Genomic DNA, 144,179 nt, shown 5'->3' with positions numbered 1-144,179 from the left:
AGGCTGGAATAAAAGGGAAGGCCACCGCACACACCGGTGAAAGGGAAACGCAACGGGATCACGTAACCGAGGATTACGTACTGTTACTTATCTGTCGGGTCTACGGCTCGGGCAAGACTCTGCCTACTTCTCTACCAGCCCCCGCTTCAGCGCCTCGACCGCCTTTTCCTCGGCGCCACGATCCCACTGGCAAACATTCGCAGGAATCGAACGTCTTCGAACGCCAAAGAGCCGACCATTAAGAAGATTTTAATCGGGACGAGAGGCTCACGATGGACAGCTGCCTTCCGCATCCCCTAAGATGAATCAAGCCGATTTTCTGCAGATGACGTTTCCCTGGCGAAGATGTTCATTGAGGACTCGGTGCTTGCGTGACTCTTGGTATACAGATTGTTAGATCGATTATGTATAGCTTGGTTATTCAGTGAATTTTAGAAATTGTTTCTAACAAGTCCATCGCACGATTCCATCGTCGAACCCCCATCGCAGGTGGTTAAAGAGCAGAAATACTTGGCAATCCTTCGCGCAAACCGCCCTGGGGCGTACTCGAGGTCCAACAAAATCTAAGAATCGAGCAAATACCTGTCCCGGGTACACAATGGACTCGGAGTCAGTCGTAAGGTATAGAATCGAAGGGCTGTAGTCGCAGGATCTCGAAATAAGCCTACGGTAGCACCCTCGGGATCATTATATGCAGAAAAGCTCCTTTTGCCGCTCTCGGGCCGTCGAATCGGCGCGGCGCGGCGAGAGGAAACGCAACGATTGCAGAAAATGGCAGGCCCCCGAGCGAGCGGGTCGGGGCTCTTGTCGCGCAGCCCACCAAGAAATCAGGAAGACACGGGATCGATTGGTAAAGAGAAAACGAAGCCAGGAACCACTCGTCCACTCGCGGGCTTCACGATCCGGACGGGAAACGTCGTCGAAGCGATTTGTAAGCTGATTTTAATGTCGCGTTTACAGACCCCCACGGGGACTCCTCTCTTCTTCCTCTTCTCTTCGTCTGCAGATTTCGAGGAACCTGGGGTCGCGACCCTCATGAATCCTCTCCCTCCGTTGGAAATTTTCTGGCGCGAACTTTTCGCCTTGTCACCGAGCGCATATGTGTTTTTCCGATAATAAATCACGTTTCGGGCTTTTCTTGTTACGTCCGTGCCAGATAACGCGTGGTCAACGGATATTAGGGGAGTCATTAAGCGGACGGTAATTAATGCAGAAGGAATGATGCTTGGCTCGCGGAAGCCTCGCCAGAACTCGTCCTCTCAATTCCGCCTCGACGGAGCATTCACGCTAAGGTAATCACGACCACGTGTGGGACCATGGGGCCATTAGACGACCCCGTGCCGGCTCCCCATGGTGAAGAGAATCGTTGTTTATCGTGGAGGATAGTATGAGCTTTGAGAAACTGTTACGAGGTGGATTAGAAGACGCGGAAATTGAAAGTGTTGAAATTGTGCAATCCAATTTGTTGACGCAATCAGGAATCATCTAACCACCCTCGATACTTCATCCACTACGGTAGACCATCAATTCTCAACGGACACTTCAAAGCGCTCTTTATTAGCAATTTCAGAGCCTCCCTTCCAATCATCGCAATGATCACCTCAAACGTCCTTCAGCCGCTTTAAAACTTAATATTCCCGGTTTTTATACCTGTTAATTAATTACCAGGCGCAATTTAGCGCCGATCGCAGCCGGGCCGGACTGCAATTTCATTAAACAACGTCGCCGAGCGACCAGTTGCTCCGGCTTCTCAATTTAGCCTCTCAATGGAAGAGCGAACACCCTCCGCTCTCTGCAAAGGGCAATAAGCGATAATAACGTATCAGCGTATAGATTGTCGTCGCGGAATGTCAGCGAGGCGAGCTGGCCTCGATAGAGTCCCCTCCCTTTCCAGTCGCTAACTTTATAAACCGACACGCCTGTCGTTACCATTCGCGAGCAGAGAACTCGACGAACTAAAAGACAGCGCGACGACGATGGTCTTTAAAGGTCGACCGTCTCGTAAATCCTTATTGGTTCGAACGCGGGAGAGGTTTGGAACACCGTTTAGTCGACGGGAAAAGGAACTGGGTCGGTTTGAAGTTAGAAGGACGCCTGTCGACAGGGTTCTTATACATCCTTTAAAATGGAGTCTCTTCAAAAGCGCACCAAATGGCTTCCTCAAGAACCTTCTAGCTTCGGTTTGCTGGAGGATGTGTGAAAAAGATTTTGGGAAAATTGCAGTCGGTTGAGTCTGTAGCGGAAATTTGGAAAATATGTTCACAACAGCTCAATGCACGCGTGAAACGTCGTAAAAAGGGTCTTTTAGTAACAAAATGCAATTTTTCCGAAAATTTTATCCAATATCCAGTAAACTACTTCTTCTAGTACCTCGCAAATAACTTAAATCGTTTAATAATAAATCACGACGCTTGCCCGATCGCGTTATTTCTGCGATACCGCGTCGAGACATTCGCTCGATTCCCGGATTTGCAACGGAGCAATCGTGGGTGGCACGGGGGATGCTCGAGAAAGAATCGCGGCGCTATTCCTTACCCTTTTCCCCTATCGCGATATTTCTTTCAGCGGGGTTCGCGTTCGTCGGAGACAAGACGGTCGGCGTCGGCCGGGCCACTTTGCAGATATTAAAAATCTCGTCGCCATTAATCAGCCCGCGCGCGTGTTTTCTCGTCTGAGTCTGTTTTGCCGGGTCTTTAATTGGTCCTTTTCTTACGGCGAACCCGGCGCAGCAGCTCGCTTCTTTTCCGGTAAACCGTGATAAATTGCGAGCCCCGGTGGACGAAGTTAGAAGAGAGAGGCTCGGTACTTCGGTCGCCGTGATTTAAAAGATCGCTAGTTTCATTCGACAGTTATTCAATTACGGTTATCAGCGATCTCGTGTTTCGCGTGTCGCGCCACACCACCGTGGTGCTCTCCTCCTTCGCCCTTTGAAAGAAGTTAAATTGGCTTCGCCACGCTCGTCAGTCACCGGCGCCCTCGAGCGCCGCGACGCTGCTCTGCCGCGTCGTTTTCAAGCTGGTTTTTTGCCGCTAGATGCCGGGAACAGATAGAAAATCGTTTCGCAGTGTACGGCACGCGAGCCCACCGGAAAATCCGCGGACCACGCCACGCGAGGCTTCCACTTCCGCTTCCGCTGGACGTTCTCACCGTGCGAAAACTCGCGAGAAACAATTACCTGATAAGATAACCCCGGACGGTATTCGCTAAGTGATACGGATTAATTAAAGAGGAGTATAGCCTCCCAAAATTGTTCCTTCTCGCTCGTCCGTAAACTTTTCTTGCTCTTCAAGACTCCCTTCAACCTTCCCCACGGCGTTTCTCACGGTTCCTGACACATTTTCTTTAGGTTTTCGCTAATTTGAACTTTGTTTCGAATAACAGCATTTATTAACAAAATACAAACTTCCCAAGTTAATTGTCAAAGTGGAAGATAGATAAAACGTATTTCGTCGTTCAATAATTGTATTGATTCTGTACGACTGATTTTTATCAGAAATTTATAGATCCGTAGTCTAACTGTTTTGGTTAATATTTATGGGTGTTGATTGTAATAACGGCAAGTCTGTCGATAAAGTAGGTGCAAACAATTATCATCTGAACAGATAGTTGTAGTGACACCTGTTGTGTACTACTGCGTGTTGTGTATACTCTGAACAATGTATCTAATACAGTCTCTGTACGACCGCACAACCAGAAGGTCTTATATACAAGTATCAGATTAAAGTGTTATATTAAAACCAGTCTATACATATATTCCTACTCTGCTCATACCCAGTAAAAGTAATACTGTTATTACAACAGATAAAATTCAACAGGTTATGGGCCCAGGTCCAAAGAAAAGTAAAAAAGGTAAAAACTAAAAACTAACCTAATACTAAGAGCTGTCGAAAAGTCTAAGCAAAATTAAAATCAAGTAAGAAAAAATAAAGAGCAGTAATAAGTAAAACTGTAGGAAAGTGAAAAAATTAATAAGGCTAACAAGTTAAACCATAAGTGTTCTGTTCGAAATTCAAATACACGTGGTCGTGAAACAAAAGTGAAAATGGCTGCCAGAAACGGTTATAATGAAGCAGATCATATAGAAAAACTGAAGGACGAAACCAACTTTCAGTTCTGGAAATTCCAAGTGACGATTCTGTTTAAGTCGCAAAACATACTCGATGTAGCGACTGGGAAAATTGTGCCAGCAAACGATTGGAACGAGCAAAAGAAGCTAGACTGGGAACTTAAGGATGCAAAAGCGCAAAAAGTTATCATACTTTCAAGTGAGAAAAAACCGCAAATGCATCTCCTGCATTGTAAAACCTCAATGGAAATGTTCAAGAAATTAACGGCCATATACGGAAAAGATACGGAACAAATGAAATGTACATTGCTGCAAGAATTCTTTAACTGTACTTTCGAAAAAGGAAGCGATATATCGACTCACGTGAGTACTCTTGAAAACTTAGCTCATCGATTAAATTCATTGGATCAAACAATAGACGATACAATGTTAATAACAAAAATATTAGCTACTCTTCCTGTTCAGTTCAAACATTTCGCAAGCGCGTGGGATTCGACGCCATTGGCCGAAAGGACCTTGACGAATTTAATAACAAGGTTACAGCTAGAAGAAAACAGAAACAAACAAAAGGACGATTCGCCCGACAATGTTGCCTTTAAAGCTTCTGTTAGAAGGTGTTTCAAATGCAATGGTTTTAACCATTTGGCTAAGTATTGCAGGTCAACAGAACGTAATCGCAACGAAAGAGGATATAAGGAGAAATCTTTCGAATCGGCGAGTGACCAATCATCACAAAGATGCGGAATCTGTAAGAAATCTAACCACTTAGAGAGAGACTGTTACTTTAGAAAGAATAAAAATGTATCAACTGCTAGACGTACTCAAGACAAGGTATGTTTCTACGTTAATAAAAACAATGACTGTGAAAATAAATGGGTAGTTGACTCAGGTGCATCGAACCACATGATTAACAACATTAATCTTCTAAGTGATGTAAAAACTGTAGAGTCCGAAATATCTACTGCAAAAAAGTCGGTAACTATGAAGGCCAAAGCAACAGGGCAAGTAATAACTGAAAATTGCACACTAAACAATGTAATACTGATTCCAGAACTCACGAAAAATTTATTGTCTGTAAATGCAATCACTCAAAACAATGGAAAGGTTGTGTTCACCAAGGACAAAGTAGAGATTTCAAAAAATAATACAACGGTACTTGAAGGATCTCGAGGACAGAATGGACTATATGCAATCGATTTCAATAAAACAAACAAAACTACAAGTTTGCTAACATTGCAAAACGAGACCTTACTATGGCACCGAAAACTTGGGCATTTGAGCGGAGCAAACATGAAGAAATTGGAAAAATTAAGTAAAGGTATGAACTCAATGTCTATATCTACTAATAACCTAGAAACATGTGACATATGCATGAGAGCGAAACAAACGCGAAAACCGTTTAATACGGAGAGAAACAGAGCCTCAAAACCATTGGAAATCATTCATTCCGACGTGTGTGGACCGATAGAACCACCTACCTGGGACGGGATGAGATATTTTGTAACAATTCTCGATGACTTCACGCATTTCACAGCTGTATTTCCCATCAAAGGAAAATATGAGGTAACAGAAACAATTAAATACTATTTAAATCAATGTAAAACTAAATGGGGAAAACAAGTAACAAAGCTGCGGTGTGACAATGGTAGAGAATTTGCAAATAAAGATCTAGAACAATGGTGTAAAAACAATGGAACTGTATTAGATTTTACGATACCTTATTCTCCACAGCTAAACGGCAAAGCCGAAAGGTTGAACCGGACAATTATGGAAAAAGCAAGAGCTCTTTTGCTGGATTCCGGATTAAACAAAGAGATGTGGGGAGAAGCTGTAAGAACAGCAGTTTATTTGTTAAACAGAAGTCCTACCACCACGAGTGATAAAACGCCAGCGGAAAATTGGCATGGAACAATTCCTAACCTGGATAATTTACAAATCTTCGGATGTAACGCCTATGCAAAAAAGCTTGGACGACTAAAAAAATTAGATGAAAGGAGTACTAAATATGTTATGGTTGGCTACTCCACTTGCGGATATCGCTTATGGGATGAACAAAATAGAAAAATAACACTAGCACGAGATGTAATCTTTAACAATGAGAATAAAGAAGAACAAGAAAACAATGAAAGTAAAATATCAAAGGTAATGATTAGAATAGAAGACAGTAAAACAGACGAACATCAAACAGAGAATACAGAAGAAAATCAAGAAGAAGAAAACTCGGAAGAGACAGACAGATCAGAAAACTCTGAAGAGACAGACAGATTAGAAAACTCGGAAGAAAACGAAACATCTGTAAATGAGGATGAAGATATACAAAATACTGATCAAGATCGACAAGAAATGCCAAGAAGAAGTGAAAGACAAAGAAATCTACCAGAAAGACTTGGAGAGTACTATGTACATCTAACGTACAAGGAAGCAATCTATGGAGAAGATGCAGAAAAATGGAAAGCTGCAATCGAAGAGGAAAAGACATCCTTAAAAAAAAATAAAACATGGATTGAGGTAGATCCTAATCACATATCAGACAAAAAGATTTTGAGTGCAAGATGGATATTCAAAATAAAGGATGATGGAAGACACAGGGCACGTTTAGTAGTCAGAGGATGTGAACAACAAAAAGGAGTTGACTTCAACGAAACCTATAGTCCTGTGCTACATGCAAATCTTTTCAGACTGTTAATGGCCTTATCTGTTTTAGGAAATTACAAAATTCTGAAATTTGATATAAAAACTGCGTTCCTGTATGGACACTTAGATGAGGAAGTCTATATAAAGTTACCAGAAGGATTCGGAAACACAAACAAATTCTGTAAGTTGCAAAAAGCTTTGTACGGACTGAAACAAGCTCCAATAAATTGGAATCAACGTTTCAAATCATTTGTAAAACAAAACGGGCTAGATCCGATTCCTTCAGACCAATGTATTTTCAAATCAAAGGGAGGTCATTTGATATTGGCAATATACGTAGACGACGGAATAATACTAAGTAAAAATACTAAATATTTGAATCAAATTAAAGAAAAACTGTCAAAAGAATTTGAGGTAAAATTTTTTGGCTCTTTTGAAAATTTCTTAGGTGTTAATATAACTAGAAATAATACTTCGTTAATATTAGATCAAAGTAAATTTGTTGAAAAAGTATTAACAGAATATGGAATGGAAAATTCAAAGGCTGTTTCCACTCCTATAGTAAGTATTCATACGAATACTAATTTAAATGATGAAACATCAGATACTCGTTTTCCTTATAGAGAATTAGTTGGTAATTTACAATATCTAACGTCGGAAACTCGACCGGACATCGCGTTCGCTGTCAATTACGTAAGCAGATTCGTAGACAAACCAACAAACCTAGATATAAGTAATATAAAACGCATTCTCAGATATTTACAGGGAACTAAAAACATTGGTATTCAGTTTTCAAAACAAAACGCTCAACGAGAAAATGAATTAATTGGCTACAGCGATTCGGACTTTGCTGGTGACGTATCCACAAGAAAGAGTACTACTGGCTTTGTCATATTTTATGGAAATGGACCTATCAGCTGGTGCTCCCACAAACAATCCATAGTTGCACTGTCAACCACCGAATCCGAATACATCGCTGCTGCAGAATGTTGTAGAGAACTTACATACCTAAAAACTGTGTTAGAAACTTTAACTAATTCAAAGGTAAAGGCTACACTATTAATAGACAATCAGAGCGCTTTGAGCCTAATTAAAAACGGAATAATTCATAAAAGAAGCAAGCATATTGATGTACGATTTCAATTTATCAGCGAAAAATATAATGAAGGGACTATTGACATAGAATACTGTCCATCTGAAAAACAGTTAGCTGATCTACTAACTAAACCCTTAAGCAATGTAAAATTTAAAGAATTTAAGAATAGTTTACAATATACTATGTAGAAACAAGCATTAATTAACAGCGCTCATGAATCAATGATGTGTATTACTCAGTTTGGTTTATTGTTCTTGTGACTACATATGTTAAAAGCTATAGACAAGGCAATTCAGTAATATTTTTTGGTTTCTAAAAGAAATAATATTCAATCTATGTTGTAATTATAGAAATAAAAAAAATTAATAAATCTCTTAGACAAACTTACCGTTAAGAGGAAGTGTTGATTGTAATAACGGCAAGTCTGTCGATAAAGTAGGTGCAAACAATTATCATCTGAACAGATAGTTGTAGTGACACCTGTTGTGTACTACTGCGTGTTGTGTATACTCTGAACAATGTATCTAATACAGTCTCTGTACGACCGCACAACCAGAAGGTCTTATATACAAGTATCAGATTAAAGTGTTATATTAAAACCAGTCTATACATATATTCCTACTCTGCTCATACCCAGTAAAAGTAATACTGTTATTACAACAGATAAAATTCAACAATGGGATCTCGTAAATCTTTCGGTTTTTTACTGCCTCAAGAATCGAGTGTCCGGAGGTGAATTAATTCGAAGGCGAACCATAAAAGTCTTGTCGACGAGGGAGGTGGACTATCTTTAATCAAGCGTGGGTTACTGGAGGAAAAGCAGGCTTAATGGATATTTTATTTCGTCGACTCTTCTAGGCTGGAAGCTCCTCCAGGGTCTCCCCTTATCATCCCCATCGATCGTCGTCCCTGGCCTGGCGTCAGTCAGTTTTTCAGTTCCGCGGGTCCACGTTGCAGGGCACGTGGCTCCATGGATCGTGCTTCCGGTTCCCAGAAACAAAGTCGATACCGGGGAGAAAAAGAGACGCGGGGTTGGCTCATCGGTTTCCCCGAAGCTGAACGGGGGGAGAAGAGGTATATCGCGGGGGTGGCAGGTTCACTTCACCGCCACTTTGTGTGCCACCGTCGAGCCGTACTTCCTGACTGAGTCATAGATCAACTCATCCGGCCCCTCATCCCCCCTGCAGGGGATGAAACGAGCAGCGGAATACCTCCCCCCTCGTGTCATCGACGGGAATAGAGTAGCTGCAGTCACTGTCTAGGATTTCACTTTGCCGTCGGGGGTTGCGAGTCAAATATTTTCGTTACCGCACCTCTCCCTCGACCCTTTCAGAGACAATAAACAATGGCAGAGTTTTATACCAACCCTTTAAACCATATTCGCACCATTCAACTCCACGATGGTGTCGTAATGAGGTTTATGTTAGTGTGGAACTTGGACGTTCGTATTCTTTGGGGCTTAGATTTTTCATCCCCTAGAAGTGGAATCTAAGTTAAGCATTATTGAACTGCGTATCTTTATGCGAGATAAACATTTTCTGCGTCAAGTGTATATCTTTGATGATTTTTATTTTTGTTATTGATTCGTAAAATTCCCAGTCGTATTATCAAATGAACTTTAAAGCACAACTCAGATATATGATTATATGCTGTTTGGATAATTGTTACTAACTTCAACGTTAATTAGATGTCCAAAACTTTGACGCAATTGAGAAAATTGAAAAAAATGAAAAGTGGGTAACTACTCAGAAAATCGTTTTTCTCAATTTTTAGTCGTATTTTTTATATTATAGCTGTAATATCCGAGCACAATGTAGCACAAACTTTGCTAAATTATTTAATTTAACAAGTGTGGAGCTAACTTCTAGGAGGCAATAATGTTCATCGCTGGACTCGTTAGTAGACTACCTCTTTGTGGAGTTTCTATGGATTAATTTATAAAAGGGATAATATTTCCTCTACACATATATGATAAAATTTATTAAAGAAAATGTAGTAGACGTACAGTAGCTCCAAATGTGTGGAAATTGACGGACACCTATCGACAATTTTTCAAAAATCGGAGATAATGCTCGATGTATCTCGAGAAGACAAATGTTAGTTTTGAGGGAGATCAAATGTATTGTACAAATGCAGATGCTAACGGACGGAACACGAAGGGATTGTTTCCGGCGCACTATTCTCGATTATCCTTGACGGACCAGCGTCTAACAATTTCAAGCGTAAAACGATCTCCCAGAGACGGTGAAACGAGAGAGAGAGAGAGAGAGAGAGAGAGAGAGAGAGAGAGAGAGAGAGAGAGAGAGAGAGAGAGAGGGAGAGAGAGAGAGCGGGTCCTCGGTGAACGTCCCCGTCGCATCGTCGTCGTCGCCGTCGTCGACGTAGCCGTTCCGGCCGTCGTCCCAGCGGGAGGATATTGATTTCCTCGAAGGTCAGTTTCCCATGGATGGCCGTATCTTCTGATTTACGCGGGGTTGCGGTCGCACCTGATTCCGAAAGGCAGGTGCCGCCGAAGAGAGGCCATTCCCAAATATGGAAGGCGGATCGTTGTCTAGGGACTGGACCCGGAGACCACTTTGATAAATCGCCACGATAATTGAATCCCTTTACCGTCCTCTCATTCTTTCCATTTTTACGTCATTATTTTATTCGAGTCCACCTCCAGTGGAAGTAAAGCGCCATTTTTAAAGAGGATTCCTTTTGTCCTAACAAAAATTGTTTACACGTACACAGAACGTTATTAATAAATATTTTAGAAGGATACTAAAACATAATCACAATCGTTATTCTGAGCATTATATGTATATTGTATACGTCCCTTCACGTAGACGGCTAATGACTGTGGTTGTTTCGTGTGTCCCCTCACAGGAATATAAACCAAAATCCGTATTGTGAAATGACATAACAAACGAGTTTCGTTATGCTTTATGAATAAACAACATTTCGGTAAACAAAACATCAGCCCCGTCACTGACAGGCTCATTTGCGCGCACTCTTGAATGGAGTGGAGCTTCGAGCGGAATCGTGGCAGCGCTATCGACTCGTATTTGGGTCGAGCAATTAGCGTTCGACGAGGGTAAATCAATAACATTCCAGCAATTTACACGACGATTTCTTTATTTACGAATCCGCTCGGCGACGCGTTAAAAATCGTTTATACCGCGAGGAAATTTTATACGGTAATCCGTTCATTGCCTGGGACACGCCCGATAAATGTTTGCCGATGCCTATGGATTTTCTGCCAAATATTTGCTCGCGACGTGTCATCCAGCCGCCGGTTTTTCGCGATGAGGAGCAGGCCAAATCGCATCGCTCTGTAATTGCTGTCTGCATTGACGGCCTACCCGGTTGCGTCGTAATCGAATGTTCTCCGAATGAACGTCGAACAACGGCACGCGATGGATATTTTATCCTGTCACGGTCGGCGAACGCGTCTAATTTCCCGCAAACTGTTAGCTTTCAATTGCCATCGACAAAATGATTTTACAACGGCGGGCGTGCGCGAGCCAGTGAGAGTGGTACGTCATGTTTCGATCGATATCAATTCGCCCCTCTCGATGATGGAAAGAACACAAATCGCTCCTTCGAGTTTCAATAAAACTTTTACGGCTCCCACGGAGTCGGATTCCGCTTGAACGCGAACTACAGACACTTCAACTATTTCCGAAGCTCCGAGATTCGATTCGAAACCATCCGGAGTTAAACGCCGCACTTTTCGAATCCGAACAGTAAAATAGTTCGGGGAAAGTTGCATCTTTCGAACTAATTTATTGCATGTGCTTCGAGAGCCTGATGGGCTGGTCATTATTAGACAATCTTTGTAGACGAATTTTAAAAAGGCGGAATCAAATGGAATCTTGTTTCCAGTGGTTGCAGCTTTTGTGGATCTGAAATAAGTAAATATTAACTCCCTTTCTGGGAGCTGTTAACTAAGTAGCATATGCGACCTTAAACAAGCATTTAAAAAGCCAGTTTCAAGCCGCCCAACAAACTGGGAACTCCACTAATCCCAAGAAGCCCGTAATTCTCCCGGAGACGAAATATTATAAGTTCGCTACTCTCGCTCGCACCTGTGGGTAAGTTACATCAGTTCCGCACTTCCGACGAAATTTTTAACTCCTTTGGAAGCAAAGTACCTTCTCTCCGGAAGCTTCCAAGCCATCCAAAAGTGAAATACAGCGATCCTCAATACGCTCTGGCTGAAATATCGCGACTAACAGCGAGAAGGATGAAGCCTTCCTCGAGTGTTACAAAGATCTCCTCAACGCCTTCAAAATCGATCCTTGATCCTTACCAATCCCTAACTGTCTGACATGATTATCATAATTTAGTTTAAAATTTAATTATTAGGAGAATTCCTCCTCGCAGTGCGCTGTCCGCGAAAAATCGGCTTACCAAGGTCACCGGAGAGGTCTCTCGATCGTCTCCCATGAATCTCCTCGCGACTGATCCCTGAATCACGCTGGCAGAGCAAGAAATCTCGAGTGCTCGTATCCTCGAGTGGCCGAGCTGCCTGGAACGGGCCAGCAGACTTTCGAACAAGGGACCTGGAGGATGAGGCTGAAGAAGAAGAGGAAGAAGAAGAGGAAGAGGCTGAAGAGTAGGAGGAGAGCATTGCATTCCCAGTATCTTCATCTTAACGTTCCACTCAAGGTGTCCAATTATTAGGCGTACACGAGTGCTCGGCCCCGACGTCGTTACCGAACCGGTCGAGCCGGGGCCGTTTTATTGCGATCCGCCGCGGCCTAATTTTAGTCAGCTTTATTTCGGTACATCCGACAAGTATCCTCTCGTTCGGTAGCCCACCGATGAACGGAAAGGGAACGCGCGTGTTTTCTGCGACGATACATACATCGCCGGGGAAACACAACGAGGAAGAATGAGTGTTGCGAACGCGGGAGCACGTGTTCCCGGTGCCGCGAGTTCCCGAAGAGCGGCGTTTTCTCTCAGATCTCGACGCGGCGCGTTACGTTGTCAAACACATGGTGTTTAATGCCTCGCGGTGTATCGCTCACGGGTCAGAACAGTCGGGGCCCTTTAATCTTCGCCAGCTAACCGGGGCTTTTTCTGTTCCGGCTCGGTTAATCGCCGCACGAGAGCGGGAACGAGCGCGAGCCACCGTTCAGTTCCTTCGGTTCGCGGTATCGAATTGTTCCTGGAACGTGATCAACTGCCAGAGATCGCCTGGCGTCTCTCAATGGCAGTCTGCAGAGGATCAGACCCGCCATGCTTGAACGGTACCTTTGATAGCGACCGGTCTTCTGCAGGATCGATGCCGCCGATGAATGGCGCCGCGCGTGTGGCCACCGCGTTTCCTGCCGATGCGATGCGATCTTAATCCTGTTAATTGTTTCGCTCGAGATTGATGCTTGTGTCGGCGGAATGCTGACTTGTTTCAGAACGCTGCTGGAAGCTAAATTACGCGAGATCGAATATTAAGCCATTCCGTACGTAACGCGAACTTCGTTTCGTATTTTTGTACAGTGAAATCACAGAAAACAATCACAATTATTCATTGCAATCGAGCTAGACGATTTTTATTTTACATAAAAATCCACATTCACAACTTCGTTTGAGGAAGCGTCGAGAAGAAAAATGTTTCATACTGTCAACCAATTAACATTTTGTTCGTACACGGCTGAGAGGCACTTCGTTCGCTCTTAGCACGAAGAAAAGTTGCGAGAAAACTGTTATGTCTAGTAACCGTGGTAAACATACAAGCACGCGTTTCGTTTGTTTCCGCACTTACTCTGTTCGCGAGACGTTAAAAGGTTTCGAGTGTCTGTATATTCTCTCGTGAAGAGCCTGAGCACAACAAATTATCGGGATGAGCCTGAGGCGTCCACTCCAACATGTCCTATATCGACAAAGTCGTATGTCCAAGGATCTGTGATCCAAACATTTCACTCAACGTGTTGCATCAATATCAATTAAGGTGATCGCCCATTCAACAACACGAGATCACCGACAAATATTACATGTATCTTAACAGAAGTGCGTCCATCTAAAAATTCCAGTATTGCATCAACTGTACAAGACTCGTGTTAACGGAACAAAATGGCTGTCTCGGTCAGTCAATAATTACGTAAAATTCCCTCGCCAGGAGGACTAATTTGCATATTCCCAACTCGAAAACCGTATTATAAATCCCGTCACAATCAAATTAGGAAGACGGCCGCGAAAAGTGTGGATAGCCAGCTATCAGGCGATACTTTCCGTCAAACGTTGCCGCTCGTCACCGTCGCATTATACATGTACAAGTTCCCTTCGACATAGCCTCCCCCGGTGAGCCAGCCATCCACCGACTGTCACATTCACGCTAATTATCATATTATTCAGCGAGGCGTTTCCCGGGGAACGTTTCCCTATTAATTAAAAAGACCAGACACGAAACTTCGCGGGCGCGCAGACGGCGTCTCGCAGATCTGGAGGAAGCAATCGTAACTCCAGAATCCCGTGATCCCTCGGGATACCCCCAGCCTAACGAGGAACTTCGGGACCCGGAAAAGAGCCGCGACACTCGCCGTCAGGGACCGGGAAGCATTGTCGTCGTCGTCAACGACGGAGAAGCGAGGCGACGATCAATTAAGCGCATCCCGCAAAGTGCTAAGACGTTTATGGCCGACATCTTATTATACATAGCACATGGGGTGCAGGCCGAGGCAACGCGAGGCACGACGCGGCCGTCGGCCCGGGTCGTCGGCCTCCTTGTACACGATCCGCCAGCAAAGACCAAGAAGAAAGCGGAACCGTGAAGCCCCTGAAACACCGTCTCCAGCCGGATGTCTTACAAGATTCGTTTAAGGTAGTTTCGACGAGCTATCGACCACCCGACGGAATTAATTAGCTTGGTCAGCGTGATCATCCGAGCCAGGCTCATATTCTAGCTATCATTCGATGGCGGAACACCCTCAGTTTGATGAGGAAGAGACCTTAGACGGTCAAGATTGCTGGAGAGCTTCTTCTTGGGGTAACGAGTATCGCCTGAGATCGGGTTGTGGCTACCTTTTCTGCTTGGTAATCGGCAGAGTGGTAATTGCTAGAATCAGGAGTTGACTGTTCGATTTCTTTTCACGACTGCAATGACCAAGATTTCTTCTTCTTCTTCTTCTTCGTTGTCCTTAATTATTTTACTAGAAGGGAAAGGAAATTTATTTTTATTTTATCTCTCAACGAAATCTTCGTCACGTTCTCCAGGTTGCACTGTTCCGTGTTTCACTTGCCCATTTCTGCCGTAAATACCTGAAATTTTCAGACTAGTGACGTGAATTTTGGATGAGGGGGATGGTACGTTTTTCTTGACTGAAGAAGTTCATTAACTTCAGCGGTCCTTGTAAATTACAGCTGCAACTTTGAGAACTTTGCTGCTGGGATTCACAGAGCCTCGTTAATTAACTCTGACTTAAGGCTTCATGGTTGAAACGTAATCTTTGAGTTTTAGTGATTTTTGCAGACCTAAGTGTTAAATAGTGAAGAGAGAGAGAGAGAGAAGGGAAGAATGCAGAGTCTGTAATTACTAAGACTCGTCATAATTCGTTATTTGGAGTTTGTAAAAATAGTCAATCGATACTTTTATTATTCCTTTTATAAAGATTGGAGGACACTCCACTATCTCTGGACTAGAATTGAATTCCGAGTAGTTTATTCTCGAAGATTCTAATCGTAAAACATCGAAGACTTCGTTCGATTCCGAGGGTACCTCGAACCACCCCTAACAGATAAAAATGTAAGGGTTCCAATAGAGTCTCTCGCCATTTCTTCTCTCGAGGACCCCGATTCACACCCCAGCTTTTCAAATTCATTCTTATGGCTGGTCATCAGGATAGGAGGGTGCCAATCCTTCAGCAGACAGTTCTATTACTCAAGGTCCGAAACTACTGGCCCAGGGATCTGAATTGAGTGCCTCGGACGACACTCAAACTCGTAAGTAGATTTTTACCCACATATTTAGTAAAATATTTCCTTTCTCTATGGTAGGCAAGACCATCCCTACGGAATTTCAATTAAAGCGACACCCGTAGCGTCACCGACGTAAGATATAAAAATTCATGTGGCGAACATTGTGTTCCCGTATTTGTCGAAAGCATCGCACGGGGAGGATATTGCGCTCGCAGGACCGCGAGAAACGATCCCAATTTGCATCTCGGTTGTCTAGCAATAAACGGCGTGGCCGTGGCCGTTAATCAAACGGGCCGTTCCCGAGGAAAACGAGCGGGCAAGACAATGCGTGTCACGCGTTGCGTGGGAGAAGCGTGGAAGCGGGCCGGTTCATCAGGCAGCCCACTTATCCGGCGGCCGTCGTAAATCAGCCCCGGAATAAATGAAAGCGGTCCAGGTTTCTGGGTAGAACCGCCTGGCCAGGTAACGTCCGGTCACGTTGCAGCGGAAGGAGGACGATATTAAACCGTGCTCCATGCTGGACCTTATGGCCGAAGACCGAGAGGGCCTCTCCAGGGCCGAGGATTTCGGGGGCCGACGATATTTCTGCGTTAGGGTTTAGCCTCTTCTCGCCGGAGGTTTAATCAGAGAGAGTTCTTTCTGCTCACGGCGATGGCGCGTCTCTTTCGCCACGTGTCCCCTTCGGCTACCGCCGCTCTTAATACAGCCGCGCGAAGACCTACGCGAAACTGTTAATTAAAGTTAATGCATGCGACCCGCCGCTATTATCCCACGCCGCGTCAGCTGGCGCACGATCCCTGTGCTGCAACGAGAACGTGCTTACTGACTGCCAGCCGGTTACATCGCTCGATTCGGATCTCCTTTCTTTAGCCACCGACGCGACGCTACCGAGAGCACTGTGCAAATCTTGCCGCGCTACCAACTCTTGATAGTTGCCTCCGGGCGTCCGAAGTTGCGGGGAAGGAGCGTGAATGGTCCACTTTGGGTTCGAGGAGCTTTTGTACCGTGCCTAAGTGCCGGGTCCACAGTGATCCAATGTTTGAATGTTTGTGAAAAATACGAGACGACAAGGTTACTGATAGTATTGCCTTTTGTTTGACTTTGCGACGACCTTGAAAAATTCTACAGAGGTCAGCATTGAATTTTTGAATTATATCTCACATTTTGTATTCTTTAATATCGTGACTGACATCGTTTTCGATGTAGTATCGTACACAAGCTCGTTAAAATCGGACAGTTGGTGTTCCTCTCTTGTTAATCTCAACGAAGTACTCCTCGCTGTTCTGTTTCGAGTGTCGTCGTTTATCCTCGCTCTGTTTGCCGTAGATAGATGTAATTCTATAAGCACCAGAGAAAGTTCCTGCGGTTCTCGGGGCTTCAGAACAGTAACGTTATCGCTGCCATACCCCTTAATCCGAGCAGTTAACATCGGTTTAGATAACCCTCCACCAAACAGGTTAGAAACTTGTACGATTTCGTAACGATTTGTCATTTCTCTTTACATGGTTTTCGCCTGGAAACCCTTGTCCTCGCAAGTACCTTTATCTTCGCAATTAAACCCCCGATTTCCCCGGAGGTTTCATAATTACTGTGAACTTTAGTCGTTGTTAACAATAAACCCTGCTCATTTGGACATTCTAAGCGATACTGAATGCAAACGTAACCGGGGAAGTGAAGATGCTAACCATATTACAATGTGGTCAGACTCACAGGACAAAGTTAATAAAAAATTTGCTTGTACAAAGTGGCTCCTGAACATCAGATACTCCTACACCACAGAGGACTGAAACAATTGCACTCACCTAATAGAATCCAGGTTAATATCCGCCGTCTCCAACATGTCCCTAACAGTCCCCACGACACTTTTCCATCGCCCGAGTCTCATTGAATCGATCCCAGGGAACCCCAGGCGACACTTTCCATCTCGCAGCCATTAACCAAGGATCCAAGGTCCCGAAGGCTCGTCGCTCATGCGATTTCCTTCCTCCCTCTGCGGTCATCTCAAGCCCTTGTCCGGGCCAATAACACTGTCCAACAAATTTCAACTTTTTTTGTGATTTCAATATACTGTTGGGTCCTTCTTATAGAGTTTTTTGCGCTGATTCCGAATCTGGTTTTAATTTTTTTCCTATACGTCCAGTTTTTGAAAATCATGGCTTTGAAAAAAAAACATATTTTTCAACTTTAAACAAATATTGTGATGTTATTATAAAAGATATTGAATTGTTGTTTACAGCAAACGATTCTGTAGACTTTCCTGAATACAGTGATATCCAATATTAATACATTATGATTGTTTAAACATATTTAAACAATGATTAAAGACGGAGATGCACCACTTTTGCACCAATTTTTGCGGATATTTTCGAATTTATCTCAAAAAATAAGGGTCCAGCGAAAAATTGAACTATACCACGCGAAAGAGCAGACTTTTATCTTGAGAAACCCCCCTGTGAAGTTTGCATGGTCGACGTTTTTACCGAACCAGAAAGCAAAATATCTTCGCCCGACATGCGTTGACGCCAGTGGTGCTCTTCCACTAGCGCGGTCGTTCGTCGGGATACGGCGCGGCGCGGCGCGCTGCGGTGAAACGGCGCGTGGCTATAAGCGCGCAATTATGTCAGCTTACTTAAATGTAATACTTTATTAAATGTTATATTATTGTTATTTATTATTTATTAGTATATTTATTCTGTATAAATTATTTTATGTATTTTTTAATGTTAGTCTCTCGTTTATAGTATATTTAATACAAAAAATACCTTTTGTAACAAAAAAATAATTTATTCACACACTACACTATTACACTATTTACAATGCTAATATATATGTGTACACTATTCAGATATAATACACTATATCGATTTAATATGGAGCAAACTATTTTAATTATGTATTTTAGTCAATAAAAATAGTCCCGTTTATATTGTGTTTGGACTTATTTTACTCGGAAGAATCTCGAGTGTTCATTGGCACTATAATTACAATACATAGATAAGACGACAATTACTGAAAATAGAATTTTTCAGTCACCGCATTGCAGACTTACATTGTATGTATTCCGTTGTCCGTAGACCGTCATTTATTTCAAAATATGTATCGTGTTGGTTCTTAAGAAAACTGATGCCAGAGTTCAGTTTCGGCTTTGTGTTTGTTGAAATCAGTCGTGTCAAGCATTTCAAATCTGCATTGCTACGTATAAAACTTCATAAAAAACATTTATAGTTATTTATAGTATTTTAGTTGTTGTGTATATAATATATGTATTTTAGTAGTGTATTATATCTGAATAGTGTACACATATATATTAGCATTGTAAATAGTGTAATAGTGTAGTGTGTGAATAAATTATTTTTTTGTTACAAAAGGTATTTTTTGTATTAAATATACTATAAACGAGAGACTAACATTAAAAATACATAAAATAATTTATACAGAATAAATATACTAATAAATAATAAATAACAATAATATAACATTTAATAAAGTATTACATTTAAGTAAGCTGACATAATTGCGCGCTTATAGCCACGCGCCGTTTCACCGCAGCGCGTCGCGCCGTATCCCGACGAACGACCGCGCTAGTGGAAGAGCACCACTGGCGTCAACGCATGTCGGGCGAAGATATTTTGCTTTCTGGTTCGGTAAAAACGTCGACCATGCAAACTTCACAGGGGGGTTTCTCAAGATAAAAGTCTGCTCTTTCGCGTGGTATAGTTCAATTTTTCGCTGGACCCTTATTTTTTGAGATAAATTCGAAAATATCCGCAAAAATTGGTGCAAAAGTGGTGCATCTCCGTCTTTAATCATTGTTTAAACATGTTTAAACAATCATAATGTATTAATATTGGATATCACTGTATTCAGGAAAGTCTACAGAATCGTTTGCTGTAAACAACAATTCAATATCTTTTATAATAACATCACAATATTTGTTTAAAGTTGAAAAATATGTCTTTTTTTAAAACTCCATTTTCTCAAAAACTGGACGTATAGGAAAAAAATTAAAACCAGATTCGGAATCAGCGCAAAAAACTTTATAAGAAGGACCCAACAGTATATTGAAATCAAATTTGGTGTTGGACAGTGTAATTCATCGCCTACGTCGACGATTGACCCGCGGCATCTGCGGAATGTCCTGCTCCCCAGGAACCTCATTCTACACTCCCGTCCATAAAAAGGCGTGATTTTAAAAGGATGCCGCGCGTTCAGGACCGTCTGAGGATCCATTGTGAACGCATGGAAGTCAGAATCGCGTGCTGAACGGAAGCGGAACTCGCGAACAAGAGCCGTCGTTCACGGGCACGGTGAAAAGGATCGAGCCAGACACACTTTCGTGGATCCACCTTCCAGTCTGGCTCACGTTCTACGTTACGATCTATTTCTTGAGCATAATAACGCCATTATCCCCCGGTGCCCTGGGCCGTGGATTCCCGTGGCTCGCCGATGCCTTTCACCATGGGACAAGGCCGATTAATGCGCCCAGCCTGCGCGGGTTATCTACCGGAAACCGGGATAACGGCGGCTGTATTTTGCGGGTCAAGTGTTTGGGAACGTGCGCGGAATTCGGAAATTGTTTCCGAGACCGCCATCGCCGCCGCCACCGCCGCGCTGCTACGTTATCTCCGTGACTCTGCGGGAGCCAGATGGAACGAAGAACTTCCGGCACGAATTTGTTGAAGATTCGCGGTTTGCGGACTCGAACGCATACGTCTCTACAATGTCTGCAGAGAGTTAGTGCCCCTCTGGATGGTGTGTGACTTCATTTCTTACTCGGCCGTTTGTCATCGGGAAGCACATGCTCGCTTGCTACTAGACCTATTCGAGGCTTGAATTGCTCTAGGAGATGCTCGATGGGAGACTTGCTTTAGGTCTTCATGCGACTCGAGCTGCATTGAAACGTTTTTGATGTGGCGGCTGATTCATGTCATTCACCGATGGTTTTGTTATATTGAAAACAACATTACGATATTCTTAGATATCTCTAATCTTGTACTGTTTCATATTTCACCCAGCCAATTGTTTTATAAATGCATAAAAATCCGTAGTTGTCGTCGGCTTGCACGAAGCACAGCTATGCTGAAGGAATGTAATTTGAGCAGACACGAGGAATGCACACATTAAAGAACAAGGTGATCGCGGAGATTTTAAAGGCTCGACTTCCGTCGGGTTCTCGAGGCTAACAGATTCCAAGCTCGAATGCTTTTAAAAGTAGCCAAGTGCCGGGGCTGGATCGTGTCCCCATCGGTTTATCAGCTTGGCAGCGTTGGCCTGCGGGTTGCGGCGAGCACATGCCCGCGTACCTGTCCCGTTATCAGCGCCGATATATACCGGGCGAAGTGGACGAAAGAAGCGCTGCAGGAACACTCTTGGTTCCCAAAGTCGTGCCGGCGACGATAACCGCTTATCGATTTGCGGCTTTGCCGCTTTGAATGTGCTCGAGCAATCTGACGAGCGCGAGGCATGCGCCGGCTACCAGCCGGACCGGAGTGTCTGCCCGCTCGAGAACGCCGAGGAACTCGGGGCTTCTGGAACTCTGGACCCGACCCTCGAGACCCTATCTCTCCGGAAGGAGGTCCTTGCGACGATCCTTCTGGAGGATGCTCCGCGTGGATGCTGTCGGTCGGTTCTGCTCGGTGTCTATGGCCCCGCCGAATGCCTTTCACGAATTCTGATGGCCCATCGAGCCGCCGAGGAGTATTTGCAGAAAACCGCAGGATCGAGCCGAAAAGACGTTCAGAAGAGATATTGGATACTGTGCCAGTTTCCAGTGAAAATGTCTTCCGGCATTGGGCGTTGCCTCATAAAAAAAAATTAGATTTTAATAAACAAAACCAGCAGCTACATAAATAAAATAACCAAAAAATTTTTAGGATCAGTATCACTTGGAATAATACAAGGGTTATGATTAAATGATTGCCGGTTCTCAGAGTAGTAAAATCGCCAGTCGCAGTATTTGGTGGGCCGAGCGGTTCATTCCAGGCAGTTAATTAGCTAATAGCGAGCCGAACAAGGGTAATCAGCTGGAACCCAAGGAATTTTTGCCGGCCGGCTAATCGAGCTGGTTGTCTCATTCCGTTTTCGCCGGTGTTCGTCGCCAGGCTACCTGAAATGGCCTATTAAAATGCTGACCAAACTCATGTATCCGCCTTTAATACGAACGGCCGCACCGTCAGTAAAGTTTTAATTCAATCCTGCAGCGACGACTCGTCCAGTCGCCTGCACTGTTGCGACAGAGCACTGTCCCTTGGACTCCAGCTCCGACACGGATGACCGGGATGTTAACTCGATTGGTTACCATACTCTCGCCCTAATGCGTTTATCGACCGGCTTAATATCGTCCTAACTCGCGAACGAGAATTCCTTTGTACACCCTGATGCTACATTCGGGAGACACTCTGTGATAATCGGGTCAATAGGCCCGATCCATCTTTTCTCCTTTGTTGAAATCAAATTGATGAGTGGACAGAGGATTTCATACATTTATGACAAAATCGTCTGAATCAGGAAGGAAGCACCTGCTCAGGGTTTCATTCAATGCAATATCGGAAATTATTTATCAGAAGAGTTCAGGGAGGACCTCGGATCACCTCCGTGCAGTTGCAAACTCTATTGCCGAGACATGAAACCAGCACTGCTTGAAAAATCCTAGCCAGGCAGCTCTCGGCGCAGCCAGGAGCATTCGAAACCGTTCAGCTCGTTTTCGCTGTGCCGTACTTTTTTGTAATTGATCGAGGACAGCAGAAATATCGCTGGAGATTCGTTCGAACGTAGAGAGACGCGGAGAGGGAATGGCACAAAGAGGGAAAGAGAGAGACAGACTCGCCACTCGTTCGGCAGCAGAGTTTTATGGGCAATTCCAGGGAGCTCCGGTCTGACGGTGCCCATGGAAACTAACGTCAAATTGGGTTCTTCAGGGGAAGCAATTAACGGCGAGTTGTAAACCTGTTCCCCCGTCCCGTGCTGGAAATAATGAAATTGAACGTTGCCTATTTGAAATAGACGTTGTCCTCGGATTCGGATCGGCGAAGTTTGAAGATCCGACGGCGACGAAGATCATGCTGGAAGGATGCTGCTCGCAGGTTGCTGTTAAGACGTCGACGGAATTGCTTTCCGACATTCTTACTCCCGAATCCAGCTACCGCTTGGCGATTAACAGAAATATATTACCCTTCCCACGAGCCATTAAGCGGAAGAGCCGATAAAGATACTCTGGCGAAAGTGCTGCAACGCCCGGCCAGATACGTTATCATAACTCCGGGCGAGTTTCGTAAAACGGCCAGGACATAGACAACCCGTTACAGCTTCATAAAACCTGCAAGGCTTGCCTGCGGCCTCGCGGATCCACGGACGACGGGTGCAAGCGATTCTTTCAAGCAACAGATTATTATAGTGACACTGGCCTCGCTTTCGGTGTACACTGCCCCCTAAAAGTGCGACAACGCTTTCTTCATCCTCTACACTTCACGACACATTCGCATTTTTTTCCTTTTCGGTTGTATTCACATCGTTAGGCGTTTAAGTCAGTCCAAAAGTTAGACTGCTTTATACAAAATAAAAATTGTTCGGTTCGATTACAATGAACAGGAGCCCAACAGAAATTCCTTTCTCCAATTGCACTAAGCCGAGACTGATACATGATGACACTTTAAACTGCACGTACTTACGTGGATCATAAATGCATCAAATCCGCAGTTTAATCAGAAACAAAAAATATTCTTGGAATGTGACAGCAACGCTTCCAAGCTCAAGTTTAGTAACTCGAAGAAATGAGAATCTCTGGGGGAAAGAAGTATATACTTCCAAAAAATTACAGGTGTTTGTATACTTTTGAGGGGCAGTGTACACCGCTCAATGACCAAGGCACACACCGCACAAATTTTTCCCCGCATCGTTTAATATCCTCGGGGAGTATCAGTTTGCAGGTTCCCTCGGTCCCGACGGTTTTAAGCAGATAGACGTTTATGGGAATTCATGCCCGAAGACCATCGTCTCGCGAGCTGAATAGGGCTCAATGTCACTGAAGCATTCTGCCACTCAACGTCACCGGAACCGCTTTCAAGATCTGGATCATACTCGACTGCCTGCAACCCCGCTCCTGGAATTTCTGCTATGATCAAACTTTAGACGCCTGTTACGTAGATCGCAGTCTCCGTGCCGGATTAATCCCTGATGCCGCAGATACGCCTTTGAGATATGCTATTCGTACAAACTTCCGGCCCTGCGAAACGTCTGACAAAAGATGATAACTTCGAATTCTTGGTGAATCGGTGCGCGTTGCCTTCTACACGTGTATCCCGCTGAATGTTCGAATTGAACGATTTTGCTTCAATGAACATTCCTAATGCAATTCCTGAACGTTCTTAAATGGTGAATTAGTACAAAAAGCACTTAGAACTGTAGTATCCAGAAAAATGAAATATTTATTAAATCGATAACAAGTTTCGGGCGTAAAAACAGACTGCCTGTGGCGCGGCGCATGGCCGCACGCCTTATATTAGGAGTCCTCTCCTCTAATTCGCGATCGTCAATCATTTATTCGGCCGAGGCTCGTCGATATTGCCTTATATGGTAAAAAAAAATGGATAAATGCCTATATAAGGCTCGAAGGATCTTCCGCGTGATTTGCCGTCGTCTTGACAACGCATAAACACAAACACGCGACAAGCTAAAGTTATTCTTATTAAGCAAAATTGATGTGCGAAATTATGAAAGAGGTTACAGAGGAATTCCATTGCATTTATCAAAGTAGCGAGGACCCGCAATGCGGTGCAGTCTGAAACAAAAATATTCTGAAGAAAATCCCGAAGAGTGCCCAGCCAAGATCCATCAAGGTCCCAGCAAGTTTCAAGAAACCCGGAACGTCTGCGGTTCCAGAGGTCGTCGGAAAGAAGCGTCCAGCGTCTGCGGCCGGTCATTAGGGTTAATAATCCCGGAGCCTTAAATAACGGTAGGCCATTGCCGCGGATGACAGTTATGACAGCCACGAGCCATTGTTCCCGGGGTACTAGTAATTATTAGGACTCTACAAGTAGAGGGGAGGAGGGCTTGGAAAGAGACAGAAGTAGAGGGAGATGATCTCTCTTTCACGAAGAGGGGGATCGTGGCTCACCTATCCGCGGCATTTCATCTCCGCGAAGAGGCCGGATAGTCAGAGTCAAGCTGGTTCATGCGCCATTTAGGAGGGTAATGAAAAGACCGGCGTCGGATATGACGAGGGAGAGTAATTGCGCGTACACGCGAGGACGTTCCCGACATCCTTCTCGAAGCTGATGCTTTTGCTCCCTTCCGTCTTTCCGGATCCTAGACGATCTATCCACGTCCTAGCCCGGGACCATGGCTCCTGGACAACCGGGCTCGTCTACTCTAATTTCATCTCTGGCCCGTTTGGCATCTCCACGGATAGATAACGGCCGCCGGGAGACCGGCGACGCATCCGTGTTTGATCCCCGTACAGGGTCCTCGTTAGCAGACGCCTAGGAATTCCTCGCCGCCGCCCCACCCCTCCACCCGACGTACGTAATGCATTAACGCTGACGATCGACGATGGAACGCGGATCCCGTGAACCCGTAATGCATCGCGGGATCACCGACCGGACGATGCCACCGGAATTCTAATCGTCTATGCAGTTTTTAATTCTCACCCCCCTCGTGCACCTTGTTCCACGATTTCACTAGTCTATTTTGCGTCAAAGAGATGCACGTGATCGGAACATCAGGATTGAGACAGAAACGTTAGGATTAGTTAGCAGATTTTATAAAATGGAAAAATAGTATTTCATTTATATTGCACATTGCTTAACAAAGTAGCAAGCAAAATCCACGTGAGGACCCGTTTCAAGCAACGATTCCAGCAAAGGACCGTTCGCGGTCGCGCCCTCATTTATCCCAAAGCCGCACGGTGATGAGCCGCAGTTTTAATTACATGCTCATTACCAACGACTCCCCTAGCTCTCCCAGGAGTAACGTGACCGCTGATCTCCCCTCCGAACCCACCGGGATCCCCATACTCACCCCAAAGAGGATAATATTCGAAAACACCGGATTTTAGCAGACTCTGGTGGTTGTTATACTTTCAAATGAACCGGGGGATCCAAGGAGCAAGGAAACGCGAAATCCTTCCGCAATTCTCTTCTGGATCCCACGAAGAGGCGATTCGGTGGTCAGCCGGCTATATTTTCGAAGCTTCCTTTCACCAGTGCAAGTTGGGCGGGAGTAGGAGAGGAAAAAGGGAGGAAAACGGGATGGAAAAGAAGAAGGACGACAAAGAAGGGGAGGGCCGGTCGGAGGGAGTCTGGTCAATGCTCGCGAAAATTGGCTTCTAAATCTTGCGGCCGGAATGAGTAGCGCACCCCCGTCGCACCCCTGGACCTTTTCCCTTTTCCCTTCGTGTTCCTGCGAGCTGGAGGGAATGAGAAACTGTTCTGCGGTTGGAAAGAGAGCTGGAGAGAGGTGGGAGACCATTGTCGGCCAGGCTTATGGTCCCCACGAAAATCCGCGAGGCAACTTTGTACGCACTCCCATAAGTTGCGTTCAATGGGACATCGGTATAAAGAGGCCACGAGGGTGGCGGAGGAACGCTCTTCTTCGATCGCGGCTCTTTGTCTTTCCAAGCTATTCAATGTTGCGCTTTTTCACATTATCGTGTGACTGATGATCCCCCTAGCCACGATTCTTGATCATTCTTCAGGATCTGGAGGATGATCTGGTGAGCTCTCATATAGCTCCAGGCGATAGACCCAGGATTTCAATTGTTTCATATTACAATTCGTAATTTTCTACTAACATTGTCCTGCATTTATAAACACCGTCTCCTCTACACAAAATAAGTAAACACAACTTTCTAGAGATTTCGACGTCAATCGAGGAATTACCACGGGCCCGCCAATTTAATTCCCCCGGTGCCTTGCTGCTGGTCCGTTCGCGTGACTTTGTGTACGCAAACAATTATGCTCTGCTCGGCGAGCCAAATAAACGTCCCAATTTTTAGAAGAATAATTTACCGCGTGTCTCCACGAAAATTCGCTTTTTACACCGACGCGCGTGCACCCGCGAAAAAACAGCTCGACCTTAAAGACAATATTCTCTCCTCAACATCCAGCGCGGCCCAATTAACTACGCAAAACTTTTAATTTAGCCCCGGCTGTCCGGCGTAAAATGTCCCCGACACGAGCAGGAAAAAAACCTGTCGTCTAACAACACAAACACGGCTCACCGAAAAAAGAGAAACAAGAAAAAAAACGAAAGTAGGGGAGAGGAAACTAATATGGTTCCAGTAAATTATTTCCCGGGCCACGTGACACGAGACACTCATCCCTGGCGATGGTCCATCGACTCCGAGAAGGAACCTCCGGAGTTAATGAATCAAGCACCAGCTGCGAGCCTCGAAAAATCCGACACCGTGAAAAAAGACGACTGCTGGAAAATCACGATGCTACGCATTCTGAGCACTGTCTGGGCCAATGTCCTTCAAACTGCTCCCCGTTTCTTCGATTGTCGATGACAGACCGTATGACGTATGACAGACAGATTGATAATTCAACTTTTTTAATGGAACCTCTACCAAAATATTCGTGACATTTCTCCAATTGAAATGAATCCAAACACGATTCGATAATTCGAAGCATATGTGCTTGTTTAATTCACGATGTAGTAAAATCTCCGCTATCCGAATCGATGATATCTGACTAGAAATTTTTAATGTTAACGATTCGTTGTATTATACTGTTTGAACAGATTAGTTTAGGGGATAGTTAGGGAGATATCGAAGGTGCGATGTCGATGGAAATTCAGCGAACATTTCGTCGATATCTCGACATCTCGACGGTTATCGTCGGAAGGAAGCGTCGCGAGGAGACAAACACGCACGTGCGTGGCCCACGTGCAGTCCAGGGGCGGGTAACGCACAGTGCAAACACGAAGAGAGGCTGCCGGGTGTGGTCCCCGGCCCAGGGAAACGTGATCCCCGTGGTAAACCGCTGTTTACCGAGAACGGGAACCTGGCCCTCCCCAGAGACATCGTCTCCACCGAGCATGATCGATGTCCGCGTTAATCCCTGTTTAAGACAAGCGCGTCGATTCCTTCCGGCTATCTCTACACCCTGGTCGGACTTCCGGTCACATCCTCACGGATTTCCTCAGGTAAATAACGCGTCTTCGAGGTGCGATAATGAGGGATCGCTTCTCGCTTGGGAAACATGGCTCGTTCACATCCGGAGATAATCTATTCGACTACGTGGACATTTTTTATGCGATTTTCTCCTTATCTAGGCGACGATCTTTCTACTTGGGAGGTAGCTAAGAAGTGTTAGGCGATTGGGCGAATATTTCAGTAGAATTTTTCAATAGAAAAATATAATAGAAAAATATTGGCCAGAAGAAACGAAAGGAGAAGTCGTCTAAGAACCCCGATTAATTAGGATGGAGAGATGAATAGTTCACATACGGAAACGGTGGAAGTTGCAGGTGCTCGTCTGCTATCCGGAAACCATCGTTTTCCCATAACCCGTTGGTAACTGCTGGCGCCTCGTATGTTTCTTTAGGATCGTACTGTGGTATTCCAAACGGTGTCGGCATCGAGACGCTCGCGTTTCATTCGGACTCGACCTAAGACAACAAACATGCAGCTTCCTGCCGTGAATAGCAGTCCGTAGAGAGAAAGAGAGAGGTACGCCGCCATCTTGGCGAAATTGTTAGTGACGTGTTATGTTTCTCCTCTTCATGTTTCATTCTACCTATACAATCGGACGAGCCTGTACACACAATGCCCAAATGTTCGTTCACACACTTCCTGGATAAAAAGCGGAGAGTAAATCTTGATAAAAGAAGACCACATTTAATTTCAATAATTTTGTAATAATTTTCGTTACCCTATCGTGAAGATGGTCGTTGATTATTAAAAAGTTGTGGATAAAGAAAGCGTTGGCAAAGATACATAACTTTTAGAGTCCCATTAGCATTAAAAATAATCTAATCTAGATGTAACCTGGATCTCGCTTAGATCTACATTCAGAATGAGTAATTCGCAATCACATGAAGATCTAGGTCTGATGCTGCCGTCAGAGTTAGATGTAGCTGAGATCTGGGTTACCTGCGTTCACAATTAAAAATCGTGAATGCTGAAGTGAAATGAACTGTTTAAACCAGAATACTTCAACGACAAAATATTCATTATCATCTTCTGGGAAAATGTACACGCTTCGTACTTAAAATATTCATTAATTCCGGAAACAAAATTCTCGTACACCAACTTCCACGTTTCACATAATTATAGATCGAGGAAACTCCAACGAGCAGTTCCGACAAGATCAATATTCTTCCACAAATCTTGCTCGCGCGATAAAGCGAAGCGTAAAGTAAAATAAAAACTCGATTAACTACAAGAGCACAGGATTCCGGGTTATTAAATTTCGCGTCTCCGGCGATCAGAAGACGAAGACAGCTCCCGGATGTTCGAACAATGGAAAATCTATATTCCGAGCAGGGAAAGATCTAGCTAATGGCTCCGTGGAAGATCTACGCCCGCTTCCGTTAGATCCAATTACCTATTAATTCCTTTAATTACCAGAAGAATTGGAGGAGCCGGTAAAAATGGCCGGCAACGTGAGGCGAATCGATGGCATAATCGAGAAATGCAACTCGCCGAATGGCTGGCTCTGTACGCCTCAGAGCAATCGATTACCCAATATCGTCTTTCACAACCGGAGGTCTGGGCGCTCTCTTCTGGACGGCCGTTGACACGACACGACTACTACAGTTGTAAGGCACCGAGGAGATAATATTACGTATCGGGGATCCTATGGAGGTCATCTTTACATGCACAAGGAGCCCCGACAGCTGCGTAATCGATGCGGCCGCGACGACCACCATAGAAACCGTACCTTTTTCCCCGGGCGCGACAACTTTCTCTTCTGGCTATGCTTAGACCGAGACTAGAGCTGCTATCCATATCTACAATATCGAAGTACTATCGATGACTCTGTACACCCACCGTATCACTGAAATATTCATAAGTTCAAGTTTGCACACACTTTATTTATAATCAATAGCCAACACAGAATGTACAACTGCAATTTACTCATAGTCGTTTTTAACCGACTTCGAAAAAGGAGGAGGTTACTCAATTCGATCTGTATGTGCCTTTTTTCTTTTATTACGCCAAGGTGGATGGACCAATCAGGACGAAACCTTCTGCATTTTGTAGGATATCTCTCCCAATTGGTCCCTTGAAAACAAATTTTGCATTTTTTCATTCTTTGCGGTTTTTATTGCAAATAACCAATAAGACCGAGAAACCATCCAACGGTGTTCTACGAATTCTGCTCGTTCCTCTAAAAAGTGTGAAATAAACAAATTTTATAACACATACATACTGGAGTAGTAAATTGTAAAGTAGTAAAGTAAATTTGTGTGAGTACCGTGTGGTGGTTTGATGAGTTTGGTTAACATACGAGATTTTATAAACAAGACATGATTGGTCAAATTAAGGAATAACAGAATTGCCAAAGAATTGTTGACAGGTCTTTCTGAAAACAATTTCAGAAATAACAGATTTCTACTTGGCTCCGGCCTCTTGCAATTGATGTTGCTGATACGCTATTGATAATCGATGGGAGCATCTCTAATCAAGACTTTCCAGCCGATCTTTTTGTAGTCCAGGCGATCCACGGAAAAACAGGAGAGGGCGAGCGGACTTTTCGCCGATCTAACGAAGCCACTCCGTCGGTGTAAGCCGATTACTTTCGCCAGCGAGACTCGGTGACCCGGGAAACTCATCCGTTACACCGTCCGCGATAAACAGAACTTCTCCTCCAGCGAGGACCCGATAAATCAATTACCCGACGCTGCCGAGTAATCGAATGAAAGGACGTTTCGGTGTTCCCCAAGCCGGTGATTGCAACGTGGTTCTATTTGGACCGCGCAAGTTGCTAGCCTCTGTGTGCCCGAGTGGTTCTTGTCTGTCGTCTGTGATTGCCAATCGAAGGATTTGCTGTTACAAGAACACTCCACTTTTTACCTGCATTTAGTTGTGTTTGCTGCACTAATTAATTTCGAACCAGTTGTTTGTAAATCTGGCAAATGATCACCATCGTTCCTTATACTTCATGTTGTAGGTGATCACGTATATGTTATCCGAAAATACCTTTAGGATGTTGAATGAGAATATCTGTCAAACGCTATGTTTGTTTCTTGTCACTTTCTTATATTGCTAGCCTACAATGATATACAATTTTAACAATGGAGTCGTATACGATTGAAGAGCGTGTTAACGTTATTAAAATTTATTTTGCAAATCAGTGTTCAATAAAAATTACCCATCGTAAATTACGTAATTTTTCGGCATACATAATCGTCCATCAGAGCAAACAGTTCGAAATTTGGTTAAAAAATTTGATGAAATTGGATCTGTTCATGATAAACCAAAGTCTGGCAGACCAAAAACAGCTCGTTCGAATGAAAACATCGCTGCTGTTCGTGAAAATGTTGCTAATGATCAAGAATTGAGCATTTCTTCGTATTGATGTCTCTAAACGTGGTAGTGGTGGTCATTTGACAGATATCGTCTTTCACACATAATTGTCGTAGACGATACCTGATAATTAAATAAAAAAAACCAATAAAATAAAAAATGGTATGTTTTTTATTTTAAAAAAACTTCCTATAGTCTGTTGTGGATAACCCTATACATATAACTTTTTCATGAAGAAAAAATGCAAGTTTTCAATGGAAAAATCCTCCTAAAGGTTTATGCTCGATTTTTAATTGATTTACGTGTCGAAAGTGGAGCTGCCTCTAGCAGCATTCGAATAATCTTCTTCAGATTAAAGACAGTCTATGAACCAAGGATTTTTATCAAGTAGCAAACATGTCGACGACAACACGGAAACGATCGCAGCTAATTTGAATGGGGATCGGCATCTTATCAGCCACGGCCCAGTTCTCAAGAGCTATCTATCTACATGCATCCCAACATTTGGGTCAACAAATGATACACTCATTCGACAAAGGTTATTAAGTGACATGATCAAACACTTCGTTCGAGTGCTTTCGTAATTGCTTGCTCCCTGCCGATAAAATGGCCCCGGGATACAAAGATCACGACTATGCGCCTTTCGTCTTACTGATACGTTTTAAGCAAATACTTTAATAGATAATCAGGGTATTCTTGATCCTCTTCTTGTTCTTCCTGACGAAAGCTGTTCTAAGATGTTTCTCTGCTAAGGGGATGATTTAACACTTGGAAAATGAACGTGCCAGACTGTTGCATAATCGAGGATGACAACGAACAGGATCCAATCAGGAATTTCTCTCTGCCCTTAATAATTTTGAGACTAATGCATTGAAGCTCTTCAATTCTTTTAATACAACTCTTTAAATTGTACCTACCCATTTTCACAATAAGTGCATAAACTGACAATTTATGATACATACAATTGATAATATCTTGAACCGCAACACCAATTATAAAATTTAAAATCCGTCAAATTGACAGGTCCAAACTAAAATTATTAAAACATGTAACTCTCGTTCCCAGCGTTCTCAAAAATCGCGCACGTAACAAAAGCGACGAGAACCCCGAACGGAAGAATCAATTACCACTCACGGTTCGTTTGCAGGTTCCGTGAAGAGTCGTCAGCGACCATGACCGTGTCGTATTAGGCTTGTTTACACGCGTTTCGCGTCCGAAGTTGCACTCGACCCGCGTCCCCGAGTGCAACGAACCCCTCTCGTTCCATCGGCGAGACGCTGCAGCACCGCAATAAAAATCTCGGGGAGAAACTCGGCGAAACTGAAACGTCCCGGGGGACTTCGGGGAAGACAGGGGCCACCGTCGCAATTTCCAAAAGCGACATAAACGTCGAAAGAGCGTCCCGCAGGAGCGTCATAAACGTGTCGGCCGTTCTGCAACGGTGTAAACATCCGTTCTCCCGCAGTTCGCCGCGCGATTAGCCGATCCCCTGCACTCGAGAGATCCGAATCTTCGAGCATCGTCGAGAGGCCAGCCCTGGGTCTGGGACTAATTGACCGTGGCCGGGAACTCATTAAAAGTGCGCCCCCGGAACTCGAGACGTCGGTGGTACGTAACGAGTGTTGTAATTTGAGACGGATCCTTCCGCGGCCACGTTACGTCCTTCCTGCAATCGACGGAGTTTCTCTCGCGAGGGACCCTTTAATAAGGGTCCTCTTGCTTGCACAGGAATCCCAGGAGCTTCTGCCCCGCCTTGGGTAACGCCAGGTGATAAGCAGAATCTGTTTTCCAATGTATTCAAATGTCATAATGAATTTCAAGCTTGAAAGGTCAATAAATTTCTTGTTGCAACGTATTCTATTCATCGCAAGGTTAGAAACTGCACAAGGAACCATCGTTCCCATCGAGGAAAATCTAGAAAAATTAAGGGGTTAAAGATCGCAATGAAACGACCTGCAAAGCCCGTACAAATTGTCAAAATCGCTTCGCACGGGAAAATCGAAGGTGTTCACGTGGTTGCACCGTTGGCCGCTCCCGAATTTAGGCTCAGAGCAGCGTGTCCGGGTGCGCATGGTTGGAGAGCGCTCAAAGCTCCATTTGCCGGGGTTATCTGATCGCGGAATTCGCGGTGGGCCGCAAGAGGGGGCTCGCGCAAAAATGTTGGCCAGGCCGCAGAGCAAACGCAGAATGTTTCCGTTCGATTGGCCCGCTAATTGTCGAGCCGACCCGCGTATAGATGTGGATCGATGCTCGCCTTAAAGCGGACGCGGCCAATTAACGAGCTCTCGGATGATCCTATTTCGCCGCGAGCGCCATAGAAGCCAGTAGAAACGGGAACAAAAGAGGCTCGCGATGAATATCCGTGACAGGAGTCGGCCGGGCCGGTCCTCCGAATTGAAACTTTTCCATTTCCGTATTAGCAGCGGCCGTTTTGTTTAAACATAGTTTAAGCCGTCGTCGTGCTGGACGCTGCGGAAACCGCGTTGCTAGTTTCTGGAAACTGGAGGCCGCGTGAAACTTTTCCAGCCGCCGCCCCCTATTCCATCCTCTCGTCGGACCTAAGCTGTGGGGGGAGGAACAGGAGGAGCAGTCGAGGGCGAAAAGGTCGAAACCTGCCTCCGTGCTGCCTCCATCCCTTCCCCCGCGCTAAAGCTCCCTATAGCACGTCGTTCTCTCTTCCTCTTTCTCTTTCTCCCCTCTTAACCTTCAGTACGGGGTTAGAGGGAACCGGGTAATGAGCTTCCCAGGCCGGTTGTAACGAGCAAAAACTTATCGTCACTCTCCCTCCTGATTTACTCGACCTGCCACGTCGTTAGTTGTACTGCTGGCCCCCCTGCAACCCCTAGCTGCTCTAAAAAGCCTCCAACATGCTGGACCCCGAGCATCGACGCAGCCGTCACTTCATTCAGCCCCACCTCCCTCCCACCCTCTTCTCTCTGTCTTTCTTTCTTCTCTCTTTTCGTTTTTTTCTTGCGGGATTTTTTCGGACCATCGGTTCTTTGGGAATACGGTACGCGTCGCGGAAAGAGGCGACGATCGAACCGGACGTATCAGCCCGGGTTTTTAACGCGTTCGTTCGCCGGACGGGGGTGATCGATGTTCCCGTATTACCGTGGAAGGGTTGCGTGCAGTTCTCCGCTGAACAGATAACGTCTTTTGTGTAATCCTTCACTGGATTATTTACGCCGGGGGCCGCGCTACCCGTCAAGATGTATGACGAATATCGGGAATTTATTATTTAGCCCACCCCTAAGCGATTACTGGGGCAAGTACGCCACGCTGGCCTTGAAATTTATGGCGATTTGGACTTAGCATCGAGTCAGAAAAATTGGTGCAATATTTTCATGGGTTATCAATGCGGGGATACCATTAGAGAACTTAGAGACTTCGAACAAACCCCCTATGAGAATGTCATTATTCCATACGTCACAAAGGAATTGTAATATTAGTCAATCCTGTGGCTAATATTTGTTCAAAAAATATAATCCACATGTCTTTTAAGTATCAAGAATCAATAACTCCCCAATTTCATTATACATGAAATCGTCATAACTAAATATTAAGAATAATGTATCGAATATTGTGGCTAAAGACCTCATAAATAATAAAGAGTGCATTGAGAACGTTGTTGCACGAGATAAGAAATGGAAAAATGGGGAATGGTGAGTCTGTCATGTGAGATCTTTAAAATTGGTAGTCTGCGACCATACGGACCGTTTGGTCTCCATCTTCGTGAAAAAAGAGTCATCCTATTTTCCAGGAAGCGATCGCAGCGGACGTCGATGCGCCATCAAGATGTCAGCAGTCATCCGACCTCGTTTCATCGGCAGACACCGATAACCCGGTTCGCGCAGCGATGGCCCCGGTGGCGCGATAGTTTCGTCGGATGAAAGCCTATTTATTGTTGATGAGATGTAGAAAACCGGCCGTATATAACCGGCAGATAACTACCGTACTAATTGGTGACGAACGTCGCCGCGCAACCGCTTGTCTAACCGGATCATTTATGGTACTTTTATTACCGATAAACGCCGAGCGCCGCGGAAAGTTTCATCGTTTCCACGAAACTTGTCTATCTCCTATCGTTCAGGCTCTAATTATACCTCGCTCGTTCAATTAGAAAATCATATACAGTAGAACCTCGATAATTCGACTTAAACAGGGAAACATGATGGTTCAAGTATTAATTTGTACAATAATAGTCCTACCATGTCTCTCGATAGACGCAACGAGGCTTGCCGAGCATTACCCAGGATAATTCGAAAAATTAAGCGACCCCTCTAATTTTCTCGCCCTGCCCATTTTTCCCTCTGGTTCGCTTTTTTTTTGTTATTTTTCGGAACGGGTCGAGCGTGCCGTCGGCTCGTGATCCGTGAGTTATTTAACTCGTTTGTCTTAATGAGAGTTATTTGATCCCTCGTGTCGTTGGCACCGCGGGAGCCCGTAACGCAATAAAGCAAAAAGCTAATGGTGCTCGTTACCGCATTGTTACGCGATAAAGATCTACACAATGCCTCCTCACGGACCGCGCGCTCGTTCGAATACATTTCTGCCGGAGCCGGACACGTGTTCCGGCTACTCTTCGTTACCCTAATTGCGTAAATTGAGCGCAATCTGTCGGGGATGCATCGGGCGTCGCCCTCGAGAATCGTTTCTTGATAGCGTGGCACGGGAATAGGACCCCGTCACGGAACGTTTACCGCCGTCGTTCTGACGTTTAGCCGCCGAGGAAGCGACGGCCGAGCACATTTTTCACCGCAGATCGACTGGAGCAGGCTGAATTTGCTCTTCGTTAGCGCTGCACGGTCCGGTTCGTCGAACTGTCAAACTTTTCTTTTGCCGGGACCCTTCTAAAATTGGATCTGGCTATTACCAGATTCTAGAGATCCTCAATTGTTAATCTGGAAATGGTGAAACAACTCCGAACAGACTTTACGACATCTTGAATTAAGTGGAGCTACCATACATTTTTTATATTATTTAAAAATATTTGCGACGCACAAAAATCCGCTAATTATAAGTACCATCTATCTCCAATCTCTCCGAAACCCGAAGTTCTACCAGGGCATGAAACATTCTCAGGTCCGTGAATAGCTGCGAATCCCGTCCCGTGTTTCGCAATTAATTTGACAAGTCTCCTATCTCATTATACGCGAGTGTATTACCTCGTTCTTTGGATCAATAGCAATATAAATGAAAGGATGCAGCATGGAGGCGGCCAAGAAGTCGTTGTCCCGGCTTAATTTCAATTAAAGGTTCGACTTCGTCGCCACCTATCTAGTTTCCGGGATCTAAACGCTCTCGCGGAACGCCGTTCAAAGTTCCCCCGTAATTCAACCTATTATCCCAGACAGTGGAAACGAATAATTAACCTCTAAGTGGATTATGAATCTCGTCTCGGCTCCGCGCTGGTGGAAGACTCGCGAGTGAGCGAGCGAGACCCGAGGAGGCACACTCTCCGAGATCCCATCGGAAATGTTTCCATTAGCACCGTTTCCCGGTTACTCCTGACACTCTACTCCCATTTTCATCGCCCCGGTGCTGTATTTTAATCGAGCCGCGCGCGCTGCGTGCCTCGCGGAATCTCTGATCGCGTCGCGCCGAGGTAAGAAATCATCCGGCAAACGGATTATAAGTCTAACGAGGAGAACGGGCAAGGGCTGGGGACGAACAAGAGGATGGTTAGATAGAAGACGCTTTTGGCAGTGTGCCCGAGCGTCTTCGGATCTCTCCGCGTCTCCTCGCCGAGAGAACCACTAATTATTAACCGCCTTATCCGGAGGAAAGAAGTGGAATTTGGCAACCGGCCGCGCCCCGCGCCGCGGAGACTCGACGACCGGTAATACGGCGCAATCAAAACCGTAATCGGTTTATTTAATCTCCTGTTAGCTCGGGATTCGCTGTAATGCTACTTTACGGCGCTCAATGCCTCGCGGAAGAAGCGGACACTGCCAAGAGTTGCCGATGGGGTGCCGCGCTCGGAGCAGGCTGTCGAAAAATGTATTCGTGTTACCCTTTCACCGTGAAAATGTTTTGGAGCCAGATAATTATGTCAAACTAGGCTATTTGGGCCTAGCAGCTTAAAGTTTAGAACTAACGCGAAGGGATTAAAACCTGCCCCCGATGGGATCGGAGTTGTGGATCAAGTGGCATCTTCGCGGGCAATGTCATTACCAGTCATTGGGAGTCAGCCAGCGTGGCAGGCTCGGCGGCGCGGCGTTTCGAATCGTTTCCTCCGATCAGAATCCTCCGAGGCCGTCGCCGGGCGCAGCCGAGCGTGTCCGGATCGGTCGGCTAGATAAAGCGAGTACCTGTTATCTCGGCCATTCCTAATCGACCCCTCCCCAACCTAACAGCCACCTCCGGCCAGTGACGCGTATAATTTACACTAACCTAATGTAATCATTACAGAAGTAACTATTCGCCGCGGGATGCTTCCTCTCTGATTATCTCGGAAACCCGGTCGGTTGCAGCCTGTCTCTCTCCCCCTCGTTCTCTCCCTCTCTTGCAATCCAAGCCGCAGCCACCAGTCAGCAGCCGTCGCGCAACCCTCAGTAAACTGGTTTCAAGCATAATTGGACGTGACCACGGGTGGGGTTCACGCCGAACGCGAAACGACGCTGGACCGACAGCGTCCAGCGAATTTATTCGATGTCCCTTTCGGCAGAAACGCGCGATAACTCGTCCGATTTAATGGCCACGCGAGAGCGACGCTTTTGGGGTTTCCGCGAAACCATGAGCTGACTCGCGGAGACACTGTGACCAGTCCCCGCCGAAGACGATTTTTTCGTCCGATGTTTGCCTCTTGATGCATCCTGGAAGAGCAGATTGATGCAACTAAGATTTCTTACAAAATAATTTCACAATACCTGAGGGTAGCAATTGATTGAAATTTCGTGGGAGAATTCCATCCAGGAAAAGATGAGTGTTTATATTCAGATTAGTTGAGGGTTGGGCATTTCACGGATTTCAAAGTCGTGCGTCCTGCGCAGCTGCAATTTTAAAGCTATTTTTGCCTACGGAGAATAAATACCATCTCCCAACGAAGCGAACGAGTCGCATATTTCACCGGATCTCGTTTTATACGCGAGCTCCATTAAAACGCCACTTGAGTGACATTCCTTGTAAGCGTAACTGCTGATCGATACTGTGCGCCAGGCGCTGACGAATTTAGCGGACGGTGGTTGCCTGGAATCAGTGATTCAAACGTAAGCGGAAGCTCGATGAGTCATAATCAACTGGTTCGGTCTTTGCGAACTTTGTTGAAGCTCTGAGGCTCGTAGCCGTGACACAAAGTTCATAAATATTTCCAAGCATCGTTCACAATCATTTAAATCCTACCGTGTACAAACACACGTAAGCCCCCGAACGGTCTTGCTTTTCGTCGGAATAAAGGGTTAGCATTAGACGGAGAGAAAGAAAGAGAGAGAGAGAGAGAGAGAGAGAGAGAGAGAGAGAGAAGAGCGAGAGGGTTTGGTAAAAGGAGAGTAAAAAGATAGCGAGGAGCGAGGTGGAGTAAAAACGTAGCGGAGAATAAACTGGAGCAGTCGAGTAGTGTAGAGCGGAGCGGTAAAGGAATGAAAAATGAGGTTCAGCGGAACAGGAACAGGGAATAAAGTATAAGAGCAGTAAAGAACGGAGTGAAACAGGATGGGAAATAAAAGACAAAGTGGGAAGAGAAAAGCGGCCGGGGATAAAGTGGAGTAATAAAGCGACGGAGGACAAAGTGCTGTGGTCCACGGAATTCTACCGGCTGTCTTTACCGTGTAATCGATTTCCCGGACTGTTCTACAGTTTTCCACGGATTCGGGGAGACACCCTAATATATTTTAATTACTGAGCCCAACCTGCGTCGCACTCCCATTCGCTCCTCGATCCTTAAAATCCTCTACCAAACCGGCCAAAAAATAATTCCCGACGCGAACGTAGAAACTGCTCCCTCTTCTGACGCTCACCTTGTCCTTCATTTTTCTTTTTAGTGTTTCGATGGTACAGCAGCTGACAACATTTTTTTTTTTGCTTAAGTAGTGGTACACGTTTTCGTACAATTTTATGTTCGATCAATCGAATGTCCTGTACTTTTACCTAATAATTATAAAATTGATCTTCGGAGTCTAGTGATGCAAGTCTCCTAAATGTGAACAGGAGGAACCAGAAATTGGGAGAAATCATCTCGAATTCCCAATGTTCGAGGACCGCAGCCGTCATCATTGTCCAGCAGACCGTGTCCCGAAGACATCGTTGGTGGAGCGGGTCGAGTGACCGTCGATCCCACGTTCCTCAACCCGGAAAACGAGCCCGAGTACACCGTCGTCGCTTATATTTGCGTTGCGTCTGCGAGTACAGGCTCGCCATCAAAAGCTGCCAGTCCAAACGTAGACGACCGTGTCTGCTCCCCCTCCGTTCGGCTCCCATGAGGTTCTTATTCGCATCCAGTACGTTCCACGGCCGGCTTGCGTTTCCACGGTGACGTATCAGGAAGACAAGGCGAAGGAGCCGAAACGTCCGCATGGAAAAGGGTGTCGGGACACCACGGGCCTCTCGATTAATGAGGTACGCGTGTTAGACGCGTGTAGAACACGGACGCAGGTACACGCCGGAGGAACAGCCGGCCGCAACGGACGCTATAAATTGGTAACCACTCTGCCATAGTGTAAGAGAGAGAGAGAGGGAGAGAGAAACTGAGATACAGTGGAGCCACTCGTGGAGAACGAGCCGCTTAATATCGAGGACGAGCTCTTGTCACGCGTCCTCTATCCTCTATCCGCCAGTTCTGCTCGCCAGGTGCAACGCTCCCGCCATTATCGTGCCTTGGGGTGCATAGCAGATTAGCGCACTGTCGCGAGACTTTCCGTCGCGACCATTCTGAAACAACTCCCTCATACAGAATTCGGAGACAGTCTTTTTTCAGTCGCGTGAAGGGTTGCTCGATCGTCTTTTTGTTCCTTGGGAAAAACGCGACGTTACCACAGTTGCGACAGACGCACGTAGGGAATTGTGGAGAAAAGTTTGCGGCTTTTGATAGATTCATTGGGCTTTAGTTGGATTCTTTGTTCGATGGAATTTCCGTAATCATCGGTAGCGATTATTGATGTAGAGGATCTAGAGGGAAGAAGTTTGAAAACAGAAGAATAATGTACACATAATGCATACAGCTAGCAAGATTTATATACGATCTAAAATTTAATCGTACACTCCAGACATTCTTATACTAGCCTGACCGTTCTTGTACCCCTAAATTACTCTCTTAATAGGTCATGTAAGGGTGAAGGTTTTTAAAAACATTCTTTCTTGTCGAACTCTCCATTTACATTGTCCACTGTATATCGTCTTATGTGACAAGACTTTTAAATTCACTCGTACATATCAGATATTTTTACATCAACTCGAGCCTTCACACATGCCTGCCCTCTTCGCAGCACATTAAAGAATAACCTGTAAGCACCAACGATCTCGTTGTTGGTTTCCAAAACTCCTCTTTCGCCGCACTCCGTCTCAGCCAGGAAAATGTTCGGACCGACCAAAATTCTGCATGTCCCGCGCATTATACCTAATTGAATGAGATGGCCCCAGTCGTTCCAACGCGAGCAAGGCCAGCGCAAACGGCACGGTGCGCAAATATTTGTAGCAAGTGAGAATGCTGCACCGTCCGGCGACGGGCCCGGGTTATGAAGTTAAATGGTTTAATGCGAAACGATGGTCGTTCCGGGGAGGCGATGTTAGAATGGAAGCTGAACACGATCCCCCTTTCACAAAGCTTTGAACCAGTCACGCCGAGAATGAAACTGTAAAGCAATTCAGAGAGCCGCGGCAAAGGAAACATTAAAGTTTTAAAGTGGCGGCCGCGTAACGGGGGCCCCGGGTAAACGTTAACATTCGTCGTTCCCACCGTCGCGTCGCGTCGTCCTCTACGAATTCGTACGGGAAATCGCTCGACTTTGTGAGAGTGAGAGAGAGAGAGAGAGAGAGAGAGAGAGAGAGAGAGAGAAACTTCCCCATACCTCGGGCCACCTCACCCGGCACAGATTTAATAATGTCCCGCAGACCGTAACTTACTTACCGGCACAATTCGCGTGCAACTTTAACGCGATTCCAAGCGCGAAACTCGCTAGACCAAGTTCCTACGATGAGCGGGAGCTTAACGCGATTTTCTTGTCACGATTCGGCTGCAATCGAGTCCCGTCTCGATCTATCATTGAACGTCGATCGAACGAGTCCCGTGATCACGATATTCCGTCGCATTTGCAACTCTGATTCGGCAGAGATTCGACAGTTCCTTAAATTGCGCAGTGCATTACGTAAATGCATAATTTCGAAGACATATTTTCCAATTTTTTTTGTCTTTTGCACCTCGAATTTTTTGTTCAATAGTGTTCTCCACATTTCTTCCTCACTGCAATTCATTGCACTCGACCAAAAAATTACTTTAGTGTATCATGTTTAATGAACATCAGAAGATAGTCCTATGTTCGGTACATTATAAAAGAACATTGATGAGATCAGTATTTTTAAAAAACGAAGAAAGGATGGAATACGAAACGGTCCGAAATCCCGAAACACCATCCTAGAACCACAAGCAAACCTCTCAACTCTGTAAAAACACGAGCAATCAGGTCCCTCAAAATTGCTTCGTACTGGCCGGGCAGCAATTCAAAAAAGCAATTACTTTAAGAGCCATCCTTCTCCCAAGACCGCTGTCAGAAGGTGGCAGTAGCGGCGCGGAAGATTCATTTGACGAAAATGTAATTTTTCACGCAGACAGTTCGGGAAGTGAACAAAGGGAGGGAGATCGGCCGGGGTAATAGACACATCGCGTGCTGGATCGTGTTGCGGAGGAACATCGCATTGCTGCACAAGCATAGAGGAATCACCTTTGGAATCGTTTCGATCGAGGTTACATCGTCTTGGTTTTCCCACGTAGGATAGTCTGATCGCCACGATCGCAATTAATCGTCGGGCCGAACAGCAGAAAGACAAATAAATAGTCACGGGGCAGATTCCTGGTTGGGAAGACGACTCTCCGGTGATTAACGCACGACGAATCTCGCATCCCATCGCGTCGGAAAGGAGCCGGTAAGGTCGCAGCCAAAGGGGAACGTAATGGGCCACTGGCCGACAGAAAATAACAAATCATAAATACGCATGCCGCGGAGGTTAAAAGTGCGTTTAAATCTCTCCGAGGGAATAATGGACTTCCCGTCGGTGTTAATACCGGCCGCGTCTCCGTTGTTTCTAATGGATTTTTAGAAAAAAGAGAAAGAGGAAGAAAGAAGTCGAGAGGGATCTTGCCGGGTAGCTCGGTCCTTATTCCTCGTAGTTCGAAAGACGATATAGCGTCCTCTTCCGAGTCGTGTTACCCACGGTACTCGCGAGTCGCTGGGAACACGTGGCCGGCGTCACTTTAAACAACTTCCTCGTCTCCCCTCGGCCGTGACGCCAGAGAAACGCATCTTCTTTGCGGCTTCTTAATGCCCGCCGAGGCTCATAAAGGGTCTAATTGTTTCGAGGGTTCGTCGAAAAGGGGGCGGAAGCGGCGCTAGCTTCGACCGTAAATTGCCAGGAAGATTGTTTTCAATTTGGCCGCTTCCTGTATCGACCAGATCTTCCGAACGGGAGAATGATGTTTCGAGAACTTGGGGCTTTCACGGTGCTCCGAGTTTGCTAGCATCTGGCTCTAAGGACCACGGAAACCTCCATGTGAACAGCCCATTTACTATATTTATTAATTCCAGATAACTCAAGGAATCAACTCCAGAGAAAATTGATGAAATTCTTTGAGGAAGAGTATACATGAAACAGAGAAAATTCATGATTCTCAACTAAGTAAATGCAACAGTGGATCGTGGTCACACGGCTCAGCTGCGCCAAGGAAGACCACAAGCCGAGTAATAATTCAACTGATAGGGCCGGCGTATCTGCCTATGAAAAACGTAATCGTTTCGCCCACGGGTTCATCAACACTCGGCCAGCCTCAATGATGCGATTTCGATCAATTATCTTCTTGCTGGTCTCCAATCGATCTGCCCACCACTTCCTGGTGCTGTGACGTCCCACACGCTCGTTTGCCACTCATAAAACACCCTTGATTTTTTCGACACCCCTGAAATTGATCAGCCCACTGAATCTTCTTCGCTGATTCTTTTGCATGCGCACAATCGCTGCACGATCGTAGATATAACGATACAACCGCTGCAAAAATTCCATCAATTTCCCTTTCTAGATGATTCTAGAGAAGAGGTTTCTAGCGGATGTCTTGTTCCATAAGATATTGCTTAATTCCTGGTTTGCGCCAAATATCGTTCGACTGATCGAATTTATTTATTTACGCCTTGTCTCTACAAGGTGTCAAGAATACTCTTAAATACTAAATTGGATGCGTCCCGGTTCTTTTTCTTAACACGATAACGGTGGATTAAGTCTTTACACATTCTTCGAAGCCAAGAACTCAATCCAATTTACCTTTTAACACCATTCATGTTTGATTTGTAGCAGAAACAATTTTCTAAGTTACACACATATTTTATTAAGATACAATGTCTATTATTAACGTTGCATTATAAAGAAAAGAAGTATTAGCATGAATTTATTTAACTTTGGATCTCGTGTACGTAATGGGTTAATCCTTGGTTTGCGACAGACACAGTCAAATTAAGATTGGTCCAGGCCACGAAGATCATTAGTGGCGCATTAAAGGGGTCATGCTCGAGAAAGTATCTCCCACACAGGCGTCCACACAATGCGCACACCTCGAAGAACGGGACCACCGCTTCACGGTGAACGTTGCAGAGTCACCGGTCTCCGGAACTCGGACATTGGCGACGAGGTGTGGGATGAATAGGTGCGTTACGCTACGTAGCCTACGTTGGGGAGGCGTTGTCTCCGTCCAGGGACGTACGAATCCAGCCCCGATTTTCTGCGCTGCAAATGACTCCGCCGCTTCAGGGGCGATTTCAACGACAGGAGGAAGTCGATGACTGATTGTCGGCCCGGCAATCTTCCGGAAAGTGGGTCCGCTAATGGATCGTGCCGATGAAACAAGTCCACGTGTTGTATGATTGAAAGTGTCCGCAGGAAGTGGAGGATCGAGCGAAATTTGTAGACATTGTGTACGACGAATCGGTTATCGACGTTGGCCAGATTGTGAGAAGAAAACGAATGGAGAAGCTGAGTGCTTGATGGGTCATTAATCAAATCCTTTGTACGGTTTCGTGTAACTAGAAAATGACAGTGAAATCTGGACAAAGATTACATAGCACCATGTGTTTCAACGTTGCAGTTAACATGTTAAGAACCGCTTCGATAAGATCATAATGAAATTCAAGCTGCTGTACACGTATCTTCATCGAGGTCTCCTGAATAAAAAAAGGCAAATTTGCAAGAATAATAATATCGTAAATGGGGGCCGCGAAACCCTAGATCCGTGGTTGCAGCAACGTGTGGTCAGAAACCACAAGCTCAGGCGGATAAACGCCGGGAACGAGACACTTCTTTTCCGAGTTGGTGGCGCAAGAGGACTCCGAGCGAAGAAGGAACTAGCCCACGAAACGACCACTGGATGTGAGTCAGCCGTCCACGCCACGGTTCATAATTACGCTCCAATTGTTGTCACTATGACGGCGAGGAGTATTCGCGAGAAGGACGTCGCTCGGGACTCACGGCTCAACGAATGACCAATTTAGGTGGACAAAGGTCATTTTACATTTACCTTCATTGTACTTTCATGAAGTCCTTTAACTTATCTTGCAAGCTGCAGCAAACTTTGCATAGTCTAAACGCGACAGTATCTCTTCAAAGTTCTTTGCGTGGACCTGTTTTATAATGTGATTTGTGTGTAAGAGCATCGTTGGCGTCTCTCATTTCCGTCGATGACCAGCGAAAATCCACACCCTCGCTAATAAGTCGAAGAAGTTACTCCCCAGAAACAGCTAATCCATCGCCGGGTAAGGTGCCAGCAGGGTGAACCGGTAACGAGAAGAATTTAAACCAGGATAGTTCTCCGTAAACATCGCGAGTCGATCCATCCTTCAACTGTCGGAATGATTGATCAAGTGAATCTAGTCCGACGTTTCTTGCCGCGGGATAAGACTTAACCCGTTCCCCGCCTCGAGGCAAATCGATCCGGCCCTTTATCTCCTTGATGGATCGCTGATGGGATCGCTGCGGCTCCGTCGAAAACCGCTCATTGTCCGTGACATGGCGCGCCTCCTCTTTGCGCTCATGCTCCGAATCGACTCCGGATCGATCATAATTAGACCGCGACCCGAACCGAGAGACTGTATCAGACCCTCAAAGTGTTTCTTCGGGGATCGATAAGCAAGCTACAAATTATCCACTATGTGCACCAGGATCTCCCAACGACTTCAGGATCCACGGGTCAAGAAATGGATCTTCATCCTATTTTTGCAGTGACCCTCCAGAGCTCTAAATGGCTAAAATTTTTCTGCAATGCAAATCTAGGATTAGTTGCAGTAGATGGCGCATAGTTAAAATTTTAAAAAAGTAGTGTATACAGTAAATCCTCTATAGACGCGACAGCCTCGGGGGGATTTGGTCGCATCTATCGTATAGGGTAGCTATTTTGTATCTTCGAAGGCCGAGCCGAACGTAGAGAAGGACAGTGCCGGCGACGGCAACTGTTCGCGTCTCTTTCTTTTCTATACGCTATCCTTCCTTACGCCCGAAACGTTCATCATTAATTAAACCACTAAATACAGTTGAAATTATATCGTGTTTGGTATCATTTTGCATTAGAAAAATGCCACGAATATGTTGGTGAAAGTTCCATAAAAAAATAATGAAAAATAAAGTAGATTAAATATTGGTGTTACATTGTGATGACGCACGGGCGTTTGAATTGTGCCGCTGAGATCAGATTACTAAGTTGGGAGGATATTCTTGGTCGCATCTATCGTATAGAAATTGTTGCGTCTGTAGAGGATTCACTGTAGTCTTAATTAGTGTATGTTGATGTATCAAGCTCATTCTAGGTTATTCATTGTTATAATACTTGAAGCTGAAATTCGTTGAACGTTATTGATGTTATCTAGTATCTTTGTATTCTTCCGAACACCATGTATTCCCAGAATTTCTATTGAGTATTTTCCGTTGTCGGGACAGTATAGACGACTCTGAGCGGAAGTTCTAAGCCAAGAAGAATAAACTGAAGTCTGGGACGGCGAAAGGAGAGAGATCGGAAGCCGGTGATCCCGTTTCCACGAAAACTGGCCGGCGCCCATTATCTACGGCATTGTTCTTGCGGCGGTGGTCCGCGGCGGCGATAAATCTTGGACCGTTCGGCAGTGGTACACCTTCTGAGCGGCCACCCCCGTAGGATTCCGCCGTTGTAACCGGGCTCCAGTAAATAAAATCGGTAAGCGCCGCGACGATTTACGAAGGCGGAGGCAGTAAAGGTTTCCGCTCGATCGGCCGTAAGCGCGGGTGCTCGATGTACCGATACACGATAACACCGCTTCCTCGTCGTGGCATGCCGCGGCTGCGATAGCTCTCCCGCCGCGTTCAGTCTTTCCGCGAGGCTTTATCGGCCCTTTCGAGGCCCTTCCACGGTGCCTGCATTTACGAGCCTCGTCCCATTGTTCCCCGGGAACTTCCTCTATCCACCCATCCGCGATTTATTAACCATCCGCCGCGCCGCGTGTCAATTTGACACATTTTTCGCGCAAGACGATGTCCTTCCCCCTCGCTTCGAGAAAACTTTATCTGGGACGAATCTTTTTCCATCCAAAATTCAATAATATGAAAACAAAGAATTGTACATAAAATTTACAAAAGCTGCTATACCTCCTATAACTTCAATCTTCAAGCTCATGATAATCTTAGACCTAGAAGAATTGTTCAATGCCACCGACATTATCTCCAAGATTACCTCCGACAAGTTTCGATGAACAGGTTCGTTTAATTTCTGTAGCCGTTCTCCAGAACGCTGGGAAAGGATCCGCAGACTCTCACAGACGTCCGAAACCCGGGAAGTTTGAATTGTTTCAGCGGGGAACTTACGTGTGTACACTTGCGAGGGGATGATTACTTAAACGCGCGGCCTTTGTGTTACTTTCGGATGATGGGGCTGTTGGTCTTCCGGCTCTGTTGATCTTGCGAACGATGCAAGATCGCGAGGCATTTCCTTATTATTACGGGGCCCGGTAAACTCCGCCGCGCTCGCTCTCGCAATTGCTTGCCGCGAAGTGTTTAACGGCGAGATTTTCACGACCGATCGGGAATCGGAGCCCGGAAGTTTGGAAGGAACACGGGAAGTTCGATTGTTGCTGATCAAATCGTCCGGAAGATACATCTTCTTCAAGATTTTCCCGAGAAACCCTACTCGAAGTATAATAGAAAGAGTTTACGGATTGTGTGTGCTGTTCTTGTAATGTAGAATGTGAGAACATTTTTTAATTTGTAGGTCATCATCATCACATTGCTCATTTTTTAAAGGGAATAACGTATTTTGATTGATATGTGATTTTGAGTGATATGTTGACCTTCAAATTATCTTCCGAGGTGTTGTTCTTCGGAATGCATAAATTAAAGTACAAAGACACTGTTCAAGTTTGACCTACTCAAGTCTGGTTCTGTTGATGTAAATCAATTTGAAGAGTATCATTGACGAAGGTCAGGATATTATACATATCCTGGAATGGAAGTTTGTCTATCCATTAGCTTCAACATGTCATCTTAGACTTGCAATTTGTGAATTGCAAAATATACTCTTCTATCACAATAATGCATAACTGCCTCACACTCACGGACATGCACAAAGAAATCCGACGTCAAAATTATACAAACCTTTCAGAACAAAGTACTTCGAAGCATCGTCAATGCTTCATTGTACATCAGAAATGACGACATCCACAAGGACTTAAAAGTGTCTACGGTCAATGAGGAAATTAAACGGTTATGTCGAAGTGCTACGGTAACTCGACAACAGTGGACTTATTCGTAGTTAAAAAGGATAAAACCTTTTGAACTACTGTAGGTTAAACTAATTGTAAGTGAATTTAGGGCATTTAAAACATGTTTAAGGAGTGCTTAAACATATGTGGAGCACGCTATTGGGAGTACATCCATTAACCGCGAAGGCTTACCTAGATTTAAGACTTTAGACTTAGATTTAAGTAAGAATTGTTCTAACCAAATTGCTAGATAGTGGAAACTAGTTGCAATGAATGCGCCAAGTGCCTAATAAAACAAACACTCACGGAAATCATAGTAATCGAGCAAAAGCGGAGTTTCCCCGTATTCCTCGTCAACAAAGGGCATCGAGGGAGTGTCTGGGACCCGGGGATTCGCGGTAAGAGTGCCGAATTCGTTATTGCGTTCCAGGAATACGAGTCGCGAGCCGGAATTCACGGTCGACCCGCAGGAAGCCCGGTACAGGGAGGGTTCCGTGGGTCTGTAAGCGCGCGAAACGGTCGGGTCAGGCGGCGAGTTACGCGTCGGGCGACGAGGATACGTCGGAATTTTAATATTCCTTGGCGAGGGGCTGGTGTAATCCCCTTGACAAACGGCTGCCTGCTCCGGTGATGCCTCTTGACAAACAGGGGCCATCGTTCTCGGTGGTGCGCGTCACCGTCGGCCGACAAAACCGCTCGTCGACGGAGAAAAGATCCCCGGCGGCGTGGCGCGGCGGGGCAAGAGGATTTCCTGGATCGAATCCAAGGAGTTTTGCCGCGCTTTGTCGCCGAAACAAATTGCTCGTTCGCGCGGGCACCGTCTCGTTCCCGCGATAATTGCATCGGTCGTGCTCGACGACCTCGTGAACGTCACCGTCGCGGAAAAACACGAGAACGTGTCTCCTCACCAGCGAAGAACGAGAAACCAGCCGCGAGGAACCGGTACCAGAAGGAACGTCCTCTTCTTCTAGGTTTCCCCGGAGTACTTTCAGCCCGTTTCGAACGACCGGGCCAACATTAATATCGTCGAATAGGCCGAAAGAGAGAGAGAGAGAGAGCCGCGTTCCGAGATTCCACGGTGATTCTATTTCGAACGCGTTCCTGACCACCGTAAATCGTCGCTACTTCTCTGTGAGATCCCGTGTGTCGCGCTCCGCTAACGCGCGCAGCTGCGTTCCGAGAGGAATCCGACATTCCTCTCAGCTCTATCTTCGTAGATACCGAGGACCGAGAAGAGCTTGTCTATCGGCGGATATCGCGTGAAACGTTCGGCTAATCGACAATCGGACAAGCGTTATCCTGCGACGAGGATATCCGTGTCTAACGAGCGGAGATGGACGCGTCGATAGCCGCAAACTCGGGTCGCAGTGCTGAGAGCAGGCGATCAAGTTCAATGTATAGTCAGGGTCAACTTCTACGCTGCGACTTCGTCGTCGTTGAATGGTGCTGTTCCCATTGATTGCCACTATAATGTAGTCGATTTATGAAAGGTGTTTTCTATGTCGGCAATGGAACTTGCGAGGCTTAGAGTAGTCCTTTATGTTTCTGGTTTAATCTTTTTCCTTCTTGTTCGACGATCTCGCTGAATCTTGGTTTCCTATTCTGAGGAAAGTCTCGGACAGTTTCTGTGGACAGTAACAGCGTTGTATAATCGTGTAGATGAAGACCTAGAATACGAACAGTAAGAAGAATTGATACGTTGACTGTCACATCCGTGAAAATAGGACACGCAAGATTAGAACGATTCATTTGATAATATGTACACGAATTGGAAAGACAGAGCTATTTGTGTAGAACAAGAGTAATTAATTAAATAAACTTCACGATACAATTTAGATCCTGTTTACTTGTTTAATCGACGATACGGCAGAGTCTCCATTATCCAAACGATTCAGTGCCACATGAGTATTCAGATAATAGAACGGTTAACTAGCAATTGTGTTAGATAAAATCTTTATTGATTGGTACTACGTACAATGTACAATGAGATACTACAGTATTCATGTACAATGCATGTAGAATCAGCTACTGCAGAATTGAGATATCATCGACTAGGATAATAGAGATTCTACATAATCGTCAACTCAACAAGCAACTCCGAATTGCATCGAGCTTGGACTCATTATAACCAGAAAAATTTCACGAATACGAATATCGCGAAGATTCTCATAAAATAGTAATTAAAAACAAAAGACTGAAAATAAAATTTTTGTGAAATATCGTGCATATATCCGACATCGATCGACACATTTCTGTAAAAGATTTGATTTACCGGAAAAATTGGAAAGATATGACGAGGTCGAAGTGTTGGAAGACGTACAATTAATTTCGAAGCGTCACTTCGGAGGGAACGGGCCGCGCCTCGTGGCCAGTCTCCCGGTGGATCTGCATGCAAGAACAATTAGCTACACCTCCTCGTGGCTCGGCTCCGCGATAAATCAGCGAACCGCATTACCGCAACGACCGGCGCGCACAATGCCTGTAATTCTCGCCCACTCTGCCAGTCCATGGAGAAGCAACAGAGCGCCGACTGGCCAGGGTCCTGGACGCCGATCGTCCGCGAAGACAGCGCCGAGGACGTGGTAACGAGAGTCCTGACCATCCTACGATCCTCCATCCTGCAACGGGGATGCCTCATGATGAACGAGCGACTCGGACAGAATAGTCGCGTTTCGAATCCGGCGAAACGGTGGAACGTGATTGGCCGTGCTACGTTTTTTGATCTGATTCGCGTATTTCAATCTCCTTCTTATTTATCGAACTCCTGAAACGCCTACTTACATGGGTCTGAATCAGTCTTGAAAATCAATTTTTACTACAATCTATTAAGTAAACCAAATTTTATTATCATCTACAAATAAAATATATAAAAAAACTTTTTAAAATCCACACTTATATTAAAATGCACTAAAAAGGAGAAAATAATTTTTTTAGACATTAGTCACTATAAATAAAAGCGTGGAGTGCTAAACTATATTGACGTAATCTTCGTGGGCGCTCCACGCTTTTATTTATAGTGACTAATGTCTAAAAAAATTATTTTCTCCTTTTTAGTGCATTTTAATATAAGCGTGGTTTTCTAAATGTATTTTTTTATATATTTTTTTTATTTTCTACTTTTTAGTATTTTTTAAATGGAACGCAAGATATAGTAATACTGGTATGAAATAGTAAGATATAGAAACGTAAGATATAGAAATACGCGAGATAGAATAAGGGGATGACTCCGAGAGACGACGTCTCTTGATGGAGTGCGAAATTGTCCTGAATGGAATTGAATGAACGGAACACTACACTCCTGAGCTCCTTCGGTGCAAAATGGGTCAGTGCAGTGGGGATGAGTCAGAGTTGGAACACGTAGTGGAGTAGGGAGCGCTGGCGCGCGAAGTGGGGATCGCTAAACGCGATCACGTACTACCGAGCGTCGCGCGACGAGGTGTGAAAGTTAATATTAAAATTTTTTTTTTCCTGAACGCACAGTTTTTTCTTTTTAATTTCTTTTCTAATATTGCATTGTCATCCAGTTCTGAGCTATGTTTAAAGTTTCACGTCTCTAGCTCATCGGGAAGTCGTTTAAAATTCGATTACAAGATTTGACGCATACAACAACAACAACAACAACGACATCTCGGCAAGCTAATATAATCGTGGTACATAATAAGTTATTTTGATTTTGTTGTAACTTTTGTGTACATTGGCGTGGCACTCACAGCTTACAGTCCTTAAGGAAGAAGTGAATATACGTACAGACTTTAACATTAGGTTCCAACAATCTCCCCGCAAAAAACAATACAGCTCCGCCGAGAAAATAAAAGCAACCATACAAAAATGCGCCTTCGAATAACAAGTTCGCGCTGCCCGGAATCAACCGTTTCAGCGTCAGAAAAAGAATCGCGCGTTTCACCAGGTAATCCCAGGCCGGAATATATTCTTTTCCCTGTGCTGCAGCCGCGCGTGCTCCGACTCCGCCGCGTTTTTCCTCGCCGCGTATGCGCCAGAACGCTCGCGGCGACGCGACGTGGTCACCGCCTCTGTGTCCCGCTTTTATTTATCATCGGACCACGTCCAGTCAATTAACTCGCCCCGAGAAAAACGCGGACCGCGTTCTCCGGAGGCCGGTCCCGCGGAATCCGCGCGGAAGACGCGTCTCCGTCGCGACGGAATAAATAATCGAGTTAACGAGCGACAATCGGTCCCGCTTGGCCGACTTTCCTCGAGAGGAATCCGCGTGCCGCGTTTTCATCCGGCGATTTTATGACCGTTGATTTGTGCCTCGCCGGATTTCCCACTGACAGATTCATGAACCAGTCCGGGACCAGATCTTGGTTATCGCCCGGCCGGTAATTACAAATCTCCAGTTTCCTTGTTGGTTTATTATTCAATGACGGAAACGTCGATCGACTAAACAAACACTCGTTCGCGGAGGAAGCCGATTAACAAATAAAATTAGAGAGTTTACAGGCTAGAATATTGATAGTGCATGCTCACTTTGCTCACGCTGATTGGCTGTTTTGTGGATTCGCCGGTAGAGGCGGAGCCAGTGGGAACTAGTGTTTATCGAGTGTGTATGAAGCATCACTTGGAATTTTTGTTGGCTTTGTGAGAAATTCATTATATAATGTCCCCTGTTCGCTTCAGTCTCAGGTGAGAACCTCTTGAAAGTAGAAAGTAGTACCATAAAATAATATGTAATAATTAGACGGCGGATTTTTATGCAAAATAAAAATAGATACGCATTAATTGTAAGGTATAGAAACTACATAGACAAGTTTCATTCAGAAGTACCTAATTTCCAACAACCATCTGCCAAATATTTTTTCCCGGTTCCAAGACACTCGTGTGATCCTGTAAAGCGTATCACGCGATGCAAGAAGGCGCGGAGGAGATTTGCGTCGTTACGTGGAAGATGATACAGCCGGACGTGGCGCAGGATGTCAGGAACCCGATAGCTGTCGATCCATTGTGGATAACCCTGAGCCATCTCCGGCGTTATACATTTTCCAAGCGGTGCGGTGTTGCGGTGTAACGGTGGCGCGAAGGAACGCGGCGGATTGGCGTGCAAAATCCGGCGGATTATTGCCGGAGCTACTTACACAGATAGGGCGTTGCTCTAAACTGGAAACACGCGATAAAGATTTTTCCGGGCGTCGCGAGACGGCGACGGGCACGCGGGCAGCCGGATCCGATGAGAAACACGGGTTTACTGGCGGCCGTGTGATTTCGTATCAACGCGCCGCGGAATATTGCGAAACCGGTTGCCCTCGGCGATAAAACCACCAAGGGGGACAGAGAGGTTGCGATATTCCGTTCACGTTCGATTTAAAGGTATCGCACGTGCGCTCGCGAAGTTGCGTAACCGGGCGATCATTCCGCGTGCAAAAGGATTGCGCGGATTTCAAGGATCGCCCGGTGACTACCCGCCTGCGAGACTACATTAAAAAGGCAGATCAATTTTTATTTCACTACAATTTAAAACTTTCCATTAAGATTTACAGTCCAATCATATACAAGTTGTTGAATCGATGGAAACAGAAATAACGAATAACAGCTGCAGACTCTGAGTAGGTACTTTAATCTCATATTCCAGGTCCCAATCCTTTTGATCAGGAGCATGTCAACTATCGGACTCCATTAGTACAAGTCACCCGATACCGCCATTTTGTTTCCGCACGTGCAAGAAGTTGCCAGGCTATCGACTCCCAATAATATCGGTAGAACACCTTCGCCGAACCGTTTATCGAAAGTGGATGTCACGGGGATGGAGGAGGCGATCGTTGCTGCTGGGGACAATAAGATCGGCGAGTTTGCAAGATTACTCGAAGAAAGTTACGAATAGCTGCGATTGAAAGTAGCTTCGGTCAAGAAACTTCTTTCTTCGGGTGGAAAGAATAACTTTCGCCGATTCCCTTTGCTGGAAACTATTGTGTTTCTGTGAGAGATTGCTTGCCGGAAGTTCTGCGGGACATCCGGAGACTCCGCAGACTTCTAAGCACCTCCCATGATTGCTAAACTGGTATTACATAGAGCACAACTCTGTTGACAACTCGATTTGACCAAAATGTTCTTCGTATGTAAGAGAGGAGGCACTCGAGTCTAAATCTGAAGAAGTTCTCAAATATTGGGAAGAATATAAACAGTTTAGAGGGGATCCATTGTTTCTTGAGTCCTAATAAAAATTGATACCCAATCTGAATACAATCATAAGAAAATATTGCATATTTGTCTACAGTCGAAATCGAAAGAGACACATTCAGAGGATAAAATGGACCACCGTTAACACACCTGAGTAAAAGTACTGATCTAAAGCACGAAGTCACCTTTCTGCAACATAGCTAGAAAGAACCGAGCCACTTCGAGTCCCAAAAACCGCATGGAACCAGACCATATGCGTCGCAGCTTCCGATACTGACCCGTCCAGTGCAATCAACGGATGACGTCGATGCTTTCAGCCGATTTCGCGGGAACAGCAATCAGCGATGTAAATTTCCACGCCTATTAGCATGAGCCTCGCGTCTTAGATAGCGAGTCGAGTGTGGACGCCCTCCTAAAAGGTTCACGCAATCTCGAACTGGTAGATAGCGTGCTGCAACTTATTGCGAGCACCCTTCCGACACTTCTAACTGGCAGAAAGGCTGTCAAAGTAGAGCAGCGCGGGGTACAATAAAAGGATCGCGGCGCAAGCGACCCGGACTAATATTCGCTCGCCGGCGAGAAGCACGACGGAACTTCGATAAGGGTGTCTCCGGTTAATTGCCCCCTCGATACAGGCTCGTTCCACGACGTGCTCGGATGAATATCTTCCTTGGCTCAGGATCTTGGGGACCATCCGCGAAAGAGGGAGCGTTTTATCCTCGGCGAGTTTCGCGACTCGATGGAACTTCGATGCACTCGACCCCGAAAGTTCAAAAAGTCAATTAACCGGACGGTACCTCTCGATTGAACGGTAATAAGCGCGAAACGAGACGAGTTATGGGCACGAAACGAGCGTAAAGACAGCGGGGGCTGGGACGCCGCTGTGTCCGATTGATGAACTCGCGACGTGACCCGCCAGTGGCCCGTCGTTATGTCTTTATCGTCTTTATCGTTCCCTATCGAACCGCTCGACCTGGTTTTTTCTTCTTACAGCTGACCCAAATCGCTCGTGAAATATTCCTTATTTATGGGCCTGCTGGCAAGAGACGCCTAGAGCTCGGAGCATAATAAATCGATAGAAGTTACGTATGGGAATCGTAACTAGGTTGCAGTTATAGGAAAATTATGGTGGAAGTATACATAGACACCAATGTAAGACCTATTTGTTCCTAATTTCTTTTTCTAAAACAATGATTACTACGATTTCTCTGAGGACTATTCGTGAAAATTCTATTCGTCCGCCTCCGAATAAATGTAGCTGTACTTGTAACGAACATGGAATTCCTCTTTCTCGCAATAAATTATTGAAGATAATAAGAGGTCAGATAGAAACTTCTCTTGTTTTCAAAAATGTAAATTTTCTTAACGTATCTATCCTTGCATCTTCATTGCTTGAGTTGATTAACGCTTTATCCGTCAGAAATCTAGGAATAGACTTCAGAATGATTATTTTATATCAAATGAAGCTGAAAATCTTCTCTCCAGTAATAATTTCGAAGGAAGTAATTATGTCATCTGAAGTGACTTGACAGCTCTTCATTGTTATAGAATAGCTGTCACATTCAAAAATTTGCAAAATGCACCTCAAGAAGATACCGTTTAAAATAGTTCTGGTGCGCAGAGCTTCTAAAGATACAAGGGGTGAACGGCAGAGAGAAAATTCCCGTTTCTCCAAGAATAAAAATACTTATCGTAAAAAATGAATAACCACAATTACAGGAGACAGGAACAAAATAGAAATGTCTTCCTCATTTTAATGATGTCAATCGTCCGAGTATATTATATTAATACCCTCGAAAAATAAGGGATGAAAGACGTACCTATTCCTACTTCCGCATTTCCCAAAATTTATTTAAACCCCGTGAAGTGTAGTTGTCAGCGTGCTTCGAGGGCAGCCGAAACGCGTGGATTTGAAGTGAATTAAAATTGATTTACACGGTCGAAGGGTTACGCGGCGATACGGAAAGTGCGCGCCGGTTACACAGAGATGTCAATTCCGGGCGAGAAACGTCAGAGCCGAAAGGTTTCAATATTCCGGACAATTATCGGGCGCGGTGTCGAGCACACAATGCAAAAGCCCGGAATTCCATCGCGACGTTGGGCGTCGGGCGTCGCGCGTCGCGACGCGCTGTGCCGTATTCGTGAGTTGCGTCGTTCCAAATCTGCGCGACACGCTCGAAATTGACATGAATTATCGCGGAGATCGACATGAATTTTTCATTAATCCGCGCGGCGCGGCTTTCACGAGCTCTTTATGTGCTTATAATTAAAATTGATTGGCTTAAAAAGAAGCCGATATTAATCACACACCCCGGACCCCGGCGTGGATAATTAAATACAGAGCTCAAACGCCGCAAATTTCGCCGATATCCCGCGGTGGCACGAGAGCTCCGATGCATATTTCAATGACGATGGGATACGAAATTTCGCGAAAATAAAAGAGAGGCGGCCGGGCCAGGTCCGCGCGGGCGATCCCATCGCGGGGGCTATCGATGGTACCGCATTCATTCACGTCGACGCCAGCCCGTAATTAATAACCCGTTTTAATCAGGCCGTGAGTGCGCGAACGCGGGCGAGCGCGCGCGCGCGCGCGTGCTAGAGCCAGGAAAAGAGATAGAAAGAGATAGGTGACGGGAGAGCGAAAGCACCAATGCTCGTTTCCATGGGAAAAGCGTTCGCTAAAAACGTTCTGATTTATAGTTAAACGCGTCGAAAAATAAAAGCTCCACGGAGGAAACCGTGGAACGACGGATAAGAGCACGAACCGGGGTTCCGCGGAGGGAGGGGGTTTTGTGATTGACGTTAAGTCGACCGGGCTGACTCGATTATCGTATCCACGGTCATTAAGGAGAAACGTCATTTACCTCGGGACGCGGAGCACCCGCCAGCGGATTAAGATAAGCGATTACGTCACGATCGACGCCGTCACGCTCGCGAATAAATCAGTCCGCCGGGTGTCGTCCGACGAAAAGCCGGACGTTCAATTAAATTCCATTAAATCATTAATTTCACCAGGGGCCTTCCATTAATTTCGCCTATCGCGCCGCCCGTTGTTCCGTCTATCCTTCCCGGACTCGGTGCTCGCAGGTTGACGGTCTGAATTATTTATAACACGCGTCGCTGACTTTTCTGTGGAACCGTGAATCTTGCGAGAGGAAGAGCTGACTTTAAAAATATACGTCAGTAGGCTTTTCCCTCTGCGAAACGGTTTCTTCAGTATGCGATGATTTTCTGTAAATATTTACTCGCGCTTTGAACGGATTAAGGAACGATTCGATGTTTCATCGCTTGTCAATCTCGCGCGAGCTATAAAATTGGAATAAAAAATTGTTTTGTCTTGACAGTGGTCTTACTTATAGAGACAAGTGTATCGAACATGTACATGAAGTCTCAAGTCAATCGATCAAATAGATCTTCAAGAAATCTCCGCCAACATCATCACTATTACGAATCCGGGGTTTGAGATTCTGGACACTTTCGATAAGATTCTAAGAAAACGTAATCTGAAAATACCAAGACTGTTGACACTGACAACAATGGCTACAAGATAATACTACATCCCCCAGTATCAGCAACCTCGAAATTAGGGCTGATGCGAGTGGTTTCATTCCTCAGGAGCTCCCAGCGATCGATGTCTTGCGGATCACGCACTCCCGATTCAATTTCCCATGGTCCCGTGGTGCGTTCTCCGGGATCTCCTCGGAGACTTTCATCGATAGATGTTTCGCACGGCGTGGCAGCCGTTCACCCTGCCGAAACTGCGAAGTTTCGCGCGTGACGATCTTTGCGATGCCGGTAGGGTCGTCGATCGTGCATCACCCTGTTACGGACGTATTTCATAAGCGTCTCGCGGCGCGGCGGCGCGCTGCGAAGCGAATCGTGACAGACGGGCCAGGAAATTAAGACAAGAGCTTCGGTTTTTCCGTTGTTCGCCGGCGACTATTTTTGCGGCGGCGGCGGATCCATTACGAGGATTGCCGGGATTTCCGCGAGGACGCCACGTGAATTATGGGGGTGGGGCTCGGCTCGCGGGCAGTCGCGCGCGAAAACCGCTTCGACGAGAGGTAAATCGAGCGGCATCAATTAGAATTGATGGATGAAAAACCGCTCGTCGATCGCGACCCGTCTCGTACTACAACGCCGGATGAAAGATGAGCTGCAACAAGAAGAAACCGCGCCCCGGCGGATATTAATTGCCCCGTGTTTGCGGAATCTTCCCGCGGGAGGCCCGGCAGGATCGTTCCCCGACGTAATGACGATGCTACGTGTCTCATCAGACGCGATTAAGTGATTGATTCGGTTCATGCCCGGATGAACGCGAAAGCCGGCGGCCCTGGGCATATTCAGCGTACTTTGTGCGATTGAAAGTGCCGGCGGTAATATGCTTTTTAAAGTGCGAGGCGATGATTCTTTTTCGGAACGATTATATTTCGGATCCCTTTCCTGGAGAATTGATCGCTGGATTTTTATTATGGTGCGTAATAAAACAATGAAAACGACAATGGAGCTGTTGGATAGAAATGCGAATAATTTTTGAGATCCTTTCAGGTATTTAGATTGCACAAAGCTGCTCCGCAAAATCGATATTCTACAATTACACACTTCCTTTCTTCTTCTTTATCCTGGAAAATTCTCATTAACGGTCCAATAAACGTTCAAAGACATTCATTACAGCTTCGCCGAGAAGTAAACCCTTTGTCTCATTGTTTATTCAGCCGCTGTTAAAGGGCGGGCGGGGGGGTTGTACGCTCGTTGTAAATCCACATTTACTTTCGACGGTGAATAATGATCAAGGAATTTCATTTCGACTTCAAAGAATTGCGGAATATCCAGCGTGAGCATTATTCAAACAATTATTTAGTTAATATAGATGCAGACAGTAAATTTACAAGGCATCTTATACATTTATATTCAAACAAATGATACAACTTTCGAGCATTTTCGCGAGAACAATCTTAAAAAAGACACTGCTGCCACATTGCAAAGAATTCCCAAAATTCTAAACTTAACTCCCAGACAAAACATCGCTGCGGTGGGATTACCTGGTATTTGCATGAATTCGTTCAAATAAAAAATTGTTTCCAAGTGATTTTTCCAAATTACACTTTAACCGAAAAAATGTCACAAATATGTTGGTAAAAATGTCGTAAAAATAATAACTACACTCATCGTAACAGAAGTGAATAACTAGATGACGTTTTTGGAGGGCACAGGTTATCGCCATGAAGGAATACAAAAAATAAAACACACATTAGCAATGCATCCTACTAAAAGTAAAATACCTGGCCGTTTCGCGGGTCGAGAGGGTGAAAATGGGTCAGCCGAATCACCGGAGAAATCGATGATAGAAGGCCAGAAAAGGAAAAATAGAGACAACGGGGGCGGTTGCGAGGAGTCCGGAGGAGAAGGAAATCCCAGCGTAAACCAACGCTTTCCATCGTCTTCGACGAGGTGGAAGACGGACGGGGTCATTGTGAGCCTGCGAACGAATTAAGGTCGGGTAGATTCTTCCAGTGGTCTACAAGAGAGAGAGAGGGAGCAACCAAGATGAAGAAAAGCCGGCTATCGACGGTGTTGCACAAAGGGCCCGGTGTTGCTCGATGCATTGTGCAACAGCCTGGCGTCCTAATACACGAGAAAACCAGCGGACTGTCAAGAGAGCAAGTTGGCCCGAGCCTCTCTCGAGGCAACAACGAGTGGATGAGAAGAGAAAAAAGCATTGCCACGGAGCCCCGTTCCCTTGACCAGAAGGATCACGAGAGACGTCAAGGTGGACCCGAGGGTGGGATCAGGGAGCTTGGGGGCTCTGATGGCAGCCTGCAGCTGCCTGATAGAGCCGTCGTCGCCGATGCGCGAAATCGACGAAATCCGCACCTGTGGAACGAACGCAGGTCCGGTTCGCCCATGGTCGCCATGACACGGGCGTCGATCAATGGCCCATGATGTCTGAATGAACTCGGCGACAGAGACCCGGAGGATCACTATGGCGAATAGAAACTGTCGGTGTCTTTATTGCGTGGGGAACTGACTGCAAATCTTTATGCAACCGCTATAGCCGGATAAGATGGTCTATTTAAAAATCTGAACTAATTACTGTCTATGCGGGAGCACGTGTTGGAAAGATGCAGGGAAGAGGAAGGAATGGAAGATGGGGATACAGGAGGAGTTAAGGGAAAGCAGGATGGAAAGTGTGAATGAGAGAGGGAGAAAATAGATGGAAAGATGAGAGGGTAGGAGTAAAGTAATAAGAGAGACGACAGAACACGAACAAAATGGACAATTCTTATGCTTTACGAAGCTTATTTTAATGAAGCGAAGTTCAAAGCCAAACTGGAAACTATGTTCGCTATGGAGCAACAACCCAAGAACACTATAATGCATAAAGTTGCACCTCCACCCACAGAATCACTCCATCGTTCGACTAGAGTGGACTGTAAACTATCAAACGTATTAAAAAAGCTCTTCGCTATGAACTTGATGAAGCAGTCGGTTAGTTCCCTCGAAAGTAGTTCGTAGTAGTTCTTGATAAGCTCATTTAGTACATGGTGCTTGAGTGGATGAGTGTATCAGTTGTTGCTGAGAGTAACGGGGTCAGGAGTCTTTGAAGTCGATGGAGCTTGTAGAACGGCTGCTCGAGAGTGTGGACACGTGTAATGAGGATGATGTAATTAGTGGAGGCTGGTTGGGGCGAAGTAACCGGTCCTCTTTGAAAAAAGACTGCGGTTACGGCGGACTCTGACGAACAACTATACTCGGCAACAACCGAATAAATTAATTCTTATTCTTATGATAATAATAATATGTGCATTTGTTTCTTTTGATGTGGCACGAGCAAATAAAATTTCTGTACAATAAAAATCGTCAATATTATCCATGTTGAATATTGTAACATGTAATTCATCAAAATAAGTTCTTCGAAATCTTGGGATCCGTCAATTTTAATAGGTCGCCGGCTGTTCCTGGATATGTTTAACATCAGTGACGCCGAAGTGGATTCTTTGGGCAGGTTTCTAGCCGAAAAGTTGAAAGGTCATCGGCTAGAATCTGTTTTCCCCGAGCCTTTTCCCTCCCACGCTATCTCGACGAGAACAGCCTGGCAACCCCATCCGTCTATTAATCCGATCTTTTGTGGCCGCTATCGATCACGGGTTTTGCTCACTGGGGGGCATCCTGGACGTATCCTGGATGCATCCCGGGCCGTCGCGTCGTCGTGTGCGCGTTTTTCTCGATCTCGTGTGTGTCCCCATGCAGGTATTTCCAGGTAGAGCCACACGCTGCGACACCAAAACCCCTGGCACGGCTTGTTCCCAACCGGCGGCCGTGGGAGGCACTCGTCGGGGGAATATTAATTATGTTAATTACAGGGCCGATGAGACCGTTCGACGAGTGGAACGTGCTAAATGAGTTTCGTTAGTTACGATTGTGCTTCGGACCAGGTCGATAACGCGACGAACGGTGCATCGGACACGCGTCCTACACAGGACCCACACCTGACTGGACTATTCTCTTATTTTCTACATCGACGGCTCGGGATACCTTTGCTCCTACATATTTATGCTGCTTACCGTCCCGACGGGCCCCGAGCGTTGGATTCCTACGGACTTTCCGAGTCTCCGAGCTGTCGATGATTGCGCTAGAATGTCATTTACATCCAGAAATGCTAGGTGCAGAAACGGGCTGGTTGTTTCTATGCATGGTCTCGCGGAGGGGCGTTGACAGGTTGTATATAATATTTTTGTAGGGCCGGCTCGAGCCGAGTTTTATTTTGAATTTGTTCAAGAGACGATAAAAACAATGTCAGCATTGTTGTTACCTGAGTATCGGTCTCAAGTAGACTGTGGATCCACATGCAAAGGAGGACAATTTTGAATTCGTTTAAGACACTACAGAAAACGTTTAAGCATTTTAATTATCGACCACTATTCCCAAACAAATTAATAACTCACCAGACTACATCGAATAAAAGCAATTAATTTGTCACTACACCAGTGCACCATCATAAATGACCAACTCAACACCAGACAAAAGAATTCATTTGTAATCCCTGCACAATATTTCCACAGAACATATACACACTGGTAACAGTCCTAGCACACAGCAACGGTCGTGCTAGGCTTCGGCTCTTCAGCATCCCAAGAGTAGTGCATTAATCCATTAAAGATCCGCGAGACGACTGCACCGAGGATTGCGCCAGGGGTGGAAACAAAACGCCGCGTGCTCGACCAAAGAATCTCAAAAGCTCGCAGAAAGAATCCTCTGCGCGAAAACTCGGGGCGGACAAAACCACGGCCCTCGAGAACTGGCAGTGTGTTACACAGTTTGGTACCTAACGGCCATATGCGCGGTTGTACGGGCATGAGAGAGGTCTCTCATTGTGCCGGGGCAATAATAAAAATAATCCCACCGGTAGAAACGTTCTCATCTAGCCGGCATTAGCGAGCTAATGAAACGTGAGTTGGATCGCAGGCCTGCGGTGTCGCGTTTCCGGAAGACGAGAAAGAGAGAGAGAGAGAAAGAGAGAGGTGGGTACCTCTGAAGAAAGAGGGCTCGAGGGTGGCTAGGTGAAATAGAAAGAGAGACAAGGACAGAAAGGGAGAGAAACCCGATCAATTTATTTATTAAACGTTTTTCGTGCCTTTGTCGTGGACTGTCGCGTTCCCACGGGAAATACGAGGCGCTTAAAAGAGTGGCGGGCGAATCCTGCGCAAGAGGGAATCGCCACGCTGAAGAGGGTGGCACGGAGGATCAGCGTAGAGTAGGCTACCCTTAATGGAATCACGACCTAACCCAGAGCTTGAATTCCCGGAGAGAGAAGTCGAATGATTCCACGATTCGAATTTTCGGCAGATATTTTTCCCCGGTTCGTTCTTTGTGAACACGGAGAGAAAAGGGAAACAAAGAAAGAAACGCGGTGGATAGTGGAAGAGGGGAAGGAGCGTAGCCCAGGCAGGCCGATTCTTCTCTCGGAAGGAGACAGCGGTTCGCCATTAGCGCAATCTAATCGGCAGGGTCCCTTAATAACAGGTTGGTCTCCGGTTCTGGAGGAGCCGCGCCGAGAAGAAAATGAGAAAGCGACACGATAGGGACGGGGTGCGGGCCGGGGACGCACCGCGGGCTGAAATTCATTCGGTTTCTCGGATACCTACACCGCGAACCATAGATCCTACCTCTTGCTCTTTCTATTTCTTTCTTTCTTTCTCGGTTTCTCTTGGCTTTTTTTCTGTGTCCTCTTCTCTGTAATCTCACGGCCGGGCTCAATTAATGCTTAACGACAAAACCAAGGAGAGGAGAGAGCCCTTCGGGGCTGCCGCGTGGGACCAGCCCCGCAAGAAGAATGCATCCTTCGCCCGTCGTCGGTAGATACCGCTAATTGTGAAGGCGTCCTCCGGCCGCAAAATTGCCGGGCACGCGCACCAAGAATGCGCGTCGAATTGCCACTACGTTTCCTTCCTTCTTTTCCCGAAGCCTACCTATCCTGTCGAGCCTGTCTCCTCCCTCTCTCAGCCGAGAACGTTCCAAGAAGTCAAAAGGCTACCACGGGCTGCGGGAAAGAAAAGGCGATCCCCGAGCCAGCCGACTTCACCGCAAGCCTTTCGACGGATCTGACCCTGTGAGCTCTCGGTGCCATTTTTATTACGACGCACAGATGTTCCTTCGAACCCAGCAGTTTCGTCAGATTCGTCTTACGGCCATGAAAAAATGATATTCTACGAATTTATCCGTACCACGATCTTCAGCTGTTCTAGATTTTAACCCTATAAAATTTACTTCACATTGATTTTCATATATTTCATAAGGAACTAAATTCTAATCTTCCATTACTTATGATCGAGGGTGTATGTAGCTAATTGCAAGTACCTCAACTCAGCAAACAATTGAATAAACATGCTAACAACACACGGCCGGCAATCATTCAGAGAACCACATTAACAACTGCGGAATAAAACAAACCTCGAGTGTTCCGACATATTTAACACCCTCTCTAATGGTTCAAGCCTGAAGTGGCTTCCAGGCTTTCGCGTTTCAATGGCCTCAGGTTTTAAGAATCCATGAGCAAGGCTCGAGTCCCGATTCGACTCAAAGGGCCATATGCCCGATCCACTAGAGGCTGAAATTCTATCCCGTCGCGTTTCCTCGATTCATAGGTCGCGGTAGCGCACAATCGGACTTGGAAAATCGGAAAAAAAACATTCTCACATTCATTTTGAAAAGATGTTTCCGCGGCATTGAGCCTAGTTATTAAGGAAATGCATACTACGTATAAAATGTTAGGCATTAATCTAGTAGTTTAGCAGCAGAATGTCAGGAAAATGGAAAGGTGGATAATCGATTTGGCCTGTGGACGGCTCGCATATATAAAGACATCACTAAACAACGATGCTAAACAATTCTGCCCGGAGCCGCTTGAAGCTGTGCCCACAGCCGGTCGGTTTCGCAAAAACCCGGTGGGTCGCAGTTATTACACGGCAGTTTGTGAATCGTCGCCCCGCTGCTGGCCGACAGGGGTGGCCTAAAGGGGGTTGGCAGCGGGGTGACACAATTGTGAACCAGCGAGCGGCGAGTAACTCGAGTAGGCTCTCTCGGCGATCTCCGGGGCTCAGGCTCTCATTCTCCTCTCCCTCTCTCTTTCTCTTTCCTCGCTGCGGGATACGCATTCGTGCAACAGGCTTTATGCGCCCGTTGCGCCACTTATGCAATCGTGAATGCGTCGGTACCCCGCGAGCGCGTTCCTATGCATTTCAATGCGACTCGCGCGCGCAAAGGTTTCGAGTAGCGGCGTACGCGCGCGCGTGCTATTCAAGGGGAACCCGTAGCCCAGGATTCGCGGATCCTTCTGAAACGCGTTTCCCGTGTGTGCTCGTCTTTTTCTGGCTCTTTCTTTTTCCATTTCTTCCCGGTGAATGCCGCGCGGAAAGCCGGCCAGATCACGCTGCTGGGTTAATGTGCTACCCTCGGCTAACCCGCTTATTTTTTTAAACTCCGGCTGGACCGGTGTTTCAAAAGGATTTTGATGCTTTTTAATTTCCGCCAAGATTCGAAAATGTTTGGACTGCTTTAATGCTTTTGGTGTCTATTTCCGGTTTTGTGACGCATTCGTAGCGACGATTTGAGCATTATTTATTTAATGTTTATTCAATGTCAATCAGTTATTCATTATTCATATACACACATAAATAGATTTTTTAATTTTAATGTACAGCTTGTATTTTTCGAGTGTAGATGGTTAAATACAGTAAAAACTTTTTACTTTTAAAGTACATCGTGGAATTATGTAGGTATACTTTGAGTAAAATGACAATGTTAATTGCAACAATCCTTCATACCAAATTGAAACAATATAAATTATATGGTCCAACTAGATAAGCCAGTTTCTCGTACGAAATTCTAAAAAATATGAAATCATATAAAATAGTTTGTCAAAGAACGTTCAATTTTCCACATGGAACGTGTTCGATGTGTATACTCACACGTCTGGAGTCACGTGTCCACCGCTCGCAACAGTCGCGACCCATCCATCTCCTAAAAAATCTAACCGATTGATCATTCCATCGAACGGCAGCGACAGATTTCTTTTCAGACCCACTCTACCGAAGCTTTCGCAGCGGCCGGTAGACTCGCGAAAAATTCCTGGACCCACTGTCCATGAATATTTACGTATGCCTGGCTCTGGCCATTAACAATCGGCCGGTATTGTCTCAGTGATCGTGCCGAAAAATCCTGTCGTCGGAACAGCGAGTCCTCGCCCACACAATACCGTCGAAGGTTGCCCCACGAAATCAGAATACGCATCGGTGTTCGCGGGACGCAATTTGTTGCGCGATTCGTTCCCGGAACCCCTGGGCCGGGACAGAGCTCTGTCATTATCCCGACTGGGTGTAACGGAGGGGGTCCGAGGGCGAGGGATAGAGGAAGAGGACTCTCTCTCTGTAAATTGAGGGAGAGAAATATCTCGTTTTCTGAATTACAAGAGCCGGGCGCAAAAGTGCCGGCCCGGGATATGACGAGAGCTGGAAGCGCAGAGAACACCGCCGCTAGAGAACTGGCCCGGTCTCTTTCGCGGTGTATAGAGGCCAACGGGGAAGAGATAATTCGCCTCCTAGGCGGGATGCAATCTGCCAGATTGTGGGGCACCGAAATTGCCGGGTTAGCAGAGAACGCCTAGGTGGACTCGAACTGCGTCGCCCGCTTTCAGAAAACCAACGTGCCATTAGCGGTCGAGTCGAAGCGAGTCGGGTCTCTTTCGATATCCACGCCGCATCGAGTACGAATTAGGGTGCGGTTATGCTCGGTGCGATTTTCGATCGCACACGACACATACGACTGATTTTCTCTCTTGTCTCAATGCGTTCGAACTCGATGGTTCTGTCACGCACAATGGTCCATCATTATCAAAAAAACCTATATTACGTCAAGACGTGCGTACGTGAAAACTTTCACATGTATCGAAACGTTGCTGTACTTTCGAATGCGAACACCAGGTAAAAATGGTAAAAAGTCACAAGACTGCACAGAATCGTCATTGTAATTGCGGAGGATCGCATCGAGCCTAACCGCGACCTAACGTGCCGCAGGAGGGTGTCCCCGCGGAACAAAGGGAAGCAGCCTGCCTCCTTTTGTTTCCCTGCGACCAGCCCAGTTCAGTTTCTTCCTTGATCTCCGAGCAGCGCAGAATCGTGAACGGCTTGCCGCTTCCTTCTTCCTGCTTCGCCCCTGGGACCCACTCTCCGAGAGGACGCACGCTTTGAGGGATTAAAAACAGAAGAATGGAAGGTTTTCATCGTATTGGAAACGCGGAGGGGCTTAGCGCGGCTCTTGCGCCGTTCCGAATGCGTACTTTGACTTTTTGTGGACTGGGGATGACTGATTAGTGGTTCGAAGTAATAGGTACGTCGGTAAAGCGACTTTGCGGATATTCCAATTTGTTCTGGGGAGTTCGAAGGAAAATCTCGATGTTTTCAAAGCTGGTTTGAGATAAATATGCTTCCAGCTAAGATTGGGTCGTAAGAAATTACTTAAAACTTAAATCAATTAAAACACTAACGATTTCGATCACTTCTTGAGTTTTAATATTTCCGGGGACGGTTTAAATTAATAAGTACATCTGCGAACGTTTTCCATTCTAAATTGTTTTTTTTAATGGTATTCAGAGAGTCTCGAGGTAATTCGCGCAGCCACCAATTTCCAGAAAAGAGCGATTTAATTTAATCGTATGTAAAAGTATACAAGGCAAGCGGCAAATTTAAATTGCTAACGTATGATCGAGCTAATACCACGCTCTCCAATTCCCACATTAACATTTCTCCCGCGTGCACATCTAATCCTCGTCGTATGAATATTTCACCGGTGCGTGTTCCCCAGAAATCACATCGATTTTTAACGATTACCGAAACGACGACACTTGAGTGTCGCAACCGATCGTTCCGTATTTTTAGTGTTGAAACGAAGCTGGCCCGGCACGAAAATAATCTTATTACCCATAAAGACAGCGTCGAGGGGGCCGTAAAGGGCACGGTAGCCATTAAAAGAGTAGAAACAAGGAAGAGGCAGACTCTCTCTCTAGGAGTATCTTTCGGCGATGTGGGAATATTCGGAGTAGCCAAGGCCGATTCCGCTGTGGCCAATTTACGACTGTCGGATTTTTCTGTATCGGATAGTGGAGATTTGTCCTACAACTTATCGATTCCATTAAGTATTATTAGCAAGGTGAACGTAGGGAGAGCGTCTACCTGTTCGTCCGGTCCTCTCCGAGTGGATTCATTTGTTTTAGGGGGCCGAGGAGGACGGGAGATGCAGCGGAGAAGATAAAGGAGTCAATTCAGGAAAGTATCCATCCCCGTCCGAGAGGATCCATCCGTCGAATATTCGGAATGCGTCGTGGCCATCGCGTTATCCGTCTTTCGTGGCTCTCTCAATATCTCCGAGCCCTCTGGGGTCACTCGAGTCCTTTCTTAAGCCACTCTTCACATTTTTTCTCTCCTCTTTCTCTCTCTCTCTCTTTCGCTCATACCGGTCGTGTCCTTACGAGAAATGGGACAGGCTCGAATTTCACCGGTGGCCTGTCCTCGAGACGTTGCCTCGCGTCGTCGTAACTCTACGCGTCGATTTTTCCACCGGAAAATTAATGGAACCGCAGCAAAAAATCCGTCGTACAGCGATTTCCACGATGCCACTCGCAATTTCGTTGCCACGTTCGACAGGGACCGTTTTTGCAGTGATGCTGCCTGTCTGTCGGTCCCTGGGGTCGAACTAACTAGATTGAAAGAGGCATGGAAAGTAGAGTACTTTCAAGGAGGTGCGTTGTAATTCATAAAACTTTTTAAGTCAACGCGAGCCGACACGGAATCGGCCGATGATTCCTGAACAAAAATAAGAAGAAGATGGCGACAGCGAGCGTGGCTGCTGAAGAGTTCGATTAGATCTAAAATATGAATGTCCAATTATATATTTATTTATTTAACACACCATCCTCTTCCCAAAATGCTCCACGTCTTACTACACAACAATGAAATACAGTGTTCCCGCGATTGATGTGACTTTAGTGTATGCGGATGATGTGACTTTTTTATCCCCACTACTAGGGGGTTCCCCCTTGGGCGGTCGATCGCGCTACAAAGAAATTAATGTATTAGTGTATAAATTGGGGTTTTATGATACTTGATGTATCATTCTCAGGTATGGAGTAGCATTATTACAATACACCAGTGTTGGGCAATCAATAAATTTATTTTAAATAAAAATTTAAATAACAAGTTATTTGTTATTTCGATATTCAAACAAAAAGCAAACATAATTATTTATTATTTGGGCAAGTCTAAATGAATTATTTAAAATAATAAAGTTAATTGTTATTTACAAATACAATTTCAATTATTATTTGTATTGACAAATAATAAATTAAATTGTATTTTTTTACAGGCAACTAGGCCCTCTCCGGACGGACCCGACCACTGGCGGTATACCTTGAAAGGTTGCTATAGCAGACAAAAAACGTGCACGTGTTCATTGTATACATACAAAGTACAAGAAATAAGAGAAGACCAAAAAGTATTTATTTGATTTCCACCTCAATCCAAATAATAAATAATCTTCTATTTGCAAATAAGAAATAATAAACAGATCACTTTTGGACTTAGTTAAATAAGAAGTTCAGTTATTATTTGCAATTAAAATCACACGTTTATTTATTACTTAATTATTTATCATTTAAAATAAAATTTGCCCAACACTGAATACAACAATTTCCCGCGAAGCACCGTTGTTTTTTATCCACAATCGTCGTTTCACTTCGAGAAGTTGTCCAAGAAATCTATGTTCGGCACACACACACACGTAAAAAGACGTAGTACCATTTCGTTTCCGGAGACTCGATACTCCCGAGGTTCTCACAACAATCGCGGGAATATTGTACTGGGCGTGTTAATATGTTCCAGAGTCAACACAGTCAATCGTCGCGCCTGGAAAAAAGGTTAGTAAATATTCTAAAATATTGCTGCATCGTTTCCACGGGATTTTTGTTCTACAAATTCTGAAATATCAGTCTGAATTTTTGCGTTTTGAATTTTTGCATCAACAGGGAGCACCGTGCGACGTGAAACACGGTGGCCAGAGCTTTTTCCCGTCTGCCACCTCAACGTGCAGCGACGTGATTGATCGCGTGTCTCTTGTTACGCGGAAAGCCACCGTGTGTACTTTCCTCGGAACCGCATGCGCCTCGTTAGACACCGTGATCTATGGTCGCCTGTTTCCCGAATTCGGAAAAGGACTCTCTTTCGTTATCGCTGCGACCCGGACAGTCAATTAGCAGCGTCTCTGCGAGCCGAATCGGCCACGTTTGATCTAGACGCGGACTGATTCCTGCCTGTCCGCGGCTCGAGATTAGGCGAACGCTCTGAAAGCTTTTCGGGCGCCTAAGAAACTGGCTCCTTTAATCACTCGGATGACGATTCTAGATTTGAAAGTCATTCGGTGGTTTCTTCTAATCTTTTTCTATTGGTCACACGAATGGTTTTTGATAGTTCATCTGTTGTGGTTGAACAAATAGTGGTACACTGAATATTTCATATGTTAATCCTTCAAGGACATTAATTTATGTTGGATATTAAGCAGCTGACTAACAATAAGTGGACGTTAACTAATTTCATTAATTTATGAGTGTGGCATATGTATGAGTGAGAAAGGAAGTTGACGAGTGAGAGTGAGAGAATGAGTAAACAGAACGAGTGATAGGTCGAATGAGGAAAGACGAGATAATATGCGAGAGAACGAGAGAGAGAGAATGAGACAGAAAATTTGCGAAGCGAATTCGGCGACAGTTGCGTCGCAGTAGATCGTGAACGACAGTCAAAGTGGGCAGACGTACTCTTTAGTGTACATGCAAATCGTGTGGATTGTTTAAATGGTTCGAGCTGTTCAATGAAAGCTGCACAGCTTGGTGAATTGAAGATGAAGCTGAAAATCGTTGAATTTCCATCTAACGAAGGACATTAGCCAAGTGAAACACGCCGATTCTTATGAAATTTATGCAGGATATAGCTTGTTGAGAAATACGTGTTAAATATTTTTCAACAATCTATATCCTGTATAAATTTCATTAAAATCGGACGTGTTACACTTGTGTAATGCCCTTTGTAAGAGTTATGTCAAAAGCACCTCCTTTTATGCAACTGTTTCTAAGTACATTGTACAGTAGTTTTTTTATCTACAGACTGCAATCGTTAGATCTCGCATTATTCCGTAAAATTGGTAGGCAGTCCGCGCCTCGTGGATTGATAACCGCAACCCCGAACGTATTCCGCAAGCATGCAATCAATCCACACAACAGGAGAGCCCTCGCATCGAACTAACACAAATCAATACCCATAAAATATTCGAGAAACTCCTCTAGAAATGGATCAAACGCGAACCCGTCAATTTGAGAGGTCTTGTGGAAGGTATCCAGAGGACTCGGTCTCATAATTGTACCCTTCCGTATGGTTTACCCCGGTTCCGCGTGGAAACTCCTCGTAGAATGGAGAAGATGATCGGCTCGTAATCCTATATAAACACGGTTATTTTTATCCCATTACAGGGCGGTTCCGTAACGGCCTGTACAACACGGAGCCTGCATAATGCCAGAGTTCGGTTCGAGAACGGGGCCCTGCGAAGGCCGCCAAAGGAATAGGGATGACCGCAGGATCCCGAGGGGTGCAACGGTGCCACACCCCCTCTCTCGAATGGTACCCTAAAATTCTGAAACAGCGGGGGGCACTCGTGCACGTTCATGATACAGCCCTTCGAACAGTCCTCGGGGCCCTGCCATGCTGACATTCCTCCGGGACCCAGAGTTTTCCTCCAGAGTCATCCTAAATCCTGAGAAGTAAACGAATACGAATGTTGCGTATTGTTTCACCTCCTTACAATAGAAAAACGCAATAGAAAAAAAAAAGATTAAACCGACTTCGAAAAACGCACTTACAAAAATGCACTGAAAAGTATGAAATAATTTCCATTTAATTTATGTGAATACACACGCACTTAAATACAATACAATCTTTTCGGAGGCGGCCAAAATACAAAATTTTCGACTCTGGAAATTACAAAAATCCTTAAATTCTTCTACATGCTCTCACATATTAATGTATCTTCTCTTCCCACCTACTGATTTCCAAATTCACCATATTCCTATGAAATCATAATCAGCAACATCTGACATTTGGAAAATTTTCAATTTTGCGCCGCCTCCGAAAATATTTTATTGTATTTAAGTGCGTGTGTATTCACATAAATTAAATGGAGATCATTTCATACTTTTTAGTGAATTTTTTTAGTACGTTTTCTCGAAGTCGGTTTAATTTTTTTTATAAAATTTTTTTATTTCACACTTTTTAGTGGAACGAGCAGAATTTGTAGAACACCGTAGGATGGTTTTTCGGCCTTATTGATTATTTGCACTAAAAACCGCAAAGAATGAAAAAATGCAAAATTTGTTTTCAAGGGACCAATTGGGAGACGTACCCTACAAGATGCAAAAGCTTTCGCACCGATTGGTCCATCCATGCTCGGCGTAATCGGTGAACATACATAGAAAAAAAGCGATAAAAAGAAAAAAGGCACATACAGATCGAATTGAGTAACCTCCTTTTTCGAAGTCGGTTAAAAAAGATAGAATTCATTTCTCGAGCAATGAACAAAATTAAAATAGTTTGATCGATGCAACGATCTAGTTGGAAGGCGAGATGAAGCAGTAAACTTGTTGGTAGGAGTTCATAAGTCTCTGAACCTATTTCAAACGGGGCCCGTGTTTGTGTATCATCCAGTACAGGTTCGAAACTCGTTTTATATCGAGAGAGACGAGTGACGAGCATTTTCGGCCGTTCGAATTTCGGGGATGCGTATACACCGGGGAAAATGTACTGTAAAAAAATGTTGCGCGTCGCGCCGTTTCGACGATATTTATTGGTACCAGGGGCTGTTTCCACTCCGTTGAGAATCTGTTTTATTCGAGTATACATTCGGCTGATCGGACGAGTTAATCCGCGGCTGGATTTTACGCTGCGATCCTGAGAGAGAGAGAGAGAGAGAGAGCGAGCAAGAGGACGAGGAAAAAGAGGCGTTGCTTTTAGAGAGGACGATCTAATCAGAAGGTGGAATTGGTCTTCGTCTCCATAAGTTCTCGGATAAGCAGTCCCCGTTGCCAACGGTCCGGAGAAAGTAATCGAAGGTATCCGTTTAAACCGTAGAGAACCGTGCCCGATTCGGCTCGACCACGGAAATTCGGTTCGCTTCTTAAACAGCAAGGGGTGGAGATGAGGGTTACGTTCGAGTTCGATCTCCTGGTGAAAAGAAACGGCCTTACAAGAATTTCCTCTTAGGAAGACCTTGGGGTCCACTGCCGAAAACGATTCGGAACGAATCATTCGCTGGATGGTCTAGCACGCACTTTACACGAAACAGCCACTTCCGGTTTTCTGGCCAAGGATGTTGCAACCGCTGCTGAACACATTTTCAAAGAACAGGACACTGTTTCGTAAAATACTCAACTGCTTGACTTACAAAGACTCCTCAGACTCGCCAGGTGGTTCGTAACTGTAACACTAGACCGTAGATTAAATGCAGAATGATAAAAACATTTAAACAATGTGAAAATACAATTACCACTAAAATTATTCAACAAAAAAATAATTGACTGCTTAGCTCCCGTGTATAGAAAAATAAAATTAGAGTTTGTACCTTCTGTATACGGAGCTGTTAAGATTAAAATACAGCTTATATTATAACTCTCGAATATAAATGAGCTAATCAAATTAAGCTTTTTTGGTCGCATAAAAATGATAAATATTGAGTTTAATGTGAAATGTAATTCGAATTTATATATGTCTAGTTTCTTTTAGAAGTTAGTTCAATTTCCAGAGAATTGCTTGCTGGAAGACTAGCTGGAGATCTCACTGAACTTTTGGACAGCAGATTTCTGAAGATGGTGAGCTCCTAAGGGAGAAAGTGTTCGAGCAGGCGGACTATTTTTACGTGAGGCGCTCATCTGTTAGGGATCCCGGTCGATCGCTGGCAGGCAGATTTTTGGAAATCTTTGTGAGGCTACGTGACGAGGCATGTCGTTAACGAGGCGATGGAGATCGGCAAACGAGCGTGTCCCGTCGTTTTGGCGTCACGTGGAGGAGTTCTCGGGGCCGAGTGCTCGACACGTGTTTCGTGAACGGTGATCGGGCGCTGCTGGACCCGCATCGTTTCAAGATCCATAGATACTTGAACGTGCTGGCCTGGCGAACATCAAAGAAACCCTCATTGATGCACGGAAAACAACGAGGAAATCCAACGGGCCATACGAAAATAAACTGACGCGGAATCACTGGGACTGCGAGTAAACAAAAATAGAAACGACGCTCGATCGTTGGCCCACGGATGCCTCTCGATCCGTGACACTGGGCCACGGGTACGCTTTCGTGACATGCTGTAATATGCACCTTGCGTTCCGCTACTAAATGAACACGTTCATATTTACCATAAATAAGGATGGTCTATAGATGGTATTAACATCGTCAACTCTGTAGCGTTGTTAAAAAATGCCACCATTCTTTACCTAATAACCAAAGTGTAATATTGAGACATTAAACATTTCTGAACGTAATACATAACAGAGCGTATTACATGGGTTTATACAAAAATGAACATAAATCTGATTTCTTCAGTCAGACTTATAAACCTTTCATTGTATCTTTAGCTGCATACGCGTAATAATAAATCGAAATAAAATGGAAAGATATAAACCACAAGTAAAATTTACAGCAATAAACAACTACTTGAAACGCCTCTCCATTAAATCAGGCTGCCGGTAATATTTCTATAACGAACATTACTGTGGTAATAAAAAATGTGCCATAAAAAATTCTTTAAAAACATTCCAGATCACTGTACCTAATATTTATTCTATGAAAATTCCTAAATCTCGCTAAATTATTCTCTCCGTGCACCGCACGCCGTAAATTAATTTCCACTCTTGCGAATAAAAAATCGTATTATATCTCGCAGAGACAATCGGGCGGACAATGAATCACGTTACACATATATTCTTGTAGAGGTTTTAACACCCTCGTACACATTTCGTGGTATGACACGTTGTTCGACGATCGACGCGTATTAATGGACACGTCACTGTCTCATCGCCACCAATTTCTGTCGCGCGCGCGACTTTCACGTGTCGAGATCCCGGGGCTCACGAGCGTGTAATAGATACATGATAGAATCGTCGGGTGCTGTTAGAGAATACAGGGGAGTTACGATCGACGGTATACACGACGTATTTATACGCTGATCAATTCCTGGAGCGGCCTGGTGTCGCGTGCGGACCATTGTTACGCTCTCTCGTGTGTTGACCCGTAGAGCCAGGCTGACGCATCGTCTTGCGCCGCGTCCATTTTCTCACGGGCTGCTCCTTTTTTATTCTCCTCTCTCTCTCGGCTCTTGTTCTTCTCTTTTAATATTTAACGCCCGCGGACTCGAGGAGCTCCACGGATAGAAATCGTCAGAGAAAGAGAGAGAGAGAGGTGGTATTTAAACGCGGCCCGCGGTTAATTCTATTTGGGGAATGGGAGACCGGGGAAAGTTAATAATACAATTGTACCGTAAATAGTGAATGAATAAATAAGTCAGGGGAAAGGACACCGGGATATATACCTGTTGGCACGGCTCTTGACAGGTGTAGCCCTCGCGAATGCACGTTCCGCGTGTTATGAGAGCGATACACTATCGCACTCGCGATAAGTCAACCGCGGATCTCGTGAATAGAGTCTGGTCTTTGTGTGAAAATTGTAATTTTCTCTGTTGCAAGAGACAGCGAATTTAGTTAGGTTTCCCCTTTCGTTTTTTAACCGTCAGACAATTTTTTGAATCTCTATGTCAAAAACAACGTGAAATTAAACTTCTCTTGCTAATTAAAAAAAAATCAGCTGCAAAATTTAATTTCCACAGCGCAATTAATGAGATTCTTATTTCATAAAGTGGAAAAAGACAGGCGTCTGTTACACTAAGTGATTTTTTAATTACTGCAATAAACAACGAAGTGTTTGCACCTCTTCCTCTAACATTCATAAAATTTAACATGCTACCTCCCACTAAACACGCATGTAATTATCATCTGACCCCAATTTCCACATAGAAGTGCGCAATTTAGAAACAGACAACACAAAATCGAACTTTTCCTACCAGTCTGCTGAAATGTCTACATAATTAAATTTTTACAACCACCGTCCCAGAATTACCGTACACCCGTCAAGGAGCGAAAGAGTTGGGCACCGTAGAATTTCCGCAAATTTGGTTCTAAATTCCGGCGCCAAAGCGCAGAGGAAATTTCAGTGTACCGAGGCAGAAGGATTCAGCCGGGTGTATTCCCGGTCGCAGTGAAGGCCGGGTCCTTAAAAGATTAACGCGTTGGGTAGGAGGCAAAGGGTCGCGTCGTTCCCCTCGCCTTGACCCCTGATAAAAGAGGATCCAGAGGGTCCGGGAAATCAGAGAACTCTTCCCGCGGTCCAGTCGGGTAACATCCGCGTTTTCGGTCGGTGCATAAATTTGTTTTTTCACCAAATAAATACGCCGGCCATTTATTTACGGGGCCCCTCTATCCGGTTCGTGTCTTGGACCTGGGTCCTGTCGCACACAGTGGTCCACAACGTCGTTTCAGCAGCTTAAGAGTTTCATTTGGTAAATGGTTCTCAATATAATGCTTATTTCGTCTAACGTAGCACTCAATAGTAACATTTACAATAATAGTGTTTTATTTTCTATCCTTTCTCGTATCCATTGTCGAATATTTAGGCATGCTTAATGACGTTTTTTCGAAACTTTTGAATCAATTGTCTACATATATATACGTGGCATATATATTATACTTATTCAAGATTTCCATTGAATTCTTTATATTGATTCTGACCTGCTAAATCACGATTTGAGACCACGGGACCCAGCGATAACGTTCGTCCGAATAAATAAATATTGGCCGTCGGAAGGCGGGCACCGCAAACAAATCCATTAATAACAGGAATTTAACCCCGTTGCGGGGTCGGCACGGGGTACGCTCGCATTTGGCCGTACCTGGGCCACGATTGTCGCGGAATCGGCCGTTGTCGGTGTCAATTTATATCTGCGGGTAGATTCGCCGTTACGCTAGAATAATTTAATAACGCTCTGGCTACGGGACGCTCTGTCTCCCTTTCTCGCCAACGCGTTGTCAACCCCCGCGAAGCCAGAAGTTGTCGGCTACGATCGATTCGCTGTACGAGCGACGAGGATGACTGTGAAACTGCTCCTGTTCGGAACAGAGACCGGCAGACAGGCGGAAGGGAACAACGCCGGCATGCAATTAGCAAAACTGTAATCAAATATACAGTGCCGTTTAATATCGACAGAGCCCGATTTCGAGACGCGCGGTGTCTCGTTAGCGCGGCCATTATCAGAGCAAACACGACCCGCCCGCGCTCTCGCCGATTCTGCCTTTTATACGCCGCTGAAGCGCGGACGAGCGGAATCGATTGATTGGAAGACACGGTGGCGTTAATTAGTCGGTTTTATGCGATTGCGAGGGCTGCGTGGCTGTCTTTTGAGTATTCTTCTGTGGTGAATCGGGTTCGAGGATGCTGCGCTCGCATTGATTTGTTAGTCTAGTCACAAAGGAACTCGTTCTCCTGATAAGTAACATTTACAATAATGTTGCTATATACAATAATATAGGAACTGTAGCGTCAAAAACAAAAAATCGACAGTAGGGTATATTAAATTTGGTGACAGAACTTGTTTGTTTTTAATCATCTCTAAATAAAATTTTTACTCTGACATATTCCAGATACAAATACTTCTCTCATTAAAATGAGACCAAACACGGCACAGTTTGGAACTGTATTTATGTAGAACCTCAATTATCAGAACTAATCGATTATCCGAGCCAGAGTGCTAGATTAAACCTTCACCGATTTGTACAATAAACCGTACTGCATATGTGAAAGAAGTCTTTTAACAATGGAAAATTCTGTCACACATTGCACAAAGGACATGGGACACTATGCATTAGGCTAAGACGTTATACATACTCTACAGACATGTCCCCAACAGACCCCGTTCAGGTCCCTCTTATAACACAATCGGGAACATTACAATTCCATTGAAGAGGTGAAAAAATGACTTCGTAGCCAGAGAAACCTTTTTCCGTAGAGGCATCTATAATGTACTAACTGCATGGGAAAAAGTAGAACAAAATGTGAATACTTCGAGGCATAATCTTGTATGATTCCTTTATGAATGAAACCTAAATATCACTTGAAAAAAGGCACCGAATTGTTTTGCACAGCTATCTATCTCCATAGTCGCGAGAGCGATCCGCTCCTCTCGACGGCTGGTGCGGGACTCCGTTCGTTCGCTGGCGCTCGCCGAGTGATCCAGCATCCTTGCTCCCACCATGATTCGACTCTCGGGTCCATAGCGCCTCCACTATAGCTGTTCTAGCTGCCACCACCACCGTCGCCGTCTCCACCACCACCACCAGCACCACTGGCATCATCATCGGCAGCGGCACCACCACCGTCGTCGGCGTCTCCACCACCACGCTTGGCCAGCACCGGCGCCCGAGAGGCGAAGGGCCCCGAGGTCTCCGCGCTGCGAGTCAGTTGGCCGACATGAGCCGCGCGCGCTGGGGCTCTCGGTGTTCGATCCTTCGCTGAGGGTGGCTCTCGTTCGCTCACAGAATTATGCTAAACCGGCACCCACCCCCGCGAAACGGACCAAGATAGTCGCGGGTTAATCAGTGGCACGGTGTTACCCTAAACTGGTGTAGACTTCTTAGAACATCTGTAGACCTTTTCGGACCTCTTTCGGACACGTCGATTCATGGGGTGACGATCCAACGACCCATAGATCCGCGTGGATCAATCGGACCAGTGTGATAGTGCCGTGCCGTTCAAGTGAAGTCAGTGATACACTGATACGTCCAGAAACTTTGACAAGGTTTTACGTGCGAGTGGATTTTTCGGAGGACGCAGCCAGGATTCGTCGATATTCAGTGAGTCGATTTTTAGTTCGATTGGCAGGAATGTATTCGAGTGAACGGTTCGAGTGGCCCACCGAAATTCGTTTCTGAGGAAACTTGTGACGATTGTGGGATTGTAGTTTGATGATAGGACGGATATAGGCTGTAGAGTTTGTAGGGGAACGTTGGAACTTTTTTGGGATGTTGTATGCGGGCTTTTTTGAGGATTTAAGAGGTACGAGTTAACCCTTTTGTGAACAATTTTTTGGGTTACTGATGTAGATCGTGGGGGATTCTGTTGAATTTGGACCAGTGCCTAGATGAGACTGCTCGTTCATAATTGAAGACCCTGGTGCAACAACCGGGCCATTTTTCAAACTCCGTTTTTCTGTAAAACTGTGCTTGCTGCAGTTTTATATATTTTTATACATTGCTGGTTGGAAGGAGGGATTACACTACTTTCATTATGTGGGTTTGCTTGATCGTCAGCATCGATCAGAGAGAAATGAATATTTAATCTCAGTCTCTAAAGTGTTTAAAAGAAAATATCACGAACTACATCTCTAATTAAGGATTAAATTACTATCTAGTTGCACTTTAACGAAATAAATACATAGCAATATTGTCCATACGTCGACATTTGTTCCCCAGAGGCCAATACGCAGCATTTTCATTTAACGTTTTGTAGTCATTCAGCATAAACTGTTCCCTGGAGAAAGACATTATTTTCTGCCATACTACAGTGTTACGCACTTAAACACACGCGTTCGCATTACAAACAACAATACGCGAAAAACATAAAAGTACGTGTCCCGCATACCTCCCGGCGCTAGAAGCATCAAACGGTCTCTGTTTTTTACGGGAATTTTCATGAAAAATTGCAAAAGTGGTCTTATTGAAATCATAGCAGAGCAGACGACTTTGATTAACGACAGATTACGGAGAAACCTTTACAATCCTGCACAATTTTTACCGTTTGTATACTTTCGGAGTAAAAATTGTCATTCCTCGGCAACGATACGAATTTTATTTTTCATTCTCTTTAGCCTTTCAATCTTTAGTGCAAAGCTTGGGTCTGTAAGATTCATAAATTGAAGTTCAAAAAAATTTAGCAATATATAACTTTTCAATTCATTGTATAATTATTAGTAAAATTAATCGATGTAATATTTACATAACGAGAAAAAGATCAATTTTGAAATTTTGACTTGCACTACATTCATAATCACCGGCACGAATGTCAATGAAGAAATTAATACTTCTGGCACGCGCTGGACGGTTAAATCTTTTGAGATCTTCGCACCTGTAGAAACCTAAAAATTCTGTAGAAATCTCCACGAATCCGTTCACTCGAAGGTCGGTGCTCGAAACCGTTCGCTCGTCGGATCCAGAATCTTCTTTAATTAAAGCTTAATTCCGTCGATACAGTGGCGTAGAGGTTCGTGTTCGCGGCGCTCGCCGAAAAGCGCTGGTAAAAAACAATTTCGCGGGGTTAACGAGCGCATCCGGAGTGCACTCGAATTAGGCGTGCTCCGATTCATGCGAGCGCGCGCGGGCCCGCGTTTTCGAGATCCGGTCACAGTCGAGCGGTGGTAGAGCTCGACGAGAGAGTCTGCGTGTGTGTGTGTGTGTGTGTGTCTCTGTCTTGTTTTTCGAAAGTTCGACGAAATTAGGAGGCGGATTTTATCTCGGAACTCCCGCTGTGGCTTGAATGTCCCCTGGAAGCGTATTTTAAAAAAGCCGCGCTTACGCTCGACTTGCCTCGGAAACCGCTCTCGTCATTGCTATTCAAATTAGGCTACCGCGGCGCTGCTGCCCGCTGCAAATAAAGCGATTCTTATGCCGGCCCGCGAATTCCCCGGCTTGTCCGGTTATGCTTGCTGACCAGATAACGTTCGCTGTTCACCCGAACCGCCACGATTTATTGGCTGCGCAAATTCGTTCGTTCAACCCTTTCTGTCGTCCATTCGTTGCTCATTCAGAAACGATAGATACGCGTTCTATTATTGAACGTGATTGTTGCAGTCTGTGCGTTCACCGGCAGCTTGCACCCAACTAATGAATCTATTAATCATGATGTCAATAACCAACCTCCGATTTCTTTTTATAACGTTTGTAACATGTTTCTTGAGAAATAGAAAAGTTATTGTAGATTTTTACTACAATTTTTACAACACGAGAAAATTTTGGTTGTTCACATACGGGTTCAAAGAAGAATTTGTAATAGTATGCAGTTCTGTTAGATGTTTCTAGATTCTTTAAACAATTTGTGTTATCCACAACGTCGACGAATAATTAAACGGTGCACATAATCTGCGCCATTTTCAATGATACATTTTGAATTGCCACAACAAATTATGTACATGCCGCGAACGTGGAACGCAAAAAAATTCGGACTGGATTCTTGACAAGCGTCACAGTATTTACAGCCGGAAGAAAATCGATTAAAACCGAATATCGCCGTGGTAATTAATTCGCACCACCGAAAACCGATATTATCAATCCCGGGCAACCTCATTTCGCTTTCTCGTTAGTTGCCCCGCCGCATCCCGTCGAACAATTGCACGGGGAGTTTGAAGCGATTTTCAAACATTCACCGACTTACTTTTAGTTCTAGCGGCGACCTAATGGGTTTTCGATTATTCAGGTTGCACGCGTCTATCAATGTCGCAGTCAATAATTCCGGCTCGCGCGCGCCACTATTAAACCTCTGTCGGTTTCGTTCTCGCGCACGTAGCCGCATAAAATCGCGACTTTATTATTCAACGAGGCGGCCATCGTTAGCCTGTTTAAACATTTCATGTAATTCCGCTCGATTTCCAGCGACGCGTGGAGCCGATCGAGCTTGGTCGATTTAGCTCGAGAGCCGAAAAGATTCGCGAAACGAGCAGCCATTGTCGCGATTCATTTGCTGGCCGTGGGTTTATTGCGTTGCCGTTCGGAGCAACAAGTTTTAACGAATTAATTAGTGACGACCACACGTGTGATTTCATCCTAAAATCTTTCAATTGTTCGGTTGGATTTCGGTTGTGTCATATCTCGAAGTGAAAAAAACAAACTGGATGATGTTGGCCATACGAACGAACATAAACCACTATTAATTCTCCACTACTTTTCTATAAGTGTATGATATGAAATCTAAGTAACTACTACAAGAACGATGGTTGTATTTAACTCTGCTCGAGCGAATAACCGAAAGAATAATGAAAAACATATTGGTGAATAGAAATGTGATGAGCACGGAATTCAATGAAAATTTGCTGCAGGTAGTGATATTAATGTCAGATATTAATTCAACCGCGAGTAGCAGACAACGCGGCGCAATTTTCTGATAAATCCGCAATTCCGCGTTCGAGAACGTAGCGGAAGATACGCCGGGGAATCTCGAACAGCCAGGACGAAGGTTGGAGCTTCCCCGATACATATTTCGCGTGTTTACGAGAGAGCGAGGCCGCGCCCCTCCCGGGGTTTCTCGAACGGTGTGTGTGCATGGATCTCGCGTAAATCGTTGAGAACGTAGTGCCGGCATTACGGGTCGTACCGAACGACGTGATCCGGTACACGTAATTCTAGTAAGTGCCCTCGAATGTTTGTAAATCTCCGTTCGACGCTGCATATGGCCGGCTACTTTACGATTATGCGAGATCCGGAGTTCTCTGGGCAATCCGCCGCGCCGGAGCTAGCCAGGCCATTTATCTGCGTCCCGGGACGCCGAATGCGCGATCCCTTTCGCGTGTTTTTCGCGAACGCCTTATGGCACCGTGGAGACCACCGGGAGCAATCCTCGCGAGGAGCTTCGGCATCGCCACCGGAAAACAGCGTTTATGGATCGCGTGGGGTCCTCGGTTTGAAATTCAGATCAGGAACAGATGCTACCTTTTTGTGCGCGACTTGTCCAGTGAATGGACACTTAAGCTGAATGTTATTCGATTTATTTTTTTGTATAAATGCAGGAATTTCTGGAGTGGAACGTCCGATCGAAATTTAATTAATTTTGTAGCTTTCCCATTGTTTATCATTTCTGTCTTGGTCGACTCGCTTTTTCATCTATCAACCGTTTAATCCGCCCGGAAGAGCTTGTCCATTTCCGACGATCTTAATCGAGTAGTTTATCGCGACGTTACGAGCTTGCAATTCCCGGGAATGCAAATGGCGAGGGCGTCGAAGATCGCGTCTGCTCCCACCCGGCTGTGTCTCCGTCGCGCGTCGGAACGATCGATAATTCACGGTCAGAGACACACCGTGTCGACCTGTACGATTCTTCGAATGGGATTCAATTGTCAGTTGGCGAGCAATTTCGCGCGGCGGGAACGGGCCTTGTCCGATAACACGCCCGTTTGTCGTGCCCCCGTTCGCGAAACGAGAGAGAGAGAGAGAGAGAGAGGAGAGACTATTGGAAGATCGGACGCGATTTCCCTCCCGACAAATCGATAACGCGAAATTGCTGACCATGCAAGCCCGATCTATAGTACACAGAGAGATATATAGAGAGGAGGGGAATCGTTGTTTGCGACGCTCTGTTAACCTTCTACTAATCGGGCTCCGCGTGATCATAGACGCCGCTAACGAGGATCTATCGCGGGCAACGCGACTAGAATAATCGCAGCTCGAATTCGCCCCGGTCGTCGCAATCAATTAATAAGTGGCGTATCGAGCCGGCGCGGCGGGCCATTGATGCTCCCGTATTAATTGCGGTCGCGATACCCGAACGATAATTACCTCTTTGTCTTCCTTTGACGGGAACGACGCCCCCGAATACTCTCGCCGCTTCCGAGAAAACGATAAAAACGCTCTGACGACGAACGCTGCGAATGCTCGACGGATATTATGGTTATTCAACTGTGCTGCCAACAATTTTAGCGCCGAGGAAAGTTACACGCTGTCGGCTGCGCCGAGAAAAGCGACTGTTCTAATCTACGGATTCCTCTCTACTGCCATAAATTTGACATTTTTCGCTGAGATTTAATTTCTTTTATCGATACTGATAAGGTTAAATTACTACCTTTGCATACATCCATTTTTTGCCACACAGTTGGCCTAGATTTACGTCAGGTTTCTGTCAAAATAATGACATCCGGTTGAGATCTAAAACAGGAGGAACATTAACTGAAACTGCGCACCCACCAATTTTCCGTCACGAACCTGCAAAATCCGCAGTGTAATTACTGCCAGCACCAAGACCAAATGCTAACTCTGAAAGAAAACAAAATATCTGATAACAAGCCCCGACCAAGTTTGCAGAACACCGAATTAACAGCTCCCCAAACACCTGGAAGGTTAAACCGAGTCTTGGGCATTTAATTTCCGGGAGGCTTTGCTCACAGCTTGTCATTACAACGGCAGAATAGCTCGGAATTATCCTACCCAAGAGAAAGAGAGTTTAATGAATTCCGGGGGAAGGGGGCGGGGGTAGATTGCTGGGTAATCTCCTTGTCAAAAGAATTCATTCTCCTCGACCGGGGGCGTACTTTCGCATCGAAGAACAGCGACCGGAAAAATTCATCGCGAGTTCAACTGCGCGACTAGATACAGAGCGCGAGGCGTCGACAGAGAGAAACCGTTCGGTTCGAGCTCGTCATGTGACGTTCATTCATATAAATAACCATGTGCCCGGGGGGAGAGCGAGAGAGCGAGAGAACTCGAGCGAGAGAGCAGATAAGAAAAATCGAGCACTTCGAAAACGATTACGCGGAACAAGATCCCGCCGCTGACTAAACATTTCAAGCGATGGGAGGCGGGCCGAGGCGGAGGAACGGGCGGGTGACTGCGTTATTTGACTTTGACAGACATTATTAACGACTAACCGACCTACGCGCACTCGCACCAGCGTAATGATCCCGGCGTGTTCGATGTTCGAAACAGAAGAGAGAGAGAGAGAGAGAGAATGAGAGGGATTACGGGGAGAGAAAGTTTCTCTCGCACGTCTGTCCATCCGCCCGGAAAATAAAGAACTCGGGTGAACTACGAGTCGTGCCAATGGATCCTCTTATTTCTGCCCGTCGTTTCGTTCCTGTGAACGCGACACGCGCCGCTTTGAATGTCCCCCGTCAACGCTGTTTCTTCGCTTTTCAAGTCTAACTCTCTCTCTCTCCCTCTTTCTCTCGCACCAGCTCCGTTCTGCAACGCTTCGCAACGCTTCGTCGGGACACCGCGACTTCCGCTCTTTCTTTCAGCGACGCAACGGTGAAATTCGCGCGATCAAGAGAGGACCGCGGGAAACGCTGCCATTCACCGCGAGACTCGTTTCACGGCGGTCGGATGTGCCCAAGGAATGCGTGGAAAACGCGATTAAATATTGAGCGCCCGGCGAGTCGCTCTAAGCGCGTGTTCCTTTCGCGACGCGCGTCTCCGCGCTGCGGTAGTCTGATAGTCCGCGAATTTCAATAGTACGCTGATTTTCAGATACGTGAAACGGTTCCTCGTGGGCTTCTTTGTTTTCGCATTTTTTTTTAAACTCCTCGATGCATGATTTTCTCCATAGTTACAATAAATTAGAACTTCTTCGTTTCAGCCCTTTCGGAGGTTTCTATGAAAACTTGTGTTGCAATTCGCAGAACGAAATCGCGATACAGAAAGCCAGTTAAGGCTTGACATAGATTGCCGCCCATACGAAGCACAATTGAAATATTCCATGGAGCGATACAGGATAACAAAGAGACAAGCAACGAGACAGTGGAATTTCTTTTTCTCGCGCGTGGGAATCGAGGGAAGTTTCTTTTTGGAAGACGGCCGGTGGCGGCGAAACAAGGGATGGATACAGAGATCGTTAATCTTCTCGATTGGATAGCTCCATTCGCGTTTTTCTTGCGGGCTTTTTGCCGGCGTCCGGGCCGCGTGCGGATCCGCGGGCCCGCGTGATTATCGAGAGGATACCGTATCGGTTACCTATAATTACCGAACGTTGCTGTTTTTGCATAGATTGCGATCGGGACTTCCGTGATTGCGGCGATCTGCGGCCCGTAATCGACGGCCCCGTCTGAATATGGCACAAGCTGATTGGTAATTACAGAGCCGGTGTGGGCCGAGCCGACCGGCAAACCTGTGCGATTTGTCTTCTGCCGCGTCTACGCTCGGACAGAGGCCGTATCGAGTTTTCATCGTACTGCTGACAGGACTGCGAAACTTTTCAGCAACTGGGCGTCGTCGCGCCGCTCCACCCGTGCACACCACTAGGCTAGTTTTGCTGGTCCGGTTATCTCGCCGCCGGAGATACAGTTTATAAACATATCCCCATAAAGGTGTCGCCGGATTTTCTATTTTATGCGCTTGTAACTTTCATGGACGATTAACCGAAGGAATAAAGTACGATTTTCATGGCCGATGGGAAGCTCGCATGAGATACAACCCCCCTCTCACATCCAGCTCTGACTGCGAAAACGCACGTCCTTTATACAATATAGATAATATAATTGTTTTCTGCAAGAAATAGTTGACTGTACATTCACTGTCATATACAGCTGTATATGTATTATTTACAACAAATCGCCAACAACAAACAATAACAACGAACAACAACAAATCGAAGTTGTCAACTAGAAAATTCCTTATTGTAAGCATGGAGTACAGTTGTCATTAATGTACATTTCTACATATAAATGCATAAAGATTAGTCTTCAAGGTAAGACTTGAAGGAAGTTACGCCACAACTAAACATTATTGCATCCACGAGTTGCAGCTGGGCAGAAACGCGTGCGACGCGCGACGTTTTCCGGTTCCGTTTGGCACAACCGTGAACACGCTCGGAACGAGATGGTGTGTCACGACGCCGCGCCGCCGACCGCGACGCCGTCGTCGCCTCGAAATGGCAGGAAACGCTCGGCGCGTGATGAGAGTGCGTAAAGCCGGTCGTACGTTTCCATCTCCCTCTCATTTATCCCGCTTTCGCCATTAAAAACTCCGCCGACGTAGCCCGCTATCTTTGCCGGAGGATCGATCCTTTGCTCCGTGTGGTCGGTGCATGTATCGCGGTTTCGATCGGATCGCCTGGGCAACAATGTTGCGCCCTCGAGGAGGAGGCTGAAGCCGGGGCCACCTGGCACGCGCAGGAGACCCACCATCTGCGTTCTCACGGGCTCTTTCTACCTGCTCTCTCGAGAAGCTGTACACCTCTCTACACGCGGAAACCGTGTTCACGCTTCGACGAATTTTCCCCGGCGAACAACACGGAATCGCCGGAGCTGTCTTCGAGGGCCGATCGATCGGCTTGCCGGCTTCCGGAACGGAGGACGTCGAGTATAATGGATACAAATCGATGAGAGATCCGACCGATACCCAACAGATACGACGATAGATAGCGGAAAGGGATCCGGCGTTTCGGATCTCTGGTAAATAACGCGTGAATCCGATCTATTGGAAAGTTAACGCGCGGATCGACAGATAAGGGGGCGTGGGTGACGGGACTCGGCGGCTTATCTTGTTCGGTTCAATTAGGCTCTCTTTTGTGGTATTGTTGTGTTCGATACACAATGATGAATTGGGCTACTACTGGGATGAATTGGGATCTTTTCGTTTTGATTAAGAATTTCGTTGGAAGAAAAATTGTGAGATACAGCAAATAATAACATTTTCGAGACTACGTATTAAGTTCTCAACCAAGAATTATAAACAAATGGTGACAGAAATGGACCAGGTAGATGAAGATTAATTTTGTGCAACGTCAAGAACTATTTTTGCATGGTGCCCGGAGATTTCTAAGTGACTGAGCAGCTATCGTAAATCGTTCGCAGCACACCTTTCAGTTCCTCTAGACCCATGAATCCTCCTAACTCGAATTAAACTTTGTTCTCACGTTACCGGTACATATTGGGAACGGGCCCCTCTCCCTCTATCTCTCTCCGGCCCGGGGGTGGTTATTATTAAAAGTTTCATAATGCGGGGAAGTTCGGAGAAAGTTTGAAAAAGAACGACGCCGTAGATCGTGTTGCACTGTACGCCCGGCTGGTGCTTAACCGAGTGTAAGTTTCCCGCGGAAACTTGAGCTTTATACTTTGATGAGTGTTAATTCCGGTTATAGCTCGCCGCGTGTGTGCGAATCGAGAGCATCGCGGGCTTCATTCTTAATAAACCGACTCGGAATAAGAGTATCTACGACCAACGTTAACCGGACTATATATTCCTAGCACTGACTCTCAGGAAATACTCCCGTAGGTATTGCATTGTACATGAGTTTCTAAATTGGAATTGTTGAATAATTGTGTAAGTGACCTTGTTAGCCTGACAACTTTGATGTGTTTGTTAATAAAGTTTGACAACTTTTATTTTCATCGATTATCGATCTTTATACATTCCTGGCGTCAGAAAATTAAGAAACTGGACAAATAAAGTGCTATATGGTTACTGTTTCTGGCAATTGATGCAGACAATTTTTGGTCGAATTATACTTCCAAGTAATTTTTTTCCAATAGCACATCGTAATTTAGACATTACTACAGCCTGGTCTCTGAAGAAGAATCCCGGAGTACAATGACTTGTGATAATTAAAAGGAATAGAGTTTTAAACGATTATCACAATGTCTCAATAAATGAAGATACAAGATCCAAAATATTTTTATATTGCCCTAGAAGCGAAGATAAATCAATATGCAAATAGGAGTGGTAAACTTCCTTGGATAAACGGAGTACAATATTGAGTCAGCAAACAATTTACCGAGGACAAACCGCAACAAACAAGATGAGTATCTCGGGTATCCCGAAAAGAAGACAAGCCGAAGCGAATCAGCTCACGTCGTCCAATAAACTAACACGACCGGCACCCCCATTCATCAGGTCCCCGGGAAAAAGTATGGTTGCGATGCGAGTCAGCGAGCGATGGACACGAGAGATTAGAGGAAAACCGTATTGGGAAACGAGTTTCTTCTGGGGGAGGATCCGCGTCAAGATCGCGGTACGGATAGGCAAAAAGAGACAGAAAAAGAGAGTCGAGAGGAAGGGGGAGAAAGAGAGTTGAGGGAGTAAAAAGCGCACGTTCACCCCCGTTGACGGATATTCGCGTCGCGACACCGGTGCCGGCCACGCTCTCTCGTCTTGCGTTTCATATTCATGCGAAAACGTCAAATAACTTTCACCGCGGCGAAAATCGCGCGTGTGGGAGGCGCGTTTGATCCTCTCTGGGTCCACGGAAACCTGATGGCGTCGTTGACTCGGCTAGACGGGCCTCGCACACGTGGCCTCATGGTGTATTTTCAGCGGCGAGGGTCCCGACGCTCTTATTCGTCAACCGCGAGTCGCGTTCCGTCCTAACGAAGCGATCAAAGAAGTCGCCAAGGTGTATTTCAATTTCTCCGTGACTCCTTTGCGCCTTGAACCCGGGAGGCTGCAGGACGAAAGTCAAATTTCAAGTTCCTGAAGCTCACTTCGTAAAATTCAAACGCTCTTCGACTAGTTGTAGCAACTCCGGAAAATTCTTACATCACGTTGCTTCAATATCGCCCATTAGTCTGTCTCTTATTCTTAACACAACAGCCATTCATTCAATTTATCCTCTACAATGAAAAAAACTATAATAAAACGCGATTTTAACGCTCTGACTCGAAACAAGCGAGATCGAAGGAGATCATTTGCTCGAATCACGCCGCAACATTCCTAAAAGCCGACAAAACATTTGGTTTTTCATTTTCGCCACTCATAATTTTCAACCTGCAGCATTCGCCGGGAGAGGATCTTTTGATCCGTGGAATTTCCGCGGGTCAAAGCCGTCGTTCAAGGGTTAAACCAGGTCCTGCGAAAGTCACTTTGATCCGGGGCTCGTCCCTTTCACTGAAAGAGTCTCTCTCTAGAAAGACGTTCGAAGAATTCAGGGGTCGGGGGCGCTGCTCTCTTGTAACGTGGTCACCAAGCAACCCCCTGGGCACGTTGCGGAAGATCGATAAATCGATGAGTTTGTAATGGGCGAGCTTACGAGCTTGTGTCCGCCCGCAGCCCCCCTCAACAAGGGCACACAATGGTCTACAAACCCATAAATCGGCGCCGGGGCCGAGTCCGGTCGAATTGAATCCCCGCCTCGCAGGTAGCCACAAATTTGTACAAGCTGAAGTTGCGTCGCCACCCCCGCGGGGCCTCTTGAAACTGTTGAGAGGAGTCCACACGGCATAGGGAGGTCTGAATCTAGAGAGAGTGAGAGAGAGAGAGGGGGGGAGATTGTAATACCAGGAGAATTCTGATGGGAATTTGATTAGAGGATTTCAGGGACTCTCTCCCTATAGCCGGTGCATTAGAAAACTGAAGACATTTACAGGTGGCCACAAATTTGCACAAACGGAGCCGAGATTGTATCGCCACCCCCGCACGTTCCCTTGAAAATATTGAGGTGTCTGCAGGGTGTATCTTGAATTTAGAGAGAGGGGGAAGAGAATAATGGAAGGTGTGAATCCGATGGGAAATTGATTAGATTTGGGGACCCTGAAGAGCTCCGTGTATTACAAAACTACAGACGACACTATCTTCTTGGAGCTGTTATTTTTCCATTGGAGGTCTAGAGATTCGGAAGATTAGGCTGCTGCTCGGCGATCTAGATATCGCAGGACACCGTGTTAGTCTTCGACAAGGGGGGGAAAACGTTACACGTTACACGCCCTATCGGCCGTATGAAACTCTGTATCTGCGAGGGTCAAGATCGTAGGAAGATAGGGCACGCGGTCGATCGCATGCGTGTGAACTTTTTCGCTGCATCTGCCAGTGGCCTAAGTAACGGCTCTGTCCGGCCCGGTCCGGCCCGGGACCAGTGTATCTTGAAGGATCTTCATCCGCAGGAGGAGACTACCTACGTGGAACGCGAGCCGAACAAGAGGAAGACGAGCGAAGAAGAAAGGAATATTCTACGCACGGTCTATAAAGACGCTCCGCGAACCCACATCCCTCCCTCTGCGGGGGGGTTGACATGTTTATTTCGCTTCGTAATCTTCTCGGATTACGTTCGCTCCGAGAGCAGCACGGCGAGTAAGAGAGAGAGAGAGAGAATGGAAGCGTGTCTGTGGGGGTGGAGAATAAAAAGAAACGGAACCGAAGAAAAGATAGCCTTCGCCCGACGAACGAGAAACCACTATACCTACCTGAGACCTGACGTGTATTCCCTGGATACATTGTGGGCATCTTGCGGTTACCTGCACACATCTGCATAACTTTAGTCGAGTAATAGGTCAGCTATAGGGACTCTGCATATGGCTAATGCTCCAGGGCACTGGAAAACCCATAGGACCTAGGATTTTGAAGTAGGTACTATGTATTTTTTATTTTTTGGTTGCTCCTGACGAAGTCCAATAGAGATTTCGAACGTCCAGACAGCTAATTTTTATAAATATATAAATTCCTAGCGTCCCAGGATTAATTAAACAAATTTTATCTTGCCCACAATTTCGCAATTCAGGCGAGTACATAAATTGAACACGAAAGCAAACAGAGAAGGCTCGAACGTTTTATAGCCTTTGCGAAAGGAGAATGAGCGAGTTTTAGTCCACTAGATTGAATTGCAAAGCAATCAGAACAGGATCGACTGTTTTACAGCATCCTCGAAAGGAAAATGAGTGAATTTTCGCAAGAGGCTCGTATAAGGTGAAATAGTAGTCCCCGTTTTACTGTTAGAGGCTCCACGGACGCGAGGAGCGAACAATAAACCCCGATCTTTCGTCTAGATAATAAATTTCCCCGTTTCGAGCAATGAATCCTTGATCGGTTTAATACATTCGACTCCTGTTTCGAGTAATTTCCCCTCCCCACCTAACTCCCTCCCGCCCCCGTTCCGCGAGGGGATTCATTTGTAACCGGCTGGAGAATAATAGTGGAAACGCGCGAGCATGTTCAACGGAGGAAAGAAACCCCTACCTCGGGAAATTTACGACTCCCCTGGACCCGCGTTTCTACATACTGGGTGATCCTGGAAACTGGGACGGAATGGTGGAGATAGGGGAAATTGGTCGAGGGGTGCGCTAAATGGCGCAATGACGGTTCCAACCCTTCGCAGCGGTTCTTCGTGACTGTGATGAATTCTAATTTTTACTGCTAAATGTTTCCCCTTCCACTAGATTACTTATCCAATTCTGAACATGTATAAAAGCAATACTTCCAGAGTTTTTGGAAAAATACTAAATTATGCGAGGAAGATTTGTTTGTACTACTAAAATGGTGTGTATCTAATCATTTTAACATTAGAGCTTGCATCAACATTTTTTGAATTGAGTCACCTTGCGTCATACAACATAATCCAATGAGGTCTTCTAAGATATCTTTTTCTAATAAAGTACACCCAGTACACTGTTAACAGAGTTTCTTTGATATTCTTCAACCCATTCGAACACAATGTACACTGTAATGACGTTTACAGTTTGAGAACCACCCCTTCTTCGCAGTCACACAGCTCGAAGAATGTAGTTGCAGAAACCGAATGCAGTAAACGGCGAAATTTGTACTGCGTGGTACGTGAACGCATGCAAAGTTATCGTAGCCCGGGGGCGCCAGGGGGCGTCATAATTTATACGGCACTCGGATAAAATGCGTAATACTCCCTGAGCATTAGGAATGTTACGGCGTGCGTTATAGCTCGGCGAGATTACACGGCGGAGAAGCGAAGAGGTTGTGGAAGAAGTTCCTAAATAATACGATGCCGGTTTCCACGAGCTATAGTCGAGGTAATCGTGCAATGTTTCCGGGATATCTCGTTCGAGGGTTGGACTTCTCGGTTCGAGGGTGAAGATCGATCTTTGTAGACCTTTGGGCTTGGCCAGCGGACCCTCGAGATGGGACAAGTTTCGTTAAATGGCTGCCTCTTATTGCGACTAGCTCAATTTCCCCGCTGGCATAATGAATAATGCACCGTTTGTTCGATTTAGCTGTCTACACAACCACTACTTCAATCCCTACAAGTAGTACACATAAACTTCCGAATTCTTTCGACATAAGCCCCTAAGCCTCCATATATGTACTCACCCTAATCAGTAGGCTTAAATAGAATTGCATTCCTTCTCATAACAATTAAAAATTTTTGTAATACGATTCGAAAATTTTTTGTTATTTTATACGAAGATCGGAAGTCAAATAATTTTGTTTCTGAAGTTCGAGTGATTTATTGCACACAGAGGTTGCTGCGATAAATTTCAGTGGTCCAGGTAAAAATCGAGTTTAGGTTTAGATTAGCCACACCTTAGAACAAAACGCCAGCATGGTGCAGCAATCTGTGAACGTAGAGACTGCAGGTCCCCGTTGAATGGTAGGTCCCCCACAACAGAGATTAGGAGCTGCCAGGGACATTGTCCTAGCAACAACACGAATCATTGAGAGCCATTGTACGAGATTAGTCCGGCTATGCGACACTGCACTTAACAACTGCAGCTACTACCCCCACCCTGCACACATAGCAACGTCGCATGCTCTCGATTTTGCTCTTGGCTTTATCTCGGTGCAATTGAGATTCACGCTCGTACCCCTAATCCGGGCCGAGTACTGTAGAGCCTCGATAGTCGCTCGGAAACAGGACTGTAAATGCATGAATACAGATTCGCTTCGTTGAACAACCATAGGCCTCTAGAACCACACACAGCGCGGCGTTATTAAAGATTTTTATGCGGAACAAAAATTTGTTGCTATTTCTAACATCAATTCATTCGATAGAATTGAGTAGATTTTTTACCCTGTCCTTGTTATACCTTTGTAAACCGCAACAAGGTTACAAGCATCCGAAACAGCTGCTTTAGAATCTCCGCGAAAGTCTTCAAAAGCCATCGGCACAAGGGAATGAAGGGAAAGTTATTTCGATCATGATGCATTTATAACTTCGCACCCCAGCAACATGGGAACCCAATAAAGCCACCCCCGCAGAAAATATCCCGTGAAACTCGAACGTACCGAAACAAACAATCATCGACGAATTCCCTGACCGGGGAACCGGTGCTCCTCGAGCAGAGAACTTCATTCGGAGGCAGTTTCCACCGCATTAGACCCACTCTTCGGCGATCGCGGCGTTGTTCCTCTGGGGGGCTAGCTCTCTCGTCTATTCGTTCTCCGTCGGCGCGGAATAGAAACATCCAAAGGGAGAGAACAGTCTGGCAAACCGGTAGCTGAATACTCCGGGGAATCCGGCTCGGTTGATTCCCCCTACCTGTTGTCACGCGATACCCAGGTTGCCCTTCGAAGCTTTTAAACCGCTTTTAAGTCGCAGTTCACCTCGAAATCGCCGGACCGGTGTCCTCAGCGGGGACTAGGTCTAACAATGGTGCTGGGCTGATAAACCGCTATGTCAGTTTTACGTGTTCTAATATTTTTCATTCACAATCACTGAGACTGTATCCACGAGGAATTATTAACTAAACTTTACAATATTCGATTGAATAAAGGAATCTATCTATATAATCGTAAAATAAAAAATTCGAAACCGGTCGTTTGACCAGCTGCTATGGGTCGAGTGTTTAACAATTCGACACGAGTGTCGAAATCGAAACAAAATCCTGGTACATAATCGAAAGCGTGTTATCCGAGGTGGTCGGCAAACTGCGGGCCAGGATTTCAAAGAAGAAGTAGAGGAGGAGGAGGATAATGAAGAAGAGGATGAAGAGGAGACAGGAGGAGGCGACTCGAAACGACCGGACAGCTTGCAGACCGCTTGTAAAGTGGCGAAGAGGAGAGCATCAGCGTAGCCTGCGGAACAGGTCCTGTGAAAAGAAAGAGCTTTTCTGGAGCGGCCCGTTGAATAGCACTCGAGGTTCTCGGTTGCCGCTTATCCTGGTGACGAGGGGCTGAAGAGGAGGGGGTGGCGAAAGAGGCCAGGCGACACCCTGCGGACGATGGTGAAGAGAGAAGGTGGCATTCGTGGCAATTGCAGTGTGAAATGCCATGTGTTCGTCCGTACGGCACGACGTCGCTCCGGTGTCGAGTGTTTTAAGCCTTTGAGTGGTAATACCGGGCACGTTTATAAATTGAGTCCTCGTCCTGGAGGATTAGACCGGGCTCCAGCGATGGGAAATCTGTGTAGGGACGCCGATACGCTCGCATAATGCGCGTTCCACGGGCTCCTCGCCCGTGGATTATTCCGCGTCATGAATCTCCGGGAGCATTCTCGCCCCGCGTCCTCTCTCTCTCCATCCTTTCATCCACATTTCTCCCTCTCTCTCCTACTCTCTTGCTCTGTGTGATGCTAGTCCCTCTTTCCCCATACGCATCCGTTTCCCGTGTTTCTCCGCGGTTTCATCGACTTTCTGCGTCCTCGAGATAACGACCCGCCGGGAATTATCGATTTGACGGCCGCCAAAACCTACGAACACCCCCACACCTGCAGCAACCCCTACAGATAGACACTGCACAGTTCGCGCGGATGGCTAAGCTTATGTTTCAATTAGGGTGGCATCGGTTCGCGCGTCGACACGGAATCTCGATATGTTTTGGTGATAGTCGCATGACGTGATCCTCCGCCTCCAGAAATTGGTGCCGGGGATTTGTACCTTCTTCGGGGAAGATCCCCCGCCAAATAGGATCCCCGTAGCTAATTACGTGATAACGGAATTTTAGCGCCGATTCACGGGAACTATGATTTGCTCGGCTACCGGGTGCTGCGATCTTCTCTGAGTAAGCCGATTAGTAATTTAGCCGGCGAGGATATTAGGATCTCCGATCGATTGCGATTGGGGCGAGCTTAATATTCGAATTGCACCTGCACTGATTGGCGCAAAGAGTTGAGATTTTAGTCAGCAATGAGCTTTAATCAAGAAATAGATAAAGTACTGTTATTATTATCATTCTTACTGATGCCAATGGATAATTTCTTTCAAGTATGTTATACTGATGCAGGAACATATTTCTAAAATATTATCCTCAAAGAACTGAATCATTTGATTAAAAGCGACAACATCTCGGACACAAAGATATTATAGTAAAACTACTCTTCATGATTAAGGTTAGAGCTTGTAGATTAAAATGCAGGAATGCACTTCATTATGCATACTGTTCTATGTGGCAGCACACGGCCTATCACAACTCGATTGTCTTTTATGTTTTTTGAGACCGTGTCTTTTGAAGAGAAATACTAAATGAAATGGATAAATCCTAATATATTAACACTGAATGTACTGAGTCAATAAATGCGTGACTAATAACTCTTGTTTCATAAAAATGACGAAACTGAATGTATTAAGAATTTTCACAATTTTTATTGTAGTATTGTGTGCTTGAACAGGGAGATTCTTAATCGTTCAAAATTGAATACTTCAAAATTGTCGTAACATCGTCCATGATTACAAATCATTGTGACATCCTCCAATGTCGATCGTACAGAGGCAAACTGAGAATCCATCGTTGTCTCTGAATGGTTAATATAAAGAATAGGAAACCGGTGGTGGTAGGTTTAATGTTAATGTTCCAGCCAGCTGTTTCTCGGCTTCTATATGGTCAGGAGTGGTCTGGCTCTAAAGAAAATTCTTCATGCATTTTTCTTCTTGGAAGGCGTGTTACGCAATTTGTACATTTCGAAACGGCATCCGATTTGGCAAGGAAAAGTTCCTGCGCCGAGCAGAGGCCGGGTTTCCAACAAAGACCTCGGAAAGGTAGACATTGACAAACGATCCTTCCGTCGCGTTTCAATCCGCCAATCGAACGGATAGAATCGTACAAGTCCGCTTGCCGACAGGTTTCCCGCGTTTGTTTCCACGGGGGTTTCCATCGAAAATGCCCGGTCGCGGCTTTGAACAACGCGAACAGGCTAGTCCCGCGTAAATATTCAACTCTCCGAGAGTCGTGTTACGCCGAATAGATTCGTTGAATGGTACATTATTGCTGAAACTCTCCTGGAATTCGCGAGGATTCGCCGAACCGGGGTTTCCCACTATTTGGCAAACACGCCAGCCCATGCACTGTTTAATCTAATCTATGTTAGCTCGTTACAAACAATCCTAATTAAACCCGATTGCAAATTATTTTTACGTTCGCCGTTAATCGAATGAGACGGATTTTATCGGCGGAACCCCGTCACCTCTGTGTCCCCTGTCGGCTTTGCAAACTCGATGGCGCGGTACGCGGTTCGTTTACTCCTGATTAATGAACTGCGGATTTCTGTTTGTTGCAAATTTTCACCGAACAACAGCGTCCAAAAATGTTTAATCTGCTCACCGAATTTCTAATGGGACACTGCATTTTGTACGCCGAAAGATGTTAAACACTGAACCATTATTTTTATGCTTTAAATCTTGGTCTTTACTAATTTCTAGGAGCACAAAAAAAATCATATTCTCACCAATTTTGTACATTTAAAAAAATTAATGTATAGACAATCAAGAACAAATAAAATATCAGCCGGACTTTTTAACGAACATGCGAGGAGCAATAAACCGAGAACACCCCCAAACAGTCTCCTACCGGGAAAACTTTTCGCCCTAGCAATATTTAATTTCCCGGTGGCTCGACCGCCGCAGAACTTCCTCCCTTGCAAATTGGACAGCCTCACCCTCGAGCGTTCGGTACAAATAATTCCAGCGCGGAAACGGAGACTCTGGTAAATAATAAAGGAACAAAACGTCGTGGAGCGGCATCGGTGGCTCTCCGAAACTTAATTTCTGCGAGTCGTAGTCGGATTCGATTGGCGGCGATCGGCAATCAGAGAGGAGCCGAATCAAGTTCCAGCTAGACGGCGGCTGGTCGTTAGTTATTAATGTCGTCGGTTATCGACCAGAATTGGCCGCGGGAAGAACCCGACGGGATCTGCCCGTTCGTTCGAAGGGAACGAATGAATGGGCGAAAGGGGAGAATTACACCCCCGCATCGAGGAACGACAAGCCAAGGGAACGAACGAAGGCGCCACGAGGAAATTTCGCGTGCGGGAAAGTGCGCCGGTGTTGGCGGAATATTTAAATGGCAAGGGTTGCCAGCCGGTGCCCTAAGTGGCACTCTCGCCTCTCCTAACCGTCTTTTACGTTTTCCGCTGGAAACAACGAAGCCCGACGTTAAATCCGCGCCGATCCGCTCGCCTTCTTCGGGAGCCCCCATCGCGTGCCGCTTGCGAGTTTCAATCTTGCTCTTCCTTTTTCCTCTCTTTTCTTCTCTTTCGTTTTTTTTTTCGAGGTTTTTTCCACCTTCGAAAGCACGGGACAGCCGGCGGCGGCTGCAGCTCGCATTTTTTTCAACGGCGACGCACCCCTCGTACCGGTGCTCGAATAATAAACGCAGTTTCCGTGGGTTCGAACGCTGTTGAAGGTTTCCCTGTGGAAACGGGACTTCCTGTGGAGCGTGCTACAGGAAAATATTCGTTTCAGGGATTTAATTTGAAGGCCTTGATCCCGGCAAATTACTGATTGCCGGCGCTGTTCGCGGAGGCATAGCTTCTGGTCTGCGTTACGGCTTACTTGTGCTTCGTAATGAGGACGCTGGACGTGCGTGGAAAGTGTATTGCAATTTTTAGAGTGCGTTCAACTCGATTGTTACTTTGATTGACTTTCCTGTCGTCTAAATATAGCGTACAGTGGTAGCTACACAATTTATACTGATATACTCCAGTGTAACGCATAGAAAAATGATTTAAACAGATTATATCTCGTCTCTTGAATATTAATTATCTTGAAATTAATAGGTATAATTGATTGATATGGATCGACGAGATTCTTGTCTGTTTTGCTGCATAATAATAAGAACCCTACATAGAGGCAAGAAATCGTTTGCACGTCCAATTGAATCGTCGAGGTTCGATCGGTTAAATCCTTTAGGTGTTGAACGATCGAGAAACAAACTAGCCGTGCTCGGGTGCGGCGTATCTCGGCTCTCGAATTACAAATCCTCTTTTCTGCTTTACAGGTGTAATCCTCTGTCGGGAGGTTGTTCTCCGGTGAAAGTGCAGTGACCAGTTCTCTCCAGAATATCACGCATATGTCCTATTCGTGGTAAGATGAACGAATGACCCGCGCGACGACGGTGACACGCACGCGATGAGGCCGAAATCGTGTTTCCTGTTCCTGCTGTTCTGCGTGCTGCTGCCTGGCCTGGTGCGCCCCTTCACATCCGGCGAAGGTGAGTAATACAATGAGGTGGAAAAAGTCATGGGAGGGTGCGAGACCCGGCGCAGACAACGCCTGCTGGAGTACCCCGTGGATTCGTTAAGCTGCCTCGTTACGTTTCGATCTGTAATAACGAGCGCTCTGTCGAGGCTCGCGGTCGAGAAGTTAGCTGCTGTCCTTTCGAACTTTTTCTGTGACAAAGATACCTCGATGAGGCTTGATGAAAACGGATCAGGAGAATCGACTCGAATCAAGAGGAAAAAATTACCCGCTCCCTGCCGGTACTGGTTCGTGGTAGAAGGGGAAGGTAAAGTGGGGAGACTAGTCTGAAGCTGTATTAATTGTTTCCAAGTTGCGATCGCGTTTCCTTTGTTGTAATTGTAAAACGTCTCACGTTTGTCGGAGGTTGCGTCGAAATCACAGATACTGTCACTCGTTTTCTGTGAGCAACGAAGTGTTTCCGTATTGAAATTTGTCGTCTGTTGTGTGGCGTTTATGGTCTCAATAAGGCGACTCTTCAGTCTATTATAAAATGGTGCATTTTATTCGTGTATGAGCTCCGAAGGCCGTCAACTGCAACCACACGAATGTCAATGTTATAACGCGTCGAGGAATTGATTGAGGGAAACGGGGAATTACCGTGCAGAAAATTGCAGACAAATTGCATACTTTACACCCCGAAAAAAGAATGAACAAATTTATGTAAAATTGAACAGAATATTTTCGATGAAGAGATTAAGAAACTGGTGCGTTTGACTGATCCTCGTGGATGCGATTCGAAAGTCGAACGACTGACACCTGTGACGGACGAACTAGCCGCACAACACTCTCGGCAAGTTCTTAACTGCCCTTGCTCCATAGATCGAGAGATAAGATAGGAAAACGGGAAACCCGCTCCGTGAAACTGCGACAAATATTTTATAACCCCGGATAGGGCAATTAGCTAGCAGCCGTAGATAACGAATTTATGGGCCTCGAGCGTGTTAGCTTGCCGAGAGTTATGGACATCGAGTTTCTCGTTGCTTCTTCGGTAGATTCGTGGATTTATGTGACTTTCGCTGCGACGCCAGTTTTGGAGGCGAAAAATTGTCTTGTGTGATGATCCTGCACTTATGGGTTATCTACTGTAGATTCTACCTCTCGGAAGTCATCTTCAATAATTTCATCCATTTATGCAACTTTCTCTAAGGCTCTAGTTTCGGAGAAGCTGCTTGGTAATATCGCTTTGCTCACGAATAAGGAGGATCTTAATTCTTCTTCTTCCATCTTTCTTCTCCGAGAGCGGATCCGTAAAACTTTCTCTGGAAGCAATTCTATTTTTTGGACAAAGAAGGTGATTAGCAATCTGTCAGTTTAGACTGACTCTAATGGCGGTGCTCTAATTTGCATTCACCCTGCACACTTTCAAACCTTCCTTTCGCTGATGACAAACAAGAATCCCACGACTCAAGCTTTTCTTAAATAGGTTCATAATTCTGCGAAACTTTCACAAAACTTATTACCAACCTGCAACTGTTAGTTAAAACTGTCCCGAGCGTTAATGAAGTAATTTATTACAAATTGCTCCAGCACTTTTATCTCCTTCGTCTCGTTTACGAGGACAACAAATCCAAAAATTGATCTTCCAGTTCATAGACCCATGCAACGTTCTCAAAACGCAACCTGAGTTTCAAAGACGACCAGCAATTCATAACTGCCATTTAACACTAACCTCAGCACCAGTATGCTAATCTGCATCGATCCAACGTTTCGTTCATGAACACAAAGGATCCTTTTTTGCTGGTCTCTGCATAAAGCTCATAGATCTACGAAACTTTCTCAGGACACTGGACCCAGAGGTGGCTAGCAAAGGGTGACTGGCAATCCGTAACTGTCATTTAAGACTGACCCGAGCGTCGAGGCGCTGATCCGTAATGACCCAACGCTCGCATGCAATCTCACCACGGTTTTCGTTCGCTTGCTCGCTCGCTCGCTCGCGAAGAATCCCGATACGTGGTCCGAGCAGGAAGTTCGTTCTTCCCATCATCCATCACCCATTAGCCCACGCTGCACATCACGATGCGCTAACGAAGCTCGGCTGGTCGCGAGAGGATCGTGCGACCCGGTGAAATTTTCGAAAGTTCAGATCCTGCGAAAAATCGACCGGGATCCATACGCTGGTTGACAGTCGAGACGCGAAAACATTTCCAGCTACCCCAATTTTCAAACCGAAGAACTCGAGAACCAACAATTTCTTTTTGACAAGAAATTTTCTACTGTCAAAATTAGATGAAAACAGATAAAAATTACCTGTAACAATCCATGGAAAATAATAGTTTTAAATACAAAATACAGGAGCTGATTGAACATTTATTTCTATTATTAATAATTTTAACATGCTGTAAATAATAAGTCAACATTTTTGTATGAATTTAATTTGTTCACCGTTTTAAATTGCGCATGCGCGAACGTAATGGCGTTTGGTGTAAGGTTCAAATTGTTGAACACGTGCTCATATTGTTCAGTTCGGAGCGCTAAATCCTGGTTCAGACCACGACGCGCGACGTTGCTCTCCCTCGTTAATAATTAACGCGGCGGATATTTTTCGCGGCGCCAGTCTCGGCGAAATTATGACACGATATCGCGTCGCGATAAATCGTCGGTGTAATTACTCACACGGGTAGGCTCTCGCACGTGTGCGTGCGAGCAGCGGCGCTCTTTGCACGCTCACCTGTCCGCGCGCCGCGCCGGGTGAAAACGGCCTCACGCTCGATTTTCTTAGGCGCCTCCGAGCTCACGATGCTTCATCCCACGAGAAGATGCGCTTCTCTCTCTCACTGTATCCGTGTATGCGTTCGTGCGAGCGGAACGTCGGCGCGGGCAATTTGCATCGGGGTTTCTCGTTATGGACGTGCACCGTGCATCGCTGGAACCGCGTTAACGACTGTAATTATAGCCGCCGGAACGAATATATATGGTCTCTCGCGAGGAACTTTAGGCCACCAAATTGCTGCTTTCTTGGCTATCGGTTAGGATTCCTTCGCGGGCTCGGATAATTTCTGAGAACAGTTACCCTGGAAGAACCGACGCGCACGGTTGCGGTGGAAACGCATCGCCACTTGATTAAGATTTCTTCGTCTTGGGATCCCGCGAATGTTCGAGCCGTTATCGGTTTACATAGTCAAATCTATACGCTACTATCAGCTTATGAATAAATTTCTGAAGAAATGAGAGAACGTTCTCTTGAACTCCCGTGTCTTGAAATTAACGTAGACAATTTTCATTTTGCGTAATGCTCCGCAGTCATTAGGTAGGAACGATTGTAGACTGAAGCTAATATTTTCCTTCAACACGGGGAACTGAAATGACGATTATACTTATCCAAGCCCGTTCAGAATCCATCAAGAATTATCGCTGGCACCCAGGGGTTGCTAGAACATGGTTGAAGAGAAGGATCCATTAGAGCCAGATAGCGAAAAAGTTGAGAGTATTCGTTCCGTCATAGTTCGAGGGAAGACTAACGAGCCGGCCGGCTCAGTATGAGGTCCCCTAACCCTTCTCCAAGCGAAAAGCCGTAGCCAGCTAGGCGAGAACCACGGCGAACTTTCTATCGTTATATGTAACAATTTTTTCCGTCGCGTCGTCATTCATCATTTGGCTTGTCGCGATGACGAGACTCGGTGGATGTGTCGGGGACGCTAATTAGTCGGCCACGTGGTCCCGCGAGAGCACCGAGGAGAGCGAAGAAAGGGGCAGCTCTCTCGCGGACGGGTATAGTCGCTTTAAAACTAGCTCCGGGGGAGCGTAATCCATCATCGAAAACGGCTGGTGTAACGTAACCGTCCGGTTATGCCCACCACTAATCAGCGACGCTGACTTGCCGTATAATTAGATCTGCCTGACCCCCTCTCTCTCTCTCTCTCTCTCTCTGCCTCCACCTTCTCCACCTCCAACATCCTTCAGCACGTTCCTTCCCCTCTCAGTTTGCTTCGCCGAGATCATGCTCGTGACTAGCACCGCGCAGTATGAACACGGGCTTCCTTTCTTGAGCAAGGAATCGCAAAAAGCATGTCCGTGTTCGCGGACTCCCCTCTGCGAGGACGACGCTGATTGCTGACGGACCCTTGGATCATCCGATCGATCGCCACCACGGTGATCCGTAAATCACTGGGTCCGGGGGAAGGCTATGCTGTGCTTATGGCGAGCTCTCTGCTTGGGGGTTCGATGCGATCAGGCGTTAATTGTGCTCGCTGAAGCCCGGGGGATGCTTGATGATCGTTTAGCGACGGATCCTTCTCTTTTGCGCCCTGTACCTTAAGTCGGACAGCTTTGAGGTCCATCAAGTTGCAAGTTAACCTTCGAAAGATTAATGCTTTTCATATGTTTACGGTAGCCATTAAAAACAAGAATACAGCATAAATATTAGCAGTGTACTAACAACAGTCGCAACAGGTTCCAACCCTTTGCTACGACTTCGCTGGTTTCTAAAGAGTATCGGTTCAAGAGAGCGGGAAGCAGGCTTGAAATTGACGACTAATAAATTGCGTCCGCGTCGAAGCAAAGGTCGCGTCACGATATCCCGATTTCCGAATCCGTTCTGGTTGTACTCCATTTATCTATCTCTGGGTCTTATTGCACACAGTTACAGTACTCGGTGGATTCGTCGGTGCCCGTGAGAACCTATTACTCATCGGCGACGGCTCATCCCGGTTCCCCTCGATAAGTATCATAAGTAAATCGCGATCAACGTCCGCGATACGACCTTCGATCACGGAGGCGGCCGTGGCTTCGGTAGATAGTGGGAGGTCGATGGTGGATCTCGTAAAATCGCCTCGAGCAAAAATGCAAACGCCGTGGACGCTGGTTGGTGGGCTCGCTCGACCGAGCAATTACTCGGTTGGCTCTACGGGGCCCGTTCTCGAACCGACAGCCCCGAGAGGGAAAGAGAGGAAGAGTAGAGGGAGAGAGAGAGACGGGCGCGGAGTGACTGGTAGACTCGAACGCAAAAACGAGGAAAAAATCGCGTAGTGACGGGAGAAGGGAGAAAAACACTCTTTAATCTCTCCGTGGTCTCTCATCGGCACCGGTACCTGACTCTCTCTCTCTCTCCCTCTCTCTCTCTCTCCTCTCCAGAGAGCCTCTACCTTTCTGCCATTCTTTTCCCGGCCGCGACGAAAGGTCGGGTCAGCTTTAATTATCGTAAATCAAACGAGAGAGCGCGCTACGAGAGAGGAGGCACGTTGTGCAAGCGCCGATTATTGTTGAAATCGCGGAGAAACCACGCGGGGAACAAGCCCCGGCGGAAAACCCGGCTCCGGAGATCGTGAAATATCGAACGATCGAGTTACGACAGCCAGATATCATAAAATCCCGACGAATACACACCCCCTACCCGTCTTGAGTGTACCGAGATCGGCGGAGAGAATGAGACCGTCTCGGACCGAACATAAATCGTGATTGAAACTCGTGAATCGCGGCGATGAGTACACAGCCGAGCTGCGATTAAGCGTAAGTGGACCATTATCTCGTGAAGTTTCGCTGGTATGAGGAATTGTTTAGTTCCTTCGGCGAAATTCGCCTATTTTCCAGCTCTATGCGCGATCAAACGCTTGATTCTTCGATCGTGTGCTTGCAGTTTGATGGACTCTTTCGAAATGTAACATTGTCAAGTAATTCAGGATTTTATGGATTTCAAACGAGAACGAATTGGTCGAATAAGATATCGCGAAGACGTTAGAAGAATTTATTACGATTTTATTCGTGATTCTTAACTTTCATGAACGACTATGTTATTCGTTCAAATACGTATTACGATCGGGCTCTCGTTTACGCAGGTATAAACTTTATGATCATGGTTATTACTAGACTGCGGATTTCATGCATTTATGACAGAAATAAGTAGATCAAATGCATAGTGAACAGATTTAAGGGATTTGAAAGTGCTGTTGTATTTTTCTCGACCCTATTGTAAAATAATTATTTTTTCTGTGTTCATACATGATGTAGATCGATGAGGAATAATTTTCAATATCTCACGAATTCGCCCCTACAAAGGATTAATCGACTATATTCCGAATCAGGCACAATTCACGCGGCAGTTTAAATTCGTCAACTCTCTGCGAGCAGCGATTGTAATAGAATGGTATCGACGACTATGTGCGTGACTCGAGCAGACGATGACGGCCGAGATAAACAGATAGAGGTTGAGGAGCGACGAATCGGGATTTTTCCGGGTTCGACCCCGCCGCGGAGATTCGAATCTTCGATGCTCGCAATTTCAATGCAAATCGGTACACGGGCCCCATTGTGTCTCGCGAATGGAACGATGAATCCGCAAAACTCGGGGACGTGAAATTTTGTTCCAGTTCGACGGCTGGCCGACACAATAGCAGCAGCGAGTCAACCCTGCACCGCTCGAATCCGCTCGGCCCCGCTCGGCCCCGCTCTGTTCTGCTTTGCTCGATACAACGACCACAGTCGTTATCGATAGTTGGCGAAAGAAGGCACTGCGGGTGGCGAGCACGCAACCAAGCAGTCGTATCTGATTCTGTTACTCGGTTAATTACACGCCTTAACGTTGGCCTCGCTGCCGGTGCTGCAATCGACTCGTGTAATACGCATCATCACCCTCCGATTTATACTCTCCGGCTTCTCTACCCCCTTACCCCCCACCTTACCGTTCCCCCTCGCAGCTTTTAATATTCACCCTTTTCGTTCGCGCGCGTTTTTCGAGCCGTTTGATTCGTTTAATTCTCTCTTCCGGCAGCCCGGCCCGGCCCGGCCGGGTCTGTCGGCCTGCTCGCGGACCGCTCGAAAAATTTCATCGCCCGCGCCCGAAACAATCGCCACGCTTGATGGATGCACCCTGTTAATGAATCGCGTTAAGTTCCCGACCACGGACCAACGAGTCGAACCCCGAAGGGCCACCGTTTGATTGCAACGTGTCCGGAAACTGACAAAGGACGAATCCGGGAAATTGCTGATTGATTTCGGCGGAGTGGCGGGACAGGGAAAAGTCGCGTTTGGAGAGATCGTGGGGATCAATCGGTGGGAACTTTTTGGGAAATTGTGGAAGGTTCAGTATAGGATTAAATGGTATTTTCGAGATAATTTATTGGGAACCAAGACACATTAAAAAGGATATCTATATTTTAGAGCTGTTGTGAAAGTTACGGTGTTTGAAAAATTGGCTGTTAACATTTTGTATTCGTTTCGGATTTCCTGTGGCGCATAACGGTGTGCTGTAGAAAACGCGACAGTCGCCGGTTCTCGAGCGCCATTCCACCACCTGAGAAGTCTATCCCGGGTCCACTGACCGCCCTTTAACTCTGACCCCTGACCACGATTCCGAATACAATGCGGGGCTCTTGTCGCGCGGCATTCGAAGATAATCTGCCGCTGTCCAAACGAAACGAATCGTCCGGCTTCAACCTGATTCCATCTCGGCATCGATCGTTGCGGAGCAATCGGGCTGCCCATCGATTCCTGCTCTGGAACCCTTCCCTGCAGATTCGTTCCGGAGACCGAGCACCGTTTCTCTCTGACTCTTCTTCCATAGAAATCGCAGAAAAAATCGTCCGTCTCGAAGTGTCCATGGATACACTCGTGCTCATAAGTCGTCGAACAGCTGCACTTTTCATTTCTCATCAATTTTTCATCGTCTCTTCAAATTTCATCATTTCTGGTCATGAATAAATGATTTCAATCATTTTTATAAATTCTACTTTTCATTCTCTTTCTGCTATTTAAATGTCGTCCACCCATTTCTGTCATAACTGATCATGATACAGTTTTTGGTAAAACATAACGAAGATGTCAAGGAAACGATGTTGAAGTAAGATGAAAGATGCAAGCTAACATAAGCTTTGCAGAGAATCTAAAATTAATTGCACGCGTTAATTGTCAGTGGATGAGATACCACAATTCACTCGAGATGACCAATTTATTCCGTTCTACTTTAGGTTCATTAACATCAATGTCGAGGGGGGAGTGCATCTCTCTCTCTCTCTCTCTCGTTAAGCTGGATGACAACACAACAAAGTTGACTCTCGTCGTGAGAGGGAACCCGATCGAACAACTTGACTGGCACTATTTGGGGCCCGAAGGTCGTGATCCGTGAATGGCGGGCCGTACAATGGCCAGGCGCCGTCTCATTGTGCTTTCGAGCCGCTGCGGACACTCTCTCGGCCGGAAGTGGAGCTCTTCAGCTCTTCGGCTCTTCGGCTCTCTTCACTCTCCTTCGGGTCGTTCGCATTCACCGGGCGACGTTACCGTCGAGTGCACGACCGCCGTCACCTTTCCACGAAAAGTCGTTCAAAATATTTGGCTTGCACCTGGTTCTGACTTCTCGAGACCGGAATAAGTGTCGTCCCGGATTATCCGGTCCTCTCGAAAAAACCGCTCGTCTCGGTTGACGGGTCGGGAAGTGCGGGAAACGACTGTTCACACGCCTGGTGCACTTTTCCTCTCAACAAAGTATTGTAATGCCTCGATATGTATGTATGTATGTCAACATTTTGCCAACGAAACGTCAGTTTCACCGTGTATACACGCGATCCTTGATCTCTTGCGTCTGGCATCGAAGTCGGAAGTATAAACATTTATGAGACTGTTTTAAGACACTTATCATTAGACTGCGGATTTTATGCATTTATAACGAAAATGGGCATGTAAAATTTAAAGCAGGGGAAGTGTCTAAAATATTTAAGGACATCAATGTATTAGTTACAGTTTAATAGGATAATTAAAAGAAGAAGACAATTTTTATTTGGCTCCTGTGTCCTGCAATCAATGTGAACATTTTGTATTTTGCATAAGGATCCGCAGTCTACTTATCATTTTCAAAGCAACGATCAGCAAAGAGACATTCTAAATTGCTCTTCGTGTGTTCACGTGATAATGGGCCTCGTCTCGACATCTATTAACAGCTCAATTCAGAGCATATTACAGAGCACGAAAACGACAACCTGCAAATTCCATTCTGAGTATTAACCAATGCACCGAGGCATAAAGAGTTTAAATTCGCAAGAAGGCAGATCATCAGCGTCTTCCGCGGCAATCTCGGTGCAGTGCGCGGCTGCAGTCCGTGCACCCCGCAGACCGTGCACGAACGGTGGTGGCGCAGGTACCTTTGTTAATTAAGAGGCGTCATGTGTGGTCCCCTGGCCGTGGGTACACGGTGAAACTGTACACGGTTGGGCTCGTGTCTCTGGCCGGCGTAATACGTGGTCAGGCCGCATAGTAGCCACGCGATGGTTCGCGTGGAACGTGTGCACACACCGTGGTGGCCCGGGTTCGTGCATGCAAACACATGTGCACTACGTAGTGCATCGTCCGACGGAGACAACACGAGCTCAGGGTTAACGAGAAGCCTCGCAGAGATGATCCCGTGCCCGGTGATTCGACCCTGTCAGAACAGAGAGAGAGAGAGATAGAGAGGGTGGGGGAGAGAGTGGACGCATCGTTCCGCTCCGAATTATCGGAAACCGATGAACCCCGGCTCTCTTTTTCCTCTGAGACCCGCGAGCGGTTAGCCAACGCTCGCGTGTCGCGTGACGTCGCTCAATTAAGTCCGGCCGGCAACCCCTGCAACCTCGACGAGTCTCCTTTTTCCTGTTCCTTGGACCCAGAAGCGATGTTTAGACCGTCGGGGGTATGGCAATTACCGTGGCGCGATCTAACAACAACCCCGACTTCTATGGCGAAGGGCTTAGCTTGATCTGAGCGGCGTGGGTGTGCCTGATCCGCGGATTGATCCCAGATCTACCCCTTACGACTTTCGTTTTATCTACTCTGCGACAATTTATCGTTTGTAATTTGATATAATATCTTCTATAATAAAAAAATATAACAAAAAAACTTTTTAAAAACCACGCTTATGTTAAAATGCACTAAAAAGGAGAAAATAATTTTATTAGACATTAGTGACTATAAATAAAAAAGCGTGGAGCGCTAAACTATATTGACGTAATCTTCGTCGGCGCTCCACGTTTTCATTTACAGTCACTAATGTCTAAAAAAATTATTTAAAAGTTTTTTTTATATATTCTTTTTATTTTCTACTTTTTAGTCCTTTTTTTAAATGGAACGCAAGATATAGTAATACTGGTATGAAATAGTAAGATATAGAAACGCAAGATATGGAAATAGAATGAGGGGATGACTCTGAGAGACGACGTCTCTTGATGAGATCCGAAATTGTGCGAAATGGAACTGAACTTAATAAATAACCTAATAAAACTTTTCTTCTCCTAGACGCATAGTTTTTTTAAAAAATTTGTTTTTTAACCTTCCGTCAGGCGCAATATCTGGACCGCCGAGTTCGGGCGCAATATCTGGACCGCCGAGTTCGGGCGCAATGTGCTTGACCTAATTAAGTTCATTTATACAACTGCTGTTAGGGAAATAGTGCACTTGCTGCCGTCTATATTCGTAGGGCCGCCCTTTTCGGCCCACCCCAGGGGTGGGAGTGACTGAGTCGCTTGTATTTTCCAGATACTAAATAATCCCGCTGTGCCTCTCAGATCGGTTGCGCCCGACGGAAGGTTAATATTGCATTGCCACCCAGTTCTGAGCTATGTTTAAAATTTCAAGTCTCTAGCTCATCGGGAAGTGGTTTAAAATGCGATTACAAGATTTGACGCATACAACAACAACAACGACAACTCGGCAAACTAATACAAGTGTGGTAAAAAGGTTTTTTCATGGGAATTGATTGAATACTGAAAAATCGCACAAAATATAAATAAATTTAATATATCTTGTTATTTTTATAATACAATGCATATCAGTCGCCTTTGATGATCGGTAGGTTTAGTGTTAAAAGCCAATTTGCCCCTAACACATTGAATGCGAGGGGTCGCAAGGACCAGCTTAAAAATGATTCAAAATCAGTACGACCAATTATCAATTGACTAATCCCGCAATTAACTAGATTATAGTATACCCCGGAATCTGCATTATCATATAATTAACAGTTGTTATTAATATCGCTAATCGCTTCTCTAAATGCAATAGGTGTTAAATTAATTTCGTTCAATTCGCTATTGCGTACCGTGCACGCGTATTATACATATACGAATGATACTCTCCAACTGGTACACATGCAGTGTACCATTGTCGATCAGCGTCGATGTTGTTCAATGTCATTCAGGAATAGATTGTTTGACAGCGAGTGTGTCTCCAAGATCGGCGTCTGTTGCGGAATCTCGATGGGACGTGACGAAGTCCAGACACTGCTGCTGATCCTTCGCGCTTCAGCATCGTCGGCTGAGATAATGGAGGGACGGATGGGAAAGACATGATGAATGTAAATTGAATTATCAGATGTTTATGAACGATCTTCGATGCGTAAACTTGTCGGGATCTGGAGTGAACGGGTGGCGGCGTGTCTGGGTTGTGTCGAGTTCCGGAGTGAGTTGTCTGATTGAGGATCTAATTGGGAGGGGAGTTAGGGTTCCTAGTACTTTGGGGAACTTCTTAAGCAGATGATGTTCTTGTTGGGTTCGGGTTGATGCAAATTCTAAGGATGTTCGTTGTCCTGATATTCCGTAGAAACTGGAATGATTATATTTCTTCTAAGAATCAATTCTATGAATGATTGTAAGATTCACATGTAGATACGACTTATTATTGCAGAAAACAATGTAAGATAATCTTGATGTTCCAGTCGTTTCTTATGTAGAAAGTTGATGTATTTTTAATTACCAAATCTTCTATTCACTTCTTTAAAATCAATATTGATCCTCCCATTAAACCAAAGAATGAACAAGAAAAATTAATGTTATCTTAAAGAACAGTACCTGAAAATCCATTTTAAAAAATTGCTCAATAAACCGGAGCATGAAAATCTCCACAGTAATAAAACCGTTCAACTATCGCGTGTAAAAATTCGCCAACGTAAATAGAAATCTAAATAAACACTAAATGAGTATCCCTAATCAAGTGTTCCGTATCAGCTTCCGAAATGAGTCCGACCGAGCGTTTTACCGCCTAAAGAAAAGAAGAGGGTACGCCATAGGGGGTGATGGGTTGAAACAGCAAAAGTGGAAGTAAATTGCAGATTTCCGGAAACTCGGGGCGGTGATTTTTCGTATTCGTTGTAACACACAGTTCGATTCGGTGCAGTCGATTCGGCGATTCGTTGGGCGCAATCGGGCAAGTTCTTTTTCCCGATCCGTTGGAGCGGGCGCTCGCGTTATGTCGACCGATTAAGCGTCTGTCTTGTTACTCTATTTTCCATCTGGTTTCGTGTGAATAAAGCAAAAAAAAGAGGGATAGAGAGATAGAAAAAAAGAAGATAGAGGGAGAAAGGAAAAAGGGGCTGGCTCGGGGCGCAGGTGAATTAGCGTCGTACACGAACGCGCTGTTGCAAGTAATCAAAGATACGGCCGGACGGTATATGCGGCCGAAATGGCTAACGGGAATTTATACGGGCCCGGGGCTCGTCGAGAGGAATTAGATAGAACGATTCCGCGGAACTTTATCGGCGGAACCGATCACCACAATTATCGGAAATCGATGGAAATCCTCTTTCGTTGCTCGGCCTTTCTCCACGGCTGGCTTCGACCGATTAAGTCTTCTATCTCTCTCGCTCCCTTGTTCTCTCTTTCAATCTATCTTTCTCGCTCTCTCTCTCTCTCTCCTTCTCTCTCGTCTTCTCGTTACCGATGCTCGATCTCCGCCGGTGTTTGCGAACGTGTGCACATAAAGCGCGAGCGGTCTTCAACGTTCGCGAACGAGCTGGAAAAGGGCCGAGCCGCGAAAAGAAAACACTCGACGGATTACGGCCCTCCGTGCTAACGCACGCGTCACTTATTTTTAATCGTTCTGCCACCCCATCCGCAAGGAATCCCCCACGATTTACGTGACCCGCTGTTAATGAACTGACCGTTAATTGCTCCACTTGGTTAGTCCACCGAGATCCTTCACCAAGCGTTTCCCCACCGCGACTTCTTCCAAACTTCGGCTAAAAAATTCCCTGCTAACTCTATTCATACTAGCCTCTACAAACATGTCGATGGATTGGAAGACAAGCAGATCCTAGTGTTGATTAGACTGACCAAACTACTTTGATTTACATAAACTAACAGCGAGCATAACAGCGAGTCTATAAATACAGAATCAACTAAAAATCTGCCGTAACACGCGATAATACCAGAAGCCGGTAATCAGCGAGTTCACCAGCAGCGAGACCGTGGTCTAGCGAGTGGAAAAGTTGCAGAGAACTTGCAGTGGTGCCATGCGACGAGGTTGCTTTACGATACGTCAATTTTATCGAGGGCGGAGTCGCACGACAAAGTTGCATGCGGTCAGCCGCGACGTCGAACTACGCCCGGTAATAAATCAGCCCGGGACGTCGACTTAGGACTTCTATTTTCGTATCCCTCGCGAAAACGAAATTGTCGATTTTTGGACGGGGTACTTTGGAATCGACGACGAGGGGAGATCGCGGGTAAATCGCGAGTTCGCGAACGTTGTAATGCCATCGTGGACGCAATCAACGATATGGCTCGCGGTGCTGCGTCCAAAGTGGCTAACGAGGATTTTCGTACGAACTGATTCGCGTGCGGGGGTTTGGGAAAACTGGCTGCCACGATTCCGCCGGACCCCGTCGGACAGCCGATCGAGACCCATTATCGGAAACCGATGAAAATTGTCTTTTAGTCGCGCCTCAATTCGCCACGTTGCCGAATTTTTTTTCTTTCTCTCTCCCGCTCTATATGTGTGCGTGTGTGTGTGTGTCGTCGTTTTTGTTTTTTCTGCTATTTTTTTTTTTGTTCATTCGGCCGCCGACGCTTCTCTCATTCGCCCGTTGCCCGATTCCTATCTCGCCCGAGCAGGATATTGAAGGTATCTGCATCGGCATCGGTTATAAATTCTGACATTTTTTCCGCGCGAGAGAAATTTTTGCCCTGCAACACCAACCCCTCGCAAACGCACACCCCTTTATCACTCTCTCTCTCTCTTTCTCTTTTTGTTTCTGTTTCTCTCACTCTGCGCAACGCCGACCAGAACAGCGTGAAAAATAACCAGAAACGGGAACGATAAAAACCAGCGACGCGCGGTTGTGACGTCTGTCGATTGCGACGCCGTTTGACGGCCCGCGCGGATCTTCCCTTGAAGGGGGCGGGATTCGCGGAATTTCGCGAACGGCGCGGCGCCGCCGTCCCTCCACCGCGAAAATACCACGCGGACGCGTCAACAAATTTGATTTGCCTCGGACGAAACGTATCGAATTTTATTGTTCTTTTTGATGGGATTTTTTTGTGTAAATATTTGAGCTGCAATTCCGTAGAGGTTCTTTCTTGTTTCGGGACTGTGCGATTTTTTCGGATTTTCCGCGGGAGAAAAATATCTGGCAAAGTGACGGTTTTCATTTATTTAAACTTTAATTTCTGAGTTCGTGTGTAAACATTATTACTAATTTAAGTAAATAATACATTTTTTTAGGTCTGCATGTCTACGAGTTATTGAAATATGAGAAGCTCAATTTCTAGGACTTGATTGTATTCTTATGTGCCTACTGATTTAACCCTCATGCACAGTTCTTGTTGAAATGAATGAATTAATTCGACCTGAACACAATTCGCAATTCACATTGCATGCCAGTTGGCAATTATAATTCTCTTCCACAATCCTTCATCAACCGCGATCCAATTTAATTTTCAAAATATAAACGTCGTAATTCCCTGAACTGTGCACAAGGGTTGAAATATGCAAAGTCAACAATAAACCACAAGTGGTCAAACGAAACCGTCGAATAAAAATTGAAACAAGTCACGCAAAAATCTGTTGTTACGACTATTTATGAGAACATTCTAAGGGTTGAATAAATTTCTTTGATTTAACAACACATCTACGATTCATACTGTAACACTCGACCGTCTTAGCAACATTCGCCAGAAAAACAAATCACCCGAGAACGAGCAGGCGTCGCAAGCGAATTATGACATTCATCGAGCCACCGGGCGTCACATCGGCACCCTTTCGACCCTGTTCATGCTACGGGGTAGTAAACTAATTCGCGAAGTGTTCGTGATCCTGTCGCGTGCTTATTCACGGCGGAACGAGGGACCGACCGCTGCGCGATACCGAGTTGCACAACCCCTGTCCCGGCAACTATACAGAGACTTTATTCGCGGCGCGTCACACTTTCTCGATCCTCGGTGTTTTCTCGTTTCGACGTTTCATATTTTTCGATTTTTCAAGTGGCGCGAGCCGGCCGAAACGAAAGCGATATATGTATAGAAATGGGGTGGGGCTGTGTGCCGATTATCGCGATGAAAATTGTGGCCCCCGGCCAAATGTCGCACGGGGATAAAGGTCTAACCACTCGTTGGCGGGAAATGCATCGGACTTGTGCACCGGTGCGCCGCGTAAATCCGAAAATTCATTACTGCAGCGTGGCGCGGCGCGGTGCGGCGCGGTGCCCGATTGTTCGTAGCCAGAACGCGGAGTTTCGGGCTGCGAAACGGCGGCATTAATGGTCCGCCGTCAGGATTTACAAGAGATGGGGATGGGTGAACGGGTGGCAAAAAGGGGTGGCAAAGGGGGTGTGGGAGAGCGTTGGGTGCGATGGCCGATGGCCATTGTTGACAAGCAAATATAGAATTTTCACGACTCCCGATGAAACGGCGCCGCCACGGCCGAACAAACGCACCCGGGCCCGAATTAATAACTCGATCGTAAATTACGATTACCGGTTCGGTATTTTGAATTCAAATGACTGACTGTGTCCAGCGCCGCGGCGCGTCCTCGCGTGATCCCTCGCCTGATTGCGACTGCCTCCTGCCGTGATAATGACGATAATCCAATTCCATGAATTTATTGTGCGCCGATAATAAGCAACGGCATTCGTTTCGCTAAATCGCGCCGGCCGCGGCTGGGCCGGGTCGGGCCGCACGGTTCTCTCTACCTAACGACTTTCATCATTACAGTCGGCGCTCGGATTATAAAATTTCGACGGGAACTCGCGGTGCGCTTGCAGCTCAACGAGAATCGCGCACTGTCAGGGTTTAATTACGATTCTGTTTCACCGTTCCGTGCCTGAAATAGGACGATTTTTATCCGACTCCGAGCTAATTTTCTCAATCGCTGGTAGAATCGCCGGGTTTTACTGCTTTATCCTCTCGAGATCGCTTCTCGTGTCACGAGCCGGCTAATTTACCTAAACAACGGCTTTCTGGAAGGGCCAACTCGGTTTTAGGGCGGTATAGACCGCCCGCGATCCATGTGCTTCCGAATAAAATGTTAATTAAGTTCGAGCTGTCGGTGATAAGACGCTGTACAAGCGTAATTAAACTGGACGCCATTTTAGAACAGGGGAAGGACGCTGTGCGGTCTTTAACCCCTCTACTAACGAGCTGATACCTTCTGGCACGCCTCCTCTTTTAATTTTGGTTTTCAATTCGCTTCAACTTGTGCAATGATTTAAAAATCACTCTAGCTGTTTATTTTTAAAATACCATAAAAAGTAAATATTTTAACTTCAGGAACGAAACACCTGCTTATTTCAATCCCTGTAAGAATGCAACAGCTTGATTCTAAATAATTAAACACCGAACTCATTAAGAAGCTTCTTGCGAAAGTAAGAAAAAAGATCAATGAGATCCATCGGCAGATGGCACCGCTCGTCAGCTTCCAATTAGTTAAACGAGGCATACAAATTTGAAATTTAAGAAAAACGAAATAGCTAACTGTTCATTTCGATCCCTGGTTTAAATTCTTTTAAGGTAGGAATGCAAAGAGTTAACTCTAAATAATTGACCACCGAACGTGTTCGGATGCTTCTCGAGAAATGCGGCCGGATCAAAGCAAAAAGATCGATAAGCCGGGATCGGCAGGTGGCGACTCTCATTAATCTCTAATTAAATTTTTGCAGAGGGCGAGGATGCCGCAGAAGACGAGGATTCCTACCTCCTGGAGGAAGACGACGTGCCTTCCGCGACGATAGCCACGGACACCGAGCTGATCTCCGAAGCAGGTGGCCATCTGCCCGTGTTCCTCACCGAACCGGTTGATTCGTTCGTGGTGAAGAACAAGCCGACCACGTTGCACTGTAAAGCGGCGCACGCGTTAAAAATCTATTTCCTGTGCAATGACGCGAGAGCCGAAGACTCACAGCAACAGGACTTCGTAGATCCCCACACGGGGACTAGGATCGTTGACTGTGAACTGAACGTGACCAGAGATCACATAGAGGAGTACTTCGGCAGAGACAAGTTCAAGTGCGAGTGCATCGCTTGGTCCGGGTCGGGACAGATCAAGAGTCAGCCTGCCACTGTCGATGTTGCATGTGAGTGTAAAATATGATGCTCTTATTGTTAGTACGTAATTGTCAATTTTTTACTGTTCTTGGTAAGCTTGGAACTCGAGTAGTTTGAATTCGTTTGAGTGTGAAGTTGATCAGTAGACTGCTGATATTATGCAAAATGAATGCAACATTTTTAACGAACATTTTTGTTTCACCCAAAAATCCCCAGTTTTTTTATCAAGCCTGAGTACAATGTCCATAGTACAAGGATTGGGAAGGTATGAATGAAATACCCGTTGGGAATGAGCTTGCGCAACAAACATCTATCTGTGCGATCGTGTTCCAGCGAAGTCAGCTTTCATCCTCCTTAGCCTCGCCCCATCTAATTATCTTGATTCCAGCGCGCTCGGTCATTATTTAATTCCGACCCTTAATGCGAGGCGAAGCAATGACCGTAGTTTCTAAGAGAATCAATTTAGGGTAGGACCGTTTGCTCACTGTCGGGCTTACGTAACGTCCCTTTGAAACGAGCTTCTCGAAAACAGCGACGATAACTCGCCGCTCCTCCCCGAGGCAACAAGTTCCTTCAGCGGCGATAAACAAAGCTTGCAAAAGAACGATAAGGGGAGGGTAGGAAAACTGGAGAAGAAAAGAAACAATGCGAAATATCGGCATCAATCCTTTCTGTCCAACTTTCCCGATTCTTTTAGTGCCCCCGGCCATTATCGTCTCTCTTTGTCTTTCTCTCGCGCACGCGCTGTCTTTCTCTTACTCGTTCTCTGAGCCTCGTAAATTCCATTTCCGCAGACTTGAAGAAGCAGTTCGAGTCGCCGCCGTACTCTGTCTCGGTGGAGGCGGGCCAGAGCACCGAACTCAGGTGTCTGCCACCGGTGGGAATACCGTCTCCGAGGGTCTACTGGCTCAGGAACAACGTGCCCGTCGACATAGAGTCCGACACGCTTTTAGTGTCGAGCGAGGGACATCTTCTCGTCGGCCAAGCGAAACTCAGCCACCAGGCGAATTACACTTGCGTGGCGGAGAACATCGCTGCGAAGAGACTCAGCGAGCCCGTCAGCCTCACGGTATATGGTAAGATCCTGCATTACATCTTGCGCGCCCTTCTTACTTCCAACAACCTGGATCCTGGTCGCCTTCTTCCCCCCAACGGCGGTACGAAAGAACTAGGGCTCAAAACTTCATTTTTACCCTCACAAATCAACTGTGGCAACTTGTTTAAGATTTTCGATGTGGAAAAGCATTGGCCGAGTAATACCAAATGTCTTAGCTCCTCAATCTTGGAGTAGATGTATTTATATAGGTTTGAAGTAGCAGCAGAAATTTTCATTGCATGGTTTTTGAAAAATTGTGGGACTTATTAATAGACGTATAGATCGTCTCGCGTGTACAATTGGAAATATTATAACCCATTCTATAATAGTTGTCTGATACATCTGTCTGATGCATCTCTAATAAACAGAATAAACAGAAGCAGCGGTTCGCTCAGAAATATATTAGACGTTGTAATGCATCAATTACCGGCAGACTGCGATACACTTCGGTCCAGACGGCATCCCCGCATTAGATTAGAGGAAAAGAATCTCCAGGGTGAGATAGCTCAATTGATTACGCTCCGGCCGATAGCAGTCGCCAAGGAAACGAAAGCATCCCCAATCCCAAGTGTCCACGGTTCGGCGGAGAGTCTATCCCCCGTTTCTCCTCGTCCGTTCTCGTGTCTGCTCCCTAAAAGTGGCTCGATGGGAATCAAAGGAGATATATCCCTTGGTCGATTCCATTGCAGTGAACGGTGGATGGTCCTCCTGGTCACCCTGGTCGGAGTGTCACTCGAGATGCGCGAAAGGTGGCCAGAAACGAACGAGAACATGCACGAACCCTTCGCCTATGAACGGCGGACAGCCTTGCCTGGGCCCTTCGCAGCAGAAGCTGGACTGCACCAACTGTCCCGGTAAGTCTCAATGTAATTAGCATTTAATTAGACACATAGCGCAGTTGATTAGACGCGACGTGTGTATAATTGAATGAAAACTTGTGCTAGAGAGTACTAGGGACTCTTTCGACACAGGAAGTATAGAAGCAGTGTCCTTGCTTATGACACCCTAGGTTGCAAATGAGAAAATGAAAGACTTAAGGGACTATGAATCCTCGTACTGGATGAGGGTTCAATGATTACGCGGTTGCAGCAGAGAGCATTTTTCAATTTGTAGAATCGACAGTTTCGAGAGCTGCGTTATTTCCCTTCATTCTTACAGGAGATTTCCAAGGAAGCATCTCGCTTCGTTAACGTCGCCGTTAGGTTCCGCGGATCGTAGTTTCTTGCTGGCTCTGCTGCCACCGCGTGGCTTCCTTGTCTATTTTCTCAGTGATGTTCCACTGTGTTCGATCACGGTGAGAAAGAAAGAGAGGAAGGGTATCGTCGTTCGGTACGTGGGCTGCTCGGAGACGACAGCCAAGCAGGTTCTGCGACGACAAACCAATATTACCGATGCCGAAGAGCGGCGCGGCCGCTCGTTTGATTTACGAGCTTCCCTCTTTCCCTCTCACGGTCGACTATCTGTTGCGCGACCATAGTCGTCGTCGTCGTCGTCGTCGTCGCTCGCTCGCTCTCGCCCCTCCCTCCCCCTCTCGTCATCCCGTGGCGTCGTCTGTTTGCCTCCGTCGTCACCACTCTTAAATTGTATTCACCTTTCGAAAACGTTTGCGACATTCCGAAGACACCTGCGCCACAGCCCCGAGAGCCGAGAGTCGTGCGGAGTGTATTGAAACGCTCCTCGGGGCCAACGTCCATCGACGACGGTTCGCGGCGACGCCGCCGCCGCCGGCGGAGACGACAGGTGAAATATTAACCCCTCGTCTGCTGCTGACGAGTCACACCACGGGAATTCTGATGCAGCAGAACGGTGCACCCGCGGTTGCATAGCAATGCCACTGACCGCATTTCCAAGATTCGTTTTGAAGTAGAAGATCAAAGTCTTCTAGCTAGCGTCTTAACAATCTGACTGTATCGATACAGCACCGTTAAAAATACCATAAAGTCAAAGTATCGAATGAAATAAAAATTCGAATATTCAGCTTTATTATGCTGAGAGCAGTCTTCCAATTTTCTTGCATTTAGCTGACCCTAACCAAATTTGCTACACTCGATACATTAACGCTCTGGACGAGGGGTTAATTATTTAATGTGTCACGCTTTCCTTTTCACCAACTAACTGTATGCTTTCGTTAACGCACCCACGTGTCTTTTCTGTCTAACGCTTACTTCGGAACAGCCGGCGCTTTGGAAGAGTTCACCAACACTTTAGGTAAGTGGCCGTTTGCACGTGGAACTCGCAAAAAGAATGATCCTATCCTAACTATAGAAAGACCAAACACGAAATACTGAAAATATGCCATTTTGATGTTACTTGTTGCTCCTTGTATATATTTGCGATTTTTATAAATGGCTTGATTTAAGTGCTACAATGCGGATTGTATGCATTCGGAGTATTCTTAATCCCCTAGAACTCGGCACAGTAAAAACTTTAAAACGGTTTACAGAATGGTAGAATCTCTAATGCGAGGCTCAACTTTTTCGAAAACCTACATTTGCATAACAGCCAGAGTCGCTTAACCTGTAGTAACTACAACTTCTCCGGGTATTAAGAAATCCATTCAACAACTTTCCACGAAAGCACGTTCACAATTCCGCTAATTGCAGAGCAAACAATCCAATTATTTCAACTCGCGCGCGCTGTTTCTAGCGTTAACGACACAATTCGAGATAAAAACTGGAACTAAATAATTCCTCTGGTATAGGCTAGGTCTTTCTACGGTTCGGAGCGTGGAAAAAAAGTAAAAGACATCGGAATAATTTGTAAGTATCGTCGCTATCGAGTCGTTAGCCGGAGATTAAAGGTGTACGGACGCTCCAATGTTTTTTTTTCCCCCTCGGGAAAACGTGCCGGTACGAGTCAATTAAACGGGAAAAAGATGCGACGTAGGCCCGGCTCGGATCTAACCGAATTGACAAGTACCGAGTTTCGAACAAGATTCGACGGGGGACATGGGACGAGTTACGAGCCCGTGTCCCGCGCCGCCGTAACTTTTTACTGTCGCTTTACGTCGATCGGAGTCGCCTTAACGACTCCGCAACGGGACAAGAGCAACGTTCGATCTTCGAGCATCCGTTTTTTTTCTTTCTGTTCTTTGTCCCTCGGCCAGTGGTGGACGGTGCATGGTCCAGATGGTCGGCATGGTCGGTGTGCGGGAGCGACTGTACGCACACGAAGAGGAGGTCGTGCGACGATCCGCCACCCAGCCACGGAGGCCGACCTTGCCAGGGTAGGGACATCAGCGTGGCGAATTGCACCAGCGGCATGTGCAACAGTAAGTCACGAGCGAACTCTATTCTATACTTGTCACGACTCTCTCGCCCCCCCTCCCCCCATAAACCGTTCTTCCTTTACGCGGAAAATATACTGCTCCAGGCACGTGTTCTTTGCCTAACTGGTGTGACCTTTTCTAATTTTCACACTATTGTACATTAATGCCTCGGTAGACAGTCAGTCTCATAATTGAATGGGTGTCTGGAAGAGGGGCCTATTTAAATCAGAATACCTTTTTTAAATATGGACCAAACCATTTCAATTGTAATTGTAGAGAAATTGTCTTTAGAAACTGGGCACTTCGTACATAATTGGTTCTACGACTCTTACGTTTCGCTTTCCATTAATAAATTGACTTTTCCGTGGCAAATACCGAGGAAACGGTGCCTGCAAAATATTTAATATTGACACTGGCAAATAGCTTGCGAATCTATCGCAAGTTTCCCTTTCCGGAAATTAAGAGTGAAAGTAGGAGAAATTTAATAATAAATTTATAAAGAAAGATCAAGCCCACAGATAAAGATAACATTAATTTACAGAATAAATTGTTGAAGACGCAGGAATACGTGGAATGGAGTAGTTATCTCTTGCATAATCGACTAACAGTACTCCTTTTTACATTTTCTGCGCCTGTCGATTGAACGTAAATATAGCACTGCTTTCTCGAGAAGATAATTGTCGCTCCAGTTATGCCCGGAAGCCTCAGACAATATCAACAGCGAGAGCCCCGGCCATGAAAGCCTGGGTAATCTTATTTCCTGTCGCGCTCAAAGAAATACGATTACGTCTTGACGCGTTCGCTGTCAGGAATATTTCATTTGATCGTCTTAACTCCATTGTGGATCAATCTCGTTGTTCGTCGAAGAAATGAATTGCACGCCGTGATATTCAATTTGCTTCTCGTGAATCCGCCGCGTCATACTTCCTTCCTTGTTCAGCGGTTTGAAATTGCAAAACAAAATCGTGTGGTTGTATAGATCGGGCGGCGGCGGCGCGTCGGCTACAGGGGAATTAATAACGCGTCGAAGGACTCTACGGTGAACCATAGAAAATGGCAGCAAACGATGTTAAGCCGCGTTAGCCGAGGATATTTCTCAGAGTCGGTTCCCATCGGAGGGAATCCAAGAATCGCTCCCTTTTACGTGTCAATTACCGTGGCTCACCCACTTAGCCCTGAATTACATCCACATTTCTAGAGTCCGTTCGTTCTCTTTTTTTTCCAGACGGCGGCACGAAAATGGGTGGCGCTCACTTGACCGAGGAAGGTAAGTCCATCGACGAACAAAAGGCGCGTTCTCCCACGGGTTTAATCTCCTTTCGCCTCCATTAACCCTCGGACGATGTAATATTCGACGCCGAGACAAAAGACGGTGCACGGTTCCTCTGGATCCGCTATTAAGTCCACCTCACGTCGGAAAATAATAGAAATACTCGCATCAAACTGGTTACTGTCGCTATAAAATGATTATTAACCCTTCCGTGAAGCGTGAACCTCGCCCCGAAGCTGTAGATCACCGACTTGGGGGTAGTTCATGTACTAGATAACCTAATATATCATGCTTAAGTAAATCTATGTACATACGTGGCTCGTGAGTCTGCGGCTCGAACTGCCATTGTGATGGCCAGGGTTGGAATCCAACTACATACAATTCCCCATTTCGCTCATGAAGTTTCACGACCGATTAAAATATTGGCTTATGTCGAATGTTCATAGCGTTTATATTACAAATTGTAAAAATAACACTAATATGTTGTTGGATAACATATATTAATATATTCCGAGGATTAAAATAACACAAAACACTCTACAAAAAAGTGTCATGGATATTCTGGGGATTCAAAAGAATAAAATACAAAAAAATATGATTCAAATATACATCAAATATAACAAAAACCTATACCTCGTATAAAGATCCAAACTAACAAAATACACGAATAAAATAAACAAGTAATAATAAATAACTTCCTCGATAAAACATTCGAAGATGTTGTTCTAGGTATTCAAAATGACAAAACCTGTATGCATTCAGTGAAAAATGTCCCGCGGAAAAATTCGAAGATATTCTTAGGACATCAATAAGATAACCAGAAAATTGATTCAGCTAGTGTGACGTTTGAATGAATTTCTCATTAAGTCTCGTCGCGTCATGGGACAGCGTGGAAAGGGATAGGCTCGGCGATTAGATAAGCCACGATTCGCGATCCATCGGGAACCACCCCCGATTCGTTCCGGGCTCATGGTTGACGCGGGCAAAATCGAGTAAAAAGTTCGTTCTCTCGATGAGTAGGAGGCGGCTTGCAGGGCGCGACCATCCGCGTAGAAAATGCGTCTCGAACTCGTCGCGCGACATTCTCGGATGGGATTCTTCACGGCTGGTGCTCGGTCGTTTATATTCTCGGTGTAACGTGGCGCTTACGGCTTCTCTGGCGATCTGATACCATTCAAATCGGACGTCCCGGCAACTAAATAGAACACCGCGACAGACTTCTATTCCAGCCCGTTGCTCGCGATGCGATACGCATCGATTCCGGGTGTATTAACGCTGGGATCTGCAGACCGCTAAAAGTGACTATTACATTGACAGGCTGCGGTTCTTTATGCAAAATACAAAATTTCCAAGTCGACCGTAAGCAGCGGATATTACCTAAAAATCTATGTCTTGATTCAATAACTTGGAAAGATAATATCACTGCATCTTCAAATTCGTTTAACATAAGTTTGCATTTCCATTTTCCTGATAAACACATCAAGTATGCGTTCATTCACATATTTTGCGAATCATATCAACAAAATATTTCTCTACATCTTTACACTCCCAATAATCGTAAATTCAAAAACGTGGAAGTTGACGGGTCATTTCTCAACAATTCCTAACGACTGCATCTAGTCATTGCCTATCTGGCGCAGAAAGCTTCTGACGAGCTACGCTCGTTTCAGTAGAAGGGGTTAATGGAACGAATGCGGACGCCTGTAGCGATGGAGAGACGAATTCGTCGATTCATCATTGATTACCTCCCTGGCTGGTTTTTACGAGGGTAATGACAACGGGGGATATGCGGGTCGATGGATATTTATACGTAACATGGTAGCTACTCGTGCAGGGTTTCGGTGGAGCCGAATACGTCCTGAAAGATATTTATGAAGTTTATCTCCATTTGCTGGCAGCCGTGTGTGTCAGCCCTATATTTGGCTGTTCTGCGACGAATATGGGACATAACTTTATCACGACTTGTTCAGGTATAACTTCATGAGTTTATACATAAATTCTAAGACACCTGGCGTGCGTAATGAAACATGGGACTTCGATTTGTCTCACAAAATAAATTCTTTCTTTAATCAGGAAGTGATACTTGCATAATTCACAACCCGCACGGGTCTCAGCAATCTGGAACGTCCCCAGGCGTCGAACATCTTCCCCCAAAACCAATTACAAATTTTTCCAATGGCACATCGACATAAAAATTGTCGGACAACGTTCCGAACACGAACCCCTCGCGATCGAAAGGAAACAGGTCCGCCGTTCGGAAGGACGCAATCGTGCTCAAGTGGGTTTGCCGATGAAATTTTCCGCGTCAACGACGAGCGCCGGCTGAGAGCGAGAGCAGACCCCCTCCGACTATTTACTTTTAATTACGCGACTGGTTAATTATTGACGCTCCGCGAGGGGGCCGATCGCCTGCCGGCCCCCCTCCCGAACCGGTCCAAACAATCGTAACAATGAGATGGCGGCTGGTAGTCAAGGGTGGCCCAGTGGTCCGTATAGATTCAGACACCCCCGGTTAGCTGGACGATTCTATCGACCAGGCCACATCAAAGTTGCACGCGATACGGTTTCACCCCCCGGTCTCCGGCTGTCGGAGGGGGGGGGGGGTGGGAGCCGCTTTAATATCGAAGAAAATTATGTAATCGGTAGCCGTTACGCCCCTCAGCGGCCTGCAACAGGGGAAATTGATCGTGCATGCAAATAAAGTGCCATTATCCCGAGCAGGAGAGCCCCGAACGTGTATACGCTGTCGGGATTACCGGCCAGAAACTACCCCCTTTCGCCCCAACCGTCGGGTTCGATTTTCGCGTGGCCACGATAAGAAGCGACGAGTCGCAATCACCGACCTCGAACGTCGCGATTTTCGAGCACACTCGCGTACACGAACACTTTTGAATACAACGTCGAGGAAAGTTCGAGGAAGTTCGCGAACCTGGCACGACCCTAGCTGCACTAGAATCTCCTCGGAATTTAGAAGCCAGCTTAATTCGTTCATCTTTTTCGCGATCTCCCGGGAACGAAGTTCCGCTAATTCCATTCGCCCGCTGACGAACTTAGCGAGTTCGATAATTTCGTTTCAAGAACAACAGTCCCGCTCCTCCACCGGTACTGCTCCGCTCGCAATTAGGTTCTAAGAGATATCCTCGAGGCATAATCTCGGCGCCATTCGGTGGACTGGTTCCGTAAAATTGCTGGAATTGATCCGAGAATTTTTATGACATTAAATTATGCTGGATACACTGCGCAGACCTTGATGACGGTTCATCTGATTGTATTCGTCGAATAAACAGTGGGTAGTTGATTATCTCTCGAAACGATTCAGTCAGTCTTCTTCACGTGTCGAGTGTCAATGCGATTTTGCATTGGTGTGTCGCGTACCTGTGTCGCATGATTGGAGGTTTAGGCGACCTGTGGCTGCTCGATAAAGGCAAGTGGCTATCGGCCGCCGCGCCGTCCACAGACTTTCCAGGGGACGCTGGAATGAGTTATGGCGTTCGGATACATTGGGTCGGGGTTATGAAGCGTTATCAATTGCCGCTAAGAAAATAAATCTCGGCACCCTCTGTGCGCCACTTTTCAGCCTCGCGAAGGGTGAGACTCGCGAACAGCTATACCTCTTTCTCTCTCTCTCTCTCGCACCCTCGCCGCGATCCTCCCCCGAGAGGGTAACGACGCGGAACTATTGCATTTTTAGGGGAGGTTCTCTCCCCCTGTTCACGAATTCGTATGCGTTTTCGACGCCGCCGTATATTGATGTTCGAAGCACGTGTCCCCGGGACGGGTAAGCGTGCTCCAAGCAGCCGCCGCCACTCTGGCATGATCCTGCGGAGGAGGAACGGCTCCTTCGGAGTCACGTACCGGGGTTACAACCGGGAATGGCTTTGACATTCTAAAATTGGAAGAAGCTTAGGAACGTCAGCCATCGGTTTGTCGCGGTATTTCTTGAAAATCCCGGGCCGGCACGCGCATCCTAAACGCGACGATGAAGTCGGAGACGTATAGCCCCGACGTTCGTCTTCTTGGCCTTCTGGCGCAATCAGGGTCTGTTGAAATTTTCATACTTGTCAGTTTTCTAATTTATTGTACGTCTCGATTTCTCATATGAGTAATTGGAACACACAATTAATACACTCCTCGATTTGCTCGATCGATAGTTTCCGTCCACGTTCGTTTGACATTTTAATTGGACCAATTGTACTTCATTCATGATTTTATACTGTGAACAAATAGAGGAAAGTTCGTCACGATCATAGAAAAATCAAAAATTCTGCTGCATTTTCTGCCTGTTTCTCAGGTTCCAAATCATTAAACCAGAAGCGATCACATTGAATGAAATGTTCGAGTCCAACGAGTAGAATCTGCCGGTCTTAATTTCATAAATTTAATTACCACAAAACCCGATTGTCTCGCGCTATGGAAATTTTATTCATACACTAACGTAGCTTTAAACCTCACCTGAATATTCATGTGAACCCTCTCCTGTCCTTCGAGCAGAAATTCCGCATTTCCCAAGTACCTTTCCAAATCCTTAATTTCCTGGACATTTCGTTCCAACTTCGTGCACCTGCTGGAAACATAAAAACTGTAAGTAGAACACAGTTTGTCGGATTAAAGCATGCAGCGAAAATGAGTGACGCATTATCCGAGGGTTGAAAGCATTCTCGGGCACTTACACGTTGTCGTGTAGCCGCAGCTTGCCAGGACCGGGAGCCAAATTAGTTAAAAATTAACCGACACGTAGTTGGCTCGAGTTAGAATCAATTTAGCAACCGGGTTGCCCTGGAACGTTGGTTGAAGCATCGTGTTCTCTTTCTCTCGTCGACGAATTCTACGGAACAGAGTCGGACGGGTGCGCATCGCGATGAGAAAAGTTTCAAGAATAATTTCGTAAATTGATATCCGCGAACTTTCTCGATTTATGACGGGCCGTATATCGTTCAGTATTTACGGCTGCGAGACCGTTCCCTTAATCTCGTGAAGACTGCGAGCAGCTCACTGTTACATAATTCATAAAACGCGTTCGAATCTCGGTGAAACTTTGCATACAGGTAATTCAATCCCGATTTCATACGGACTGCGAAACAGAGGAGGGAGTAGGAGAGGCTATTCCAGCATGGCGCAATCCTTTCTCTCTCTCTCTCTCTCTCTCTCCTGTTCCCTCTCTTTCTCCTTTCTTAGTCCCTCTCGGTGCCTTTTAATCGCTTCCCACGTAGCCTTTGTTGCCATCGTGTCCACTGTCCGTCTCTCGCGACCGACACGAAATTATTAGGTTGTTGCACACGAAGTCGTAGGCCTTTTTAATGGCACTATACATTATCCCCCGGCACCGAATGAATTTTATTGGTCGAAATAAGTCCCGACCAAACCAGAGGATACACCGCCGCAATTATCCCGCAATTACTTCTCGAACATTTATATTATTATTGCGAAACCCAACGTGCACGTAAATCTTCGCTCTTTATACGCCTTTGATTACCATCGTCCGGCCCTACCCTGATTTCGATCGGAAAATTAAATACAGCTTTTTGAAACCACCATGTCGACCCACCGTCGCTTTAGCTTGCTTCATCGATCATTTTTCTTAAAATCTGCCTTGTGAAATCGATAATCTTACGATCGAGGGTCAGATATTCTACTCTTTGAACCTGGCGATTTAGCCTCTCTTACACATAGACAGTTGTCTAGTAAAAATATGAGCTGGTTTCAAGAAATATAATAAAGTATACAGGCACATACATTATTTCTTTTGCAACGTTCTTGTAGCCGTTTACAGGTTCACGTTCATATAACATAAAAAAACCATACAGGCGAGGTTCAACCTCGAAATTGCATCCTCGAAAGAAATTCGCATCGCAGTCGAGGCTCTCGCAAATCCCAATAAAATAAATCAGTAGCCCGGCCACATTTCATCCAGCAAATAAATAACATATTATCCACAACTATCCTCTCCTCTCTCCATCAATCAGCCTCCGAAAAAATCCGGTTGCACGTAGCGAATCGGTAATCCCCCGATGAAGAGGCCAACGTTCCCGTAGCCGGTGCTTTACCGTTTCTTGCTTGGGGACGCGTTAATGGCCACGATAATAACGATCCGAATCTTTATCGTCGCGCGGAATAACGCGCGGGGGGCAGTAAAACGATAAACCGGCCCCCGGGTGAAACGAGTCTCCGCCGGGTCCCTCGGCGTAAATGGAGAGGAACCTTAAAACTTTCCTGCTACGACGACGAACCGTTTAAAAACGCGTCCTTCTTTCTCCAACCGGCGAGAACGGTACGGGGAGCGCGAGCGCGCGCCGCAGCCGGGTGCACGTCTCGGACCCGTAAAAAGTAAATAAAAGTTGCCGAGTGTAAATTATTCATGAGCGGGGGGTCGGTTGTTGGTTGTCGTCCGGTCTCGCGCGAACGAGGAGAGAGGGCACGCTTCTCGCGGACACGCGAAAATTACCGTCTCCATTTGCACGCTGCTTCTTAAACGCGGAAAGATGGATAGAGATAGATGGCAGAAAGAGTTTTAAACCGCCGACACACAACGTCTCGAACGTCGGCAGAGGGAAAGAGAGTCGGCAGATCGTATCTCGCGGAGCGCCTCCTTAAAGCGAGGAATTAACGCCTGCTGGTTACTCTAATCCCTCGCGAAGCGATAATCCTGCCGAGTAGACGCGGTGACAAAGTTTCGAATTAGCGTCTGCCGGCGATCTATCTTCTCTTTCTCGTTCTTCCTTTCTTTCCTGTTCTCTCTTTTTACTCCTTACGTCGAGCCGGACCCTTTTCGCGAGTACAGACTTGTGAAACGGAAAGAGTTCCGTTGTCTCGGCAAAAAAAAAGCGTACTAAAACGGAAACGTTTGATGTTGACAGCGAACCGGCAGATGGACGTCGCTCTCTACGTCGGCCTGACTGTCGCCTGCGTGGTAATCGGCGGCCTGGTCGTTTTCCTGGCGAAGTTCCTCAGGCGCAAAGGTCGGGACCATTCCCTTTACTCCATGGCCCGTAACGGTAAGCATCTCCGACACGAAAAACCCCTTCCACCTTGAAACAAAGGAGCGAAAGGTGCCGCACACGGTGTAATTACTGTGCTCGTTACACCTGTTTTCTTCCTTGAAGTCTCGGCAGAGAGAAGTCACTCGGAAGAATGTCTGATTGGTTGCTGGGTTGCTGTTGCTCGAAATGACTATTTCTAAGAATCAGGCTTGAGAACTGTTGCAATATGGATTGTGTTCTAGACCTGTTGTCCTAGAACCGTTTATTATTGTTTCTAATGAGAATTAATTAAGAAGATCATGGAATAGTTCGAATTATTTTCGGAATAGTTTGAGCTCTACAACCACTGTATCCATCCCGAATGACCTTTTTCTAGCAGCAGAGAGCGTTCAAGCACAGTTTGCAGTGCCCGTGCCAATTTGTTAGCATTTCCGATCCTTTGCTCGCAAAGCACGATTAGAATGATACTGTTTCGAAGTTTGACTGACATTACGTGCTCGCTGCTTTCATCCAATGGGTCACGGAACGATCGTAAGAATAGAGTGGAACATACGTCGTTCGTAATGGACGCTCGGTTAACGGTGACGTATCTGGAACGAGTTCGAGTCAGACTCTGGCTCTGTTGCACAACGGTTTTGTGGAAACTTTGCGACCGCTAATGGAGTAAATCATATTAGATCGCGAGGTTCGTTGGTCTAGTTACCCGCTGTGGGACGGGGGCCAGCAAGTCTATTCGATGATCCTCTTGGAAACAGAGTTATTAATGAATGGGGGCTTAAATTTTCGAGGAGCGCTTCGTTATCGATTCTATTTGCAACGTTGCAATTTAGCTGATTCGTTGATGGAGTCGCGAAAATTTTTATCGAAAATTAACAAGTTTCCAGTTCGAGTTTGTATTTTATCCGAAAAGGAAATTAGAAGGTTGGAAAGGAACACGATAAATATAAATTGTCTGCTTCTCGTGTAGAGTATTATCGACAATAAAGTAGTTGTAAAAGGAATCCCAAGGCAAAGGGGTAATATTCCGATCGAACCACACCCAGTATCGATGTCCATGGTCAGCCCATGCTAAAGGGAATAACAAATTCGATGGCAAGCAAAGAGAACCGATGAAAGCGGCGAGCAGTGGGTCACGTGGTACAGTAATGCCTCGATATATGTGAAAACTTCGGGACCTAAAGTAAATGTCACTTGCGTGCGGACTCCATTCCTTGATCTCTTAATCGAACATAGAAGGGAGACAACGTTAATCCAGTAACAAAACTTCTTTATTTCTAATGATTTCTAAATGAAACCTTCGCTAACGTACTCGCGAAATATTTCTGTTTTCCATAAAAAAAAAAATAATGAAAAAGAAGAATGTTTTGTCATTGGATCAGCATCGCTCCACTTCTCGCCGGCCGAGTTTCCAGGCCCCCGGGGTGTACACCCGGCAGGAGTGGGGATGAATGAGTCCCAAAAACTGTGCGCGCCTGTTTCACATATACCGAGGCGTTCCCGTAGTTGTAGTAGTGTCACAGCGGCGTCTGTCCGCAGCGCGCAGAGATACCCACGGGCCGTGGCTCGGCGGTGTGCGTTTCAGAATTCCAGCCGGAGTTCTTCCCGGACCAGGACAAGAAGCTGAGCTTGCAGCCGGACGTAACGGCGACGAGCGTGCCGGCCTGCTACGAGTATCCTTTCGACCCGAAGCTGTCGATGTCGAGATCCCTCTCCGAGCACCACTACGACGTCCCCCACCTCTCGATCGCGCCGCAACCGTCTCCGATGTCGCCCACGCCGAGCACTTCGACCCAAGAGTCATGCAGCGACAAACAGATCCATTCCGACTGCGAGAACAGCGTCACTAGCTCGTACCCGTCCTCGGACTCGACCTACAATGTCGCCTCGGAGAGCGTCCGTTTGCCGAAGCTCGAGACCGGAAACGTTGCGGGTGCGGCGGTGAACACACGGGGTGCCCTACTCGTGCTTCCGGATGCTGGCATATCGATGTCCGTGCCCGAGGGAGCTGTGCCCAAGCCACTCAGGGAGGAACTCTACCTGGCGGTGCTCAACGAGGATCGCTTTAGGCCTCGATTACCCGGTAAGCGATGCGTGCATTATTAATTGCGCCCGGTGCGTATGACGGTTACCCCGTTGCCGTTCCGCCGACCGGATATCGATCCGATTCAATCAACGGCCGTCCCGCCAACCGATGCCAGGACCTTCGGGTAATGAATATTGACGGATCCCCCTCCCCCCTCTCGCCCCTCGAACCAGCTAACTACCTTTTTCGTCCTGATCCGCGAACGGTGACGTCGAGAGGCCCCTAAGGTGCGCTCTACATTTCACGACACCGCTTGACATATTCTCGCTGTTTTGACTCTCGCGGGATACTTGATCCAGATTTCGGAGGATAATTGGACTCGGTATTGATTAATCGTTGTCCGTTGGGAGAATACTTGTGGCATCGAGTGCGGCCGACGTATTATCGGTATATTCGGTGTCCACGTCTTGCAATTGATGGAGACTTATTTTTTCATTTTGCACAACAAATCCGCAGTCTGGCCATAAGCCGACCCAGTCGCGAATTAGATGTCCGATCCGCGACTCCGCCAACCGAATTCGCAGCAGGCCTGATTATTTGCCCGCAGATGGCATCACGCAGTTATCAGCAGTGGTGACATGCGGCCCATCCTCGGCGACGTTCAACAAGCCTGTGATCCTGCAATTCGAGCACTGCGCGATGCTGCACCCCGCCACGTGGGAGCTAAGCGTCTGGGCTTGCGATGGCCTAAGTGTGGAGGACGGTATGGCTGTTGCATCCTCTAAGGATCACCAGTCGATCACGTGGACCAGGGTGTTAACATTAGGCAACGAGACGATCAACACGCCGCTGTTCACGCAACTAGACCACGCGGAGGCATTCATCGTGACGGAGCAGCTCCGGGGATACGTCTTAGCTGGTCAGAGCTGTGAGAATACCATCGCCACGAAGAGGCTGCGACTAGCATTGTTCGCTAGCCAGGCTGGTCAATGCTGTGTCAGGGTGTACGCGGTGGAAGACACCAAGGCAGCCATGAAGGCGATCGTGGACAAGGAATTACAGATCAGAGGTTACCTGCTGGACAAGCCGAGGACGCTGTTGTTCCAGGACAACGGCGAGACCTTGTGCGTCAGCCTCGAAGAGGTTGGCAACGAATGGCAGAGCAAATCGCCTACGGAAAGACAGGAGGTCTCGTTCAGGGACGTATGGAACTGCCAGGAGAACACCAAACACGTCACCTTTGGGCTAGACGCTGCCTTCGGTCCTACCACTACCAGAAGCTATAAGCTTCAAGTCTCCCAAGGCAATTCTGATACCAGGCAGGTGTTCAGGATCGTCTACGACGGCGCGAAGCAATTGATTTCCTCCGGAAGCGTGACCAGGCCGCTGCGAGAGGTGACCGTGGTCAGCAGCGGGCATGCTAATAACGCGACCACAGACTCCACCACCCTCAGACCGTTTCGGTTTACCAGGTCCCTAAGGAAGCAGCTCTGCCAGTGCCTGGACCCGCCGAACGCCCTCGGCAACGACTGGAGAATGCTGGCGCAGAGGCTCCAGGTTGACAGGTTAGCAATCTTATGAGCTTCGCGAACGTGCGCGCCCGCTACCGGTGACTGACGGCACGTCCTCGGGGGACGCTTCGCCAGTTTCTTTGAATGTTGACCGTCAGACAGGGTCTTTTAAAGGATCTAACATAAGATCGCTCGTAGCCCGACCAGTAGCTTAATCCTTTTCGCTATAACCGAGCCCGGGTGTTCCCTGTAAAGCAACTCCTGACAGTATTCTTTGTGCCGGACAGCCAGGGTAGTCATTTATCCTTCTTATATTGCACGCGATGCCCGTTACAGTAGCCAACCTCTTTACGGATCACTGACAGGTGGCTATTCTCGATACCCTCATTGCTAGACCGGTGTGTGGTTCGACGAGTGAATTATGCGTATCACGGTGACGTAAAGTAGCTGCCGTCGTTCACACTGTTGCTTGCGGGGAACAAACGGTTTTGCACTGTGGTGTTTTATTTTTCAATTTTTCGTGGATTTTCGATCGGGGAATAGACCTTGAAACCTTGTTATAAGAATTTAACGATTTCAAAACTCCGGTTCCTTCTCTCACTAATGTCTTCAATTTAAAGTAATACCTATTTTGGAGCAGCTATTATCAAATATACAGGATAACTCCTCCAAAGGTCATTGAAGGTCAATATATTATACAGGGTGAGTCATCTAACGTTGCCACCTCAATTGTCTTTGTTCTTTTTATAGATACGTCAAATGTCTGAAGGACAAAGTTGAATGGTTCAGTGGGGCTCACATGATACCAGAAATATTTTTGTTTTTATGTGATTTTTTTAGAGATGTCAAGCTCACCTCCATTTTTTAAAATGGCACTTGGTATTTTTGACTTGACAGTATTATAGCCCGTATCAAGACGAATTCAACGACCTAGTATACCGTGACCTTCGGATGACCTTGAAGTACCATTTAAAAAAATGATGGTGGCCTTCTCACGATTTTTCAAATACTTGCAATAATCTGTCAAAAAAATATTTTCAACAAAAGTTGATCAGTTTTCGATTGGCTATACGTATATTGCAATAAAAATATTCAAAAATTTTCTTTTCCATTATTGTCAAGGCTTTAAGGTACTTGCAAAATGGTACTGCAAGGTCATCCGAAGGTCATGGTATACTAGGTCGTTGAATTCGTTTTGATACGGGCTATAATACTGTTTAGTCAAAAATACCAAGTGCCATATACAAAAATAAAGGTGACATTGATATCTCTAAAAAAGATCACATAAAAACAAAAATATTTTCGGGAATCATACGAGCCCCACTGAACCATTCAACTTTGTTCTTCAGACATTTGACGTATCTTTAAAAACAACAAAGATATTTGAGGTGGCAACGTTAGGTGACTCACCCCGTATATGGTTGAATTTGGTGTCAAGTTAGACGATGAAGTTTCGGAATAATTTCACAGTAATTTTTAAAAAATTTCACAATATGTAATTGCCCTGTATGCATCCTGAAATATTTTCTCGTATTGCTAAAAACAACAGAGATATTTAGAGTGACATCGTATTCCGTACACTTCAGAGGAAGGTTAACAATTCCCCACAAGTTAGATAGTTCCTCAGCTCCCCCGATACGAGTATGCTCTTCTATAGTCCGACTAGTTGACAAAAGGGTATCCCCGTTGCTTTGCAGGTACATCAACTACTTCGCAACGAAGTCCAGTCCGACTGAGCATATCCTGGACCTGTGGGAAGCTAAGCATCACGAGCCAACAGCGGTGACGGACTTGCTGAACCATCTGCGAGTGATGGGCAGAACGGACGCGGCGACGATCTTAGAAGCGCAACTTGGTCCGTGGCTTTGAACAGTAACCGGTGAACCTCGAGACAATTCCAGTGGTGAGTGATAGCCATGATAAACGGACATTCAGTGAGTCAGTGGACGAATGATTCAGCGGTGAATACCTGCGAACCACGGTGGAATCATTCTCCGTGGTGAACTCATCGAAACACAGCCTTAGTTGTGCGCGTACGACGCGCGGCTCCTTTGTACATAGTACCCCGTTTGTAAGAAGAAAGAATGAAAGAAAAAGGAAAAGACTCAAGCCGTTTTGAGAATCGTAATGTTAATAATAATCGTGAACGAAGTAAGAAGAAAACCTAGAGACTGTGCATTTAGATGGATATATGTGTACATACGTACTAAGACAACTCGCGAGAAATAAAGAATGGATCTGCGTGTCCATTTGAACGGATGTTTATATATAAATAACGAAAAGGTATATATAAATATATATATATATAGATAGGTAGTTAGGTAGAGGACACATCGAGTAAGGACGAGCGAAAGTGAAAGATATCGGCATCGTTCCAGCGCGATATAAAATAAACGGGCGAAAAATGCTGATGGTAAATGGAACGCGTTTTATCGATTTGTTATATATATATATTTATATATATATATGTATATGTATATGGAAAACGGAACATGCACGAGCAGACACACGAACGAACGGATATACACACACATGGACAGAGAGACACACCAGTTTCCTGGAGGATGATCGTGCCAAAATTCCACACCTCTCGGTTTTCAAAGAACGAAACGCGTTTTCCGTTGATGTTTCTATTCAGAGTTTGTTGAAAAATGCCGTGTTTCTTTCCGTGCACGTCGACAATACACTCCGCGCCGATACACGATACGATTTTTTTTAGCGAACGCGACGAAAAATGGCGAGATAAAATGCGAGAGAGAGAGAGAGAGAGTGAGAGAGAAAGAGTGGGAGAGAGGAGAGACATGTAGGTGGAAGCGAATCGCGCGCGGACGTTCGATCGCGTAGAACGAACCGCGAGAAATCCGATGATTTAAATCGACACAAGTTTATTTGGAAGATTGTATATTTGTTACTTTCGACGAATAAAATATTCTTGTATACCTCGAGCGGTTGTCTCAATTTTTCTCCAATTTTTCATCTAACTTAAATTCCTGTTCCTATAAAAATTTTTCGTTTTTGCTGTGGACTGCCTAAAGGTAAGTGGCAACTAAAATCTTATTGTCCACGTTGCTAGATATAACACGACATTACATTAAAGTTGAAAACCTTTCGATAAAATAAATTAATTTCTGCGCTTGACGCAAACTTGAGTCCTCCATTTCGTCTGGAAAAAGTGGATATTGGGTGTATAGAGTTCTCGAAAGGTTTCTCGACTTTTTCACAGGCCGATATCGAGTTTCGCCAGAACGAATTCGTAATTGTGATCCCTCGGTAGGTTCGCCTAATATTCTCAGTCGCCGATGACGAAACCTCCCTTAAATATGAAACCTTGGAAGGGACGACGAGTAACACGATACGAACGCGGGCTCTCTAATGCCCGAAGACGACGAAGAAGAATATAAGTAAGAATCTTACTTTCTCTGGAAAGAGTGAGTCAGCATTGATCGCGGACTCCCACGATTCTGACCAGTAATCGTTGCAAAGTTCCATGTGGTCGAGTTGTGTCCCGTCATTATATCGTGTTTTCGATTCCGTGATATCAGGTAACTGGTGAAACCACGATGCGTGCACTTAATACATCCTCGGATTAGTTCGAAACGGTTTACCTGAACGCCGTTGTTCTCGGAACCCGCCAGAATCGCGTGAATCGTGCGACAAAAATTAAACGCGCGGAGGGAACGATTTTAATAAACAATTTCGCCGAGTTTTCAATCTGCCGATAAGCTCTGTCTAGAGTCCAACAATTATTCTACCCTTTACAAGGGTTTCAAACCATTCGGACAACGTGTTATTAAATCAATTGTGATACTGCACGATTCTTTGTTTTTCTATGATTCCGTCACAATTTAGCTGCAAACTCGGCAATCTTAAAAATTCGGGTGACTCCTCTTTTCATATTCTTTACATTTTAAATCATATATTTTTTAATTAACTCACCATTCTTTACGAAAGAGTACTAAACCACGTTTAGTAATATTAGCAGTATTAAAATTGTATAAACTACAATATTTTCAGAGACCGGTTCTAATTGATGCAAGCGGTAGATATTCCAATTCTCCGCGAAAGAAAATAAAATACTCCCGTGAATAATCGGTTCGCGGAACAGGATTCGCGTTTTCCGCGGAAACTCGAGCAAGCGCGCTTTCTACGAGCATCACGCGACGTCGCGACGCACGAGAAGCGATTCCCCACGATTTATCACGAAACAACGTCCGTCATGGTCTATCAACACTGTGCACAATGGGCTCTGCTGCCGGGAAATGCGTTTTATCGCCGTATCGCTGATAATTTCAAAAGACACCGACTCCATTCGAGTCCCACAGAGAACATTCTCCCTCTTTAGCATCTCCTGTTTTCATCTCAATCAGAGTTCATTTCAAGATCTTGAGCTTTTCGAAATTGTGGTGTTTCGTCTATTCTACGACAGATGAAATTGGTTCGTATGACTGAGACGCGTACAGGGCTCAATTCCGTCTCTAGCAGGTCGGACAGAGACAGGGAGCGTTCCCTTCCCCCCGTAGCATCACCCGTCTTTATCTCGATCGGTCTGAGAGGTTACAGAGTGGAATATTCCCCGATTTTTCTTGCAGCGGGCGCCGCGCCGGTTGGTACGCGTCCGCGAGGAAGAGACAGGTGACAATGGACATCGAACGTTGCAATTTCGAAATGTCGATACCAGTTACGCGTACACACCACTCCGCGCCTTTTCTCCGGCTGAGAGCGACGCTTTAGCGGGAGCTTTTTCTCCATGGAACGCGTTTATCGCGCCACTTCCCCGTTCGCCACTTGCCGCGCGGAATTGTCTCCGACTTATCGCGTCATCGTTTGACCGCTTTAACGGGATGGCTTGATGGATGAATAGGAGAAGATTCTTCGGCTCGAGCAATTTTCGCCTCGCACCCGTTTTCTTCGTTTCCTTTTCGTGGGAAGAGGAACTCGCAGATCGAATCGGCGTTCGAAGATCCTTCGTTAGACTGCGTCGGATTGCTACGGTCAATTGTGCTACGACTCCACCCACACTCGACACACTCGAGTTTCTTCGCAGTTTTTGCTCTTTGATTCCTCGTACCGGTGCTAACTGCGAGCTGACAGGGCAGACAGGTTCGCCAGGTGCGCTTTCTTCAACTCTTCCTTGATGTCCGCCCACAGCTGCCACGGGAAACTCGACAGTTCTCACGTTTTTCTATGGCGTATGGTACCTTTCGGCGGATCGCCTTGTGGAGGAGCTGCAGGTTATACTTTTGACTGGTTTAACATCCATCATGTTGGTAGATCCTCAAGTGAAATAAAAATGTTCTACTTCAATTACCAGCTGCTAACAGTATGACGATACAACGGAAGAGCGCAGCAGCATTACCATTCTGTTATAAACTCTCGGTTTCTGCAGCAGGTCAGAAGGTGCGGAAGAGAATGGTAGTTTTTTAGGTCACACAGGTAAGGAGGAATATCTGAATCAGAAAATGGGACGAGTGAAGGTTTGCTGTCATTCAAAAGGAATGTCCACCCCACTCCAACCACCATGGACAGCTGACATTTGAATGCTCCGAATAGCGAGGACATCTATCGCAACTCTTAATGCACCTCATATTCTTCGGAACGGCCTACATGAACCAGTAACAAAAATTTTAATGTTGAACAACCTCCGTCTCCGGAACGAGCGAGCCGGTGCTCATTTGCAGTTTCCACAGGATTCGAGACGAGAAACGTGGACTTGCGTTCCGGGGTTTTTATTGGCTGGAAATGAAACGGTCAAAGGGAGGCGACAGCGAACGGGACGTCACGGTTGCGCGAGACAGCCGAGGAGTGCACGATATTAATTTAAATTCCAGAGCTAAAAGGGCAAACAACGCGATGGAAATGGTGACGCGCGGTTGATAGGTGAGCGCGGACGAGAGAGCGTCGCCGGTGGAAAAAAAAACCCGGGAAACGTGACTCAGTTTCTCACGCCGGCGTTTCAGAGGGATCCGAGACTGTTACGAACCTGAAACTAGAGAGAAAGAGAGAAGGTCCAGGAGTGCTAGCCGCGCCTACTAGAAAATTAAAAACCCGTCTCCACTTCAACCTGGTCGCGGAAGACTGTGAAGAGCCGGCCGGTTCGAGTGTCCTGCGTCCGGACGCGTCGTCGTCGTTGTCGCGTTGCGTAAACGTAACGGAATGCGCACACAAGTGTTCTTCAAGTGCTCCAGCATGTTGCCGGTCGGAAAGTCTAAGTGCCATAAAAATAGCTCGAGAGGAACGGTTACTTCTTCCCCCACTGAGCCAACGAGATGAGCTTCCGACGCTGCTTTTGCTATTCGCGAGACCGACACCTCGGCACGTCGAATGCTCATTGATATGCGTCTACCGGGAGGCGTGCCTTGATTACACCCCTCGAGCAGCGGTTCCCATGCTTCCGCGATGCAATGTGATCGAAACTAGCCTCTTACATAGACAAAACTGTTTTTGGCCATTCGGCTACTTCGATGGACGAGTATCCAAACAGCCAACAATTCATCCATCATATTAAAACTAGGCTCCCTGTTGGACCCCTTTCCACGATTCTTGTTCTTCATTCATTCTTTCGAGCCTGTCCATTCAGTCGTACGGGAAGCACGAAATGACCGTGATCAAATACCTACTCGAACGGCGGCGTCCTTCCTCTTGTGATAAACTGTGAATGAGTCCAGGAGATCAATGAACCCAGTAAATCCTTTCAGTGAAATAATGTACGTGCAAAAATATGTTTCCAATACCTGGAACAGCGGATATTAGAATACAATATGCTCTAATCTCTTTTAACAATGAAATCTATCAAACGATATCTGTCGAACGAAAAATGAAATTTCGATTACACCGATGCAATACGGTTCTTCCATTTCCGCGTCGATGCAGATCAGCAATCTGCGAATCTGGCAGACCCGTAATTGGATCCAGCGAATTCGCCGGTGACAGAAGAATGAAATTAGAGCGGATTACGGCTGTAGCACGTCAGGATTTCACGAACGGCAGAAGTGTTAACGAACGTAATTAGATCTAATTAGATCGTCGCTGGCCGCTCTCTTTCCCGAGTCTCTCGAGCGCGATTGTGAACCGCTGACGGGGAATGTATCCTTAAAGTTTCCACGCGTTGACAGCATTAGACGATCGGATTTTCTAAATACCCGGTGATTACGTGCCCGGTCGTGTCGAAGGCGTTGCGAACAGGCGGTTTCCAATTTCGTTCGTGAATTGATTCGACGAGAGACGAAACGGTTCGGTTTGATCGGGAGCATCGTTTCCTCCGAGGCTCGAAAAACCGGGCACGATTTTTCATCCGCGAAAATACCCGTCGTCCGGTTGATCAACTTGCTCCGAGGACTGGTTTCGAATCGACGAAAAGTGGAGTCGTATCGAGCCGGGCTTTTATAAGGCTGCTCGCGAGAACGTCTCTCTCTCTCGCGACACATACCTTGAATAGCGTCGTCCTGTTTGTTTCACCTCGCGAATCGCCTCGCCCCGAGGCAGAACGAGGATAAAGATGAATTTATCGATCCGGATAATTTAATATTCCACGCTACGCCAGTTGTTCATTCAAAAGAGATACTGCTCCGAAGATTGTTTTCTATAAATCAGCGATCACCGTCGAAAAATACCTTTCGGTTCGCCAATGATCTCCTGTTACTCTTCTTTTCAAGATTCCAGTTCCTTCGGAGTCAAATTGTTTACTTTTGCACCACAAATTATGGAGATTATTTACCTTATCTCGGGGCTTAAAGCCACTCGATCTACACCACTGGATCGTTGTTCTTCCTCCGCTGACGCGACCTGTTTGTTCATTAATTCTTGCGAGTGCATCTGCATACTTGACTGCATCTGCAATATTAAAATCTCCTTCATAGATTGAAACAAACAAGAGTTGAAGAGAAACACGTCTTTTCTCCTTCGGCAATTTTCAAAAACTGGGAATTATAGTATCATGTTCATAAATACTTTTAATTGTTCTTTCCAGTTCGTTAACACTTGCACATGCTACAAATCAAATAATCCATGACTAGACAGTAGATATTTCAACAAAATGAAAATTCTCTGCACCAAGTAGAAGAAACAGGAGCCACTTACAAATTTTTTCCTTCCCAACGATTTCCTCCAATTTTTTCAATGTGAATTTTCATTCACAAATGCATAAAGACCCGCAGTCACGACAGGGTCGACGCGTTAAGCAAGCGCGAATCTGTTCAGCAGCTTCTCCCAGTAAATACAATCGCGTGCAAATGATTCCGAGCTCGAGCTACCGCCTCGTGACGAATTCGCCACAGTTCCCCGCCGACACTCGACAACTTATTGGCACGTCGAATCGTCATTAAGGACAACCGACTGTCCGGTCCAGTTCGTTTCTTTTCGCGACTCGGTGTCGCGCTGATTTTTGTTGCGCGGTCACGTTCCGTGTTCTTGTCACGGGTTTTCTTGTCTCCGGGCGCTGGAGCGGACACGCGTGACATGGTAACGCGAGAAAGCACCGGGCGATATCGAATGACGGACGATTCTGGTCTTCTGTCGCATTTGAGCCGTGTTTTGCCCCCTCATGAGCCAGTCCTTCTAGATTTGCAATGCGATCCTATCCCCTCCAATTTTTATCTTAAATTGAATTAAACTTCGATCTTAACACTAGAACTACCGAGCACTAAACATAATTGACATACATTGCCTTATAATAAGGACAAAATTGCATTTATTTAGATCTCGTAGCAGTTTTGTTCAAATATGTACTTCAATAGAGAAGTTTGATAAAAAAACTTTCTCAGCAACACATATTTATAATTTTAATATTTCTAAAAGAACAAATCAGGAGCGAGTCATTTTGACTCATCCGGTAGTTCTAGTGTTTGTGCCCTTCATCTTTATCAGACTTCACTCATCTTTATCAAAGTACATCTTTTCTTTTAATAATAATAATGAATCGTAAATAATATAATAGTACACTTAAAATCGTCTAACGTCTTCGCATAAAGTCCGTTGTTATAACCCTTTGATTTTTTTTGTGGAATTTTTTTAAGCTGATTTCTCTCACAGCACATTTTGTAAAATCAACAGCATTCTCTGCATTTTGACGCGTCAAACGGGCATCGCACAGTCCCGTGCAGTGTTCCAAAGTAAACAGCTCGTCTCTAAAACAATAGACTACGATTCTCCTGTCCGTAGCGATGGTCTATTGCAGCCCGAGCACGGACGAGCCCTAAGGAGGTGTAAAATCGCGGCGAGTCTCTCGATGAAAGTGAACGAGCATTCCTTCGCAGCGCCGCCGTCCTGGCGATTCCGGCCACCAGCGTTCGCTGTCGTAACGCATGACAAACAATGTCGATAACCCATAATCTTCGAAGGCCCCGTTACCGTCCTCCGCCGTTGGCGAACACCGGAAAAACGGAGGCGCGTGAGCACGCCTAAAGGCGCCAACCTCTGCGGTCTTGCCTTATTTCGCATGCGATTTTCATGCACGACCCTCAACATTTTATTATTCCGATTTTCGCTGTTCTCTCTGCGACCACCGTTATCGATATTCCAGTACAAAAGAGCCGGCCGTCGAAATGCCAGTGAAAGTTGTGAACCGATGCGCGCGGACTATTTCGAATTCTGCGCGTTCATCCGCCGCTCCGGCGATCCGTGTTTGTTCTGCATGGCCTTTTTCGCATGACGGAAAATCGAGTTTGATTAGCGAATTTGGGGCGAAACGGTCTTTCGCTTTTTTCCACGCTGTGTTTTCCTTTCATTCCACTTGATTTAAATCGCCGCGGAACAATCGCGCGGAATTCCACGCTTTCAGCGGTGTAATGGTTCCGGCAATATTTTGCTCTGTTCGATAATTCCGTCGAAAGTTTTTCACTACAAACCAATATGGCGGCGCCCGTACCTGTCAAAAATGCTCAAGTTTAAGCGACCATAGCTCCTCAACTATGGATCCTAGAGGATCGAAACTACGATCTGCATCCGCGCCGGGCACAAATCTACTGGATTACATACCAAATACATTATAATTCGTAGGAAAAAGGTACTAATTTTGAGTCCGGTAAAGTGAAGTTTACCCAAAAAATGTCGTATACAATGGAATTATTCTAGGTCGGAAGATATGTTTAATTTTCAAGATAAAATAGCTCCGACTGCAAAGGGTTAAAGGCAAGTAGAATAATAAAAAATGACAAAATTTCTATTATCGACTCCCTTAACATCAACCGAGACCGTAGATTAACCACAGCTCGACTATAAACACACTAAAGAACGATATTCTCGAGCAGTTTTCATCGCCGCTCTGATCGAGGCTCTCACAGCTTCTATCTCCGAGACCGTAACATAAACGCATACTTAGGAATCGCACACAGATCGGTTAGGACACTCGCCGCAGGCTGCATACTATGGATCGCAGCGCAAATAGCGACTCGGAAAGAAACGAGCGAGGCTCGCGGCTCGTTACCACGCGAAGATCAATTAGAATGCGCCGTGGTCGAACAGAACAGTCGGACACGCCGGGAATAAATACGTCCGCGGGTAATTCGAGTAATGCAATAATAGTATTGGTTCGCAGCGGGGATCCCATGCTCCGTGCTACCCGCTACGGAGCCCATTAGGCGTGTTTTATTAACGGTGAATTTTTCTATCCGGCCGATGATGCGCCTAGAGTGGCCTCTTTGCCAGCCGACGATGAAAGAAATACCTCTCGTCTAGGACAGATTCAATTTAACGGGTTAATGCACTCGTCATTATTATACAACTTGCACTTTTTCCGCGACTGAGTCCGTTAGAGTCGTTAGATTAAGACTTGTCTCCCACTCTAACCTTCCCTCTCTACGGCGCTATTGCCCCAGGCTCCCGCCACAGCCCGGTCACGTGATGCGTTTCGTCTCAGGTACCTACTCAATGTTTCTGACGTTCATTCATTATTCTTTTGTATTGACTCGTTCTTGCAATTACTTCTTGCCATTAACATAAAGGTTAATGAACTCGCTTTACAAATAAGACTGTATTGTAGCGATTGTCTTATCGTCCACAAACCTGTGCAATTACTGTTACTTACTTAGGTTCTTTGACTCAACAGGCGTATCTCTATTGCCACCAGCTAACAGAATGGCTTTAAACATTCCGCCAGTAGTGTGCACTCCATTCTGGAAAAAATTGAAAAGATAATTATCCACAAAACGGATGACCATGTTAACGCCTATTACAACACAGTCATACGATAAATCCTCCTAATTTCGTTTACACTTTAATTCAACAACACCATTTTCAACTAAAGGTACCAAAGAAATCGGGCGCTCTACCTTGTAACAATCGTTCCCCGTTTCCCAGGGAATGGGCCAACATCTTTTCAGGAAGCTGTCCGATTAATAGACACCTTGCAGACGGTCCAGGACCTCGTGGAGCAGGTAACGCGGGACTTTGATTACTTTCATCGCGGCACTCGGCAAATCCAATCTTCAAAGATTACCTCGTTAATCTTCGCCGTCGAGATGATTCGTTTCCTTCAGCCAAGGCTACCCACAAAGGATTCTCGGCGCGATTAGGTGATCCTTTTCAGCATTTATCAAGAAAATGAATGGACCACGACGTGGAACGTTCGGTGCATGTCCTACGGTTGTTTCGAACTTCGCTCGCGGAGAAGAAGAAGAAGTTTTTACCCGAAAGAATCGAAGAATGGGGAGTCAGACAACGGGACCAGACCACCATCTTGCGGGACCGGTGGCTAGTCGTGAAATCGATTTCATATGGTACACTGTGTGCACAGCGTGATGTAATAAGCCGGCGTGTGTACGATGCATCTCCTTGTTACTATCCAGACTATTGTAAATACGTTGCACAAATGCACAGAGCACACGCTCGTCATATTACCCGTTGCGTCGGCTCGTCAAGACGACGGCGCGGCGTGTCTCACGCGCCGACACTGGTAATCTCCTCCTCGTCGTATTTACACGTATCCTCCAGAGATCCGGGGATTTACCGAATGCGACGTTTTCCGTGTACAGCTAAGCAGAAGATCGCGCGGGACGTTTCTTGTTTGGTCGGGGATCCCGATTCTGTTTAGTCCGCGATCAACCTGGCATTTTCCACTGTTCCCTGCTCGTTCTCTCCGATTTTTGGGATTTTCTTCCATCCAGGATTCAGCACGAATGTCGTCCGTTCGG

At 45.9% G+C, this 144,179-nt stretch overlaps 1 protein-coding gene and 1 long non-coding RNA gene across 4 annotated transcripts; one reads left to right on the top strand and one right to left on the bottom strand.

Moving 5' to 3' along the window:
- Positions 1–48,116: 48,116 nt before the first annotated feature.
- Positions 48,117–53,251, bottom strand: LOC143209811 (uncharacterized). The gene is made up of 3 exons (XR_013009148.1): positions 52,857–53,251; positions 52,560–52,725; positions 48,117–50,689 (listed from the first exon to the last, which is right to left on the bottom strand). It is a non-coding gene; the product is annotated as an uncharacterized LOC143209811 (long non-coding RNA).
- A 25,020-nt stretch (positions 53,252–78,271) lies between these two features.
- LOC143210131 (netrin receptor UNC5C) lies at positions 78,272–134,999 on the top strand. 3 transcript variants are annotated; one of them, XM_076426687.1, is made up of 12 exons: positions 78,272–78,741; positions 98,464–98,676; positions 115,525–115,938; positions 116,704–116,985; positions 117,695–117,859; positions 119,181–119,213; positions 120,112–120,276; positions 121,499–121,540; positions 128,398–128,535; positions 130,103–130,600; positions 131,151–132,108; positions 133,752–134,999. In XM_076426687.1, exons 2-12 carry the CDS (start codon positions 98,595–98,597, stop codon positions 133,921–133,923), a joined length of 2,949 nt encoding a protein of 982 aa, XP_076282802.1. In that variant the 5' UTR covers positions 78,272–78,741; positions 98,464–98,594; the 3' UTR covers positions 133,924–134,999. The 3 variants fall into 3 exon arrangements, with proteins under 3 accessions (XP_076282802.1, XP_076282804.1, XP_076282803.1); XM_076426688.1 differs by lacking the exon at positions 119,181–119,213 and having other exon boundaries at positions 78,273–78,741; XM_076426689.1 differs by lacking the exons at positions 119,181–119,213; positions 120,112–120,276.
- Positions 135,000–144,179: the final 9,180 nt, after the last annotated feature.

The sequence above is a fragment of the Lasioglossum baleicum genome, chromosome 6 (genome assembly GCF_051020765.1).
Source record: "Lasioglossum baleicum chromosome 6, iyLasBale1, whole genome shotgun sequence".
NCBI classification, from domain to species: domain Eukaryota; kingdom Metazoa; phylum Arthropoda; class Insecta; order Hymenoptera; family Halictidae; genus Lasioglossum; species Lasioglossum baleicum.
Note: the sequence above shows the minus strand (reverse complement) of the source record. Positions and strands in the feature narration are given on the sequence as shown.

Coding starts and splice junctions, on each gene's coding strand:
- LOC143210131 (XM_076426687.1), top strand. CDS start 98,595: ATGAGGCCGAAATCGTGTTTCCTGTTCCTGCTGTTCTGCGTGCTGCTG. Junction 116,986..117,694: donor CGTCAGCCTCACGGTATATG/GTAAGATCCTGC, acceptor ATTCCATTGCAG/TGAACGGTGGATGGTCCTCC. Junction 130,601..131,150: donor CTTTAGGCCTCGATTACCCG/GTAAGCGATGCG, acceptor ATTTGCCCGCAG/ATGGCATCACGCAGTTATCA.